This window comes from Gymnodraco acuticeps, unplaced genomic scaffold, assembly GCF_902827175.1.
Source record: "Gymnodraco acuticeps unplaced genomic scaffold, fGymAcu1.1, whole genome shotgun sequence".
Lineage (NCBI taxonomy): Eukaryota > Metazoa > Chordata > Actinopteri > Perciformes > Bathydraconidae > Gymnodraco > Gymnodraco acuticeps.
This window is the reverse complement of record NW_022990010.1, coordinates 496,926-641,104: the sequence shown is the minus strand read 5'-3', so window position 1 is coordinate 641,104 and position 144,179 is coordinate 496,926. Positions and strand designations below refer to the sequence as shown.

General features: G+C 40.0%; 3 protein-coding genes and 1 long non-coding RNA gene across 9 annotated transcripts; 1 reads left to right on the top strand and 3 right to left on the bottom strand.

The window, feature by feature from the left end:
• Positions 1–22,465: 22,465 nt before the first annotated feature.
• On the top strand, positions 22,466–23,464 carry LOC117544255. Its single transcript, XR_004568661.1, has 3 exons — positions 22,466–22,490; positions 22,894–22,965; positions 23,070–23,464. It is a non-coding gene; the product is annotated as an uncharacterized LOC117544255 (long non-coding RNA).
• A 23,200-nt stretch (positions 23,465–46,664) lies between these two features.
• Positions 46,665–61,597, bottom strand: LOC117544244 (low-density lipoprotein receptor-like). Its single transcript, XM_034213128.1, is given in 14 exon segments — positions 46,665–48,649; positions 49,302–49,462; positions 50,715–50,814; positions 50,816–50,913; positions 51,104–51,245; positions 51,472–51,611; positions 52,139–52,257; positions 52,756–52,971; positions 53,382–53,553; positions 54,068–54,193; positions 54,361–54,480; positions 58,037–58,417; positions 60,453–60,587; positions 61,464–61,597. Coding segments are annotated over 14 exon segments (2,007 nt in total). The 5' UTR covers positions 61,525–61,597; the 3' UTR covers positions 46,665–48,613.
• Positions 61,598–62,924: 1,327 nt separating this feature from the next.
• On the bottom strand, positions 62,925–65,628 carry ndufa7 (NADH:ubiquinone oxidoreductase subunit A7). Its single transcript, XM_034213129.1, has 4 exons — positions 65,141–65,628; positions 64,851–64,900; positions 63,396–63,533; positions 62,925–63,133 (listed from the first exon to the last, which is right to left on the bottom strand). The coding sequence occupies exons 1-4, from the start codon at positions 65,189–65,191 to the stop codon at positions 63,046–63,048; spliced, it is 327 nt and encodes a 108-aa protein (XP_034069020.1). The 5' UTR covers positions 65,192–65,628; the 3' UTR covers positions 62,925–63,045.
• A 2,686-nt stretch (positions 65,629–68,314) lies between these two features.
• Positions 68,315–125,653, bottom strand: mast3b (microtubule associated serine/threonine kinase 3b). 6 transcript variants are annotated; one of them, XM_034213168.1, is made up of 30 exons: positions 125,306–125,352; positions 122,772–122,861; positions 115,995–116,083; positions 113,130–113,202; positions 91,881–91,901; positions 91,497–91,575; positions 89,297–89,454; positions 87,817–87,892; positions 87,341–87,550; positions 85,196–85,297; positions 84,207–84,339; positions 83,994–84,052; positions 83,544–83,635; positions 82,474–82,682; positions 81,797–81,935; positions 81,380–81,512; positions 81,124–81,289; positions 80,604–80,705; positions 80,279–80,401; positions 80,052–80,164; positions 79,574–79,740; positions 77,870–77,991; positions 77,556–77,756; positions 77,028–77,254; positions 76,220–76,342; positions 75,987–76,123; positions 75,112–75,296; positions 73,569–74,725; positions 72,703–72,785; positions 68,315–69,774 (listed from the first exon to the last, which is right to left on the bottom strand). In XM_034213168.1, exons 1-28 carry the CDS (start codon positions 125,350–125,352, stop codon positions 73,638–73,640), a joined length of 4,464 nt encoding a protein of 1,487 aa, XP_034069059.1. In that variant the 3' UTR covers positions 68,315–69,774; positions 72,703–72,785; positions 73,569–73,637. The 6 variants fall into 6 exon arrangements, with proteins under 6 accessions (XP_034069059.1, XP_034069058.1, XP_034069060.1 ...); XM_034213167.1 differs by having other exon boundaries at positions 72,703–74,725; positions 125,306–125,653; XM_034213169.1 differs by lacking the exon at positions 72,703–72,785.
• Positions 125,654–144,179: the final 18,526 nt, after the last annotated feature.

The following is a 144,179-nucleotide window of genomic DNA, read 5'->3' as shown; positions in this document are numbered from 1 at the left end:
ATAACATGTCCGTGTGGGAACAATAACCGCAACTGTAGTTCCAAGTTTGAATTATGTCCCAGTGGTTAAATAGGTGGTCACCACACTAATCAATTTAAACAGAACAGATCTTAATGTTTGCATTCTTATACCATGTTGTACAATAATTATAATGAATAAGTTCAAACAAACTAAAACTTAAAGCTGATTAATAACGGTATCTAACTTGAGTTTTTATTATATCAAAAACCTGTTGAAATGCTACCGTTTTTTACTGTCCCCCAAAAGCGCGTCGGCAGCCTCCAGAACTGCTTCTTTCATATGGGCATAGATATGTCTCATAATTATTTGTGTGAACATAAAAATAATTTGTGTGTAAATATGTGATTTGTAAATGTAAAACAACATCCACAAATGCATTTAAAAGATTTGCAAACTCACAAATACATTTGCAAGTGTAAAACGGATCTGCAAATACGTTAAATATGTTCACAAATTAAAAAAAGATCTGTGAATATCTCTTTAACATTTACACCTTTCGATCAGGCATTTGTGAATCCATTTTGTATTTGTGGACCAAAAATGCGCTTGCGGATCTCAAATCTCTGTTCGCGGATCGTCTTTTTACACACACGGAATTTTGAGACATATTTTCCGCCGGTCTCGGCTAAAATCTACTCGTGTCACTCGGTTATTTTCGGAAATCACGTGATGGCCTGCTGATGACAACATTTCCGCATGATTTCAAAGTAAGAGCATGATGGTTTGTTTGATTGATTGATTGATTGAAAAGTTTATTAACAGCTTGTATATTGGGTACAGTACAGTACAGCTCAAAACATACAATTGTTAAGGGGATGCAGACCAGAGAAAGACTTTCGTCTTGTTTACATCAGGGTCCCCCATTTCCAATTCATCATGTCATTTAAGACATATAAGACATATTTGACATACAGATAGATGGCTTATTTACAATTTACATACAGGTGGTTTTTTATATACAGATTGCTTATTTACAATTTTCATTTTAAATTTCGTTCTAATACATCCTAACCGGACATTTAAGACATACCAAGTCTACAGATATACAGTTAGTAACATAGTCTAAAATGCGAGTATATACATAGATGGGGGGGGGGGGGAAGCTGTCCATTGAACGACAGGTTGAGATTTGCACCATTACCGGGGCCAGTTTTGCAATGCTCTCCCCCGAATGCTCTGTTTTTGTATTATAATGAACAGCGGAACGTTAGATGTATTCTTCATCACCATAACCCTGGCCTAAATACGGTGCTTATCTACAGATTACTTTATTACTGCACTGGTAAGGTAAAATTAGGCCGATTAATAAGATGTGAAGTGCTTTGTAACTTCGACCCGCTTGACTGAATACACAACAAACAATGAAGAAAGAGTTTTATCTGGGCTGTTTCACTGCCAGCTGCTCCCCCGGGACCCGAAAGTGGCGTATAGCCTGCACTTCAACATCAATGAAAGTGCTCGATATATGCTATATTGAACCAATAACACAAACTAACTGTATCACTATAACATGATGGTGATGGTGATGGTGATGAAGAATGCATCTAACGTTCCGCTGTTCATTATAATACAAAAACAGAGCATTAAACAAACCATCATGCTCTTACTTTGAAATCATGTGGAAATGTCGTCATCAGCAGGCCATCACGTGGTTTCCGAAAATAACCGAGTGACACGAGTAGATTTTAGTCGAGACCGGCGGAAAATATGTCTCAAAATTCCGTGTGTGTAAAAAGACGATCCGCGAACAGAGATTTGAGATCCGCAAGCGCATTTTTGGTCCACAAATACAAAATTGATTCACAAATGCCTGATCGAAAGGTGTAAATGTTAAAGAGATATTCACAGATCTTTTTTTTATTTGTGAACATATTTAACGTATTTGCAGATCCGTTTTACACTTGCAAATGTATTTGTGAGTTTGCAAATCTTTTAAATGCATTTGTGGATGTTGTTTTACATTTACAAATCACATATTTACACACAAACTATTTTTATGTTCACACAAATAATTATGAGACATATCTATGCCCATACTTTCACAACTTCGCCATCTTTGAAAGATTTCATGTGTTTGGCAAGAACGTGACTGACACGATAAGATGCTATGGTAGTAGCCTTGCTCTTGTTGTTGGGCCCTGGTGAAAATGGACTGCTGTGCATTTAGCTGTCCTTTCAGGCCCCTCCCCTTTTGGAGCGTAGGGCAGAATTAGGAGGGAATTCCGTCTCGTAGCGTTTGTGCACTGTTTTGAAATGCCGCTCCTAAATTACCCTTCTTCGATAAAGCCACGCTCGCGTTGCAGATGAGACAGATGGACTTTGAATTGGAATAGATACAAAAATAATCATCCTCCCACTCGGAGTGAGAATTATATATGTTTTGCTTCTGCCATAATTGCGGTCTTGTGTGTGTGCGGCCTGTCACTCCTGTGTTGACACCGTCTATGGTTGACACGGACAACGTTAGCGAACTAGTGCAGTGCACACTGCCCACTGCTCACCAGCCACGCCCCGACACATGGGGTCACGCCGGCCAATCACAAAGCTTTGATGCGTTCAAGTGCATTATTCTGGCACAGGAAGATTATGTTACAGGACATTAACGATAAAACAGAATATTGTTGTTCTATTTTTAGACACATCTCGCGATCGACTGGGAATCTCCCCGCGATCGACCGGTCGATCGCGATCGACTGGTTGGGCACCCCTGATAGATAGATGGATAGAAAGATAGATCAGATCTATAGATGTATAGATAGATGTATAGATAGATAGATATCTATATAAATAGATAAATAAATATATAGATAGATAGATACATAGACGTTAGATATTAATTATTTATTTTCAAAACAATAACTTCAAATCTCTTTACTATTATTTTTGTGTTCAAAACATAATTTATTATTTAATTAAAGCTGATAGTGTTAACATTTGATTTTTGCTGTCATTGGCAAATTAGTTTCCCGGCGTCCCGCGGGCCCACCACCTACGGGAAACATCAATGGGGTCGGGTGCGCTGCCAGAAGGGTGGCAGTGAAAGCGGAGGGTCTCGACGGACCAGACCCGGGCGACAGAAGCTGGCTTTGGGGACGTGGAACGTCACCTCTCTGGGGGGGAAGGAGCCGGAGCTTGTGCGGGAGGTGGAACGTTACCAGTTGGATCTGGTTGGGCTCACCTCTACGCACAGCGTCGGCTCTGGAACCTTACTTCTGGATAGGGGTTGGACTCTATTCTTCTCCGGAGTTGCTCAAGGTGTGAGGCGCCGGGCGGGTGTGGGGATACTCACAAGTCCCCGGTTAGGTGCTTCGTTGTTGGAGTTTACCCCAGTGGACGAGAGGGTCGCCTCCCTACGCCTGCGGGTTATGGGGGGGAAAACTCTGACTGTTGTGTGTGCTTATGCACCCAACAGCAGTTCAGAGTATACGGCCTTCTTGGAGACCTTGGAAAGAGTCCTGTATGGGGCTCCTGAAGGGGACTCTTTAATCTTGCTGGGAGACTTCAACGCACATGTGGGCAATGATGGAGACACTTGGAGGGGCGTGATTGGGAGGAACGGCCCCCCTGATCTGAACCGGAGTGGTGGTTTGTTACTGGACTTCTGTGCTAGTCATGGATTGGCCATAACAAACACCATGTTCGAACATAAGGATGCTCATAAGTGTACGTGGTACCAGAGCACCCTAGGCAGAAGGTCCATGATCGATTTCGTTATCGTATCATCGGACCTGAGGCCGTATGTTTTGGACACTCGGGTAAAGAGAGGGGCGGAGTTGTCAACTGATCACCATCTGGTGGTGAGTTGGGTCGAGTGGCGGGGGAAGCCTCTGGATAGACCTGGTAAGCCCAAACGTGTAGTTCGGGTGAACTGGGAACGTCTGGAGGAGGCCCAAGTTCAGGAGGCCTTCAACTCACACCTCCGGCGGAGCTTTTCGGGCATTCCTGTGGAGGTTGGGGACATTGAACCAGAGTGGTTGGTGTTCAAAGCCTCTATTGCCGAAGCCGCGGCGGGGAGCTGTGGTCTCAAGGTCCTAGGTGCCTCAAGGGGCGGTAACCCTCGAACCTCCTGGTGGACACCGGTGGTCAGGGAAGCCGTCCGACTGAAGAAGGAGGCCTTCAGGGATTTGTTATCCCGGGGGACTCCCGAGGCAGTTGCAAGGTACCGACAGGCCCGAAGGGCAGCAGCCTCATCCGTGGCCGAGGCAAAGCAGCGGGTGTGGGAGAAGTTCGGAGAAGACATGGAGAAGGACTTTCGGGCGGCACCAAAGTTGTTCTGGAAAACTGTCCGACACCTCAGGAGGGGGAAGCAGGGAACCATCCAAGCTGTGTACAGTAAGGATGGGACGTTGTTGACCTCAACTGATGGAGTGTTAGGGCGTTGGAAGGAACACTTTGAGGAACTCCTGAACCCGACAACTCCGCCCTCTATGTTAGAGGCAGAGCTGGAGTATGACGGGGGATCAACACCAATCTCCCGGGGGGAGGTCACTGAGGTCGTCAAACAACTCCACAGTGGCAAAGCCCCGGGGGTGGATGAGATCCGCCCGGAAATGCTGAAGGCTCTGGGTGTTGAGGGACTGTCATGGTTGACACGTCTCATCAACGTTGCGTGGAAGTCGGAAACAGTACCGAAGGAGTGGCAGACCGGGGTGGTGGTTCCCCTATTTAAAAAGGGGGATCAGAGGGTGTGTGCCAATTACAGAGGCATCACACTACTCAGCCTCCCCGGGAAAGTTTACTCTAAGGTACTCGAAAGGAGGGTCAGGCCGATTGTCGAACCTCAGATTGAGGAGGAACAATGCGGATTCCGTCCTGGTCGTGGAACGACGGATCAGCTTTTTACTCTCGCAAGGATCCTGGAGGGGGCCTGGGAGTACGCTTATCCGGTCTACATGTGTTTTGTAGACTTGGAGAAGGCGTATGACCGAGTTCCCAGGGAGTTACTGTGGGAGGTGCTGCGGGAGTATGGGGTGAGGGGGTCTCTACTCAGGGCCATCCAATCTCTGTACTCCCAAAGCGAGAGCTGTGTCCGGGTCCTCGGCAGTAAGTCGGACCCATTTCCGGTGAGGGTTGGCCTCCGCCAGGGCTGCGCTTTGTCACCAATCCTGTTTGTAATATACATGGATCGGATTTCGAGGCGTAGTCATGGGGGAGGGGGTCTGCAGTTCGGTGGACTAAGGATTGCACCACTGCTTTTTGCAGATGATGTGGTTCTAATGGCTTCATCGGTCTGCGACCTTCAGCACTCACTGGATCGGTTCGCAACCGAGTGTGAAGCGGCTGGGATGAGGATCAGCACCTCCAAATCTGAGGCCATGGTTCTCAGCAGGAAACCGATGGACTGTCCACGCAGGTAGGGAATGAGTCCTTACCCCAAGTGAAGGAGTTCAAGTATCTCGGGGTCTTGTTCTCGAGTGAGGGAACAATGGAGCGTGAGATGGGCCGGAGAATCGGAGCAGCGGGAGCGGTACTGCCGCACCGTTGTGACGAAAAGGGAGCTGAGCCAGAAGGCAAAGCTCTCAGTCTTCCGGGCCATTTACGTTCCTACCCTCACCTATGGTCATGAAGGATGGGTCATGACCGAAAGAACGAGATCGCGGATACAAGCGGCCGAGATGGGTTTTCTCCGCAGGGTGGCTGGTGTCTCCCTTAGGGATAAGGTGAGAAGTTCGGTCATCAGGGAGGGACTCGGAGTTGAGCCGCTCCTCCTTCGCGTCGAAAGGAGCCAGTTGAGGTGGTTCGGGCACCTAGTTAGGATGCCACCTGGGCGCCTCCCTAGGGAGGTGTTCCAGGCACGTCCAGCTGGGAAGAGACCAAGGGGTAGACCTAGGACCAGGTGGAGGGATTATATCTCTTCGCTGGCCTGGGAGCGCCTTGGGATCCCCCAGTCAGAGCTGGTTGATGTCGCCAGGGAAAAGAAAGTTTGGGGCTCTCTGCTGGAACTGCTACCCCCCGCGACCCGACCACGGATAAGCGGGAGAAGATGGATGGATGGATGGAATTGGCAAATTAACACAACAACCCAATAACTTGGTTTTGAAGCTCAAATGTGACATCAGTGCGTTTTCCAGACTTGCCACAGTTGTGATGTACCAGGAGACAGTTGTGACAGTTGCACTTACAGTTAGGAGAATCTTACGACTTACGAATGAAACTAATTGATTGGTGACAGGTTTTCATGTCTGCGTGGTAAATCTATGAAAGCACAGACACTGTCACTTCAGTGCTCTGATGTTCTGCTCTTAGAAAAGTGTGATCATGTGGCAGGTATTGTAGCCTCCTGAGAAGTTGATCAGGGTTTGGAACAATTGATTTGTTGAGGAGATTATTAACTATATTTGAAAATAGCTATAAAAACACTCAGTTCATTGTTGTGTAATATTCTTGGTACAATGTATGAACAGATGAAGTAAGATGATATCATGATTATACTTCTGCCAGAAATTATAAGAAAATTATGACCCCCTGATCTCCCCCATCAGGCCAAACTTTGTCTCAACCAGATACTGACATTAACCAGTTATACAATATCCAACCAAGTTCCATTGGTGGTAACAGGTCCGGTTCTAACCAATTTGCTGCCAAAGGCGAGATTTTAGTATCATCAGTATTAGCCTTACTTTACTGTGACATCAGTATCAGCCATGGAAGATAGTTTGTTTGTTTGTTTCATTCTAAGCTATCCAGCAAGGTTATTTTAATTTATGTTGTTTTTTTTCTGCACAGTGTAGAGTCTTGTTGTGATGAGAGGGATGGAGGTATTTAATAAAAACCTTGCTCGCTGGAGAATAGCTACAGAAGTCCTGTCACAAGTTAATCGGAGAAGATCACAGCTGGCCACGGATCTCGATGCTGCATTCGGGCTGTGAGTAAACAACTTGTGTCTTACTTTTAGGCTGTCTGGAGGTATGCACAGCTATCAAAGCTACTAAACATCACATTAACAACGATGTACAAATGAAAGTCGGAGACAAATACATATTTGAAATGATTTATTCATGTTTGCAATGTTTTGAACAGACATCCCCAGTCACCTCATTGTCATTTTGTAGTCCTCGTTGTACGCGTCCGGGTATCGGCATCGCAACCACAACCTCACAGACTGGTATTGAATGTGCATCAAAGTGTTCCAATGGAGCCAAATATACCAAAATATCAATGCAAACAACAGAAGAAGCGATCGAAATGTGTATTTCCTGGTTATTCGACAATGGCTCCTCAAAGTACACGCCCCAATCCTACCGTTAACGTAACGTCAGGAGTTCCCCGGTGTAACTAGTTAAACGGCAACATCGGCACCCTCACCACACCCCGCTGCCACAATAGTTATTTGTTTTGGGCATAGCATTTTCGAGCCTCAAACCTGAAAAACAGGCTCAGGGCGTAAGTATCGGCTCTCATAATACACACATGCACACAGAAGGATTCACATGTTGGCCTACTTCATGAACTGCAAAAGGATTCACACTTGTATTTCCGGATCCACACTTGTGTTTTTCAATGCACACACAAATGTGTTCCGTTTCATATACATGTAAATAAAATAAAATTACAGAAAAAGGTTTTACATATGTATTTTTGATCCTCACATATTTGTTTTCCGTTCAAAACCTCTGCACCTGCAAACACAAACCGCTTTCTGTGCACGGATCGCTGTGCATTCGTGTGTAGGTTTTTTTAGACTCCCCTGACGGTCAGACGATTCGTACTTGTAATTTTTTCTATCTATAGCCAATCAGATGTCTCCTCCATTCTAAGCCAATCACATGAGCGGGCCCCCACGAGGGTATGATTTCTTGCGTTCATGACGTAGCGCTTCATGTACGCATTTTGCGCAGTCCGGAGCTGACAGGTCCATGGAGCCTGCCTGCAGGCGCTAATGTCAGGACACCTCCACTCTCAGTACATTGACACTTTCCGAACAGGAAATGCACGCAAATACAAGCCTTTATATTATTAAGGTACAGCGCCACTTTCCGAACCATTGATGAATGCTTGTGTACACAAAAACGGCAGGCAACGCCGTTTTAAATGTGTGTTTCCTACATGGCGAATACAGCTGCTTTATTTATGTCTGGATGAAGTTGTTGTGAGTGTGGATGGAGCAGCTACAGGTTAGCTTAGCCTAATCGATCAGTGCACTACGAAGCCAGTGCTAGACAGTGAACTGTCAACGGGGGGAGCCCCGCCGGTCATTATCGGCCGATATTCACTCTTAATAGTTTGATCGGTGCTCTCTATAAAGGCCGATCAGGAGAGCTAGATCTGATCGATATGGATATAAACGTGTTACAGGCTTGGCCTGTCACTTTAAGGCTGCAGCCACACAAGGACAAAAACGGCCGTTTGCGTTACTGTTTAGTGTCATATAGACCATTCGGCCACACGAGGACGACCGCATACGGCACTAAACGACTGAGGAAACGATAACGGGTCCCAAGGTGGATAGAACGGCATACGCAACGCTCTGGGGGGTCAAATAGCTCCGTGTGTGCGCCCTATACGATCATTTTCTGATAATAATTGCGCAATAGCCCCGCCTCTCCCCACCTCTGCTGCTCACCTCCGCGTACCCCGCGCCATTGCTGATGTGTTTCGCCACCAACAACAACAACAATGGCGGATCGCAGAGTTGCTATCGTGCTCCGGACGCTACTGACCATGCTACAGTTCTTTGTGCAACATCTACAGCAGATTTACACATCCGGGGGGGATCTTACTCGCTGCTTTTGTGGATATGTACTGCAGCTTCAGCGATCATTTTCTGATAATGATTGCGCAATAGCCCCGCCTCTCCCCACCTCTGCTGCTCACCCCCGCGTCAAAGTAAACTGCACACTGAATTCAGATTATGTATCTTTCTCTCGATATGGACATAAACGCGAGTGAAGTCTAATCTGACAGGACGGAGACACCTCTCAAACTACCTAAACAAGTGTGGATTCGGAAATACAAGTTTGAATCCTTCTGTGTGCATGTGTGTATTATGAGACTGTTCTGAGCCCATACATAAGAAGTTGGTTACCATATCGTTTGCTCAACAAATGCCTAACACACCTTAGTTTGACACACCTACTGAGAGGGCTGATTCAGTTTTTCATTAGATGTACGTGTCAAACTTTAGCTTGCAGTGAAACAAAGGTCACCGATGCTGAAGTGACTACAGCCAAGGTATGGCAAGGTTTTTCATTGACCTGACTTTGAGGACCCTCTCTCTCATCCTCCCCATAAGAAATGTTACCATAGTACTTGTACCATAGTACCATGGTACATGTACCATGGTATTTTTGACAGATTGTACCATGGTACATACCATGGTACATACCATGGTACATTACTATGTGCTATGGAACAAATACCATGGTACATATTACTATAATGTGCTATGGAACAAATACCATGGTACATACCATGGTACGTACCATGGTACATTACTATATGTGCTATGGAACAAATACCATGGTACATACCATGGTACATTACTATATGTGCTATGGAACAAATACCATGGTACATACCATGGTACGTACCATGGTACATTACTATATGTGCTATGGAACAAATACCATGGTACATACCATGGTACGTACCATGGTACATTACTATATGTGCTTTGGAACAAATACCATGGTACGTACCATGGTACATTACTATATGTGCTATGGAACAAATACCATGGTACTATAAAATATACCATGGTACTATCTGTCAAAAAATACTGTGGTACATGTACCGTGGTAAATATACCATGGTACTATGGTACGAGTACTATGGTAACATTGCTGTTAGAGGGCTTGATATCCCACTACCCCTGGCACCATAACAATTACCATGGTAAATACATATGTTCTTGTATTTGTGTCACACCTGTACCAAACTGTAGATACTGTAGAACAGGGGTGCCCAACCTTTTTTGAACCGAGAGCTACTTTTAAAGTTGCCAGTCTGCCGAGATCTACCAGTCCAAATAGAGAGGCGTAGCCATTACTGACAGCCTACTACCAGGTAAATACACACTACTTGTATAAAACTGACCTTTCTACGATGAATACTTCATAAAATACTGCAGATCCTTTATCTTACCTCTTTCTAATCTACACACACACAAGTATTTAACTGAAGTTACACAAGTGTTGTTGATACAGAGTTGGAGTTTATTCACACGTCACACACTACAGTGGGTCATGTTTTCAAGAAACATTGAAGTGCTGCCACATATGACACAGGAAAAAAGGAAAAGACGCTGAACCCTTTATTTGCCATTATATAAAAATAGTGTTGCTACAAAAGTATAAATGAGGCTTACTAATAAGACAACTCAGATCTGAAGCTACACAGGAATCTGCTGCCAAAGTGCAATAAAAAAGACAAAATTAATAGAATCAAACCCTTTTTTTGTTGCATTTTAGTAGATTATAAAAATAAATGCCTTTAAAATAGGATGCAAGCAACACTAGTTTCTTAACCTGAATTGATAATAGACTAATCAATTTAAACAGAACAGATCTTAATGTTTGCATTCTTATACCATGTTGTACAATAATTATAATAAATAAGTTCAAACAAACTAAAACTTACAGCTGATTAATAACGGTATCTAACTTGAGTTTTTATTATATCAAAAACCTGTTGAAATGCTACCGTTTTTTACTGTCCCCCAAAAGCGTGTCGGCAGCCTCCATGACTGCTTCTTTCACAACTTCGCCATCTTTGAAAGACTTCATGTGTTTGACAAGAACGTGACTGACACGATAAGATGCTATTGTAGCAGCCTTGCTCTTGTTGTTGGGCCCTGGTGAAAATGGACTGCTGTGCATTTAACTGTCCTTTCAGGCCCCTCCCCTTTTGGAGCGTAGGGCAGAATTAGGAGGGAATTCCGTCTCGTAGCGTCTGTGCACTGTTTTGAAATGCCGCTGTCAGTACCAGATATGTTCGGGCTACCAGATATGTTCGGGTGTATTTCCGTCGCATCCGTCATCCATCATATTCGTCATATTTTACGGCAACTCAAGAGGGCCATCACGGTCAAATTCCGAACATTTAAACATAGCCGACACTTCATTCTTTACTTTGTCCGTTATTATATGTAGAAGATTATACTTTTTCTCCGTCATATTGTTTCCATAGCAACAACTTCAAACAGGCATAGCCTACACTTCATTCTTTACTTTGTCCGTTATTATATGTAGAAGATATTAATTTGTTCTCCGTCATGTTGTTTCCAAAGCAACAACTTCAAACAATAACAACTAACCGCTAGCCGCAAAGCTAGCATCACAGCCACTGCTCCGTTTTCGGAGACTTTGCACACGTTTTTCACAAACATTTTCACGCTAGGAGTACTTCCATTCGCTTCGTCTTGATCTGTAGATGTGATTTGATGTGTCGTGTGTCCCCCAACTCCTCTCCAAAGTTCAGATATTTAATAAAATACTCAGGGGAGTTTCCTGAATGTTCATGCCAAAAGCCAAGCACTAGGCCCTGGGTAAATTAAGAGGCTGATCTCGGGCACTTTTGTCCACTTTCCCTGGTGGTAGAAACTCAAGCCATACATCCCTGGAATCGTCTCAGAGAGTAGATGATCAGTGGGGCCTTGTTTTTACTGAATGATGTGTTTTTTTTATGGGGAATTCAAATATGAGCTTATTTTTAGGATTTTCAGAGACTTTGCACACGTTTTCACAAACATTTTCACTCTAGGAGTATGGGAGTACTTCCATTCGCTTCGTCTTGATCTTTAGATGTGATTTGATGTGTCGTGTGTCTCCCAACTCCTCTCCAAAGTTCAGATACTATATACAAATACTAAAAGGTCAATAAAACATTAAACATAATGACAAAATAACAACCTGAAAGATATGTATTCTATCTACACATTTCGTAATTATCTAATCTAGTGGCCTTATAAAAGTGTTTGCTAAAGTAACGCAGAATATATATATTTTTTAATTGTAAATAATTAGAAACATTATTTATGTGCACAAGTACATGGGACCCCACCATAGCACCCCACACATAACAAGCTGTCCCGAGTTCCTCCGGCTGCAGTTCCGGAGACGGCCGGTGTGTGGCAGCAGAGCGCTGGGAGCAGAGGGAGGTGAGTAGACGGACATGACGGATGACGGATACGACGGAAATACACCCGAACATATCTGGTAGCCCGAACATATCTGGTACTGACACCGCTCCTAAATTACCCTTCTTCGATAAAGCCACGCTCGCATTGCAGATGAGACAGATGGACTTTGAATTGGAATAGATACAAAAATAATCATCCTCCCACTCGGAGTGAGAATTATATATGTTTTGCTTCTGCCATAATTGCGGTCTTGTGTGTGTGCGGCCTGTCACTCCTGTGTTGACACGGACAACGTTAGCGAACTAGTGCAGTGCACACTGCCCACTGCTCACCAGCCATGCCCCGACACAATGAAGTGTAGGCTATGCCTGTTTGAAGTTGTTGCTATGGAAACAATATGACGGAGAAAAAGTATAATCTTCTACATATAATAACGGACAAAGTAAAGAATGAAGTGTCGGCTATGTTTAAATGTTCGGAATTTGACCGTGATGGCCCTCTTGAGTTGCCGTAAAATATGACGAATATGATGGATGACGGATGCGACGGAAATACACCCGAACATATCTGGTAGCCCGAACATATCTGGTACTGACAGCGGCATTTCAAAACAGTGCACAAACGCTACGAGACGGAATTCCCTCCTAATTCTGCCCTACGCTCCAAAAGGGGAGGGGCCTGAAAGGACAGTTAAATGCACAGCAGTCCATTTTCACCAGGGCCCAACAACAAGAGAAAGGCTGCTACCATAGCATCTTATCGTGTCAGTCACGTTCTTGTCAAACACATGAAGTCTTTCAAAGATGGCGAAGTTGTGAAAGAAGCAGTCATGGAGGCTGCCGACACGCTTTTGGGGGACAGTAAAAAACGGTAGCATTTCAACAGGTTTTTGATATAATAAAAACTCAAGTTAGATACCGTTATTAATCAGCTGTAAGTTTTAGTTTGTTTGAACTTATTCATTATAATTATTGTACAACATGGTATAAGAATGCAAACATTAAGATCTGTTCTGTTTAAATTGATTAGTCTATTATCAATTCAGGTTAAGAAACTAGTGTTGCTTGCATCCTATTTTAAAGGCATTTATTTTTATAATCTACTAAAATGCAACAAAAAAAGGGTTTGATTCTATTAATTTTGTCTTTTTTATTGCACTTTGGCAGCAGATTCCTGTGTAGCTTCAGATCTGAGTTGTCTTATTAGTAAGCCTCATTTATACTTTTGTAGCAACACTATTTTTATATAATGGCAAATAAAGGGTTCAGCGTCTTTTCCTTTTTTCCTGTGTCATATGTGGCAGCACTTCAATGTTTCTTGAAAACATGACCCACTGTAGTGTGTGACGTGTGAATAAACTCCAACTCTGTATCAACAACACTTGTGTAACTTCAGTTAAATACTTGTGTGTGTGTAGATTAGAAAGAGGTAAGATAAAGGATCTGCAGTATTTTATGAAGTATTCATCGTAGAAAGGTCAGTTTTATACAAGTAGTGTGTATTTACCTGGTAGTAGGCTGTCAGTAATGGCTACGCCTCTCTATTTGGACTGGTAGATCTCGGCAGACTGGCAACTTTAAAAGTAGCTCTCGGTTCAAAAAAGGTTGGGCACCCCTGTTCTACAGTATCTACAGTTTGGTACAGGTGTGACACAAATACAAGAACATATGTATTTACCATGGTAATTGTTATGGTGCCAGGGGTAGTGGGATATCAAGCCCTCTAACAGCTATGTTACCATAGTACTCGTACCATAGTACCATGGTATATTTACCACGGTACATGTACCACAGTATTTTTTGACAGATAGTACCATGGTATATTTTATAGTACCATGGTATTTGTTCCATAGCACATATAGTAATGTACCATGGTACGTACCATGGTATTTGTTCCAAAGCACATATAGTAATATACCATGGTACGTACCATGGTATGTACCATGGTATTTGTTCCATAGCACATATAGTAATGTACCATGGTACGTACCATGGTATGTACCATGGTATTTGTTCCATAGCACATATAGTAATGTACCATGGTATGTACCATGGTATTTGTTCCATAGCACATATAGTAATGTACCATGGTACGTACCATGGTATGTACCATGGTATTTGTTCCATAGCACATTATAGTAATATGTACCATGGTATTTGTTCCATAGCACATAGTAATGTACCATGGTACAATCTGTCAAAAATACCATGGTACATGTACCATGGTACTATGGTACAAGTACTATGGTAACATTTCTTATGGGGAGGATGAGAGAGAGGGTCCTCAAAGTCAGGTCAATGAAAAACCTTGCCATTCCTTGGCTGTAGTCACTTCAGCATCGGTGACCTTTGTTTCACTGCAAGCTAAAGTTTGACACGTACATCTAATGAAAAACTGAATCAGCCCTCTCAGTAGGTGTGTCAAACTAAGGTGTGTTAGGCATTTGTTGAGCAAACGATATGGTAACCAACTTCTTATGTATGGGCTCAGAACAGTCTCATAATACACACATGCACACAGAAGGATTCAAACTTGTATTTCCGAATCCACACTTGTTTAGGTAGTTTGAGAGGTGTCTCCGTCCTGTCAGATTAGACTTCACTCGCGTTTATGTCCATATCGAGAGAAAGATACATAATCTGAATTCAGTGTGCAGTTTACTTTGACGCGGGGGGTGAGCAGCAGAGGTGGGGAGAGGCGGGGCTATTGCGCAATCATTATCAGAAAATGATCGCTGAAGCTGCAGTACATATCCACAAAAGCAGCGAGTAAGATCCCCCCCGGATGTGTAAATCTGCTGTAGATGTTGCACAAAGAACTGTAGCATGGTCAGTAGCGTCCGGAGCACGATAGCAACTCTGCGATCCGCCATTGTTGTTGTTGTTGGTGGCGAAACACATCAGCAATGGCGCGGGGTACGCGGAGGTGAGCAGCAGAGGTGGGGAGAGGCGGGGCTATTGCGCAATTATTATCAGAAAATGATCGTATAGGGCGCACACACGGAGCTGTTTGACCCCCCAGAGCGTTGCGTATGCCGTTCTATCCACCTTGGGACCCGTTATCGTTTCCTCAGTCGTTTAGTGCCGTATGCGGTCGTCCTCGTGTGGCCGAATGGTCTATATGACACTAAACAGTAACGCAAACGGCCGTTTTTGTCCTCGTGTGGCTGCTGCCTTAAAGTGACAGGCCAAGCCTGTAACACGTTTATATCCATATCGATCAGATCTAGCTCTCCTGATCGGCCTTTATAGAGAGCACCGATCAAACTATTAAGAGTGAATATCGGCCGATAATGACCGGCGGGGCTCCCCCCCGTTGACAGTTCACTGTCTAGCACTGGCTTCGTAGTGCACTGATCGATTAGGCTAAGCTAACCTGTAGCTGCTCCATCCACACTCACAACAACTTCATCCAGACATAAATAAAGCAGCTGTATTCGCCATGTAGGAAACACACATTTAAAACGGCTTTGCCTGCCGTTTTTGTGTACACAAGCATTCATCAATGGTTCGGAAAGTGGCGCTGTACCTTAATAATATAAAGGCTTGTATTTGCGTGCATTTCCTGTTCGGAAAGTGTCAATGTAGTGAGAGTGGAGGTGTCCTGACATTAGCGCCTGCAGGCAGGCTCCATGGACCTGTCAGCTCCGGACTGCGCAAAATGCGTAAATGAAGCGCTACGTCATGAACGCAAGAAATCATACCCTCGTGGGGGCCCGCTCATGTGATTGGCTTAGAATGGAGGAGACATCTGATTGGCTATAGATAGAAAAAATTACAAGTACGAATCGGCTGACCGTCAGGGGAGTCTAAAAAAACCCACACACGAATGCACAGCGATCCGTGCACAGAAAGCGGTTTGTGTTTGCAGGTGCAGAGGTTTTGAACGGAAAACAAATATGTGAGGATCAAAAATACATATGTAAAACCTTTTTCTGTAATTTTATTTTATTTACATGTATATGAAACGGAACACATTTGTGTGTGCATTGAAAAACACAAGTGTGGATCCGGAAATACAAGTGTGAATCCTTTTGCAGTTCATGAAGTAGGCCAACATGTGAATCCTTCTGTGTGCATGTGTGTATTATGAGAGCCGATACTTACGCCCTGAGCCTGTTTTTCAGGTTTGAGGCTCGAAAATGCTATGCACAAAACAAATAACTATTGTGGCAGCGGGGTGTGGTGAGGGTGCCGATGTTGCCGTTTAACTAGTTACACCGGGTTTACACAAGTTGTTTACTCACAGCCCGAATGCAGCATCGAGATCCGTGGCCAGCTGTGATCCTCTCCGATTAACTTGTGACAGGACTTCTGTAGCTATTCTCCAGCGAGCAAGGTTTTTATTAAATACCTCCATCCCTCTCATCACAACAAGACTCTACACTGTGCAGAAAAAAAAACAACATAAATTAAAATAACCTTGCTGGATAGCTTAGAATGAAACAAACAAACAAACAAACTATCTTCCATGTCTGATACTGATGTCACAGTAAAGTAAGGCTAATACTGGTGATACTAAAATCTCGCCTTTGGCAGCAAATTGGTTAGAACCGGACCTGTTACCACCAATGGAACTTGGTTGGATATTGTATAACTGGTTAAGATCAGGGGGTCATAATTTTCTTATAATTTCTGGCAGAAGTATAATCATGATATCATCTTACTTCATCTGTTCATACATTGATTGTACCAAGAATATTACACAACAATGAACTGACTGTTTTTATAGCTATTTTCAAATATAGCTAATAATCTCCTCAACAAATCAATTGTTCCAAACCCTGATCGACTTCTCAGGAGGCTACAATACCTGCCACATGATCACACTTTTCTAAGAGCAGAACATCAGAGCACTGAAGTGACAGTGTCTGTGCTTTCATAGATTTACCACGCAGACATGAAAACCTGTCACCAATCAATTAGTTTCATTAGTAAGTCGTAAGATTCTCCTAACTGGAAGTGCAACTGTCACAACTGTCTCCTGGTACATCACAACTGTGGCATGTCTGGAAAACGCACTGATGTCACATTTGAGCTTCAAAACCAAGTTATTGGGTTGTTGTGTTAATTTGCCAATGACAGCAAAAATCAAATGTTAACACTATCAGCTTTAATTAAATAATAAATTATGTTTTGAACACAAAAATAATAGTAAAGAGATTTGAAGTTATTGTTTTGAAAATAAATAATTAATATCTAACGTCTATGTATGTATCTATCTATATATCTATTTATCTATTTATATATATATATATCTATCTATCTATCTATCTATCTATACATCTATAGATCTGATCTATCTTTCTATCCATCTATCTATCTATCATCAATCCTGTGTCTGTGGGCTTACGACTTCCCAGTACATCCTACATTCCACGTCAGCAAGCTCATACCTGTGTATGAGAGTACACTTATTCCCGCCTCCAAGCCCCCTCCACCGCCCCAGTTCTTCGAGGGTGGTCTAACTTACAAAGTCCGCAAGCTGCTGGAGTTCCGCAATAGGGGTCGGGGTCAGCAATTCCTGGTGGATTGGAAGGGTTATGGTCTCGAGGATAGGTGCTGGATTCCTGCGAGATTTATCGTAGACAAGACCCTCATCCAGGATTTTTATGATCGGCCTGGGCCATCAGGCGTCGGCCCTAGAGGGGGGGGTAATGTTGTGCACCGCCAAAAGTGTTAGTCAGTCATGTTTCATGTTGTTATTCTTGTATTGTCTTTCACTTCCTGTCTTGTTTTGTCACTCATTTGTCACGTCTCATTTCAGGTTCCTTGACTCCCTTTCCTTTTGTGTTCTCCCTTGTTCATCAACGCCAGCCAGGTGATTGTTTTCACCTGTTCCCAGTTACCTCCTGTTTATATTCCCCTGTTTCCCTCTGTTTGTTGTCAGTTTGTCTTGTCCTGTCCTCATTCCAGAACTCTGCTCATCCACGATTGCCTATCTTGTCACTTGCTAAAATTACGCTCTTGAAACTCTGTCGTAAGTTTCTGTCCTCACGTTGTGAGCAATTTATGTTAAGCCTTTTTTGTCGCCTCTATTAAGAGTGTTGTTTTCTTTTTGTAGATCCTTTTTTGGCAAAATAAAGTATATCAATTATACTTTACCTCTGGCTCCCGGGTCATGCATTGAGTCCTTATTCCCTTGTGTAACCAAGTTCGTAACATATATATCCAATTTTAAAGCGGTTAAAACCTTTCACATTTGGTTTATGAAACTATAATATTGTACAAAGATATAAGACATGTTTAAGTGTTTATTAATGTGCAGTTTTAATCAGCATTTACAACATCAAGACATTGAGTCAACGAATATAGTTTTACTATAAATGTATCTAAATACATGGCAATACGTTCCTAAATAATTCTATATTTCTTTTATATATTTTTGAGTGTGAAGATAAGGCTTATAAAATGCCTCAGGAGGAACGAAAGTATTTTATACTTTCCATTTGTTTTTCTTCTCTCTAAGACAGCGAAAAAGATCAGACAAGAGTCTGATGGTTTATTATTCTTATATCGGCCTTCTCTAAACGTTTCACAGATATATTGCTCATATTGATTCATCAAAAGCAGTTTGGCTGTAGTACTATATTTTAGAAATTAAGTTTTGATAAACTGGTTACTAAAGATATTGATACACTTGCATTAATTTCCTTCAGGTTCATAATGCTCTGTGTTTGCATTGTCATTCAGATGGTACTCAAATAGTAAAGTTTACACAGTGGTTAATAGATTACAGAGCTCGCTATTTGAGACCAACACCAAACGCCCACGATACTTTACACCAAACTAACAAAGCAAAACATATATTTGTTCCCATTGTATGAGCAGATCAATTCTTCCGACGTTCAGAGAGAAAGGAAGAAAGGAAATAGGCCCATCATCCCAAATTAATTAACAATTGACTAAACAATGAGTAACTAATTGTTTAATCTCTTATCCAAAGTGTACACATTTCGTCAAACCTAGAATTGTGACACAACAGATAATCTGCTGAGGAAAACGCTTGATAACAGGGTTAAAAAAAACAAGGCAAAATAAACCATAACCTGACGGCAGCAGATCTATTTGTGTTTATCATGGTCAGAGGAGGGAAAACTCAGATATTTTAATCATGTAAAGCTGATGAACATTGTAGACCAGCTTTAAAATGGATTCTATATAGTTCTGAGTTTAAAGCACTAGATATCAACCATACATTTTCAAATGTAAACTTCACAAACTACATCCCAATACATAATTCTTGTTTCTTATCGGCTGCACAAACAACTGAAGCACAACACAGTTAAGTCTTGGCAGAGGAAGAATCAGCACCTAAACCTATACATATAGCACTTTGATAAGACTCGTGAATTTAGATCTATTTTAAGCTGGAACACACAGCATCTCCAAAAGTGTTCACCCCTCCTCCTCTCCTGTTAAAAGCTACTGTTGAAGAGACAAAGGCAGGAAACATGGTGAAAGAAGAGAGGAAGAGAGGAAAAGTAGGGGTCACTGACTGCAGTGATGTATTTGAACCCGCTCTATTGAAGTGACTTCAATCCAGAAGTCATTTTTAGTAGCTCTGGGGACAGAAAACTAAATTCACAACAACTATTTACTGGATCCCAATGAAAATGAAAAGGACGTTCATGGTCCCAGAGGATGAATTGTGCTGTCTTTAGTAATCCACAGACTGTTTAATATGTTTTGTTTTCTACTCAAATATCTTGATAGATTTTGTATGGATTGCTAGGAAACCATACCTAGCATTCCACTAGGGCTTAAGGAAAACGTCGGACCAATTCAACAACCTTTTCATCATTTACTCACACAGGGAAAGAGAAATCAGTGTATCATAACCAAAACAGTTCAAAATTTGACAGAAAATGTTGTGTTCATGAAGAAACCTGACACTCATGATAAGAAGCACATTTGAACATGTGAACAACTCAGCGCGGACTATCCATCTCAGTAGGAAACAGTGATGTCAGATTTCTATTCTATCAATGATCTAATGTAGTTAATATTTGATTGTCTTTTAAAGTCAATATTTGAATACATTGGAATATATTTGAGTCATTGTAAACATGACTCAAACATGTTCCAGCAAACGGTTTTTGTTTAACCATTTCATTAAAAGTATTTTGTTGACTCACTTTGTGACAGGGAAAGCGGTGAGATGTTCCGGGACAATACTATAAAAAAGATAAGAACAGGAGGTTTTCCAAACACGTGAAGAGGATTTGTTTAAATGAAATATTTCATATTTCACAAGATAGGTTTCTTACTAACATGATTCAAATGTCACAATGGCTACAGCATAGTTTTGGCAATACAAATCTTAAGTTTTCTCCAACAATGCAGCATACAATATACTAAAATATAAAATAAATTAAATTAAATTGCGCAATAGACATAATGATGCACGTAGGTCGGAATAAGAAATATATATACAAATAAAATAAAATATGAACAGAATGTACGTGTAAAAACTGTGCATTATAATAAATTCTGTATGGTAAAAATATATAATATTTCGATATGAGAGAGATAATAAGAGAGAGGATTCCAGCAGGTCAGATAAGGATGTTGAAGGCGCTGTTTGAGAAATGACAGGAATTTCTTGAGGCTTGTTTCTGTCCTTGAACTGTGGACTCTCAGACAGCAGATCAACAACACACTCATACAGTCCCAGTATGTCTGCAGTGGGGTAAGAACCATTGACAGGCCGTTTGATTGGAGGGCCGGCTGAACAAAGACTCCGACACTAGGTGAGGCGACAATATGACAGCAGAACTTGGAGGTTTCTGCTATTGTGTTTGTTGGCTCAGAAGATAGCCACACGTCACTTTTTGATTTAAATATAAAAGATAAATAAGATATGAAACAAAAGAGAAGTGCTCAGAAAACTGGAGATTAGAGTATCAGACTAGATCAGCACATGAAACGGCAGTATCCCCTATCCTTTCAACTTTCTCGGTAAAAAGAGCACAGCTTTCCGTTATGGTTGTTGGACTCTATGCTTTGTTAGGATTTATTCTACAGCCCTTCCAAGGATGGATCAACACAGCAGGTCTAAAGGGCTGGTCCAGATAACCATTAGACCTCTACAACAGTTTATTTAATGACGACCCTCTAGATGTACTCTTGCTTCTCATCCTGGTCTAATTAGTAAAGCAAGCACAAGGCATATTTAGGAGAAGATAAAAAAAACACATTTATTCATGACTCACATTTTGAACATCATTATTGAGCAACACCCAACTGCGAAGGCAACAAGCCCTCTGGTTCGGCTGATTGTTACACAGATAATGGTTTAAAAGGGGAATCTACGGTGGCCGGCAGGTGCAAACGCGGAACAACGGCCAAAAACAAATACATTAGCAGGAAACAGCTGCAAATCCTGAAATGAAAAACAAACAAATCCTGAAAACAAATACAACCAAAAAACGCTGCATTTCCAGAAATGATGCAAACTAAATACAACACACAAACCCCGAAAACAAACGCAATAAAATGATGACGCTACAAATACCAAAACGACATGCAAAGTCCAAAGCACATACAAATCCCAAAACACATACAAAAAAAAAACATTCCGGAAGTGTTCCAGGCCTCTAGGGGGCGCGCTACGTGGAACAGATTGATGTCTGACCAGACATAGAGGGAACGAACAAGAGTGCTGCAAATTGAAGCCTGAGGAAAACGAAGTTGATCGAAGTGGAAAAGACGATATATAAAAAGGTAAGTTTTGTTTTGATACAAAGAGCGTCATATTTACCCAGCTAGCGTTAGCTTGTTTGGTGAAAGAGCTTGCAAGTCAAGAGACAGCACTGTCTGTGCACCTAAATGTAACTCTTGACATCATATAGATATATTATAGGTGCAGAGAGGAGTTGGTTTATTGTGCTTCAATGTAAATCCTAATGTGAGAGTTAAAGGACGGTCAACAATATAATGTACCTTGGTCAGTTTGGATTTATCGTGGCATTTATTCTTAATTAAAGTGAATTTATTTTTATTTCAGTCAGTCATTTGTGTGTATGCAGGTGTGGGACATTCAAAATGTTCCAAAAGTGAGCACTCCACGAATGGACAACAGTTTGCAGGGTAAAATAAAACATTGTCAACATATTATTTTGTGCCACAAGAAGCAGAATGTTTTAACAGTACAGTAGTTTGAATATATTTGTTGTTAACCTTTATCAGACCTCTCAGGCACCCACAACCAGCGTCTGATCGGGTAAGATTAATTACAAATGTAATTATACCATGTAGGTTTGAATTTGTGAACATGAAATCAATAAATACCTTTGTGTGCACTTATTTCCTGGGTAAAAATAGGATGGAGCACCAACCCCATTCCAGGAAGAGGTCCAATCTGCCCCGGGTCAGAACCACTTCTATAGGTAAACGAGGTTGACAGTTGCATCGTGACACAGTTGTTTGCTGTGTATCTTTATTTTACATTTGTTTGTTTGTATAGCCTCCAATCACAGTGGGTAACATTGCCAGGAAGCAGAACAATTATACTTTTATACATTTCCAAATGACACCCACAACATCTGACATCTTAGTGAAGACAATACAAAAAACCACCCACAAAATATTTTTCAAAGATCAGATATTTTTTGTTGCATCCATTTCAAATGTTTACAAGGATTGTGCAGGAGTATGACAAAAGTGCTGTTGTCAGTTTAGAACCCAATGTATTGAAAAAACAGGAAGAGGATCAACATCCTTTTGTAAATATGACTGTCATGCATATATTAGGTATTTGAAAGTAATTATTCAACTGTCTTCTCACTGCAGCAACTACACAACTGTGTATGCACTTATCATTATTGATAGCCAGTCTGAGCCAGAAGACACAATGGAGCAAAGGTATTAATTGTTACTATTACCCCTTAATTTTTCTATTCTATTCTGTAAATCTTATTACTAGCTTCATCATTTAATATTACAATACATCACTTTGTCTTTCCCAGCACAGAATACCTGACTGCGGCACACATTGTTGCAGAACTCTCTGCAAAAATAACAAATACATCTTGCAGCAGGTTCAATATTAATAGAGCCAGTGTGTGCGATGGAGCAATCCGCGGCTTCAAAGGTGCCTCATTCGATCCCTCTCATGAGATGTCAGTTAAGTTCACTGATGATGAGGGACACACTGAGGATGGAGGGGACAATGGTGGTCCCAAGCGTGAGTTCCTGACCCTCCTTATGGAATGCCTGAGAATGAAGAAAACATCACGTCAGCAACTGTTTGTGCCCCATGGCGGTGTGACTTTCCCAGCCGCTCACTGTCTCAAAATCTGATTCTAAATATATAATGTTCTCTATAAAGATATAACTAATACACAATTATGAATGTATAATATAAGCTGTTTTGTGTATTTAATCATGCATTGGTCTACAATTTAATGATGGCTTCTACATATTTCACATAAACAGACAATGAAAAAATGTGTCCTTCATGCTGATAACTAGTGTATGCATCTGCCAATTTGTATTCTAAACAGAGTAGTGTGTTGAATCCTTATTTCTTGCATTTGAAACAGATACAATAAAAAAAGTGAACTTACTGTTGTGTTCAACTTCTGCCAAAAACGGTACATGTTTGCCACAGGAGCCACAGAACACTTGAACTGTCCCCAGATGCTGGCCACAGAAAGGACAAAACATGGCGGCCTGAAAAGACATACATTGATGTAGTAAATCCATTTAATCAAGTTAATCAAAAACACATAGTCTAAATAGTGGTTAGCTAAATAAATAGAAAGATACATCATGTTTACCGTTGAATCTGTGTTCCCTCTCTCCTTGAATGTCTCTATATTTGTTCTTGAGCATGTCTAATGCACACTACTCTCCTGTCATTACTTTGTCCCTCTTCACATGTTGTCACATCTCTCTCAATTCAATAGCTTTATTAGCATGACCATAGTTACAGGTAATTGCTAAAGCTCTGTATAGTTGCAACATCTATACACAAATATATACATATAAACAAACTGCTAAGAATTCAAATGTCCTTTTTCCGCGGTACTCACTATGGCCCGTGTTATTTGCCTGCACTTGATTTGTCATCTCTTTTAAAAATGTTCTTCCCTCACTTTATCTTCTCTTCACGTGAAGCTCTCCTCTCCTCAGCTGGTGTAGTAGTTAGGCACGCTAACGCTAGCTATATAAATATGAACGCTCTATGTATTAAAACAAAACGTACCTTTTTATATCTTTCTCCACTTAAATGAAGTTTCCTTTACTCTCGATTTCCATCACTCTTGTCGTTTCTCTCTATGTCTGGTCAGACATCAATCTGTTCCACGTAGCGCGCCCCCTAGAGGCCTGGAGCACTTCCGGAATGTTTTTTTTTGTATGTGTTTTGGGATTTGTACGTGCTTTGGACTTTGCATATCATTTTGCTATTTGCAGCGTTTTTTTGTTGCGTTTGTTTTCGGGGTTTGTGTGTTGTATTTAGTTTGCAACATTTCTGTAAATGCAGCGTTTTTCTGTTGTATTTTGTTTTCAGGGTTTGTTTGTTTTTCATGTCATTATTTGCAGGTGTTTCCTGCTTATGTATGCGTTTTGGGCCGTTGTTCCGCGTTTGCACCTGCCGGCCACCGTAGGAAGCTGAGGGTTTATTTTTAAAAATGGCTCTAAACATTAAGATAGAATAGACTGTATACAAACCACAAACGTACAAAAGACAACACCTTCTGAAAGTTAAACAGAGATAAAAAAAAAACACAATATCATTATCTCTTTGAAATGTCAGAACATAGAGAGAGCGACAGGGCAGCGTTTTGAGGAAGCGACCAGAGGCTTCCTGTCTCGACCCTGCAAGCTCGATCTCTCAATTTTTGGGGAGCTACCACATGACCACACTGAGCCCACAAGAGCAGCCTGAGAAAACAGAAGCTGATGAAATAACACAAGATTCCTGCTTCATCCTGTTCTTCTTTAATTTTCTATTCATGCCTTTTAGGATATTTTTCATTTTTTGTGAAAAACATTGCATTGCACCCTTTATATGAAATAGAAACGTTTTTCTTTAAGGAGAGCATATGCTCAACAAAAGCTTGGGTGGGAATGGTCAACAGAAAATGATTACTTCAACAAAGGAAGAAGAAACCCTCCCTGGGTCATTACATGCTGAACACAGCCTGGTGTTTGAACACCTCTGGTGCTGTGGTAACTAATACAAACCTGGAGAAAACATTTAAACAAACATTATCTTTATTTGAAGACGATGACGCAACAATAAGTCATCATAGTTAAAGCTTTATATGGTCTTGCTGACGTCAGTCAAGGGGGCCTCCTTGACGATGCTGGTAACCATTAATAATAATAAAAAGTAAACGCCTTCTAGCCTTGGAGCCCCTGAAGAAAGTTTGTTTAGTCCTTTAATTACAGGCAGGCCAACGTATAAGCTGATACATACACACATACATTGTATTGCTACCATACAGTATTTAATCAGGGATGCAAAACAAGTGAACAGTAAAATGTTACCTTACAAACAATAATTATGAAGTAAAATGGTTGAAAGATTTCAAGTTAAACGCACATTTTAGAATCCGATTTTTATTTGCGGATATGAGGACAATGATATTTCATGTGCATAACATTGACGAGAAACTATGCGTGAGCAGGAATTACCATCAGCCCTCCTTATCCTTAGGCTGCCACATCCAAAGAGTATAACAGAGCACAAAGAACCAGGAGTTGCTCAGATAATTGGATAAGATAAAAACCTTATCTGGAAGCTTTTCATACATTAGTGGCATACGCACAACCCAGTCTCACGGCATTTCGTGTTCACCAACACGATTTTTAATCTATTGATTCGTGTTCACCAACACGATTTGCCCCTTTTTTTCGTGTTGCACAGTACGATTTTAAAAGCAATGTATTTCTACTGCCTGCAGCACGTCTTTAGGCTTGTTTGAGACGCGTTGCGGCTCGCCTCGAAAGTAGACGAGAATAGCCGATCGCAGCCGGGGGAGGTCTCAAAAAGCTCGCCTGAAGTCGGACAGCTCGGAGTCGGCTTCGTCTTCTTCTTCTTCTCTCGGTTTTTGGCGGATTGCAAACAACTTTAAGGTGCATACCGCCACCTCCGGAGTCGGCTTGACTCGGTTTGCATTTATAAAGAATGCACACATGTGTTTAATCGTTAATGTCAGATATGTACTAAGTAAATACATTTGTTCCTGCTCAAGATTAGATTCAACTTTATTGTTATTGCACATATTACAGGTACTGAGACAACGAAATGCAGTTTAGCTTCTAACCAGGAGTGCAAAAAGCAGTAAAGTGAAAAGTAATGTACACAATCATGGCCGTATCTACCATTGAGGTCACCGAGGTCCGGACCTCGGTAACATTTTGCGAGCTGTGTATATAACAAAACTTGTGAAATAACTGCACTAAACGGGGTTCTTTGTAGTACTTCCATTTACTGACCATGGGGGCGCTGCATAACTACGCAGCCTCGATTAAAGCTAACAGAAGAAGACAACATGTATCAACCATCAACAAACCACCGCAGCCCGGACTTGTATCGGAGCAGCGAAGGAGTGATGTGGTATCTAGAGATCTGAGTCCAGCGGGCTTCTTGTGTTTCTGTTCCTCAGAGGACATCATATGACCAGCAGATCCTGTGTGAACGCTCTACGTTAGTCAGTGGACGTCCGACAACAAGTTTTATTGCAGCTATAGGCTATACTTTGGTTTAAATTGCGTGAATAAACTAGCTAGAGAGCTACAGTTAATTACATTCATCCAATGTCAGAAGGATTACCTTTTAACAAACGTTGTAATGCTTTTCTTCATTTCAATTTGAGTAAAACATTGAAGATATAACATTGTATTGTCTTTTTACACTGACTCAGATATAATGAAAAGACTACGTCAGTCGAAGCTCAGCTTTGGTAAGAGAGAGACAGGACAGGCAGAGAGAAAGAGAGAGAGAAAGTGATGGAAGTCAGGGAGGAATTGCAGGTACAGTCACACAGAAGAATGTAGGCTTAATAACCCCATCTATCTATCGAACTATATTATCTATAACAATAGTCTTCATTTATATACAATAGGCATCATTTTAAAACAACATACATATATTGCAGTTATGATGTCATAATAACATACTTTTGAGAATCAAACAAAACAGATTTAAATTAAAAAAAATAATGCAAACAAACAAGTGAAATGAACTAAATTGCTGAATTGCTTTTAATTCATTGGCAGGAGCGACAAGTGAGGAGGAGCAAACATTTAACAACGAGGGAGAGATTGAACAAAGAGAAAGAGTAGAGGACAGAGAGAGTAATGGAAGAGAGGCTGCAGGTTATGGAAAGGAGAGAGACATGGAAATGGAGACTGAGGGAAATAGCACAGGAGACACAAGGGGACAAGAGAGACCAAATACCAATACTAGAGTAGACCAGGCCGGAAGAGAGGTGGCAGGAATAGATGAGAGAGAGATGATAACGGTCAAAGAGAGACAATTCTACATGAATTTGATCCAGCCAAGTATACAAATAAAGCACTAACTGATGAAGAAAAGTACTGCCTTCTCAAAAATAAGTGGTTCAAACATGAACATAATTACCCCAAAACAAAGTTTGGTGAAAAGCAATTACGCTATAACATGAAGTGGGAGGAGAAATATCCTTGGCTAAGATATTCTGTTTCAGAAGATTCCACCTATTGTTCAATTTGTATGTCATTTAGTAAAAAACAAAAAAACACAATCTTCATAAATGACGGATTTCGAGACTGGAAAAATGCCATTGGAGAAAAGCGGGGCATCATTTCTAACCACAGTTGTAGTCCAGCACCCCTACATGCCTCGGAGCTGGCTGAAAATGTTCTGTCAGTAGCCCAAGGGCAACAGAAAAGCATTCATTCTGTTCTGAGTGATGCATATGCAGAGAAGGTTGGAATGAATCGCAAAGCTCTACTTTCCATTATTGATGTTGTCATTAATCTGTCAAAGAGGAACATAGCACATAGCAGGTAACTGGACAGGAGAAAGTGAAGATGGCAACTTTAATAATTTCCTCACCTGGAAGTCTGCATTTGATCCCACACTGAAACATCACCTTGAGACAGCAGCAAAAAATGCCAAATACATTTGTCCAGGGATTCAGAATGAATTAATTGCATGTTGTGAATCTGAGATTCGGGAGGACATAGTAAAATAAATTCAAAAAGCCAGGTTTTTCACAGTCCTTGCAGATGAATCAATGGATGTGAGCGGGATAGAACAGCTGTCTATCTGCATTCGCTACATTAACCATGTTAATGTAGCCGAAATATGTGAGGAGTTCTTGGGTTTCTGTCTTCTTGCCAAACAAGATGCTGCTTCAATTACAGAAGCAATTCTCTCCCAGTTGGAGAAGTGGGGTCTCGAGATTGACTATCTCAGGGGACAGGGTTATGATGGCGCCAGCGCAATGAGTGGGCATGTGAGTGGAGTACAGCAACGCATGAAAGAGCTTCAACCCCGGGCCCTTTTCACACATTGTCGAAGCTATGCACTCAATCTTGTGGTAGTCCATGGATGTTCTGACATCCCCCTTATTAGGAACACCATGGCTACCATTGAGAATATTGCAGTTTTTCTCAGCATCTGCTGTCTGAAAACACATGTTACAAGAAGAACCAAAAGGAAGCATGGAAACACTCAAGTGTCAAAAGGAAAACAGGAGGTATACCACTCATGTCGGACACACGCTGGGGCTCCAGAGGGAAGACGGTGGGTGCTTTCCTGGATTACTTCAAATCAGCCCACTCTGCACTCACAGATTTGGAATTAAGAACATCATCAAACTCAAACAAGGCTAACAACCTACAACATAGTATGGAGTCCTTTGACACAATTGTCACGGCTGTCACAATTAACAAAATTCTAGGCTACATCCAGCCGTTGACTAAAGAGTTACAGATATACACCTAATATTGACCTTGACCGCATACAAAAAGGCCAGAGAGGTGGCTCAGGTCATTTCTAGTCTAAGGAAGGATTATGTGATATTTATGCACAGTCAATAGAACTGGCCAGCACCATAGATGTGGTTCCATCAAAAAAGCGAGTTACCAATAGGCAGCAAAACAGAGCGAACACACCCTCACAGTCAATCGAAGAACACTACAGACTCAATCTGTTCTACCCTTTTATTGACCATGTGACAAGCCAACTGAACACCAGGTTTGTGGGAAACTCTGAGCCAGCCATGCTTGCTACACACCTAATTCTGTCAGCTTTGTCCACTCACAAAAGACAAGCAAGAAATGATGGTGTCATGGTACAGAGAAGACCTACCTCAGCCATTGACCAGGAGATTCACAGATGGAAGGTAAAGAACCAACCTCCAACACTCCTGGTATTGACGGCAAAAGACACATTGAATATGATAAATGTTCAATACTACCCCAACATCCACTGTATCCTCTCCATCTACCTCACACTTCCAGTGACCACCTGACGTATAGTTTTGGCATTTGATAGAAAATAGCGTGATAATGCTTAAAAATGTGGCACTTCAAGAAATCTTAATTGAACCCAAAACATGATGCCACTGCCCTCACCATGAGAAAATTAACGCAGACACACGCAAAACACAAAAACACACACAAACAAACACATGTACACAACAACATACAATATTGATTTATATAGTTTCTTAAATAATTGTGTTTACTTGAACAATTGAATTAAACATTGGAAAATGATTGTTGACAATGTTTTGTGATAATTTTAGCCTCTTCTGCATGTCCAGATCATTAATAGTGACAATCAACTGATTCTTACGGTGTGTCCACACAGCAGCTTTGACCAAATCTTGAAAATCCTGGAGCTGGGCGTGTCTGACAGCTTGGGGATTTCGCGACCAACAACCAATCACATGAATATCACATGAATATCCCGCCCCCGACATACAAAGCAAAAAAACCCGGTTCTTCTACACTATTGTCAAATAGGAAGGGCTATGATGAACATTTATTTTTTTAACATTTTGAACATTTATGAGATTAATGTTTATGGTGCTATTTTATGCTACATTCCATGCTGGCTAATGATACTGTCTATGCTTGCTAGCAACGAAGTAAACTAGCAACGAAGTAAACTGGATATAAAATCCCCAAACAAGCGAAAACCTACCAGTTTCCCCCACAGCCTCTGCCACCTCCCTCCATGCCTGGTTCCTCCGGTTTGTATCCCGGTAAGTAAATAGGGACTGGTCATAAAGAACCGGGTGATTTGCTACCGCAATAACTAAATTCTCCTCCATTTTTGTGGAATGTAGAAATGAACTGCGGGTCTCGTTCTCCCAGCTTGCACGCGGTTTGATTGGCTAGCACTTGAACTGTCAGATTTGCATAAACGGATCTGATTGGCTGTCGCTTCCAGCTCAGCCTCAAAAGTTGAACAATGTTCAACTTTGGAATCCTGAACATCCTGGAAATCCTGGAAATCTTCGCCTCGCCCCCCCACAATGCAGTTCGGCGACAAGCGAGGGAAAGTGACGTCATCCCCATTCAAAGTCAATGGGCGGAGACGCGGTGGAAGCGGTGGACAAATCGCCAAAAGCTGCTGTGTGGACGGGCCGTCGGCCCATACACACAGCACACAGCACAGAGCACACAGCACACAGCACTTTCCCTCGCTTGTCGCCGAACTGCATTGTGGGGGGGCGAGGCGAAGATTTCCAGGATTTCCAGGAAGTTCAGGATTCCAAAGTTGAACAATGTTCAACTTTTGAGGCTGAGCTGGAAGCGACAGCCAATCAGATCCGTTTATGCAAATCTGACAGTTCAAGCGCTAGCCAATCAAACCGCGTGCAAGCTGGGAGAACCAGACCCGCAGTTCATTTCTATATTCCACAAAAATGGAGGAGAACTTAGTTATTGCGGTAGCAAATCACCCGGTTCTTTATGACCAGTCCCTATTTACTTACCGGGATACAAACCGGAGGAACCAGGCATGGAGGGAGGTGGCAGAGGCAGTGGGTGAAACTGGTAGGTTTTCGCTTGTTTGGGGATTTTATATCCAGTTTACTTCGTTGCTAGTTTACTTCGTTGCTAGCAAGCATAGACAGTATCATTAGCCAGCATGGAATGTAGCATAAAATAGCACCATAAACATTAATCTCATAAATGTTCAAAATGTTAAAAAAATAAATGTTCATCATAGCCCTTCCTATTTGACAATAGTGTAGAAGAACCGGGTTTTTTTGCTTTGTATGTCGGGGGCGGGATATTCATGTGATATTCATGTGATTGGTTGTTGGTCGCGAAATCCCCAAACTGTCAGACACGCCCAGCTCCAGGATTTTCAAGATTTGGTCAAAGCTGCTGTGTGGACACACCTTATTATAAATCACCGAGCATGCCTGTGACATCACTTACGCGACCCAGAATGGGATTTCGGATTTGTAGTCTTTGTAGTAGCGTATTTTTCATAGTCTTATATTTCAGCAGTTTTACGACAAAATGTGACTTTTTTGACATGGAAATGATTGTTTAAGATTGACAAACATCATATGTGTAGTTCGTGGCACAATTCAAACGGGATCAAAAGATACGTGTTCTCTCTCCATTGAATTCAATGTAAATGTTTCGCTTCCGGGGTCCCATGGTCCGGAAGTAGATGGGCGTGACTTCGCCTCTCCATTTCGATCAACGTCTTGCTCGTGCATTGCATGATGGTTAGTCATTTTGTCCGACTTGCTCTGGAGGCCCGCCTACATGAGACTTTGAAATCTCGCGGGACAAAGACGCCCGCAGCCTTGAGAGCGAGGCGCGGCGAGGCGGCGCAGTTCCTCTCCACGGGCTGCGGAAGCGAAATGCTTGATGGGAAACGACTCGCTGGTATCTCGAGCTGAGCGCTCATTGGTGGTTTTTACCACGTGCTGGTGATGAAACTCTCCAATTGGCTCGGCAAAAGTTTGTTGTTGTTTTGTGTCAGTTTTACGTCGCCACATCCATTCCCATTTTTCATCATTGTTCCACGATATTTATCATCATTAAATTAATATCTATATATTTTATACTATACTTGCACTGCTTACCGTTTTCATACTTTATATATCTTAGCATATTCATACACACTGTTCATACTGCTCACAGGCTGCTGTGTATATGCATACCCCTCACTGTTTATTCATCATTCAATTCATTCTATATTTTATTATGTAGATTGTGTACAGGGCTGTATCTAGGATTTTGTAAATACCGAGGTCCAAACCTTCTCAGGGGGTTCAGGGGGTTCCGAAATTGGATAATATATTGATTTCAAATCAAGTCAGTGGGCTGCAATATAAATTCTTTTTGAAAGTGTAATGCGTAATTAAAGCGAAGAAGAAGAAGATCTCATAACTGATTTATTCCCTCCAATAAATTATAGATCGCTAAAAATAAATTCACTTTTACAAGATGCCTGTGTGCTTTGTACCAGGTTGTAGTCATAAAAGTGATCATACCACTTGCTCCTTCTATCGATTCCCGTCTGATGAAAGGACCAGGAGTCGCTGGATCAGACATATCAGGTAATATCATAGGTAATATACATGTTGTGCATGGAACATAGTCAAGTTAGCTACCTAGCTAGTAGCGACGAGTAGCGAGCACGTTAGTTAGCATTACATTACTTAGCCTTGTCATTTTTAGTAGCCTTACCATGAAGTTATTATTTTATTACATGAAGTAAACCAAAATGTTAAACAGTAACCAAACATGATGGTAAGTATTTCGTGAAACTTTTGAAGAGTAGCCTACTGCGCCCTCCACCGGGTGCTAAGGAAGCAGTTCAGGGAGAGTCGAAGGCAGGCATGGAGCTTTGCATGACATTCTTCTGGACGTGTTTCATTGTGATGACAATCTGTTTGTTGGAAAGACAGTCGTTGTGTGCTTATTGAGAGAAAATTGTTAGAAGAGATAATTATTCAAAGTGTTGTTACTTTAAAGTGTTGTTACTGACCTTTTTCTCTTTTATTTTCTTTACCTCACCTGTAACTGCTGAGACGTTGAGGAACATGCACACTGACCTGCTCTGGCAACCTGATTTCCACTGTACGTAATAGTATTTGGTTATGATATATTATTTATATACATCAAAGGCACAATGCACCCCCCAGAGACACACATGTATTGAGTGTGATATTTTGCATAGGTCATGTGAAATCATCTTTACATACTAGAAAACTGTAGGAGCGGCAACTTGTTTTGAAATTGAATTTTTAATATCCGATAATAAAGTTGATCTGTTTTCTTTATTCTTCTCTCTTCCCAGCTCCATCACCATTCTCTGTTCCTGCAGGTCCTGCTTGCTAATCAATGCTCATATTTTTTTACACAATTACAAATAAAGTCATTGTATTGTATGACATGAAGTTGTGCTTCATTCGGAGTCAATAATAAATTCATTCTGCCTTCAACTGCGCAATGATTGTGGACTGCACCGACATCCATGTAGCTGCCCCCCAGTAAGATGAACCAAGCAAAGAGGGTCCCCATCATGCCCAAGGACATCCAGCTGGCCCGCCACATCCGCGGAGAGAGGGCTTAGACTGACCTGAGACCAGCACACCCAAACACAACAGCTCTTTTAAGAGCCACATACATTTTCAAAGAGTTGCAATCCTACGTTATTATAATGATTAAACTGGTTCATGTATCACTTAGTTTACTGAACCGTGATGAATGAAAGAAATTAGTGAGGTAGTGGTTTACTGAAGTTACAAAGACATTAATATATGAGTAACAGGTCAGTGTAAACACAAGCTTCTGTCAATTATGGATCATTCAAACTATTTATATAAAAATATGTAATAAAGTTCTAAAACAAGTATTCGGTATATTCCTTGATAGCTTTTGGAGAAGGTTGTTTTTAAGTTTACTAAAATCTATCGTTTCAACTGTTTCACTTTATAAAAAGGGAACAGGTGAGTAAAGCATCATTGAGTTTCTTATTCTGTCAGTAAATTATCCAAATGAATGTTTTTCATTATTTTAGTCAACCCTAAACAAATTGATTGTACCTTTTAATGATGACCTTACATGGTCGGCAAAGTTAAATTAACTTCAGAAAATTAAATCTGTTCTGAGAAAAAACTAATAAATGTTTAAAGATAGGAACTTGCCATCCCACTGAAAAACAGTCCGTAGAGATTTAAAGGCGTAGTTGTAGTTCAGTCCAACGTTTCATTTGGATTCATTTGACAACAGTCAACTATTTTTATAAAGAATATATATATTTTTCAAAGTCAACTTTATTGTCAATCTTACTCAGTTTGAGAGATCAAAAAGACGTTTAAATACAATTATACAATTTACAGATATGTATACAAATATATATATCCTATATACACCGTCATGAATAATGATGGTGTATGATGTAGAAGGAAGTGTGGTAGATAACAAGTAAATATAGAGTTACATACAGATCCATGTTACAGCAAAAGATGGAATAACTAAGAAGCACGCAGTATAATAATAATTACATGCAACAATTAAATAACTGCTCAGCATCTCCACCACAATCCCAATCTGCTGTGTCCTGTTTTCCTCCCCTCTGCATAACACCCCATCACACATACGAAACACAACGCAGAGTCCGAGGGTGTTAAGAGTATGTTTATTGAAATGTCCTCCTCTCTACTGGCCAACACAGGGAGCATATGCTGGGTGTAGAATTGTTCCAGGAGGAGGAGATTTCCATGCCATGCAGGGTCTTTGGGGATGGGGATGATGATCGCCTCCTTCGTGGTCCACACAACAAAGTAGCAGAGACTCCGGTCTGTGATGTGCAGCTGCCCTTGGACCTGGTGCCAGTATGGGTGATTCTCCTTGAGAATATATGACCCACCCTCCTCACGGAGACAGAAGGATGGTAACTGGACTGCCTCCGTGATGGTCATGTTCCTCTGGCTGTGTGGACACTTCACCTCCAGCAGGGCAGATGGCTGCACAAGTCCATCGGGTGATGCTCCCAGAACACCCGACTCACTCACAAAGAGACCAGACTCGATTCGAACACTGTCACTTGATAGGCCTCCACAAAAGCCTTCACCCCTTCGGCCTCGTTTACAACCCCCCAGTTGACAGTTGGCGATGTCTCTGGCCAGTGGGTTGTATGTCTCCTCTCGCTGATGGTAAAGTTGAGACACCGGCTGGACTACTTTGGAAGTGCCAGGCTTCCTCCACTGGCACTCAACATCTGTGGAGCTGATCTGCCACATGGCAAATATTGCCAATGCTGCAGCATGGCTGCATTTGTACATCTCCTGTGCACAATCACAGACAGCGCTCTGCATCGCGCCATCGTCTCCCATGCAGATCTGTAAAAATAAAGTAAGTACCATTTGTTAGCATGCTATAATAGATTGAATGAGCAATAATACAAGGATGGTCCGGATCTGGGGGTGGGAGGGTTTATTTTTCCATAGTTTTGTCCTCTTGTCTGTTGTTATTGTTTGTTTTTCTGTATTTTTTGTAATTTGTGTTGTATTGGTTGTGATTGTACATTGTATTTTTCTAAATGTGTATGAATACGTTTTTGAAAAACATTTGATCAACAATAAAAAAGGATTTGGTCAGGATCTAGACTCAGTGTGTAGTTTATTAATTAATCAATGCTCTCTACATTAGGAAAACACATACCGGTGTACCAGAGGGAGTCACACACAGCTGTGACTAGATAACCAAAATCCTTGAATCGACACACAGCAAATAAACTCAAATGACACAACGAGAAAAAGGAGATCACACATACAGTATAGTCGATATAAAACTGGCCGCTTCAATCTGAAGAGCAACTAAAACAAAACACGGGAGTGTACCTTGTTCTTGTGAACACTAATGTTATCCACAGCATACACAGAGACCACGAAGTTCTTAAGGAGAAAACTAGTTGCTAAAACAAAACACGTTAGTGTACCTTGTTAGCTAATGTTAGCTAGCTGACATTAACGTTACACATTGCACTCATATTACTCACCGAAACCTTGTAAAGCCGGTCCCGCATGCTGGCTCTTACAGAACCGACTAACTCCCCCTTTCATATAGGTACAGCTCTCAACGTGCCCAGACTTGTAGTGATTTTCACCTCGTAAAATACTTTTATTCTCATTCTGAAAGAATGTGGTGAAATGTGCTAACGTGACGGCCATCTTTATGTTGGTGACGCGTATTGTGCGAGACGAGAGACCTGTAGTTCACTGAGCGGTTTCACACGAAAAAATGTGTAACTTCACAGTTTTACGACACATTTTTATTTTTTTGACTTGCAAAATGTTCTTTTAAATTGACAAACATCATATGTGTCATTCGTGGCACAATTCAAACGGGATCAAAAGATAACCTTTCTCTCTCCATTGACTTCAATGTATAATTTTCCGCTTCCGGGGTCCCATGGAGGCTTTCGGAAGGGGAGGGACTTCGCCTCTCTATTGCGCAGGTCTGCGCAGGTCTCGCTTGTCTCAAACAAGCCTTTTTTCTCCGGTCGGGTCGAGGAAGACCGGAAGCTGTGTGGTTAATAAAAACATGTTCTTACTCAATATCAAGCCACAGTTATTGCTTTTATTTGAAATCGTATAATTTCGGACTTTTGTTGCCGTCTGTGAGGAAAATAAATGGGGCTCAGAGCCTCAGAATACGGAAATCTGTATTTTTAAATATTTTTTTCCTTCTAATTCGATATTCTTTTCAAAATAACACACTGTTATTTACTCACCAATAACACACAATTATCCTTGCTTTTATTTATTGGTTTAATTCCATAATCTCGGGCTTTTTTGGCATCCGTCAGGAACTGAATTTCAAAATAAAAATAACCGGAAACAGACGTAGGGACATTTCGAGCATCATTGCGATTGTCAACATTTCTGAGTTTAGGATGGCCGAAGACACTACACTACCCATAATCCCCAGCTATCGTTTAGGACTACAGTCCCCGTAAGGTTACGCAGAGCGTCAAACAGCTGTGTGAAATGGAACGAAACCATTGGAACCAACTGGAATCGAACGCCCCCCCAGAACTACACATGCTGGCTATTGTGTTTCGCAAAATGTTCTATGGGACGTCTCTACTGAACGTTTTCGTTTTCCCCACAATTAGAAGTTGCCAGTATTAAACACATTGGTGTTATCAAATGTAAAACATATAATTAATAAATGGGTGAAAATAGCTTGTGTCCATAATGCGCAGCATTAATACCCACATGACAGCTCATTGTTACTTTGTAATTCTACTCCACTACAATTCAGAGGTTAACCTGGTATTTTTATTCCACTACATTTATTTGAGTTACTTTGCAGATTCTGATTAATGATGTGAAATATAAACAACCCTTAAAGCAGACTTTAGTTACACCTGAGTAAAATTCAGGGAAGGTGATTGTCAAGTGCCAACAATCAGGAGAGATATTTGATAGTTGGTGCTTGAGAAGACTAAACATGTATCTGCAATTGACATGAATGGAAACGAGTAATAAAGTATATTCATTACTCGTTATTCTCTACTAATAGTTAACTAAAGACTGTATATTATGGCTATTTTGCACATCCCTTTCAAGATTTTCAAAGGTGTATTGACATATCATATACACAACTACGGTGTAGTTATGCAATGAATGAAACACTTGGGTCACAGGTTCCTCAACAGTGCATTACAAGACATCTATCAATATGTGTGTACCTCCACCATTAAACTGTCCTATTCTGCACATTTCTTATTCTATCTACATACATAAGAGTATAATTCATATGTATAATATCAGTTAAAATAAGTGCTTCAACATAGTTAACATTGCAGGAAAGCAATATATTAGACGTTAAGTACTTTGTCCATCCATCCATCCATCCATCCATCTTCTTCCGCTTATCCGTGGTCGGGTCGCGGGGGTAGCAGTTCCAGCAGAGAGCCCCAAACTTTCTTTTCCCTGGCGACATCAACCAGCTCTGACTGGGCGCTCCCAGGCCAGCGAAGAGATATAATCCCTCCACCTGGTCCTAGGTCTACCCCTTGGTCTCTTCCCAGCTGGACGTGCCTGGAACACCTCCCTAGGGAGGCGCCCAGGTGGCATCCTAACTAGGTGCCCGAACCACCTCAACTGGCTCCTTTCGACGCGAAGGAGGAGCGGCTCAACTCCGAGTCCCTCCCTGATGACCGAACTTCTCACCTTATCCCTAAGGGAGACACCAGCCACCCTGCAGAGAAAACCCATCTCGGCCGCTTGTATCCGCGAAGTACCGTTAAGTACTTTGTCAGGCTTAATATTTATCTGTAGATAGATACCCCCAAAGTTTTTTTCTTATTTAAAAGAAGACCTTAATCTGTTATTTAATGTTTAAATAAAGGTTAATTCGTTTTTCTGTTTTGCACCTCCTCCTATTAATATCTGTGTACATTCTGCACTAAACTGTTTTATTGTAGAGATCACTTATAGTATCTTCTTGATTTTTTATATTCTATATTTATAGAGTATGTACTCTTAATATTTGTTTAATCAAATAAAACACAATAATTCAATAACGTGCTTTAACCACTAGGCGGTGCACACAAGGTACACACAGCCATAATAACTTTGTATTATTACTGTAGGACACTTTTGTTTTCGTACAACATCTGAAAATGTGTAGTTTTATGCATGCTTTCACATAATTTTACAGCATATTGCTATACTATTTCAGACTCAGTATTTACATTCTTACATTCAAAGAAAATCAGTAATATCTTTAAAAACTACAGTCCTTTTATATCAGCTGTGCACCGTTATGGTGTAAATATAATCTGTGAATTAGATCAAATGTAAAAGTCAGCCGAATTAGTGTTGATACTGCAAGGAGACGTATTGTGTGAAGAGAAATTGAAGATGTTGTTTAATTGTTGAATATATTTATGATCCACGTCAAGTATTCAGTTTCGGCGGCATTTTCTCAGTTTTTCCAAAGGTCTTCTCATCAGGGCTCTATAAATAAAGAACTACGGCAGATCTGTAATATACAATGCAGCCGAACCGTGTATTACAATGCCGTTATGTGATGACTTCCAAAGAGAAAAGCAAGAGCGCTCGGAATTAAGTATTATTTTATTATTTTAAAATGTTTTCCGGATTTCATATCATATAAACACCAAATCCCAGCATGCATTGCGGCTAAAACATCCAATAAGCGAGCTTAAAACCATAGCTGAGGATCTTGGGTAATCGCTCGAAATGCCTACGTCTGTTTCCGGTTATTTTTATTTTGAAATTCAGTTCCTGACGGACGCCAAAGAAGCCCGAGATTATGGAATTAAACCAATAAATAAAAGCAAGGATAATTGTGTGTTATTGGTGAGTAAATAACAGTGTGTTATTTTGAAAAGAATAACACATTTTAAAAAAAAAGGAAAAAAAGATTAAAAAAAATACAGATTTCAGTATCCTGAGGCTCTGAGCCCCATTTATTTTCCTCACAGACGGCAACAAAAGTCCGAAATTATACGATTTCAAATAAAAGCAATAACTGTGGCTTGATATTGAGTAAGAACATGTTTTTATGAACCACACAGCTTCCGGTCTTCCTCGACCCGACCGGAGAAAAAGACGTGCTGCAGGCAGTAGAAATACATTGCTTTTAAAATCGTTCTGTGCAACACGAAAAAAAGGGGTAAATCGTGTTGGTGAACACGAATCAATAGATTAAAAATCGTGTTGGTGAACACGAACTGCCGTGAGACTGGGTTGATACGCAAGGAGGGGGTAATACTAGGAATACTATAGGGAGGAGTGAACTGACTAATCCAAACAAGTCATTCAATCAATTCATTTATCCTACTCTTTGCTTTGTCATTCAGTTACATTTTAAACTCAGGGTCAGCTGAGATGGTTCTAGCATCAAAGACAGGCATCTGCTCACAGTGATCAAGATGTTCTATTCTTCACTGGCTAGTTGAAGCTGTGGCACGTTAATATTAAAACATAATTTGCATCTCCATACTCTTTCTCATTTATACTTGCTGATCAATAAGCGTGAGTCTGTCAAATAAAGAAATCAAATAAATACAAACATAAGTTAATACACCCCTATTGTGTAGGTATTCAAGTCATGAATCGGGTGTGAAGAGTGAAGCCAATGTGGAAGTGCCCTACACTTGTATTTAAAACTCTGTTGTTTGCAAAAAAAAGTCTGATTGTATGTCTCTGAGAAAAGGACCCAACTTCTTTTTGGATTTATTGATTTTGTGTTGATTATGGTCCCATTTACAGTAAAGAAGATACAAGTTTTATAAAATAACGCTATCTAGCTTTTGATGACAGTTAACTATGACATGTTTCCCCGTCTGTGTGCTCTCCTTTGTTTTTGTCTTACAACTTTAACCCTTTCACAGAGGGTTTTTAGGACATGATATTTATATACAATGATCTTATATTTCATTCATATTCAACCAGCTTTGTAGCAGGTTGTACTTTCCCACAACACAAACAGAAACCACACACCACAGTTGGATCTGAAACTCCAAGTCTTAATGCTTTGACTAAGTTCCCCTTTTCCCCTTGCTAATCCTCACATGTTTGAGACTTCCCAAAAGAATTAACAGGAAATAATGTGAATGAAATGAAAAAAGAGGGGTTATTTGTTCAGTCTCTGTTTACCATGTTGTATGCCAAAAATGTTAGGTGAAACTAAAAAAAAGCCTAACCTGTCAGCCATATGAGTGTCAAGTTAAGTCATGAACACTAACTTGAACTTCTGCCAATAAACGTGTCTCCATTGGACATAATAATATCTACTCATATGTTTGCACACTCACTCAATCCGCTAATACGTCTGCATTTTAAGGTGGGACCTGTCATCATAGTGTACTTGGTACAAAAGACATGTGCAAATATGTATTTTTCAATGTACAAGGTCACATATACAGACAAAATAAAAATAATAAATAATCAAAGCAAACTGAATAAAACAACATGGGTTCAGACTTGATTGTATGGGGTGTTTGTGTGTGTATGCGGTTCATAGCATGTAACAACTTCCCGATCCCTCGTCTCGAAGTCAATTTGTTTGAACTCTTTTTCGGTTGAAATAAGATTTGTGGTTAGGTGAAGAGACTTTCAAGTTTTCTTTTGCAACATTAAATATGTCAGTAAAGACTTCACTCGAGGAGCTCTATGTGCAAATACATTACTCCGGTCAAGTTAATTCTCAGTTGTAGTTTAGTTGATGTTGAAAGAGATATACTAATAGATACTAATGCTGTTTGTAATAAAAAAGGGTCTTGAAAACAGACAGTATTCTTATTTATAAAATAGGGAAATAACTTTCAGATAGGCTAACTTCCATTTGGATGACGAAACAAACATAGCTTCCAAACAAACTAATTTAAAACATTCACAGCTGACAATGTGTGTGGTTTGTTTGTTAAATGATTTGTTGGTGGATGCCTTTTAACGCTGCCAGAGTTTGAATTGTAGGGAGCCCGGGAGGGACCATAGAGAGAAAGAATAAATAAAACGAGGCCAAGCTTTACTAATTTGTGCGAACGAGATGTAATTTGTGGCCTCAATTTAATTAAACGTATGCACGTTTTAATAAATGTGTGCGCACGAGATAGTTAGGTATATCATGTATTATACAGCACAACAGAGCAGCCTTTCTCCCGAAGCATGGACAAGGGCGTTGCGGCTGGTATGAATGACTTGGCCTTGTGCACTGAAAAAATTCTGTAATTTGTATTATTTGTCCGCACAAATTAATTAAAACGTGCAAACGTTTTAATTCAATTGAGGCCACGAATTACATCTTGTGCACACAAATTAGTAAAGTGTGGCCTCGTTTATTTATTTGTTCTCTCTATGGCTCCTCCCGGGCTCCGTAGATTTGTGGTCTGGATGAGAAATAAATGATGACCTTATCCAAATAAGCTGGCAGAAGAAACAAGGGACACTACACGAGACTATAGAGTGGTGCAGGAACGAGTCCTAAAACCCGGAAGTGAGTTAGCATTTTACCACTTCCGGTTCCCTCGTCTCAGAGTCGATGAGTTTTTTTAACTAGTTTTTGGAAAATAGCTCGAAATAAGGTCTGTGGTTGACACAAATTTAAGACGGATCCCGTTTTGTTCTACGACATTAAATACATCAGCAGTGACACCACTGGTGATTTTTGAAGTGTTTACGTGTCTGAAAAACGGTGATTGAATAGGACTACAGAAGTTTTCATTACATGACATAATTCATTTTTTTCAAGTCAACGTTTCAGTTTTTTCAGTGTATGTAACATTTCAGATATGCTGAAAATATGAGATAAAAGCATTAAAAAACCAACAACCTTTTGTGAAAAGGTTGAAATTGTAGATATTTTCAAAAATGTACAATATTAAAAGTACAGCTTACTTGAATTGTGCAGTATCATGTTTTGGATGAAAGGATCAGGTAACATTTGTATTTAAAATATAAAGGAATATGGATAACGAGATTATTATAGAGCCTATTATAGACCACACAGAAAGGACAGTGGAAAAAAAAAACACTTTCATTGAAACAAGAACAACTTAAATAACTGGGGTGTACATTTTCCAACCTGATATTAACATGTATGACATTAAATAAATTATACCAATTGGATTATCATAAACCCATAGACATAATTATTTGCAAACAGAGTTTTAAAGGTCTCCTATTATACTATTTTGAGGCATATATTATAGGTCTCAGATATATAAAAAAATCTTTCTATTGAGTGTTTTGCTCCAAATACCAAACGGATCACCAATTCTAGCCCTACCTCATACCCCTGTATTTCAGCCCTGTTACAAAAGTGCTGATTCTGGGCCCGCAGCTTTAAATGTTGCCGAGCTGCTGCTGGCCACGCCCCTTTTGGAGCATGCATGAGCTCTCTTCTGTGAGGAGAGAGGTTTCTACCCAGATACTTACAGTTAAATGCCGTTCAATTATGTTCCAAACCACATCAAGGATTATTTCTGAAACAGTATGGAGCTCAAATGCTTTTTCTCTTGCAGGTGTTTTAAGCTGAGTACCTTTTTATATCTGGCTTTTTTACACATACTCTCTCCAGTACAGCGTTAGCACTGAGTGTTAGCGATGCTTGCTATTGTAAAGCCAGCCCATATTATTTACTTACTTGTTTCTGATAGCGACGTTTCTGATAGGGCCGTGGCCGTAAAGCCAGCCCATATTTTAGTAATGTTGTCATGACTGCAGCAAATCTGGGTTAGCTCCGTTTTTAGAGATGTGGGTAAGGGTAAGGTGGAAAAGAGAGAGGGTCTGACACTTTGTGAGTCTCCTTACACACCGGAGACACATATTTATGTATAAAATACATCAACAAGTGCTTTTTGCATAATAGGTGACTTTTAAAAAGGCTACGTTTAAGGCACTTCCACATTGGCTTCACTCTTCAGACCCGAAAGTCAAAAGGCCAAAGTATCTACACAATAGAAGTTTATTAACTTATGTTTGTATTTCTTTTATTGGTTTATTTGACAGTCATGTTTATTGATCAGCAAAAACTTTTTATTTGCATCTAAAATATTGCCTATTACTTTAAAAGGGAAGCTCACTGCAGTCCTTTAGAAGTGTGTTCAGCTACTTCACAACAGCATTAGGCTATATGATATTTACTGTATATATATGGTTTGTATAAATAATTAAGTGTAGGCTAGTTACAGTTATAGTGCCTCTTGTGTGTCTCTCTAGCTCCAAAGATTATTGCTAGTCCTGAGCAGCATGACTTTGTGTTCTTGCCTGCTGGGCGGTGCCTGTTTCAGCTGATGGACCCCTCTGCATCTGTATGTCTATCTTGATTTCTTGACTCAAATATTTAGTGAATTTCTTCTGAATGATTATTGAAAAAGATAGCAGGTTACATTTTTCAGATATATGATGAACAGCGAGGTAAATCTACGTATGAAAGTACAGACTCTCAGTGCTCTTGTGTTTTGATCTTAAAAAGTGTGGTCACGTTGCATATGTCTTTTTAAAACAAGCATGTACATATGCATTTTGCTTTAACGCCATGTCCTAATCGCTGATCATAACTTTAGCAGAATCACACCAAACTAGCCCATAAAGGAAATGGAGAGCTTGTTATTTTTTAACACCTTCTTCCCAGTGTTTGACATGGAGAATATTTTGCAGTGTAAAGAAAAGTCTTCAGTGACACTGATATTTGTATTTACAGTTCGATACCCACCAGTGATTTAATGCCAGCCATCTGTTTGGTTTGATTATTCAAGAGATGGTAAGTGAACAATTAACTTACAGTATTTTTAGAAAGAGCTGAAGACCACATAATCAGCTCAGGCTCCTAATTTGCATTGTCATTCAGAAAGTACTCAGATAAAAACGTTTACACTGTGATTTATAAACTATAGCATTCTTAGCAGAGAGGACATGAAGTGTAATAATAAATCGTAGGCAAAAATGTAGGGAAAACATAAAATACTTTATTTTATTCATTTACAGCATCTAGCAGTTTTTCTATAGTGCAAAGTCAGTGCTACACTAACTACTGCTACCAAAATATAAATAAAATCCAACTTTAAAAATAAATACCAACCACACATCTCAGCAGTTTAAGCACAGTTAAAGAATGTTCTCTTATTCAATGCTGAATGAATATTATCGATCATACAGAATTGTGCGTTTCTCTGAGACTAAAACAACAACAAAAAATGACTGAATTCAAACAAGGCAGGTTGATCAACCAAACATTCACTCCAACAGCTTCGTGCCAGGCTCTGTGCACTCAACACCCAGGATACATCACACCAAACCAAACAAAGCAAAAACACATATTTGTTCCCGTTGTACCAGCACATCATTTCGTGCAACATTCTAAGACAAAAAAAGATTAGATATCAATTTTTTTGGCATTTCTTGTTGACGTAGCCAAAAAAAAAACAGTGTGAGGAGGACATCTCTACCTCATAATGATTTGATCCAAAATATTAACAAAGTCACAAATCCAGATGTGTTTATTGCAATTGTCCCCTTTGAGAATCAAACCTACTGCACTGATCTATTGTTTTTAAATTAAAAAGGCCTCTCCAGATACTTACAGTTAAATGCCGTTCAATTATGTTCCAAACCACATCAAGGATTATTTCTGAAACAGTATGGAGCTCAAATGCTTTTTCTCTTGCAGGTGTTTTAAGCTGAGTACCTTTTTATATCTGGCTTTTTTACACATACTCTCTCCAGTACAGCGTTAGCTCTGAGTGTTAGCGATGCTTGCTATTGTAAAGCCAGCCCATATTATTTACTTACTTGTTTCTGATAGCGACGTTTCTGATAGGGCCGTGGCCGTAAAGCCAGCCCATATTTTAGTAATGTTGTCATGACTGCAGCAAATCTGGGTTAGCTCCGTTTTTAGAGATGTGGGTAAGGGTAAGGTGGAAAAGAGAGAGGGTCTGACACTTTGTGAGTCTCCTTACACACCGGAGACACATATTTATGTATAAAATACATCAACAAGTGCTTTTTGCATAATAGGTGACTTTTAAAAAGGCTACGTTTAAGGCACTTCCACATTGGCTTCACTCTTCAGACCCGAAAGTCAAAAGGCCAAAGTATCTACACAATAGAAGTTTATTAACTTATGTTTGTATTTCTTTTATTGGTTTATTTGACAGTCATGTTTATTGATCAGCAAAAACTTTTTATTTGCATCTAAAATATTGCCTATTACTTTAAAAGGGAAGCTCACTGCAGTCCTTTAGAAGTGTGTTCAGCTACTTCACAACAGCATTAGGCTATATGATATTTACTGTATATATGGTTTGTATAAATAATTAAGTGTAGGCTAGTTACAGTTATAGTGCCTCTTGTGTGTCTCTCTAGCTCCAAAGATTATTGCTAGTCCTGAGCAGCATGACTTTGTGTTCTTGCCTGCTGGGCGGTGCCTGTTTCAGCTGATGGACCCCTCTGCATCTGTATGTCTATCTTGATTTCTTGACTCAAATATTTAGTGAATTTCTTCTGAATGATTATTGAAAAAGATAGCAGGTTACATTTTTCAGATATATGATGAACAGCGAGGTAAATCTACGTATGAAAGTACAGACTCTCAGTGCTCTTGTGTTTTGATCTTAAAAAGTGTGGTCACGTTGCATATGTCTTTTTAAAACAAGCATGTACATATGCATTTTGCTTTAACGCCATGTCCTAATCGCTGATCATAACTTTAGCAGAATCACACCAAACTAGCCCATAAAGGAAATGGAGAGCTTGTTATTTTTTAACACCTTCTTCCCAGTGTTTGACATGGAGAATATTTTGCAGTGTAAAGAAAAGTCTTCAGTGACACTGATATTTGTATTTACAGTTCGATACCCACCAGTGATTTAATGCCAGCCATCTGTTTGGTTTGATTATTCAAGAGATGGTAAGTGAACAATTAACTTACAGTATTTTTAGAAAGAGCTGAAGACCACATAATCAGCTCAGGCTCCTAATTTGCATTGTCATTCAGAAAGTACTCAGATAAAAACGTTTACACTGTGATTTATAAACTATAGCATTCTTAGCAGAGAGGACATGAAGTGTAATAATAAATCGTAGGCAAAAATGTAGGGAAAACATAAAATACTTTATTTTATTCATTTACAGCATCTAGCAGTTTTTCTATAGTGCAAAGTCAGTGCTACACTAACTACTGCTACCAAAATATAAATAAAATCCAACTTTAAAAATAAATACCAACCACACATCTCAGCAGTTTAAGCACAGTTAAAGAATGTTCTCTTATTCAATGCTGAATGAATATTATCGATCATACAGAATTGTGCGTTTCTCTGAGACTAAAACAACAACAAAAAATGACTGAATTCAAACAAGGCAGGTTGATCAACCAAACATTCACTCCAACAGCTTCGTGCCAGGCTCTGTGCACTCAACACCCAGGATACATCACACCAAACCAAACAAAGCAAAAACACATATTTGTTCCCGTTGTACCAGCACATCATTTCGTGCAACATTCTAAGACAAAAAAAGATTAGATATCAATTTTTTTGGCATTTCTTGTTGACGTAGCCAAAAAAAAAAACAGTGTGAGGAGGACATCTCTACCTCATAATGATTTGATCCAAAATATTAACAAAGTCACAAATCCAGATGTGTTTATTGCAATTGTCCCCTTTGAGAATCAAACCTACTGCACTGATCTATTGTTTTTAAATTAAAAAGGCCTCTTCAAATTAAATTATAGAATCCAAAAAATACACCAATAATTGGTGCGTCAACGCTGCATCGACAATCAAGGCCACATTTAGAACTGTTGATGATAAATGTTAAATGCAGCTCAGGGCACATCCGGTCCGATGTCACTGTAGGCAAGGTACAGGATAACAGATTCGATGAAAGAAAAAAGAGAATCAAAGGCTAAATTAAATGTTCCAAAACTTTACTGCTCGGAAAAAGGGAAACGTTCTTACCCAGCCTTATGGGCGGGATCAAGATTCTTCACCAACTCTTTGCTGGATCGCCATGATATTTATTTCAAATATTCACGGTCACAAGATGATGGATCTGTCTAAATTTGCTGATCCTTTGACCTCTCCTTTTTGCGCCATCTGCAGGTCCAATGAGGCTTAATCTGATTTTATGGTCAAAATGTTACCCTTACTCAAACCAATAAAGTTTTGCAAGCTTCAACTGAAGAGTTAAATTAACTTTTCTTATAGAGTTAAATGAGATGATAACTACCGTTCAGGAGAGTGGTACCTATCTTCTCATCCAACTTTTGGTAAGAAAGTGGATAAGCGTACTACAGCAATTTAAATATCCAGTTAGACTGTTCACAGAACAAAGTGTACATTCAAAATGCCATAATGCTTTTATCTGACTTACAAACAAAGAGAGTGAACTCCTAAAGGCCAGGAACAAACCAGTGGAACACTTTTCAGTTTCATATTGGAGAGTACAAACCGTCCTTAATGTTATAAAAATAGAGTTGTTATTGGAATAAGATTAAATAAACGATGAAAGAGAAAGTGCAATTAAACAAAAGATATGCATATACAGTAGCACTGCAATTATTATTATTACAGTCAGTGAATAAATGGTTTGTACTGTCTGAGCAAATACTGAAAAATGCAGAGTCTGCTATTTGATTATTTTAACCGATCAGCAAATAATCTAAATCCTGAATATATTTAGATCACTGTCTTTGAAAAAAATTGAAAAGCAGAAGCTGGAACGAGCAACGACTTAAATAATCAAAACAGTTGATTATTTCATGTTCATGTCTAATCTGAAGTCTTCACATTTCCACCACTCTCTTAAGCGCAGAGAAATAGAAAATAGACAAACGTCATCAACGCCAACTTCTGAAAGTAACATTCCTCAAAACAGCCCCATCTGAACTTTGAAATTAACCCTGGGTTATTTCTCTCATGAGAGTTTAACCTGCGGAGGCGGGAACAGGACGGGGTGATGAGCTGGTTTGTGTTCCTGTCGCTCCGTCAGCTCTCAGGTCACTGCGGCACATGAAGCTGGCCTTCTGTCCCGCACCGTCTTCATTCAGCGTCTCCGTCCCGCTTTAGCAGAGTGTCCTGGCGGCAGAAAACCATGTTGTTTAGTCAACAAGTGCTACCAGAATAAACCTTAAACCTAACATCAGCAGGTCAATTTGTGTTTATCAGGGAAGCTACTAGAGGAAGAACATTATATTTCAATAACAAGCAGCTAATAAACACTGGATTCCAACTCATGCTGGATTTTGTACAGTTCTGTGTTAAGGAAATTCAGATAACACAAATCAATCAAATGTAACATGTGAAGACCGACAGTCCTCTGTTCTCAGATTTGGAATAAAATGTTGCTAAAACCTGGATGATGCACAGATGAGACATACCAAAAATAGTACGCAGTAAAAGACACAAATGAAGGAAATCTCTAATCTGGTATAACCAAAACAGTTCCAACTTTGACAGAAAATGTTGTGCTGAAGAAGAATGCTGACAATCATGATAAGAAGCAAATTGACAAATACAAAGGTTTCACAGCCAAAGACTTTCTAGAGACATGATTTGCTTACAAGGTTTTCGCTCATCGTTACATGTGCCTTACGTGTAAACATTTGCCAGAAACACAGCAATCGTCAGCTCTTTAAAACAGTTAATGTGCAGCATATATCTCTACCTCCTCTCTGAAGGTGAGTGAAGGTGCCTGCTTTATTTTTATATACATGTGTGTTTGTCTTGCCTTGACTGGACATGTGTTTGGACCCATGTGTGGCCCCTGGATGATGAGGGGGTCCTGGGACTCTTTGAGGGAGAAGCTCTGCTCCATGAGGGACCGAGACGGCCTGAACTCCTCTCTCCACCACCACAGAGCCATTCCCCCCAGCAGCACACTGAGAAACACTGGGACACACACAACACACACGGCTGTTAGGCCTATATAAGGCTTCAGAGATACACATACATTTAGAATAGTAGTAATATTGGAGTGCTTCTCCAGACAAAGATTATTTACATTATTAACCCGATAAAAAAAACTACTCAAAAACCAAATAACTGGAACCAAAAAATGTATAATTGACTTAACCCTCCTGTTATCTTCAGATTTACTTTACACCCTTTATCCTCTTTCCTATATCTCCTTGTTTAAAACTCAAAACAATGATCATATTCCAAATTTTAACCATAATGTATGTCTCTGGTGCTTTAGGTGTCTTAGTTGACTACCTATATAACCATTTAAATAAAACATTACCCCAACCTTCCCCCCACAGACCCCTTTTTACATCCAGAATGCCTATTCTTCACCATAAAATCTCACTGACTGAAATAAAATGTTAAAGTAAGATCTTTTTGATGCTGTTAAAGGACCAATAACTAAAGCAGAGGGTCTTTTTTTTTTTACAATGATACATTTGCATGTAATAGTCACCTCAATATCATCCTACACTATCAACACAAATATGTGTAAAATGTTGACATTTGTATATGTTTTATACTACTAAAACAGCCTGGGGTCAAATTGACCCCAAGGAACACCGATGCGTACAAAGTGCATACAGGACATTTAAAAAAGATCTTCATGTTCATTTTATGTCTACCCATTAGTCCTCACTAAATTAGGAAAAGTGAACCATTTTTTTAGATACGTTAAACATTGAATGGGGTCAAATTGACCCCAAGGATAACAGGAGGGTTAAAAAGCCTGCACACAAACACTGTTCCCAATTAAAAATGCACTCTGTTAAATGCTGCAACTTTTGGAACTACTTTGTGACGTTGCTTTGCTTCTTTATAGCCTTTAGTGGCGGTGAAATCATAAGCCTGAATTTATAATCAATTGCTCCACAACAGTGCATGTTAACAAGCAGGGAGTTACCATCTCAATAGGAAACAGTGATGTCAAATTTGTATTTGATCGATTGACTTTTAAAGTCAATGTTTTAGTGCCAGTCATCACCAAAGCCAAAAGTGTCAACAACAAACATCTTAATTGCCTCCACATTTTATAAGCAGTCATTGACTTGATAAAAGGCTTATTTTAACAATAGTGTGTTTCGGGGGAAATACTAAAAGAAAAGAACAGGAGGTTTCCCAAACATGTGATGAGGTTTTGTTTTTACAAAATATTTTGAGGGATAGAAAAGGGTCTTACTTATAAGAGAGAGGATCCCAGCAAAGGCAGGGTCAGATACGGATGTTGCAGGGACTGTCCGCGAATTGACGGAAATGTCTTGAGACGTGTTTTGTTTTTTTTTCCGAACAAGTGCAGTCGAACTGTGGACTCTGAGACAGCAGGTCGACAACATACTCCTGTTGGCACACCGTCCCAGCATGCCTGCATACAGACGGCCCTAAGAACCAGGAGAAAGTAAACAGAGTGTGTAAGGCAGCATTAATGTGACTCCAGCAGCACCAATCTACAGTGTCAATCAATACTTGAGTGAACCCCGGCCTGAACCATCAACAGAAACAATACTTAAAGCAAAATCACTTTAATGTCCGAATCATACAGTAAATGTCTGATTATTTGACCCGCCATACCGTTTGGTTGGAGGGCCGGCTGAACGATGACCACGCCCCCAGGTGAGGTGACGTTTGACAGCAGAACTTGGAGGTTTCCGCCATTGTGTTTGTTGGCTCGGCAGATGGAGTGCGTAACTTCTTCACTCCAATATAAAAAACCCTGAAGCAGAATTGACAGAGTTAGCAGAACTGTTATCACACCTTCGAGAATTTCTAGATGTTGGATATAAAGGAAAAGAGAAAAGCCTCTTAGTTCAGCGTCAGGATAATGGGATGCCCAGCAGACTGGATTTATACACTGGAGTTTAGAGTAAGTGCAGTGAGAGCAGGAATTCACAGATATCTTTAAACATTTTCTTTGTGTGGCCCATCACAAGGCTTTTTACCTCAAACACAGCAAGTCCAAAGGGCCGGTCCAGATAACCGTTAGACTCTACCACTGTTTTTCGGTGGCGGCCCTCTAGATTTACTCTGGAGATGCTTCTCATCCCCTGGTCCACCCAGTACAGCAGCTGACGAGGCATATCTAGGAGGAAAAAGTGATCACATTAAACCACAACCTGCATTGTGAGCAGCATCACGAACCACAATGAACTGTGAGGAACATCAGCCCTCTGAACAACTGAACTGCTGAAACAATTTCACAACATTCATCTGCTACTTAGTAATTATTTATCTATTATATAATTCCAATAACTTGCATATAGACTCATATTGCACTATTCCAGCTATTTTTCTTTTGTATTACTTTTAATATAATATACTTTAATATTGTCTGCTTATCTGTATTATTGTGTTGCATTGTTGGAGAAGCCTGTGACCTAAGATTTTCAACAACATAATTACTCTGTAGCTATGTTAGTTTGACAATAAAGAGCCTTGAACCTCTGGCTTTTGCTTATGAATACTGTTCCTGTTTCAAAAAAGGGAAGACTGAGGGCCTTCCCGTTTTTTTTGTATTTCTCAACATCGAGATTTGACTATGAATATCAGATTTCAACACCTTCTACAAATCGTACTCAACCATTATTTCAGTGAAATGTCAGAACATACCCAGAGAGAGAGCGACAGGGAAGCGTATTGAGGAAGTGACCAGAGGCTTCCTGTCTCGACCCTGCAAGCTCGATCTCTCAATTTGTGGGGAGCTACCACACTGAGCCCACAAGAGCAGCCTGAGAAAACAGAAGCAGTGATGAAGCAAATAACACAAGATTCTTGCTTCATCCTGTTTTAGATGTCCTTTTAGTTCCTATTCATCCATCAGTTTTTGTATTTCTTTAACAGTCTTGTGTTAGAACATCTCACATTACATTACATATCATTTAGCTGACGCTTTTATCCAAAGTGACCTACAATATGTGCCAAAACCATAAAGAATCAAACTCCGAACAACAAGGAAAGTGCAGATATATTAACTTCAAGCAAGATCCTACCATATAAGTAAGTACCATAGTAAGTGCTGGTGAATCAGATACAACGCCAAAATTAAATCAACAAGTGCTTAAGCAATAACTTAATTGCCAAGGTACAGTGGAAATAGATGCTCTTGCTGTAAGTGGTGCTGTGTTAGCTTTCTTTATAAATAACAATACAATGCAAGATAACAATTGTATTGACGTGAGTCCGGGGAACCTTCTGGACGATGCTAATAAAAAGTAACCACCTCCTACCCTTGGAGAGGATCCACAGCCACTGCTGAAGGTCTGTCCAGTCCGGTGATGAGCGGACGCTGAGCCGAACCGTCCAGCAGACCAACGTTCACAGAGCCGCTCTCCATACTGGTCCAGTAGAGGAGCTGATGGATCCAGTCCACAGCCAGGCCTGACACCGATCCTTCAACTTTCAACACCAACACCAAATCCTTTTTATTTCCATCCAAAGAGACCCTGACAAACATCCAAGGGGGAAGGAAACATATAAATAAATGCAATAATCAGGGTGTTTATTCCACGTTCTGATATATCCAATTCAAAATCTGAATGACGAACGTGGCTGCAGGCTTCAATGTAGGGCTTGGCAAAAATCAACTATCCTGATTAAGGACATTTATATCATGATAACTGTCAAATATTTAAATGGTACTTTTTATATTTTTTCTGTATATTAATAAATACATTAGAAAAGTATAGCCTATGGCATATTTTCTGGTTGTTTGTTAAATAAACCAATATGAAATAACCATTTCCATGTACTATTTTTGTATAATCCAGTGTGAATTAAATGTTAGTAAGTACATGCTTGATATGATCTGTTAGGATGGTGTGTTTGAGTGGTGGCTCCAGCTGCACTCTGCTACCTGTACACAGAGCCTCGTCCTGGCCGGGCCCAGTACAGAGTTCGGTTAGAGACCAGAGTCGCCACCGGCCCCGATCCTGGTAAATATAGAGCCGGCCTCCTGTGCTCCGTGCCAGTGACGCTGATCGTTCGTATTCCTTGAGAAGATGGGAAAACCAGCTGAGCCTCTTCTCCTGGAAGGAAAACAGAATGCTCGTGAACTGTTAGCGCCGGTGTTATGCATTCCCACTGCACCTCGCAGGAGCGCGCCACAGCGTAAAGCACTCACTGACATTTCAATGACTTGTATGGCAAAGTTAGGGTAGTAGTAGTAGTAGTTTGGCGGGCATGCATAACACGGGAGCCTCGCTGCGGGGAAGCTTTGGCGCTGTACTGATTTTTCCGTCATTGTTAAAAAAAATCCGTCAGACGGAAAATATTCGGTTAACGCGACCTCTGGACCCCTTGTATATTAAAGTAGCTCTGACGACAGAGTTATGAAATAAAATGCTGCCTCAATGTTGATGTGTATTATCATTATTTATTAGGTCTTACTTGGCTTTCTATGATGAAAAATAAGATAACAGTAAGACCTAATAAATAATTAATCAGGGCCTCCTCTTATCCTCCCAAGTTCTCAGTTGCAGAAGTAATAACCTTGATATTTTGGAGGCTGGTAACCAGGTGCATTAAGAGTTTGTTTCTCACCTTTGGCTTTGCACTCGCTCGTTGTTTGAATCCTCTGGTAACCCTCCTGACAGTCACATGTGAGGCTGCCGTTCATGTGAACACACAGCTGATCACACACATCGCTCTCCAGGCATGGGTCAACCTCTAGATAAAAGAACGGACACTTTGGAAGGAGTACGCATTAAAGTAATGTGTTATTAATTATGTAAATGGAGCCAGTTCCAAGTGCCCATGACTCATTTTTCAGGACACATCTTCATAACAGGTTTTAAAATCCAAATCTAGCAGGCGGTTTTAGGGCTGCCACTCACCCTCACACTGGCTGTCCCCGACCAGCTTCATGTTGCTGGGACAGTCGCATAGGAAACCCATCGGCTGGTCCACACACCGGTGAGAGCAGCCTCCATTATCGACCAGACATTCATTCTGGTCTGCAGAAACACACATTACATCATCATTAGTAGTTTCATACCAGAAAGAAGGAAAATGGTACTAAAGAATATATCTGAATGTGATAAGAAACGTTCATAAGATCAGAGACAAAAGCAACCGTCCAAAATACTAAACCAGAAACCAAAATTGTTACTGTATGGTATTCATGAGTAGAAAATCATAAAAAAGAGATCTTCCCATCTCATGACAATCTTTGATGTTAAAAACATTCTTTCCACCCGCAATATTGACATAGTGCGTTTGTCTTTGTCAAATATTGCCCATTATAATGCAATAAGGCATTTGTAAGTCTGCCAGACAAAGAAAACAAAGAAGCATCTTATAATCTGGGTCTTCACCAAACTATTGTATCCAATACAAAATTGACAAGATGCTACGATAGAGGAAAAGCCAGGGGATCAGTGACTACAATTACTGCGGAGTAATTTGGAGCCAACACATTGAGATCTTGAGACATTGCACTTATTTAGAACTGATTTGTTTCGGGAAAAAATTCTGAAAGCAATCAAAGACATAATATACAGTACAGAGTTCGGATGAAAAATAATTCTTATGAAATAGAAGAATCCTAAAAACAGACCGTACTCTTATTTATAAAATGGAGACAAATCTTTCAGATACAAAACACAGCTTCCAAACAAACAAACAAATTAAAAACATTAACAGTTGACAATGAGCGTGGTTTGTTTATTATATTTGATTTGTTGGTGGATGCTTTTTAACGCCGTTTGATTTGTGGTCAGGGAGGAGAAATTATTTAGGATAAGCACAAGAGTAAAGATTGTTAAAATATGTTTTACAGTTGCTAACAACAGAGATGGATTCATACACTGACATTTTGATTCATGAATTAATTGAAAAGAATATTAAATATCCAAAAATATTTTTTCTTAAAAGACCATGGTGCCTTCTTCAAGTTTAATCTTTTTCCTGACCAACGTTCTACATGCTAACAATAATTAATTTAATTCCAAACCATGTACAAATCATCAGCAAATCAACACCTTGGAAAAGCTGCAAATGGAGAATATTCAGCTTTTTTCCTATTGATTTGGTTGAATAATGAGTGAAATCATTATTTTAGAATTACACTCATCACATCTTTGACTTAGTTATTTCATAACTATCACACGAGAAAAACTGTCCCTTCTTTCAGTTCAAACTTTCTTTTGGAACAACCTTAGTCTCCACCCAAAACATTTTATATGACCAAAATGCTGGAAGCCACTGGGCAGTATGGAGCAGCGCTACACTGCCCTCTGCTGGCTGGACAGCAAGGCATCACAAGCGAGCCATCAAATACAGATTGTGTTTCTTTCCCAAATCGTTAGCCATTATTTTGCTGGCATAAGCCTGCTGTTAAACTGGAAACCATTAATGTATGGCCTATATATAGCCTACGTGAAGCCACAGTGTATTTTACAGGAGTAATTAGTTTAGTTTATTTGTTGATATTTGTTGTGGACAGTCCCCATTCATTAACTGTCAAAAAACAACGGTGAATGGGGCAGCTTTAGCCAACATTGCTAATTTCCATCTGTTGTCCCTGGCCAGATGATAATAGACACCCTTAAAATCACAATACATCAACAGCATTAGTTATAAAGAAAGGATGAAAGACAAGTAGATAGAGTGAAACCAACACATTCTCACTCCCAACTCGTAGTGACTTTATGTCATGATCCCTTGGCGTCACTATCAAACATTTAAATTTAAATCATATAATTAATAAATGGGTGAAAATTGCTTGTGTCCATACTGGGCAGCATTAATATATACCCACAAGACAGCTAAGGCCAGAAGAGCTTTATTTAACAGCTGGTCTTATGTCTGTGACCCCTCCTGTTGTTAATTGATAAGCCTGAAACATGCACTTGTCAAGGTTCAGATGCACATTTTGCAAATATGGCAGTAGCCATCGATCATCTTAAGATAAGATAAGATATACTATATACTTTACAGCAGCATGTGTAACAGTTGTAAATATGCAGTGGTGTTTATTTGTAAATCATTTAGTATAATCACACAAATTCTGTGTTTTATATTTAATAATTATATTGAATGTTCAATACCTGACAAGGTCGGAGATGAAAAAAGGTCGGAGATTAAAAACTTGGGTCGCAGGTTCCTCAACAGTCCTCAAGACATCTATCAATATGTGTGTACCTCCACCATTAAACAGTCATATTCTGCACATTTCTTATTCTATCTACATACATCTTATAAGAGTATAATAAATATGTATAATATCAGTTCAAATAAGTGCTTCAACATAGTTAACATTGCAGGAAAGTTGATTGTCAAGTCCCAAAACAAATTATGCAATATATTAAACGTTAAGTACTTTGTCAGGCTTAATCTGTAGATACCCCCAATGCTTTTTTCTTATTCAAAAGAAGACCTTAACCTAAAGTATTCTTTAATGTTTAAATAAAGCCTTATTAGTTGGTCTGTTTTGGTCTCCTATTAATATCTTTGGACGTCCTGCACTAAACTGTTCTTCTTGACATTTTCTATTCTATATATTTCTATCATTGACCTTCTACTTTCCCCCTATTTTGTATGTACTCTTAATATTTTTATGTTTTCATCAAATGTAACATATTTAACAAAAAAATTCAATAACGTGTTTTAACCAGTGGGTGGGTTAAAAAACTGTCAAGTTTACAGTGTTAACACAATAAAATATACTGCTGTTTCCAATTTAGTTTATGATGGATATATTTTGTAATCCACTCATATATTGTTTGGATATTTATAACACCAAACCGACAGTGGTCTAGTTAATACAAAATATATTAACAGACATAATATTAAAATGAACTCTTATTTTGAAAATACAGCTTCCTGTGTTCGAATGAGCTGCTCCGACCCTCGGTCCTGACGGACTCCAAAAGTCTGACATTATACGATCAAACAAATAAATAAACACAAGGATAATTGACTTGTTGAGTAAATAACAGTGTGTGGTTTAGAAAAGAACACAAAATTAGAAGGAAGAAATGAATGAAACAATACAGATTTCAGTATTCTGAGCCCCTACTCTCACCCTAACTGACGGCAACCAAAGTCCGACATTATACAATTATAATAAAGAAGTAAAAACAATAAGTGTGGCTTGATATCGAGTAAGAATAAGGTTGATAAATGCTGTGAGAATGGGTCTGCAGAGAGCATTTCTCCGCGATCCCAACTCGTCTATTACCAACGTTCAGGGAGCTCTATGCAAGTCAATGGGACTCCCTGATAGTTGAAAATCGACGCTAAAGGCCCCCCCACTGCGTTTGATAGTGACGCCAAGGGACCCTGACATAACATCACTATAGTACGAGTTGGGAGTGAGAATGTGTTGGTGAAACACACGTTACTACATACATGTCACATATAGCACATCACAATCATATAACAGAAACGAGGGGCAACATCCATGATCACAACATATAACCCACATGCCATATCCAACACAGACTAGTGTGGGCAGGTGTAGTTCTCAGTGAACCATGTTTTTAAGTGAGCTGTAAACGTATCACTCACCACAGTTGTCCTCATCGCTGCCATCAGAGCAGTCTGGGGAGTGGTCACACCTCCAGGTCTGACGGATGCAGTGCCCGTCTCCACACTGAAACTCAAACGGCGAACACACGGGAGAAGTCTGCGGGCGTGGCCGAGGCAAAACACACATGTGTGGAGACTCGTCCCGCCCATCTTTGCAGTCAGTTCTCCCGTCACACAGCTTGTTTCTGGGCAGACAGGTGTCAGACGGTCCGCAGGAGAAAGACCCAGGGATGCTGCAGTTCAAGCAGGACGCCTCATCACTGCCGTCGCCACAGTCCTCCACGCCATTGCAGCGTAAATGTGAAGACATACAAAGCCTGCTGCGGCAGGCAAACTCATCCTTCTTACAGGACACGAAATCTGTGAAAAGTCAGACAAGTTACATCAATAAATACGTTTGTACAGTCATGGAAAGCTGAAAAGGCTTCCGTTCAAATGTAATCTGAGCATTATAAGCAGGGGTGCACATAACTTTCCCCCCCCCCCCCTTCTCAAAGGAGCACCTGGAGATGGTGCGCATCCTTAAAATGAAATAAACCGGACCTTTTGAGGGGGTCTTGACTTTATGAATGGGGGAGGTGCGCTCATGAACTGTTCGCCGGACAGGGTTATGAGCGGAGCGCATAAAGCAGACCCTTCACGCGATAGCGAGGGGTAGAGCGAAGGATCGCAGATGCCGTCATGCTCGTGGACGGATGGAAAAAAATTAAACCTAAATGGCTCACGAATTATACTTTGGCGGCCGTTAATATACCCAAGTAAAGTCTATGTGTGGGAAACCCTGCCATCTTACCAGTTCTTATCCAACTCGCAAATATCTCTCTCTTTTCTCCCTCTCTCTCAATGTTGGTGCGCAAATGCACCTTTTTTCAAATGATCCGGTGCTCCTTTTTTGGCGGGGGTGCGCATGCGCACCTGCGCATTAGTTATGTGCAGCCCTGATTATAAGCTTTTGGTACGCCACTAACATTTATAGAAAAAACATTATTGACTTCTGAGCATTTTATTTTGTGTTTCAGTTTGTAACAAATCTCTGAATGCCGTTTCAGAGCAACTCAATAGACCAACACAAATAAGTGGGAAATTGTTTGGTGGGAGAGTAAATATGTGGACAGGCTAGTGATTTATATATTTGTGAACACAATACAAGTTTTCATCAGAACCAGCTGCCTCATGGATCATTACGTTTATAAGAAATGCTGTTTTAGATTACATCTACCCAGATCCTCAATTAAAGCAACTTAAAAGGAAAGATTCAAGAACATCTACTTGAAAACTGTTAAAACCACAAAACACAAATGTATGACTAATCCAGCAAATCAACACCTGGTGAAATAAACCACACTGGAGCAAAAATAAATAAATGGGGAAAATCCAATATTATCATTAAACAGCTAACTGTTTTGCAACATTGTCAAAACTACCGTACCTGACTGAAATGTAATGTGTTGCCTAGACTGACAACAGATCATTTCCTCTTGATATTTTTTACTCTCTACTATCTCATAATAAATCCACAGTAATTTGCAACTCCTACATTTTCCTGGCTAGTTTTCAAACCAGCTTCTTTCAACTGCAACACTACCCATATTCATACCTGCTGGGAATTCCTAACATCAACAATGTTTGTGTTTATTGGCTACCTTCACCTTTAATCCTTTCAGAACATTTTCTCCTGCAGGGTTTTTCTTTGCAAACGTTGCGCAGCTTGTGGTTCAGGCTGAACACCAGATTCCTCCGGAATTCAATACATTCAATTCCAAGTTACTTGCACATTACTTTAACAGGATTACATACAATAATCTGCAGTGGCATTTTTCCCACAATGCAAGAAAACGAGCTGATGTCGTTTAATCAACTTAAACTGTATTACACAACACTGTAAAAAACAACAAGTGTAGGTGAAAGGGCGCATGCTTTGCCTGCCAACACAATCATTAGACATGCCATTTGTCTGAAACTGTAGACTTTCACGCCATGGGTGCTGATGATACCTCATGTGGCCCCAACATTATGTGTGCTTTAGTTTAGTGTATACATTCTCAGTAATGTGCAATTATTGTGATGGTGCAGTGTTCATGTAGTATTTCTGTTTTTACACAACTTCCAACCAGGCTGTCCGACTGCATCATTGTCAAAACAAGCATCCATCTCTCTATCAGACACTCTCTTGGCTAGAAAGGGGAGCTACTTAGAAAAATCCCTTTTGTTAATGAGTCAGTTAGATATTGAGATGTTTCCAGCATTCAGTTTCTATGCAATACAAAGCTGTGACAACATTTGAATAAACTTCAGGCTGGCACCAACTCTGGGTTCTTCTCACTCATTTTTGTTTGACAGTGTTGTGTGTACCGGTATGTGTGTGTGTTAAAATGGTATCATGTTGTATACTCACCACAGCGTTGTTCATCAGATCCGTCCTCACAGTCTTTGTGCCCGTCACACACTCTCAGTCTCTGGATGCACGAGCCATCACTGCACCTGAACCCACGCTGCTGGTGGCAGGCGTGCAGAGAGTGAGCCTCTGCACCTGAGATACGTTCAAACACAACGTTTTAGTCTTACCGTTTCATAATATACATTTTCTTTCATAAAAAGGCAAGGCAAGTTTATTAGCACCTTTTAACACAAGGCAATTCAAAGTACTTTAGAAAAAACATTAACAGCATTAAGATATAGTGCAGTGAAAACAAATAATAAAATGATAGGCCTACTTACAATATTTAAAAACAGTCATTAAAAAGCAAAGAGAATAAAATAAAGATAAAACAAGCTCATATAAAATAAAACAGGTATTAAATACAAGAATACAAATTACAGTGCAATGTAAGATATGAATAGTTATTTGATTGAATCGTTAACACAAAAAGTGCATTCCTATGATATAAAAGTGTTTCCATCTAAATCTACTTAAACTGATGTAATTAACGAAGATAAGGAAATAGTTAAGGTGACAGAGTCTTGTTACACAGTCAATTAAAAATACTAATGCTGTAATTTGTATTTAATAATTAAATTAAATAATGAAAGATTATTTTTGTGTAGAACCTTTTAAAAAGGTGTTTAAATCTGAACCTACATTTGCACTGCAAAGCCTGGGTCAGATAGAGTTCCGCATTGTTTTTAAAATATGTTTCTAGCTTTATTGATACATTTGGCACATATATTTTAGTCCAAATAAGACATTTTCTGGAACATATAACATGATGTGTTTGTATAGTAACACTTAAACTAGAAAAACCTTACATATATCAGAAAAAGTGGACTGTAGTTCGCAGACTTCATTCAAACGGACAGGTCTGCTCGACTGTAAACCGTCGCTACTTCACGTCATTTATTCAAAAAGCGCTTAATGTAAGCAGCTCTTTAATGTCACAATAATGTAAAAGTAATTTCTGCATCTTACCCAAAATATAACACCAAGATAGTGGCGCTAGCAGAAGAAATAAGCCTCCAAGGTGTCTCATGTTCGGTGTCCTCCACAGTTGCGTCGCACGCGGCGCGGAGTTATGACGCAATAGTTGATTCAGTGGTTTGTGATGAAAAAGTAACATGATGTGCTTCTGAAAGGCTGATGGTGGCTCTTTTAAATACTTTGATAAATATACTAAACAAACATATTTAATCATGTTAAAGGTAAAAGGCTATCACTTATTTTAATTGTGCTCGTAAATCAACTACATATTTGTATTTGTTATTAATTGAAAATGAATGCAATTTGAAGTTTGTACAAAAAAAACACGGAATCCTTGTGAGTAATCAATATAACTTAATAATTCAAATGTAATTTTGTATTATAATTATATTTGTATTATATATATTTTAACAAATGTTTTATGTGTTTAATTGTATGTTTTAGATGATATCACATTATCTTTGTATCAATGTTTGACTCAAACAAAACCCTAACGTTTTTAGTTTTAATGTGCAGAAAAACCCTAACATGCCCCTCAACAAGTCAGCCTGACATTAAAACATTAAACAGTCCCCCTCAAACTTTTCTTGTCATAGCCTGGCCTACATATAAGACATTATATTACATTACTCTTCAGATTTAAAATCCTGTGAGCTAAAACGCCTCACCTTTTCAGAGAATTGTTTGTATATTGTATATAATATATTGTCTGTATTCAGCTTGTTGCTGATTAGACCACCCTCAAGTACAGGTTGAGCTGAATTTTGGTAAAGTCACCACTCCCCTTCTAAAAACAAATCAATTTTCAATCCATCCATATTAGTGCGGGGTAAAACTTGAAGTATGACTGTGATCCAAAATGTTGTTGACTCACAAAAAATCTTTTCATTTTCATAATATCAAGTCTTCATCTCATGACCTAATCCATGGTCCATCTGACAATAGTAATGACATGAAGTATTTCCTTTAATGGATACTTAAGCAGCTTTATACTCATTTATGTTTAATTTATCTTTTTGAGGGAATTATTATTATTATTATTTTCTCAAAACGAATGTAATTACAAAGATATGTAATATGTAAAATACAATAACATGATAATAATGATGTATGAGACAGAATGAAAGTCTACTGGGAGCTACTCAAGTATCTACACTCCGTCAGCCAATTAAGGGCAATTTTCTTGTGAACAAAATGATAACTGTTTTGTGGACTATGAGGCTGCACTGTCCTGTTTGGGGAGAGGAGTTCCAGCCTGTCCTTCAGGCCTTTTCTCTGTGGGCCTCAGCCCCTCCAGCTTCTGCATCGACACACATCTACTGAACACCCCCCTGCTATACCGCTTAGCCAGTATCTCCAAAAAGTGCTGCAATGTATATTTACTCAATGATGATTTAAACTCAGTTTAAATTAATTCAGTTTAAGATATGACCACAATAACTACAAAAACCGTAAATAGAAGACATTTTATTCACATTTATTATTGTACAGGACACAGGCAGTAGGCAGGCCTATAAAGCAGATGTGGAGGGAGGATTTAGGTCATTGGTGTTGAGGGAGGTAATCCTGCTGCTCAGAGGTACGGCTCGTCTGTGGAGAGCGTTGGCTCCCTGTAGACAGCCCCCGGGGTCACACAAGGCTTTGAGACCTCAGCAACTTGACTACAAAGAGATGAGAAGAGAAAAACAAATATGACATGATTTAGACAAAAATAGTCTTTCACATATCAGGATGTTTGTTGTTATATTCAACAGTAAAAGTTTGCTGCTCACATTACTTCACGTCAGATCAATTAATCTAAGCATCGGGGCATCTTTGGCAGGTGTCTGCTGGTTTACTCACAATATTTATTGCAGTTATGCCATCTGCAACTATGAACATAACTACATTACCATATGACAGCGCATTGACCGAGTCATTTACCTGCCGGCGGTGAGAGCCATCTGAGAAGACATGATGACAGTGGCGGGAACCGACTCTCTGCGTCCATCTCTATTGCAGTAGTAGTTGCTGGCAAACTTGTGGCTCGGGCCCACTGGCAGTTTGGGTGGTGGCTGAGTCCTATAGAGAAAGCATTGTTAACAGAATGAAGCCGTATCTCTGCTGTGAAAAATATCGACTTAACAGGGACTGTCTATTTGTGGTCACACATGCAGAGCACACAGCACACACAGTGAAATGTGTTCTCTGCTTTTAACCCATCCTAGTACCAGGAGCAGTGGGCAGCTATTGTACAGCGCACGGGGAAGGATATAGCATTGTCAGTTTGAGTAACAGATCCATGATTTCCCAAAAAGTCAAAAAAATCAAAATATGTCGTAAAACTGTGAAGTAACGCTTTTTTTTCTCCCGCCTCGCACCATACCAAGGAGGCTGTCACGACGTTAGCACATTTTGCTTCTTTCTTTCAGAATGAGGCGAATAGTATTAAAAGAGGTGAAAATCACTACAAGTCTGGGCATGTTGAGAGCTGTACATTCACAAAAGGGGAGAAAACAATATATATGAGAATAAAGTAAACGGGTGTAAAATACTATATGACAGTAAAAAAAAGTTGTTATTAATAAACAAGAATACAGTTTAAAAAGAGAGTGATTTGTAAAATATCCATAAAGAAAAATTAAATCTGCTTACAGTTCTGTTTCATATGGATGTTGAGAGATGTATCCAGAGCTCCTAATGTTGCTCTCAAATTGCACCAGATTGATGCTTTTAACTTCAACATTTAATTTTGTTTCCTATATCACATGGATAGGAAACTAAATACATTTGCACACATCTTGTGTCCATATCTTTCTGTTTTGGTGGTCATGCCACAACCGTGCACATGCGTGCATGCATACGCGAGTCATGGTAAGATATCTGGATTAAGAGGTTGCTTTGTCTTTGCACAGCATGAAAGAAAGGCCAAATGGATGGGCTGTGATTTTAGTATTTTTAAGCAGAGGTCAATCATTTGTACGGCCCTCGGAGGATGTTGAAAAAATTAAAATGGCCCTTGTGAGGAAAAAGGTTCCCCACCCCTGGGTTAACGCATGTAACTACATTGACTAGGAAAGAAAATGGTCTGGTAGTAAGTGGCAGTGCTGCCCGAGAGCCACATTCCAAGACACATGCATGAAATAACTAATCTACTTATAGGCAGCAAGAAAATTTATTCAAATCAGTTTGCAGGTGCTGTCCTCCTTGTTTTTACCGCCTGTATCAACACGTCATTTACACATCACTATTTGGGTTGTATTTGTTTACAGAGATAATAAGTCAGTGTTTAGCGTTAGGTGAGTATGAGTATTGCTTTATTGTATCATTATGAAGTTGATTGCAGGGTGTAATGGCTCCATCGGTGTTTACATTAAGCACAAGTGTACAAAGTCTTACCTCTTTCCAATCTCCCCATATCGCAGCTGGAGCTTGCCTTGCAGGGCATGCTAGAAAAGAAACATCATTACTGATTTATGCTTAAAAACGCATGATATAAGACATAATCATGTAGCTCTCATCCAACTCAGCTCGACCGGTTTGCTCTTAAAGCTACCTAGCATTAGCACCCTCGCGCTCTTAAATTAGTACTGTCCACCCATTTAAAGCAATACATATCCAGGTAATACATAAATATTCATGTCACAGTAAGTCGCAGTTCAGATAAAACGTTTGTATGTGATTCTTACCCCCGACAGAAGATTTCGGAGCCTCTGAATGATTTTGGTTGCAGTCGCCATGTTTGCTGTTGTGAAGGACACAGGACTTCTTCTTCTGTCAGACTAAAGTTTCTCATCGCGTTAGTGACACCTGTCGGTCCGAAAGGAAAACTACCGACACACATAAAGCACTGAAGTTTTGAAAATAATAGTTGTTTTCACCATTAGTTATCGATATAAATATGTATTTAAATGTTGCATTATATATAAAAGTGAATGATATGCAATATATTACTGTAGCATGTTGCTATAGCCAAGTGTGTCTAATTTCTTAGAATGTATTAATACCACTATCTTACATAATATGTTTACTATGTCTACTATGTTTTTTTTACAGCAACAGAACTGTTTCAGAACATTCAGTGGCGGCGCCAGAGTATTTTTGTTGGGTAATCTATGGTAGGGCTAACACATACAGTGGTGGGGCTCAAGTCAGTATTTGTAATGTAATTACATACACGCTATATCGCACTCCTTGACAGTGAAACGCACGCGTGAGGCTTTTATTAGTCTCCTTTTATCAGCTAAATTACATCGAGAGCAACAGGTGTGAGTTAAACAATACAATAGCCTATTCTGCTAATTCCACGTTGTTACAACATGCTACGCAGCGGCAGAAACAAGAAAAGTTGGCATATATAATTGACACGGAGAGGGAGAGAGAGAGAGAGAGAGAGAGAGGGGGAGAGAGACACAGACACAGGTAAACAGAGAGAGACAGACACAGCACACAACAGGTAGCCTGTATCTCTATTGTCATACAAAACACTTTTTCAAATGACATTACAAAATATATTCAAAACTCACTATTCACTCTTCAGGTGGGTCGTGTGACTCTGGCACCTGTTCGACTTGTACCTCAATGCGAGGGCGTTTAAGAACAAATCTATCCATCCGAAATATACAATTAATCCTAGAAGTTCTGCTGTCTGTCTGCAATTTACTCGGCGCGAGTTTGGGGACTTTTCACTGTGAACTTGATGTATCGACATATCAGTAATGCACGACGCAGCAGACCCAATGTTTCGTTGCTCTGATTGGCTGTAGGTCTATTCAAATTGCATTCGGAGGCATTTTGATCTGACCGCGGCCGCGCTGATATTATAACGCCAGAGAATGTTCACACCTTTAGTGTATAAAACTCCCCCACTACTTAGACTATTCCTTGCACCCCTCTAGCATAAGCCCGAATGGTCTCAACCATATTGCGTCAGTAACGTGCACTTGTTGTTACAGCTGAGCAGGATCAGTTTGTGTGTTGTGGACACGACCGGTAGATTTTCTCAATCCGTGTTCTCCACATGCTTACTTTAACATAATTTGTCATGGTCGGGCTAAGGTAGGGCTAAGCCATTTCTTGGTATGGCTGTAGCCTACCCCAGCCATACCCTGGCGCCACCACGAACATTGTATGCGACTCAACAAAAATATCTCTGGTGCAGAACATGGGTTGCATTCCAATAGTCTATTTAGTTTAGGAACCTTCCTAACCAAGTGAAATTACCCGGAAGTACGTCAGTGGCAGCCATGTTAAGTGCAGTTCCAATTCTCCAAATGAAAGGAAAGGAGGTTTCAAACTTCCTTTATAACCTCCTTTAGCTTAGGAACCACTGGACCTCCCTTGACGAAAGGAGAGGAGAAAATGCTGCCCCACAATGCATTGCAGCCGCAGCATTTGCCGTCACTCAACAGTCGGCCGTTCACGGAAACAACCGATTATGACCGAGAAATTATATCATGAAAGTTACGGTGCTTATTAAGCATTTTAAAACGTATGTGGTAAGTTGCCAAAGTGCTTTGTTTTGAACGTTCATCAGTATTATAATCAAAAAGAGAAATATGAACGTTAGTTTTTACTGAAATGATCAAATAAAGTCAACATTTCACAGTCTTTACTGAGCTGTGTTGGGTTTGTTCAACTTTTAAAAGATGTTTGAATGGTGATATACACAGTGATAGATGTTAAGGACTAACGTTTATAATAAATACATTTGTATTTATTTTAAGATCTTTTCATAGTTCATACAATCATACGTATTGGGACCATTTGTATTAATGTGGACCGGAGGGAGAGGGTGACGAGCATAAGTTTCACTTTCCTTTTTTACTTCAATTCCAACTTTGGTCATGAAGAATATGTTTCTCTGTTGTCCCCGTTCATAAAGCATAAAACAACAGCATCAGAGCACGGTGCAGAGTCTCTAGATGAGTTTACAGTAGTCCCTCCTTCTTATTATACATCCATGTTGTAGTCCGCTATAGAAAACTGTAGTTTCCATAGTTTCCCCACAGCAGCAGACGCACATATGACGTTCGCTGGCGCATCATAAACACGTCGGATAGTGAAAGTGCATTCGGATTCTCTAAAGTACCGCAGTCTCTTCTCCTAAATCCTTTTGAATTCTCCTATCCACTATCCCTTAACCCCGTGACGTTTCACTCAGAGGTCAAGGAATAGGAGATAGGGTTAGAATTTAGGAGCTGATTTTTGGATTATCGGAACGCAACCATGGACTACACCGACGTAGTGTTTCCTTATATTACATTACATTACATTGCATTTAGCTGACGCTTTTATCCAAAGCGACTTACAATAAGTACATTCGACCAGGATATATATATCTCACCTCTAAACCTTTATGTAATACGCCCAAGGGTGCTGAAAGCATTCTTGCTCTGTTTTTAAAGTAACTTTAATCCCCGATCCAGAAACTGCTTCACTTGGGAATTTCACTGTTGTACAGAATATAGACCACAGTCCCGCATTTCAATATTGACTGATAGATTAGTCCAAATAATGCAATATATCATTGTTAACATTAAGAAATAGATTCTGAAACTGTGGAAATCGGACTCTTTCCCCTAGTTTCAGACCAGGTTATGAAAACTGGCAATCCTCCAAAAAGTTTTGACAACATGATAATGTTACAACACACCCAAGACAGATTTATTTTGTATAATGCTTTACTTTTTATATTGCAGCAGCGTAACTCAAATTATTTGAGATCATGGCTCGTTATCTTTCTAGGGTCTTATTGTCTTGTCATTATCTTTTTTATCGTTAATTAATCTGTCATTTTGTGTGTCTGTTCTTTCCCTTTCTGTGTGGTAAACAATGATATAGAACACAAAACACCAGTGGAGTAATTCTAAGGATGAGTCAAAGAGATTTATTTGTTGCACAAGAAAACACAGTACAGGGCGACAGGGCCGGTATACCATGCAATCAAGTAATACAGGTGTGTGCTTGTCTCATGCAGCATGCACTGAACAGAAGAGTGCACAGGAGAAAACATGCACATGTACAACAATTTGACCTGCCAGTTTATTCTTTAAGAGAAAGTTTAACACCAGCTGAGAATCGTGTCTTTGAGGACCTCCAGTGAATGAAGTTTTTTTCAAGCATTGAATGTTTACATTCACGTCGATACAAGGGTATTCAGATAAATCAAGGTTACATACACTGCAAAAAGGGTTCCCCAAAACGTTTAGCCATATGATATTGGAAATAATACTTGCATATTTGACGATTGTTAGATTTAACTTTGAAAAAGCTTTTCCTATGCTCAGCTGTTTTCCTTTTTCTATTTAATTGTAATAAACGTACTTCTAGAACAATGACGTGCATTTTCTATTCATCCCTCTGGAGCATTACCTGCGCTAATTTGCACAAAATAGATATATATGTACATCTAATATATATATATATATATATATATATATATATTAGATGTACACATGGCCATCAGCATCCCTTTGCTTGGATTGTCATCTACAAACAAATATATTTTCAAAAGGCTCAACCCATGAATTAAGTGCATGTAAACACACTCAATGCTTCTCAGCTCAGTGCTAAATTACTCTTTATGAACATTTTGTAAAAAACAAAACAAAAACAGATATGTTACTCTGATGAGTGTTGTTTCTTTCGTGGTATCAAAGGGGGTAGTTTCATCATACAGCCACAGGATAGAAAATGTTTGTACAGTACATAGCATGTTTGTTCGTTGTAAACAATTCTGTCAGACTGCAAAAATAACTGAGCCATTCAGCGACAAAATCTCTGTGCTGACATGATAACACTCTAAAAAGGTCGTCATCTTGAGATTTCAGGAGGAAGAGAGACTTAGGTTACACATCAACAGCTCTGAAGCTTTAGAAACAGAAGACTCAGGAGAAAGTTGATACAAAATTCAGCAACAGCCACTGACAAATAAGACAATAAACCTCAAAACTCAGGAAGTACAACCAAAATACTAACAGCCCATTCCCTCAAGTCAGACTTCCCAAAAATCCTGGTGCCTCGACTAGTCATTGTGCATTTCACATCCTTTAACACATCTGGAATTATATACACCCTCGTTATCAAAATATACATCAATATTTGTACAATACAAAGAGATAAAACATTTGTTCAAAGAAGCCCTGGATTTGGATTCAATGTAAGGATGTGTCCCTCTGCCATTTTCAATTTACCTTCAACATTCTCTTACAAAATGCATGTCAAAATACGTTGGTGCACTTTTCCTTTCGATGTAAACATTACTACACGGTAAATTAAGTAGGAACAGGTCTTGTAGGCATGGTGTCTCTTAGATGCTCATCTGAAAAAACAAAGACGAAAGCTACAGTTTCAGGAAAAGATATTCCAAAAATACACAAGGTTGCAATACTTTCCCCAGGTACAAAATGTGTTGATATTATAGGTAAGAAAAGACCAAAAAATAAATACTCAAATGCTTTCGACAAAACTTTGAAGAAGACGTAAACTTCAATTTGGCTGCTCTATTCCCCCCCCCCCCCCCAGTAAATTGCATGCTTTGAGAAGAACAATTTATTACAGCGAGATGAGGAGCCATGCTGAATCTGTGTTTGAAGGTTCCATATAGTGAGCAAGAAAAATATACGTTTGAGTTACCTCTACTATATGGTATCACACTGAGATTATATCGAGTAGCAACAGAGCAAAGTGTGTCGCATTCTTCATCCTGAACTTCAATTTACAGAAAATGTTGTCAAGTCTGCAATACCAGCGGGAAACAACACGTACTTAGAAACATCCAATTAGCCGCGTTCACACCGAGTACTTTGCTGTACTTAGTTCCCGGCCCGTCCACACAGCGGCGTGCGTTGAAGCTTGCCGACGGGCGTGTCTGAAACTCAACCAACAACCAATCACATGAATCTCCCGCCCCTGACACACAAGCAGCGGTTTGATTGGCTAGAGCTTGTACTGGCATATGATTAGATTGGCTGACGCTTCTGCCGAGGCGTCAAAAGTTGAACATTGCTCAACTTTTGCAGGGAGCCACGCCAGCAACGCTCCGCGTCGCTTCCCACAATGCAGTTCGGCGAAAAGTGACGTCACCCCATTCAAAGTGAATGGTGAAGCGTCAACGCACGCCGCTGTGTGGACGGGCCAGTGCCGCGGCACTTAATACCCCAGGGCACTAAATACAGATCGCGTTCACACCAGAATAAATTCTCTGAGGGAAGATTACGCAAATGAGCCACTGACGTCACTTCTTCTTCTTCTGCTTTGGGTTAACTGGCAGTCCCCGGAGTTGGGGACTGGCTTCAGTAGTGAAGCCTTCTGAGTAAATCGCCAGAACGCCGACACCTCCTCATCTCCACCGCTCCCATGTTTTCTTTTGTGTTGCCATAAGTTAGCCTCTCTGCGTTTGTGCGCTGGGCGAATGCTAATAATGCTAATGCGAGGATAATAAAATGGCGGCTCTATAAAACATTTCAGAGTTTTACGGGGCGTGGTTTGCAATCGCCCAGCCAATCAGAACTGTGGTACTTTTTTTCCCCAGGAAAGTACCTGCTCTCAGCAGGCGCTAAAAATGGGGTTAAAAGTTCCCGGCACTTAGTTATTTTTTTTATGTGAACGCGACATCAGGGGTACTAACGGAACTAAACGCGAAAAGTACGGGTGAAAAGTACTCGGTGTGAACGCGGCTATTGACATTTCTGCCTTTAACGATATGGCTTAGAGGACGCTGCACTGATAGCATGGCACATAAAACCCTTTTTGAATCGACTAGTACCTCATTCACACCAACGCAACTCCGGTTCAAGCTCCGTGCTAGAGCTTTTCAGGTTCAGAACCAGTTATTCGGTTTAGCTATGGCTCTTTTCCCACCGCCCAGAGTCCGACTGGTAATGCGTCGTTGCGTCATCGTTTGCGTCATGACGTAACCGTTTGCGTGCCTGCTTCATAAAGCCAAACCGCGCGGATTAAATCAGTTGCATTCATTTCTTATGGCTCTATCTGCAGCTTTTCCGGAGTCATTTCTGTGGTTTAGTTATATTCTTATAAAAAAGTGTACTCGTGTCAATAAAGGTTTTTTTAAAAACACAACTGCTTCCGAGGTCGGTCTTATTTCTTAAGGTGGACTGAACCATGAGTGTGGAGTAACGTTGTATCTTTCATTTAAATGAACTGTAACCTTCACCCAGGTATGTAACAGCTGTTCTCAAATGAACACGTTAAGTAAAGTTGAATTTTTATAGATTTAAAATGAGTTATAATCAGAGATGGGGTCGTTACTAAAAAAAAGTAATATATTACTTTAAAAAAAAAGAAAAAGTAATATATTACACTACTTCGTTACTCTCTACATAAAGTAACTCGTTACTTTACTTGCAGGCAGATCACGCAGACTGATAATGTTTCAAATGTTCTCTTTATTTCAGTTTCCATTGTCGCATAAGACTGATCCAGATCCTGAATGTGTTCCTATCTGACCATGGCTGTCCTCTGTCTCCTGCTATCTGTATATTTTGCTCAGTCTATCTCTGCTCACGCTGTTGCGGCGGCGTGTTCTCCTGCGTGTTGGCCATGTGTTGCACTGGAACCAGACACCGCAAAGACTTCAGCCGAGCATGTACGAACTGCGCATGCGTGAGTGGCAATAACTCTCCTTACCAGCAGGCGGCGGTAGTGTGTATTCATCATTCAAAACAGGCAACAACCGGAAAACAGAGAAGAAGAACAGACTACGTGATATAAACAAACAACAAATAGCTGTGCGTTAGCTTCACCTTAGCATGTGTTCTTTGCAGGTGTTTGTTGAGGTTTGATGATGACTGATTTTAGTAAGTAACGAAGTAACGCGTGTCGGGGCAATGTTAGTAACTGTAGTGTGATTACTGAATTATAAAAGTAGCGCGTTACACTACTCCGCCACCGACAAAAGTAATATTATTACAGTAACGCGTTACTTTGTGACGCGTTACTCCCAACTATGGTTATAATGAGGTGATCAACGTGAATGCTCAGGTTCCACCTTAACACGCAGACACGTTGCTTCCCCATGAGCAGAAACCTTTATATATACAGTCTATGGCAGAAACACAGAAACTCTTGTTAAGTTTCTCCATCGTTGTGTACAAACTGGATAAAACGCAAGCTTTTTGTTGTTGTTCAGGAGTTGATCTGTCTCTGCCCCTGCCCCCGCCTCGACGTAAGCGTGACGTATGTGGTGCTTTTGCTCTGGCCGGACAATTTTTGGGTGCTTGAAACTAACCGGATTCCGGAGCTAAGAGGCTGCTCCGCTGCGGTGTGAAGAGGAAAACCCGGTGCTTTTCAAGCTCCAGCTCCGAACCGGCCCTGAAACACCGTTGGTGTGAATGAGGTATATATCATGTAACAGATTGTACTTTCTGTGTGCAATATTACCCTGCACTGACCTGTTATAAACTCGAGAAAATGTTTGCTGTGACCATGAATTCACACCGTAAGAAACATGATCAACAAGTAAATGGAAGAACTTTATCTTTCACAACTATAGCACTGCTGTTTTCTCCACCAATGTGATTTTTGCACAAACTACAGTGTCTGAGGAGTGCAAAAAGAGAGTAACACGTTTTTTTCCTTTCATGCTAATTGGTAGCTTTGACTGCAGCAGCAGCAAAAAAAAAAAAATACTATTGTTGTATATTAAAGATACAACTGCTGACAATTCATCAGACGTTGACACATCAACCATGTTGCTCACAGTGTGAACCAAAGGTCATTCTTAGGTTTCTGAAGATCAATATAATAGCAGTAACCTATTCAAAGCTGCACTGTTCAGATCTAAATTGACACTGAAAGAAAAACTAGTACCTTTTGGTCCTACAACAATTATGCTGATCATTATCAAACTACTCTGTACTGCAACAATGTATTTAAAAAATAGACATTTATACAAAAAGCAATCTAGTCAAAAGACAAAACCACATTTTATGGATACAAAAATGTTGACCCTTGGCTCTTTAAATCAGACCTTCCCTCTTTCATCATTACTAATTCATCATAGCTTATATATGTAATAAATAAGACCAGCAGGTCTGCAATGCCTTGAGGCAAATTTGAATAATTAAAAAAATTCAAGTAAAATCATCTCCTTACTCAGTTCATGAAGTTTGTAAATGACTTTACAACTTTGAAAGACTTGAAATAAAAGATGAGCAGTTGAAGTTAGTGCAGTGGTGAGTCGTCACTTTTCAAATGCCCTTGTTGTGGAGTTTCCTCTCTGCACTCGGTCTTCTCTGTGGAGGGACCAACCTGAGGACCAGTGGGGGGGCTGTCTGCTGCCGGACTGCAGCTGTTGTCACAAAGAGGACGTCCTGCCTGTTGTGGCTGAGAGGAAGGGGCGCCCGCCTGCGGCACTGCTGTCTCGTTGTTGGTGTCCTCGCCTTCTGAACATGGCTCCCACTCATCCTGCTCGCTCTCTGTTGAGCCCTGCACGGCGATCTGGGGCACCAGAGTGAACCTCCTGACCACCGGCACCTCTGGCTCCACCTCCACGCTGGTCTGGGGTCGAGTGAGGGTCCAGGCCGTCCCGTGCCGATGCTGCTGTGTTTGGGCGCCCGGACCTGGGGTGCTGGATTTCTCTTCCGGCTCATCAAAGCTCACCTCCTGCACTGCTTCCTGTTTCTTAAAAGAGTCTCTTCGCTCTGATAGGTTGAGTTTTCGCATCACGACCAGCTGCTCCGATCGCTCCATCCCAGAGTCCCTCAACCTCTGGCTGCCGATGTACCCCCCCAGCCTGCTGAGATCCACACCAATGTAGGACCCTCCACAGGATCCCTCAGCCTCCAAATCCCCCAGCAGGTCCCCCTCGCCGTAAAACGGAACCTCCAGCGTGTGCCGGCGGGGGGTGTAAGATTTCTTATCAGCATGGTACACACCAGACAGCTTCTCAGCGGACTGTACCCTCTTCAGGAGAGGAGAGCGGGGGGGCTCGGCGCTGCGGGGCCGGACAATATGTCTGACGATGGTGGGGGGGGACAGAGTTTTGCCGTGGTAACTGTGAAAGCTTTTGGCGAAGCCTGAGAGTGGAGAGGGAGAGCGCTGAGGAGAGAGAGGCTGGGCTGAGGAAGAGGAAGAGTTACAGGCCAGGGGCGAGGGGGGGATGTTGCTGGTTGACTTCCGGCGGCCCGCCTTGGTGTAGCGCTGCGTGCTGAGTTTGGAGCCCAGGCCGTGGAGAGAGCTGGGCCGGATGTGTGCTGCGGGAGAACTGGGAGAGCTGGAGCAGGGAGACGTGCTCTGAGGAGAGTTGTTGTCTGGGAAGCAGAGGGAAACGGTTTCAAACATTGAACGTCACAAGAGGCAGAAAGATAAGATAAGATGTATTTTATTACTCCCAATTTGGGAAATGTTTTTGTTGCAGCAGCATAAAACAAAACAAGGCATTGCACATAATAACAAAAATAAATAAACTATTCTAAAATATAAACATCTCAAAATAGAAATAGAAATAGAAATAAACCAGCATTAGAGAGTAAGACAAATATACAGATGACCAAGAAACCTCAATATTTAAATCATATTTTTTGTTATGAAATTAATATTGTAACAAAAGAGCCTCTACTCAATATACATTTTCAGATGTTAGAGTCAGGAACTCTTTTAACTTCATCATGAATAATTGTGCGGCCACACTGCTCACCACAGGCCTGATGGTCGGGGGCGGGGCTCCGGCAGGGTGTGGAGGGGCCGGGGGAGAGGCTGTGTGTTGGGGAGCCAGGAAGACTCTCACTGGAGGACACTGAGTGGTGGAGACCCGAGTTAAAGCTGCGACTGCTGTGTATCACTGTGCTCTGCTTGGACAGCTTCTTTAGGATGCTTCGTCGCCTGGAGGAAGAACATAGAGTCAGGAAAATATATTGTTTATTTTTGTTAGTACAGCAGTGGCACTGACACCAAGCTCGAAACTGTTTTTTACGTTTGTGTGGCCTAGCAGGGGATTCAAGAATCTGTGTCTGTTGTCTTGATTTTAAAATGCATCTATAGAAAATCTAAATATTATTCTAATGTGTAGATGTACGTTTTTAGTATAACCCCTAACATTTGGAAGACCCTTTTGGCAAGCCTGATCTCATTACAGTCATTCACAGGCTGTAGCACATATCCAAATAGCAGTTCTTGCACAAATTATTTTTCAACACAGTATATTATTTTCTAAGGTGTTTTACATTGTAACAAGTGGTATCAACCCAAAAATGGCTACAATCACTTATGAAACATAAAACCGGACAGGGATGGGCATTGTGTATTTATTTAATAATGTTCTAAGCCCTTCTGTTCTTGTAGAAAATATTCTCCAGTATAATAGACCAAACCTTGCAGTGAGTGAAATCAAAGTAATACTGAGTTGCTGCTAAACTTCACTTCCCGGTGTGTAACACAAGAGGGAGACAGAGACTGTTGCAGGTTAGTTTCTCTGATGACATCCACCATTTAGCAATCTCACAAAGTAAACAACGATGAGTAACACTGCAGAGCTGCAGGGAACAACACGGAACGTAAACCTCAGATTCTCACCTGTCGTAATTATCTCTCCTCTTGCTCTTTCTGCTGCGACGAGCCATCTTCCCTTTGTGTTTGGTCTTCCGCGCTGGACCCACTTTGATGGACGTGTTCTCGAGTGCTATGGTCTGAAGAGACACTTTGTTGCCACTCTGCAAATTTCATACAGAGCAATGAAGGAATCAATTGTGATACGGACAAAGGGAAACTTTAGTATGAATTTCAAGCGCAGTGGTAACCAGTTGTACCTTCAGTAGCAGTTCTATCATCTCAGGGTGGACCAGGCCCTGGACCGACTCTCCGTTGACGTGGGTGATGAGGTCTCCAGTGCGGAGCCCTGCCTCGTAAGCTGGATTCCCCTCCTCCACACTCTGTCAAACAGCAGCACAGTGAGGGTAAGGAGAGGAGTTTATTGGGACTATTACATAAACAGCTTTTTTATACTTTTTCTTCTGTTATTATAGTGAAGCTAGGCCTGTCACAATAACTACTTTAGTTAGACAGAAGTCAAATGTGATAAAAACAATGTTATTGTCATTTCAACACCATTTTATCCCATGTTAAATCATGAAGATTTAATAGCATTATAATGTACATTTTTTATTATTAAGGTGTTAAAATATTAGTAAATACAACTTAAATAAAATAATACCACAAAATCAAAACAATAAATAAAATGTACTTTTGGGTCATATAACAGAAATGTGCAATTTCTAAAGTAATTAAAAAAGGTAGGGATAACTAGTCTACTGTCTATTCTAGTTGCTCTATTATGTATCTTTGCCACTTAATCATTATATCGACATGACTGATAATTATTCATAAGATATCCCTATTTTGTGAAACCTCGAATAGTAAACCCTACAATAACATTGCAATATCGATATTTAGGTATTTGGTCAAAAATGTTATAAATATTAAGGTCATGTCCATTAATCGTATGATAAGTTGATAGCGTAACTACCCTCACAGGCCTAAGTAGAGCACATTACTTGACATGGACACATGACTTTTATAAAAGCCTGAGCACAGCTGCGTATTTTTAATGACACCCACCGACACCATGTGATGCACCGTGTAGACATCGCTGTCGCCCATGTAGACCCGGATGGCCTGCAGGGTGAAGCCGTACTTCTTCCCGGAGGTGTGGATGATAATGGGAGGCCTCAGGCTGCCCGGGCTGAGGGAGAAGTCCCGGCTGGGGGAGGAGTCCCGGGATGAAGGGTTGGAGGACAGAGAGCGAGGGGAGATGGGACTGGGCTGGAGGCCGCTGGGCGAGTCGTCTGAAACAAACAAACCATCAATATCCTATGAATATGTCAAATTGCACCGCCTACTACCTCAGAAAGGGGATTTTAGAATAAAAGGTTAATGAATATTGTCCTGTTCAAGGGGTGGAATCCTATTTGTTTTATTTTATTAGTCACTTTCATTATGTTCTAAATATAGGCCTGTTTACATCCATGATAACCAACCAACATTATAAGAGATATAAAGCTAATATTTTGTAACATGTAGCATCAGTGACTTATTGTCACATTAGTTTTGTCTTGGTTAGAGTTGATGAGTTTTGATGTTAACTACCTGTAGTGATGATGAGGGACAGGGCTGAGACGGAGGCTGATTTGGGAACCTTCCCTCCGCAGGGCAGCCTCTGTCTGTCCGGCGTCTCCAGCTGGTTACCGAAACGTCGAGGGCCGGTCGGCTCTTTGGGGGATGAGTGTTTGGCCCCGGTGCTGTTGCTGCGTATCCTGATCCTCCGAAGGTTTGACACGACCACCTCAGCTGCAGGTTACAGTAAAACATAAACAATATATAAAAACACTGTTGCTTCTAACAGGGGCACTAATACATGTTGTGGATTTAATGTCAGACACACTCAGTCAGTCTGGATTTACCTTCATCATCAGTGGAGAGGGCGAAGCGTGGCATGGTCTCCAGGCTGTGGGTGCTGCTCATCACCAGAGGGCTGGTGCTCCTCTCAGACTGGGAGGAGCTGGAGGAGGCCCGAGGGCGCAGGCTGCAAACAGACCAGTTCAACCAGTAAACCAACTGGTTCAAGAGTCAGAGTGATCACAACAACAGCTCAGTGTACTGACTACTAGCTGCTTTAAAAAAAAAAACATGACAATGCCTTTAGGCATGATTACGTTTTTTAACAGCAACTTTGCATGTAACTAAGAATTGACATATATATCCGATTCGTCAAGTCTTACCAATTGAATTCAAATACATTTAGCATTTCGATAGTGCCTTGTTTTTATTAGTGCTCTAGTTAATACATTTATTTTGTAAGTGTAGCCTTTTCTTGTTGTTTTAATCATCAAAATGCTGATTGTATAACTTTGCAACTTCGCGTACAATGTGTTTTATTGACACATAAAAACAAGGTTATTTGAGAGCATATGAGTTATTTGGAAGTTTGTTGCAACATTATTATTAATAGGGTCATATTTATACCAATATTTACACTAATATACTAAACTAATGTAGGCTATATACAGTGTTGTGCTAGTTACTGAAAACCAGTAACTAGTTACCATTACTAGTTACTGGTTTTCAAAAGTAACTCAGTTACTTTACTGATTACTTACACCAAAAAGTAATGCGTTACTGTGAAAAGTAACGTTTTAGTTACTTAAAAAAGGGGCCTTCATTTCAGTACTGTTATTGCATTGGAGAATAATACAATCTGTTGATCAACTTGACATGCCTTATATGCAATCTGGATTGCATCGATATTAGCTGGCTTTCCATTTTTGTATATTCTTTCTCCAGGTAGTTGGATAAAGTTTTCCGTTCCATATGCCGCCCGGACATGGTATCATGCTAACTAGCTCCCTGAAAGCGGGTGACTCCACTGTAGCAATAGCCTGCATGTGTTCTACAACATACCGTGCAATGGCTTTATCGACTTTTCCCTGGCTAGCAGTCCCTTGGTTAAAATCCAGCCGCTGTTGCTTAGGTGGAGGTGGAGTGGCGTCGGCTGAGTCTCTGTGGTCTTAGCTACTAGCTTCGTCCCAGCATGTTGTTTTTGCATTTGTTTTAAGAGATTTGAATTACTGGCTCTTTGACCCGCCAAGACACAACTTACATTTAACAGAAACTTTCTTTTCTTTGTGCTCGACAAAAGTGAAATAGTGAGAATATCTCCAGGCGGAGAAACTAGACTTGAGCTCCGCCGCTGTCATGAAAGTCTTGTTAGTAAACAACACAAACACGCCCACAGCCCGTCTCCGCATGTGACACAGAAAGTATCAAAGTATATTTACTCAAGTACTGTACTTAAGTACAGTTCTCATCTCTGTTCGCCTGGCTGTTGACTATATAAAAAAACTAACGGAGTAACGCACCATGTAGTAACGGTGACTGAGTTACTGAATTTAAAAAGTAATGCGTTCGAGTACTAGTTACTACCAAAAATAGTTACTTTGTAACGCGTTAGTCCCAACACTGGCTATATATCATGATTTATCAGGAGAAAGTAAGCAATGCTATTTAAAAACAGCCCAAATTGAATGTTTCATTACATTTTGTTGTCACTAGCATTGAAATCTCTTCGTAATGATTTTGAGTTTGACATATTATTTTGTATCTCCTACCTGGCCATGCGCCCGGCGTGTCTGCGCTCGGCGCTGCCCTCTGCTGTGCCCGGGCAGGGACTCAGTCCCCCCACGTCCCTGCGGTCCTCTTTGTCCTCGCTGTGGCTCCGGTCGGAGGAGAAGCTCAGGTTGGATGGCGTGGCCAGATGTTCTGTGCTGCTGTAAACCTGAAAGATTGAAATGGAGAGAGGGTGTTGGAGCGAAAGCTGAGCTGAGTATTGAAGAGCTTTCAGATGATGTAGAGCTGCATAAAGCAGTCATACCACAACCCCCACCATTTGGTTCTAAACATATGACTTTGTTATGTCAACAGCAAAACGCAATAGTCAGTTTAACTCGATTTTTTTCACAGCATGGTAAACATCTTTAGCACACATTTTTTTTATACAAATATTTTAATCCTTTTTTTTCCAACACATGTTGCACTGTCCTTGGGTGCTTTGAAAGGCGCCTCTAAATAGAATGAATTATTATTTACCTTGCTGAAGCGATGCGACCAGGATGAAAACTGCCTGATCTCCAAGGAAGATTCTTCATCATTGGTTTCCTCATCCTCGTCTGATGCCAAATGATGGTAACGATCTGAACGAGCTGAAAAAAAAAGTATCCCTTTTTAAACATTTTTACATCACAAAAGAGTTGTGAAAGTGTCTTAAATGTAGGAGGAAACCAACTCTTTAAGCCTGGAGTCAGGATTAAACCTACTATCGAAGTAGCTCGTGTCGTCCTCCGCCTCCAGCTGCGGGATGAATTCAGCCTTCTGTCTCAGGAGTCCATTCCAGTCCAAACCAATGAAGAAAGGGTTCTGTTTGACCTCCGAGGCTCCGCCTGCAAACACACATATTTTTTGTTAGAGCCAATCAAATACTGGAAATATTAAAAAAATGTGTGACTTCAATAGAAGTGGCAACATGTATTCAATAAAAGGGCCAAAAGTCAGTTTATCCATTTTGACAAAGGTGATTTGTTTTTTACTTTCAGTATCATTGTAATTGTATCATGTGATAATCAGCAGTAAACTGAGCAGTACCAGTTCCCAGTCGGTCTAAAGGACTCTGTCTGAGCAGGCGGGTGATCAGATCCTGGGCTTCAGCAGGCAGGGCATCGTCTCCTTCTGGCCAAATGATGTCATCTGCAAACAAGAAACGGAAGAACAAGCTAGATATATCACATATAAAAGCATAAGAAATGCTAAGAACGTTTCTGAAGGTGTTGCTGAACACTAAATGTGAAAGAAAAGATATGTAATGATAAAAAGATTTGAACTTATGATAACAAATTATTTTTGACAAGCTACCGACAACTTCTGCAGAAAGCCACTACGCCAAGCACGATAGTTTGACAAGACCAGAATAAATGAGTCCAATTAATATTAATCTAATTTGTTCTGAAGATCTGTCTTTGTGGGTATTCAACACTGGATCTTTAAGAACAAAGGTATGACAGAGAAATATTGTTCAGGTGAAGAAAAAAACATTTTCCAACAACATTAGAAAAATGTGACTTCCGATTTATTCCACTGATTGATATAATTTCAGCGCGCCGCTCACCACTAACAACTTGTCCAAAAAGCTCTTCAGGTGTGTCTCCAAAGAATGGGACGCAGCCAACCAGGAACTCATAGAGGATGACCCCCATGGCCCACCAGTCCACAGGCTTCCCATAGCCCTGTCTGAGGATCACCTCTGGGGCAATGTACTCCGGAGTGCCACACACCTGCACAAGCAAACCAGCACAGGTGAGTAGTGGGAAACAGAAACAGCTGCTTCCATAATACGTTTTTATTCATATTAAAACCAGTCTCACCTGTTTGTCTATAAACTCTCTCGTGTCTTTCTCCATGTGACCCTCGTACAGGTTGGTGGTCATGTTCATGAGGCCAATTTTAGACAGGCCAAAGTCCGTCAGCTTGATGTGGCCCATTGATGTTATCAACAAACTGTGGGAAAAACACCAAATAATAAATGTAAATGATCAACATAAGCAGGTTTGAACCTAAATGAACTTTACTTTTGGATATCACGAGAATACACAAAACCCAGATTGAAATACTAAGGAGGCTGACAAAAGAAAAACAGGATTGTGTTTAATTACAGATCATGTCTCTGATCTTTTTGTTTAATTTAACTAATTCTAATGAAAGGTAAGAGTGCTGGGTCATACTGTACAGAAAGTGGTGGTACATGCAAAAGCTTAAAACAGGAATGAAGTTTGTGTTCTCACTTGTCAGGTTTGAGATCCCGATGCACAATGCCATAGTTGTGAAGATACTCCAATGCCAGGACTGTTTCAGCAAAGTACAACCGTGTCATTTCTACAGGCAGTGGGCCCATGTTCTTGAGCAGGTTGGCACAATCTCCACCTTTATGAAACAGAAAACCATAGCAAATGTGTTAATGGCTAATGAATCCCTATTTCTAGTACTAAATGACCACTAGTGTGTAAGGAGCATAAGATTAGAGTCAAACGTCTAACGGCCCGTCCACACTACAGCTTCAAAAAAAGCTTGGAGCTGGGCGTGTCTGAAGCTTGACCAACAACCAATCACATGAATCTCCCGCCCCTGACACACAAGCAGCGGTTTGATTGGCTAGAGCTTGTACTGGCATATGATTTGATTGGCTGACGCTTCCACCGAAAGCTTCAGAAGCTTCAAAGTTGAACATTGCTCAACTTTTGCAGCCTGACACACCAGGAAAGCTCCGCTCTGCTTCCCACAATGCAGTTCGGCGAAAAGTGATGTCACCCCATTCAAAATGAATGGGCAGAAGCGTTGGAAGCTTCTTCCAACGCCGCTGTGTGGACGGGCCGTAAGTCACAACAGCGTTGGAAGCTTCTTCCAACGCCGCTGTGTGGACGGGCCGTAAGTCACAACAAAAATCACACTTTCTCATCATTACCTTCCACATACTCCATGACCATGCATAGGTGACGTCGTGTCTCAAAAGAGCAGAACATGGAGACAACGAAGGGGTTCTCGGCAAACGTCAGGATGTCTCGCTCAACAAAAGCCTGCTGGATCTGGTTCCTCAGGACGAGGTTCTGACGATTTATCTTCTTCATGGCAAACCGTTGTCGGGTCTCCTTGTGACGGACCAGATATACGGCCCTGTAGAAAAATATATGAGCCACATTAAACCAATTATGTTCACACTGGAAGTAAGATAGTCTTTATTCTCTGTACTGTGGCATCTTTCCCATCGAAACCCACACATTTCCCTTCTCACTAAAAGTTGCATATTGATAGATGAATGATCAGATGTAGTGATATTATTTATTAAATTTGGTTGGTACTAACTTAAATAGCTTTCAAAAATAAAAAAGGAAGAAAAGATAAATTAATTTTTGGCATATATTTTTTAAAAGAAGTGCACAATATTACCTGGGATGAAAAGGGATAACAAATACTTATTTATTTAATTCTTAACTGGACTTTTTGCAGCTATTAGAAATAACCAGTTTGTTTTTTTAGGATTAAGGATTCGCTTTACCTTTATTTAACACATAACAGCAAAGATAGGGAATCTCTGCATAAGGTTGGCTTTGCCGTGTCATATTTAACTCCCCAGACACCATTGTAGTGGATGACATTTTAAATGTTTTGGGGTAATCGTGGTAATTGCAGGTCTCAAAAAGTTTTCTGTTCTGAGAAGCTAAAGGGGTCATCAAACTCGTCATTAGACTATCATCCAGTTAATTCATTAAAAACCACCTTTTAATTGTTTTGGATGTTTGATCAAAGGAGGAACTTAGTTTCTGACAAGATGATTATGTATAATCAAAAAATAAAATGAAACTGCTACGGTTTCCTGTAAAGGTTATATCGATATTCTAGCATGCAGAGGATTTTCAAGGATCCCTTTTTTGCAATGTTTTGTAGCTCTTAGGCTTAAAAAAAGTTTGGAAATGAATAAACAACACCCTGAAAAAGCAAGTAAAGGTAGACAACGTTTAAAAAAAAATGTCTTACCCGTAAGCTCCATTACTAATGAGTTTGATTGTGTCAAAGTCACTCTCAAAAGGTTTCCTTCGAGTCGGTGTCAGCGTCTGTGGGACCTTGTTCTAAAAAAAAGGAGGCAGAAACATGTTTAAGGCCAGTAGTGGGCAAATTAAAAATGCAACACAGTAAAAGCAATACTGTTATTAGGATAATTACAGGGCAATCATGTCCAAGGGCTTGTTCTGCTGTCTGAAACATAAACTATACTGCGGTCTAACTACTAAATACATAATTATCACATTTTGTCCATGAGGAATCAGGAACAATATACATAAAGCATTTTTGATTTCAGATAAAATTGCAGAACATATGTTTGTAAGAATTCATTTATTATCTTATTTTTTTAAATCCTAGAATATCCTTTACAAAAACCAAATAGTGTGCACACTTACAGCTAGATAACAAAAAAGGGAAATGTACCTCCACACTGGCATCTGTGTCCACTGTCACTGAAGGACTCGCATCATACTGTTCAAGCTCTAGAAAGAACAGAAAGAAAGACAGTGCTTAATATTACTGCAAATAACACTCTGAAAACAAGTAAGATTCAAAGTTTGGTTTTCAAACAGGCTAAACCTGAATTTGAGGCTAATGAAGTGTGCAGCTTGACTTCACGGCAGAAAAGTCCTTTACCTTCTAAAGGGTCGCGGGTCAGACCCAGCTGGCTGATGATGTAGCGTGGGATGTCCGTCTTGATAACCTGGCCGACTTTGGCATGACCCTCGGCGGCCTCAAGTAGGTGATAAAACTCTTCCGGGTCGAACTCCTGTAAACAGCATCAAGTATTTTTAATGGCTTAAGTCAATTTCCTGCCAGATTGAAATCAAAGCAAGACAACAGCAAAGCAAGAGTCTTCTCTGTATCAGTGGTACAAGTCAAAAGTAACTGTATCTCATAGATGTTCAGCTTCTCATTCAAGTCAAGTCGCTCTGGATTTACTACTGAACCTACTCATTTATCGGGTACAAAGAGTGGGTGATTCATAAAGACTGAAGTGAAAAGTTGTCAAAGTGTCAAGAACATTAGTGGTATTTTAATGCTTATTATTACTAATTATGTTTAAAAAAAAGACATTTAATAAACTAAAAAATAGTAAACACACTTGTTAAACTGAGCTAATCTTTGTGTGTTGTTTACCAACATTCAACAAAGACTGTATATCATTTGGTTCGATCTGTTACTTTGCCTTCTTGGAAGTGATTTGTGATTCTCAAAGAATTATAAGAAATAGATCAAAACGGTATTTTTCTAGTGACAGTGGCCGTTTCTCAATGTCGAGGAGGCTTGCTTGGTAGCACATATATGCTGGGCATTTAAACAGTGATTCGATGACGTAGTATGTTTGAAATAGTGGCTCTGGAGCAGCTTTACTCGACATTGAGAAACGGCCAATGTCTCAAATAAACTGGTAATCCAAAGACATGTATCTTCTTATGGGGAAACAGTGAAAGTTAAGTATTATTGTCTTCCTTTAATGATCCTCATCATGCTGCCCACACATCCACTTTAATTAAGGTCACAATTTCACTCGAGTCATACTTTCATGTGAACTGGCTACTAGGACTTTCAAACACAGTAATCTTATTTTCAATCAGGAAGAGATTTTCTTTTCCTCAGCTTACCAGACACTCCAGGAGGCGAGCCGGCCTAGAGATTATGATGAGGATCTTCCTCACCAAATGGATGATGACGGCCACCTCCTCGCTTTCAGAGCGCTCGTAGGCCTGAGGGGTACATAAGAAAATGTATTTATGAAACCAACCAACTCATTACAAATCACCCAAGAGAGGATAGAATACATCGACACTGTTTCAAAAACACTTTAAAGTAAGAAAAAAAAACAAGCAAATAGATATTTAGGAAGTTGTGGGATAAAATATGGCATGTAGGTGTCATTCATTCTACATAATGACATCAAAATCCAATACACTACATCAAAGAGACATTTCTAATTACGCTAATAAAATGGTCCCAAAATAAAAAATGTGTATTTAACCACCCTTGGTACTAAGATTTGGTTGTTCCAGTGGAAAATAAGTGATCCAAAGGGAGGGGGGGGGGGGGACACTTTTCCACTCCTGACAAAAGATGCTAGCTTCATGCGCAAACTGGAAATATACATATATAAATAACAGTGTGTTCAAAGCTGATTGGTACAGTATTAAGAGAAGAAACGGCTGCTGCCTGACAGAGATGCGTCACAGAAGACATCACTTTAAACCAAGAGGAATTATTAGAATAATCACTGGGTGGGTGGAGTCTCAGTGAGTCATCCACAGCCTTTCTTGTAGACTGACGTGAATGTACTAGTGTAACACATGGACTCTTTTAATGTCCTCCAAAGCTTCCAATTGTTAAGAGAAGCACAGTCATCACATGTGAGTTTGTGTGTTACAGTCACACACTTTGGTCATGACAAACCCATAAAAGGGTAAGAAAGAGAAAGACTGTTTTTTTACTAGAAAGTCGCAAGGTAGACTTCACAAACAGCCCTGTGTCCAACTATTAAAACACAGGATCATCACATGCTCAAGCATTAAGTCTGTCTGGTGAATCCGGTTTAAATAATAAACTATGTCGAGTACTTTTTTAAATTGTTTCTGTGCTTCAATTTCCAGAGATCATCTTCTCTTTTTATCTTATTTTGAAGAATTTTCTATAGGTGTTGCTTCATGGTACAAGTTAAAGTCATTTTGCTTATAATAAACTGTCAGACGTCAAGGTCAAACACTGAGCTGCACACTTCGGGTGACAGGCAGAAATAAATGGAGGTTAATTTAATTATTCTTCTAAGTTGTTCTTTATAAATATAAGTACAACATTGGTCACCTTCTATACACCTGAGTGCATTTCCCAGGCGAGAGCCAACAGGTAATATTTTTTAAATCTTCTGGAGCAGAGAGAGGAGCTGTGGATTATTGTTATTGATTAATGCATCAGTGTTTCTTAGGGTCAAAAACACTAAACTCACAACTTAAAATGAAAGCGTTTAGTTTATTTAATAAAAGAGCACATGTTCAATGTGAAAAGTGACAGTAGATATAGATTAGTTGCAATTTGGTGCTATATATATATATATATACAAATTTAAATTAGAGCGCAGCGCCCCTCCAAGACAATGGGAGGGGAAACACTGGAGTGCTACATGTACCAGCCTCTATGAAGTGAAAGTACTTTGTATCACCACATAGATCAACCCAATTGAATTACAAGCCACAGTGACATTTAGAAGAGTGAAGATGTAGTTTCATCTTTGAAACAGTCACACTTTTTCGAGACAAATTGTCCTTGGCACGCAGAGTGAGTCTCCAGGTCTGTGTGTGCGTGTGACAGCATTTGTTCCCCTGCATGGGAACAGACTTATCAGTTCAGCTGGAGGTACAGCGAGTCGACCATGCCTTCTGTCTGACAGCGCGCAGAGGAACAGGAAAAAAGGTTGCTATAGAAACAACATTTTTATCACAACAGCAAAGATCTGGGACAAAAGCACCTCTCACCATCACTGACAATTTCCACAACCAGATGTATTGTGTGTGCGTTTAGCTATCAGACGGTTATTGAACGGCGTGCCTGATTGCACATTTCACCCCCGGCTCAATCAATCCCCTTTCATAACTTCATTACATCATAGTGTTCAGATGAAGGGTTCATACGCAGTTGTAGTATACAATTAGATGATATATTTTTGCAAGTTTCAAAGACATTTTAAACTAATTTCATTACTACATTGGTCCTGCTGGACCCAAGTCAGCTGGCTGTTTCCCCACCTCGTGAAGCAGCTTCTCCAGCTTCTCCTGCAGCTCAGCGAAGTAGCGGGAGGTAACCAGGCCTTTCTGGGACTTGTCCAGGCAGTCTCTGAGCAGCTCCACCAACTGGTGCTGGATGAAGCCCAGCACCCCGTCAGCCAGAGGGAGGGAGCTGTCTGGAGAGCAGTGGGTGATAATCTCAAACAAGCGCTCCTCCATCTGGGCCGTGGCCTGCAGGGACAACAACCACACAAACACACAGTTAAGACATTAAAAGACAGCTTATTATTACCTTTTTATTCTTCGCAGCCCCAAATATTCATTATATTTCTGTGGGCAAAGTCATATAATTATTACCAGTGATGCAATTCAATGACATGTGTAGCAGCTAAGACTTGTGAATTTCCAAAATCTGTTTTTATTTTTTGAGTTTTAAGACAATTCAGATTTCACTATGGCTGCAGTAGGTTTTTTCATAAATGTTTTTTGGTTTGTACCTTTGGAAAACGTTCCTTGTAAACATGGTTCATCATGACAATCTCATTATCAAATGAGACGTTTGATCGCCCGGGGCTGCAACAGAAACAAAAGTACAGGTTAGAATATTTCACTTGACAGTTGAATATTATTTTCATTATTGATTAATTTGTAGTGCCAATTATTTCCACCAAAAATCTGTTGATCTGGTCGGATGTACACTCATATTTGTTCTGTATTTAAAAAAGAGAAAAGAAGGAAATAAATGGACTAAATTGTTTAGTCTACTAATCCACGCAGCTCTGCATACACTATTAAATACAACTCTCCACTTAGCTAGGATGGGGGGTGGGGGGGGAAGTGGTTATCAAGGCCAATATTGTAAGAAAACATGAAGCCAGCAGCTCTAGGCACTAACGCTACAATCAGATATGATTTGCTGTCAGGCTTTGATGTTTCGACACCACCAGCAGAGGTTTATTCTGACCAAACAGTGTGAATCATCAACATCTCTCAATTAGTCATTTACTGGAACACCACTTCAGTGTTTAGGCAGATGACGAGACAAGTGTATTTTCACAAAAAGAATCTTGCTTGATGAGGCTTCAAAGAGAACAGATGGAGGGAAAACCTATCACATCCAAACAGGCTCCCCAAGCTGTGTTTTTGTCATGAAAGACGCCTCTGTTAAAGTGGATGGCTGCAGCCCAACACACACTGCTGCGGCTCACTGAGGCTCTCTGCATCAGGCCCCCCCCCCCCCGCCCCCTCACACAACCCCCAACTTCAGTTCAGCAGTTGGATCCCTGAGGCGCTCTGTCAGCTAGCATGCCCACGCACTGCACACCATGGTGCCAGAACACAGAGCACTCAGGCATCGCACAAACAGCGCAGAGCAGAGCCAACACACAAAAGTTGTGGAAAAGCTTTGCAGTCAGATCCCCCTGCCGGCCCAACAGGCTCGTGTAATCTACGAGACGCACTTCAGAGACACAAATTTGCATGTGATTTTGTCTTGGTCATACCGAATACATGACATGTTGACATGTGACAGTCTACCTGTACATTGTGACATACATAATGTTCTTATAAACATTGCAACACATGCATCACTGTCCAAAATTAAACTGAAATGGGTTATTTTCCCAAGTAAAGAGGTAGTTAATCCCAGGAAGGATTACTGCATTTAATCTGTAGAAATTATTCATTTCATATGATGACGGGCCAAGAAACAATATTAAAAGGAGGTTTGGACCCGGTTCAGACTGGGTTTTGAAACATGAGAATATATATAGTGATGACGTGTGACTAGCTAACATCTCAGAGAAAAAGAATAAACACTTCACAGACACAGGTTAAATTGTGCATCAAGAAAAGTAAATAGTCATTTAAATACTCAATATGTTGCTTAGGAATTACCCCATAAGCACTTTTTCTAGTATAAATACCTAGCATTATAGAAGACACATTCGATTAAAAGGTGAAATCAGTTTCAGCTACCTGAGGCTCCGAGACCGAGGTCGTATGAGCGTGGAGTGCCGCCCATCCTCGTCGGTCATGCTGTCTGTGCTGCGGAAGTGTTTGAAGAGGAAGTGCAGCTCATCTTGAGTCGGCTGGTAGGGAAGCTGGTGAAGACGCTCCTGGGAGGAGGAGGAGGACTGCAGACACAAAGATGGATTCATCAGTCCAGAAGATTTAGTATTTTCTACATTCAAAAATGTAGAATCTACACATTCTTTTGCTGTTTTTTTAGCTTTAAAAAAAATCACATTATCTTTTAAAACACCATGGATAAATGCTATGATATTTACAAGAATAATAAAGACAGTTGCTAAGGGAGATGATGCGATTCAAAAACACCATGCTGCAATGTTTATACTGGGCCATTATATCTGATCCAGCGAGTTTAATAGGAGGCAGCAGCTAGGACCTCACTGTTGGTATAAAAACAATATCTGGTAGACAATAAGAAACAAAAAAGGGAGATTTATGTGGAACTATTTTTTTTTACAGTGGCTTTTTTTTTTTAACATTAAGACAAATAAATGAAAAGTTTTACCCACTTTATATTAATAATAATGTATTCATATAGTCTTTGCAGGGATGGAAAGGGAATACATATTGGGTTGTAACACATGTTCAAACATCAACAGCTTGTCTTGGAAATGGATGATTAGTGAAATGAAGTTAAGCAAAAGACCAATTTAATAAGGTGCTAAATATAACAGTTTGTCAAACTCAAGATAACAGTTCCAGTAAACCGTGCTACTTCCTTCTGTAAAGAGGATGTTGCTGTTTCTCATGTCTTGCCAGAGGCATCACTCTGTACATTTGGATGAGAGACACTACTGCTAAAAACACATGTAGACCTTAAGTCTGGGCAGTTTGCAATAAAGTTGCTCCTTGTATTTGCAACATTTAAAGGTTATGTTTATGATGACAGCAGCATATTGCATTCTGTGCCAACATAAGCCTGTCCTGATAACACACCTGTGGAGGATTTAAAAGAGGCTGCTGTATGAATTTAGAATAGTAATCAAACAGTGAAACATGAACATCTCCAGCCAATAAGTAAAGCTTTTCTTCCAGTAATGGGATATATATAAATGAGTAGATCAGAGACATTGATATTTACCTAATTAAGTTATGTTCAACATCTACTGAGGCACTGAGTGAACTCTTTCCAAGCTGAAGGGGACATAATGTACGATGCTAGCAATCTGTTGAATGTTGCCGCTTGTTCTGTCCTAAACCAGAGGGACAGCATCTGTGGAGTCTCTTTATTATGCCTCAGTATAAAGAGGGCAGTGAGGGCCACTGAAGAGCCCTATTGTCCCCACTGACCTCTGGGTCTGCGTCTACCCCATAAAGTTCCTATAATAGCTGCACATGGCAGAGTCTCACCACAGACTCAGCACACTATTCCCCCATCGCACGCTGCTCATTTGAAAATGTCCTTCTGTTATTTTGTGAGCAATACAATTGCAGCTTTATTCTAAATTGTTAAATATATTCAAATAAGACATTTAATATATACAGAAAAAAATATCTTTGAAGTGCTTTCACATCCTTTACATTTTTTTATTTATCATCAAAAGTAATTGAGGGAATAATCTTTTATAATGACCTAACAGAAAACCTCATACATAAGGCCATTTTAACATAATTATTACAGCTGATGTTGATGAAGAAATCAAAGACAAGGTCCTTGAGAAATTGTGAAAGTGACAACTATGTGATGTCTTGCTGAAAAGCTGTCATAAAACACACACACACACACACACACACACACACACACACACACACACACACACACACACACACACACACACACACACACACACACACACACACACACACACACACACACACACACACACACACACACACACACACACACACACACACACACACACACACACACACACACACACACACACACACACACACACACACCTCATTAGCATGCGTACACACAGACCGTGTGTGATACTTCCAACACTGGGTTCCACAGACTGAGAGAATGACTAATCCTAGCAGATGATGGAGAAAAACAATTAACAGTTTGTCATCTCAGGCCTGGCATTCACCGTCCCTTATTGCATAAACCAATGTGCTATTTGGGCAAAGAGAGGTGTTAGAATCGCCTGGCCACCATTTACTGAGCAGGGGGGGCTGGACATGTTTTGGGATGACTTACTGAGACAGTGGAGCTCGGCGGGTTGGTTCCATAGCCAGACGAGGGGAGGGACGCCAGAGACCATCTCCGGCCCTCAGCTCTGAGAGGAAGGGACATGCATGTTATATAAGCCTCAGCAGCAATGGCACAGATAGCATTTCATACGTGAACGTCCTTACATAACAAGCGACTGAGAGTCCTGTGACTACGTGAGCATGAAACTATTCTCTATATATACAAATCATATATAACAAGGTTCACTGTGTCCTTAATTGATACAAAGCAAGCTATACGTTCCCGTAAGAGAGAGCTTTGTAAGGAGGAGCATCAGTCGGTGAAACACACATAAAAAACACATGCCTTAAAAGCCAACAGATACAGTGCAAAAATATTAGAAGAAGCTACCTGTCAGCGCGAGCCAAGTGACTGAGATCACGACAGCAACAAAGAGAAAAGGAAAAGGAAAATAACGCATTTCAGTGAGTTTTGGGAACCTTGCGGAAGTGATCCTGTGGCCCTTGGCATTCAGCTGAGGGATTAGTACTGACAATGTTTCCTTCCTTGCCAGTTTTCATTTGCCCAGATACAAGGAGCGGCAAGCAAAATTAATTAATTTGAGGATTTAGTTTACATAACAGAAACAAAACCTCAAAGCATGACCTGAGAAAGGACCTTCTCTGCACTTTGAAATATGCAACACACAGCAAAATGAAGAGAAAGCTTAAGGTTATGTGTTTCAACATTTGTTTGACAGAGGAAACAAAAGGGTTATTACACAAGGAAAATTACAGATCAAAGAGCTCCATAACACTTAAATATATTTACAATGAAACACTGAATGCATGACTTATGTGATAACTTCACAATGTTGTTTGGGAAACCACTACAAAGCTGCATTTCACAACCGTTTAACCAATGATTTACTCGATTGTCTCTCTGACTTCATTTGTTCATGAATTTCATCTGAAGAGCCTTAATAAATACCGACATATACAAGAGAACCAAATTTCAAGCTGCAAAGAACAGAGATGGCGATTGTTCTGTAAGACATTGAGTATTTATTACTGCAGAAGTAAAGATGTTGAATGCCAAAATGTTGCTTTTTCTTTAAATGTTCCTTTTATCCTCAGCACAATAGATAATCATATACTCTCAATTGTCCCTCTATTAGCTACAACTGCCGTTCAACGCTTGTTAAGGCTATAAACACAGAGAGTGAATAAATGAAAATATCCAATGAGCAGCAGATCTCAGGGCAAAAAGCACTTTATCATTGGAAAAGGTTGAAAATGGCCAGATAAGACTACTTTGAGCTGATAGTAAGGCAACAGTAACCAGAATAAGCACTTGCTACAACTGAGATATGCAAAGGAGCATCTCTGAGAAACATGTCAAAACCTTAAGCTGAAGCAGCAGAAGGAGTCCACATCAGTTTCTACTCCTGTCAACTAAAAACAGGAAACTGATCGTAGATGTGCAGCCAACGACAAATCTAAAGAAACTGTAATATGAACCAAAATGTCTGAGCTATGATATGTCCTGAAGATATATTGCCTGTCGTCTTGATAGTAAGCTCCTGTAGAGTAATAACTCACGGCTGTCATTTTCTATTCTGTTCTGATCGTATCTAAGGACAAGCACCTGAATCTCTCATAAGTTTTAACAACTGTTCTGTCCTGGTGTCTTCAAGGTGCCGCAACACATGCCCGGAGCGAGACAAGCATGTTGCCATGGGAACTGGGTTGAATGATGTGTGAGTGGGCTTCGGGGGTATCCTCTATCTAACTGCACACATCTTCCTGAGGAGGAGTCGGCTGTAAGAATACATGGCAGAGGGGGGAGGTGTGAAAGCTCGACCCAGTCAGTTAGCTGCTGTTGATCTGAAGCTTCCAGAAGGGTCCAAACACACACCCCATCTCACAGGAAACCCTCAGAGGGAGTACGGGTAAGGTTTATTTTATATTCAGTTAAAGCGATCAATGGTTGGTAAACTTAAAGTGGACCTATCATGCTATATTTGAATAATATATTGTAGGGCCAAACCTATATAAAACATGTCTGTGAAGTTTTTTTTCAAAATACCAAACAGATCATGCATTTTAGCTATGCCTCATTTCGCTCTATTCCAGCCCTGTCTTCACAAGGGCTGATTCTGTGGCAAATGAGCTGCAGCTGACCACGCCCCCCTGCAAAGGAGGGGGGGGCGAGGCACGAGCGTCATGTTACCATGCTGTTACCATGCTGTTACCATGCTGTTACCATGCTGTTACCATGCTGTTACCATGCCACGCAACCTCTCATTCACGATAGGTGGAGAGTTGCCCATATAGGCGGAGCACCCCGTTTCTGACGTCAGAACAATTTCAAATCTGTATCAGTCTGTATCAGATCCGTTGCAGCCCCGTTTTTAGAGATTTGGGTATGGAGGAAAAGAGAGAGGGTTGTGTTTTCTGACACTTGGTGAGTTCCCTGACACATATTCATGTATAATAGACGTACAAAAGTGCATTTTGCATGATAGGTCCCCTTTAAACAACATCGACTTGGTAGTCAACACTGAGTGCTTTGATTTCAGCAACGTGCCAAAATGTTGTATACAGCCCTGAAAATGTATTTTGGACAAGACAGATGAATAACAAAATGGCAGCCAGTCCATTCAGTTCATGAAAACCTCACTCTTTGTAATAATTTGCCTACTCAAGAGCGGCTTTACCTAGTGCTTCTGTCGATTGAACATTTTATTTAAACTTTAACATTTTGCGAAACAATAATGTCAAGTCTTACATTTAAAATCCCTAAGTAAACTCTTTGTGTAAATTGCAATAGGCGCTTTCACACCGGAGTACTTTTCCCAATATAGTTCTGATAGTTCTTGAAATGTTGCGTTCACAGTCACACCAAAAAAATACTGAACTAGAACTTAGTTCATGAGAACCTTTTCACCCCCTTTTTAGTCCCTGCTAGAGAGCAGGTACTTTCATGGGAGAAAAAGGTTCCCATTTCTGATTGGCTGGGCGGATTGCAAACCACGCCCCGTAAAACTCTGAAAAGTTTTGTGAAGCCGCCATTGTATTTGCTGGCATTAGCATTATTATCATTAGCATTAGCCCAGCGCACCAACGGAGAGAGACTAACTTATGGCAACACAAAAAAAAACATGGGAGCGGTGGAGTCATGAGGACTGGAGGTGTCGGCGTTCTGGCGATTTACTCGGAAAGCTTCAGTAGAAGTAGCCAGTAAACCCAAATCAGAAGAAGACGTGACGTCAGCGGCTTCATTTGTCTAATACTCCCTCAGGGACTTATTCCGGTGTGAACGCGACCTGCTCTTTAGTTCATCAGAACTAAAGAGGTCTGATGAACTAAGTTCTGGGAACTAAGTACGGCAAAGTACTTGTTGTGAAAGCGCCTAATATTCAATTTGATATATATTTTTTAAATATTCAACAGTATTTTCAAGGACCGTATTTATTTATATGGCAATTCTAAATGAATTACATGGAAACTAGACATAAAGTTTAGGTGATACAATTCTAAATAATTATTCTATAAAATTGCTATTTAAGTTTAACCTAGTGATCTTTTTGGAAGTTCACAGCAGGTGTCCATTGAAAATGAAGTTGTCCTTATACAAGAATAATTAATGAAAAGTTGCTTTAAACATAGCTTTCTTAAAAATACATTCAAAAGCCGCGTTCACACCGCAGTACTTTTCCCACTTTAGTTCCGATATAGTTCCGAAATGTGGCGTTCACACCAAAAAGAGCCCGAACTAAAATTAGTTAATGAGAACCTTTTTTTACCCCCTTTTCCGTCCCTGCTAGAGAGCAGGTACTTTTCTGGGAGAAAAAGGTTTCTATGTCTGATTGGCTGGGCGGAATGCAAACCACGCCCCGTAAAACTCCCAAAAAGTGTTGTGAAGCCGCCATTTTATTATCCTCGCATTAACATTATTATAATTAGCCCAACACACAAACACAGAGAGGCTAACTTATGGCAACACAAAATAAAATATGGGAGCGGTGGAGATGAGGAGGTGTCGGCGTTCTGGCGATTTACTCGGAAGCCAGTCCCCAACTCCGGGGACTTCCGGCCGGGGACTTCGGGTGGCAGTATACGCGGTGAAGTTGTTTGCAGCTGTCACTACCCGATCCTTCCCCCTGCCCGATCTGTACTGCGCATGTGCGAGATGGTCCGCCATATTGGAGAACTCCGGACGGCAACCCAAGAAGGACACTTGACACAGTGGCTTTTGGCAAAGCTGAAAAATAAAACTCGAGAGAGATGAGTTATTGTTATTACAACGTGACTTCACTATTATTTAACAACTCTTTTTATTGGGTTCTTTTATTTTACATTGTCAGAATAAGTGAGAAACGAATTTAACATATGCCATACATTTTTGCATACATTCACAGTAAATATTTATTCAGTATGATAGCTGTCTAACAGAAGTTAAATTCATTTCTCACTTATTCTGACAATGTACTTTGTTGTAAAAATAATACTTTTACACCAATTATTTTTCAAAACAGCTGATGTGGATATGACCCCCTACCTCCATGCTCACAATTGCAGAAGTTATTGTACTTAAACAATTCTGTATTATAATTTCCTGTGAGACAGGACTGAGCCTGTCGTGACAGGGTTGACAGCTTGTGACAGTACTGACTTAATAGATTTAATTGATTCAGAAAAGTTATGTTTGTATTTTTTAAATCTTGTTTTGGTAAGTTTTCCTTTTTTAAACCATTATCATGATTCAATATTAGACTGATGTGGTAATAATCATTTAAGGACACACGTTAAGATTTAATAGAAATGTATTGATAACTGCTCGAAGCATTGTTATAATAAACACATTTATTACAACATAACATTGGCAATTTAACAATTCATTTAATCTAGTAATTGACTAATTGTCAGCTTACATTTTTTTATAGATAATACCCTCCATTACAATGTTAGTAGGTATTTAAATTATTGTTATTGTATTGTTAGGGGGAAGGGTGGTAGCATCTCTATGTTTTTATGTAATCTTGTGTTGTATTGTCTACGGTCTTGTGTTGTTGTTTATATATTTCCCCTCCCCTCCCTTGATGCGTCGATGACACCCTTCCAATTCGACCAAAATACTAGCCGGGCGTCCGATATGATTGTTACCTTACTTAAATGGATACACAATTGAACAAAATTATTTTGCTTAGTCTGAATGTAAATGGAATTCAGAATCCAATCAAAAGACATAAGATTTTGTTGTACTTAAAGTCTCTAAATTGTGATATTGCTATGCTACAGGAGACTCATTTTAATGCAATGGAATCTAAAAAACTAAGACAGAATTGGGTAGGGCAGATATTCTCTTCCCCTGGAGGAAAAGCTAGTAGAGGAGTCAGTATTTTAATTTCTAAGAATATACCTTTCAAATCATCCAATGTACATGTTGATCAAGAGGGAAGATATGCAATTGTCTCAGGTTTGCTACAGAATGAAATAGTGACATTAGTGAATGTGTATGCTCCAAATAGTTTACAATCTAAATTCTTTACCTCGCTGTGCCCAAAGATATTGCAGTCCATAGAGCAGTGGTTCTCAAAGTGGGGGGCGCAGAGGCATGACAGGGGGGGCGCGAGAGACCAGGAAGAAAAATGGTTATTAAAAAAACAAAAAATCATATTTTGAAAAATTATTGATTCGAAAATAATATGATACAGTACAGTACTATTACATCTGGGTGTCTGTGTTTCATTAAAGCTCGGCTCTGTGTGTGTGTGTAGAACGAGCCATTTTGTGTGCGTGCGCGAGAGAGAGAGAGCGCACCGGTACCGGAGATAGTTGATGTTAGCTTCTGGTGCTAGCGAGCTATGCTAACGGATATAAGGAGTTTTTTCAACAACAACGTGGAGGAGAGTCCTCTCCTGTCAGACTGAGAGACTCAGTGAGCTAAAGGACTCTCTCAGTGTTATCTCAGTGGGTCTCAAACGTTTTGGTTACGATTAATATAAATACATTAAAAACAGGTATGAAATACTATATGACATTAAAAAATTTATAAAGTTTAAAAGGAGAGTGATTTGTAAAATATCCATAAAGAAATAGTAAATCTGTTTACAGTTCTGTGCTGAGAGATGTATCCATAGATCTCTTCATGTTGCTCTCAAAGTGCGCCAGATTGATGCTTTTAACTTCAATATTTAAAAATAAATCTTCCCGGGGGCAAGCTCCCGGACACCCCTATGTGAGGTCCACACACCACCTATAAAAATAGCACTTTACCCCTGCTTACACCTATATGCCGTGAGCTGATTATCGAGCCTTCATTGTAACAATACCGAGCTCGGTATTACAGATGTGTGGCGCCTAGTGCACCCAGATGCCCGAGAGTACTCTTTCTATTCCGGTGCGCATAACTCCTACTCAAGGATAGATTACATAATGATGTCTTCAAATTTGATCCAGAATGTTATTGAGATCAAAATGCATAGTATATTATCATGCTGCGGTATCAGTCACATTTTTCCCTCCAACCAACCCTTGCAAATCCAGACAGTGGCGACTTAATACATCTCTACTCAAAAATGAAAAATGCACACTGCACATTAAAGACCACATTTTAGATTTATTTGAGATCAATCTAAATTCTGTACCAAGCGTCACCACTGTCTGGGAGGCTTTTAAAGCAACATGCAGGGGCTGGTTAATTAGTTTCTCCTCAGCAGAGAATAAAAAGCGCAGAGAGGTGAAATCCCAATTAAACTTTAAACTTTAAACTCAAGACTCTAGAAGAGCAGCATATGCTAGACCAGGGGTATTCAACTAAAATTCAACGAGGTCCAGTTAGAGAAAATCTCCCGATGCAAAGGTCCGGAACATCAAAATGTCTAAGTTGCTTTATGAATTAGTGTGATATATATTGAAGTAGCCTGTACTGTAGCTTTATCAACGTCTGCATGTAATCAACTGACTGCCAATCAAATAAAGAAAGTATAATTCATAAACAACAATATTTATTGTCAATTAACATTGAACTCTACAGATATACAGTAAAATACTGTGGATATGTGTAATGTTCCTCTCTGGCTGCATTTAAAAATAAAATAGGAGAAAATAAATAAAATAGCTTTTGAAATATGTGCATCTGAAAAGTGCTTAATTTTAGATAAATAAAATAAAGTGTAGCAGCAGCAGCAGCTTGAGTTTCCCTTTTTCTTTGTTAACCGTTTCACATCATGACTTAACAGTTTCAGACGATTATAGACAGGGCTGCACATAACTGGTGCGCAGGTGCGCATGCGCACCTCCGCCAAAAAAAGAGCACCGGGTCATTTGAAACAAAGCGCATTTGCATACCAACATTGAGAGGGAGAGAGAGAAGAGAAAAGAGAAAATAGAGGAGAGAGGAGAGATGAGAGAGAGAGAAGAGAGAGAGAGAGAAATATATTTGCGAGAGTTGTATGAACCATGATATGAACTCAGGGCCGGCCCGTAGCGCTGGCTAGATGTTCGCCTAGGGCGCCAGATCTGGGGAGGTGCTGCGCTAGCAGTTCTGGGAGGGAAAAAAACATTTTGACCGTTGGGGCTCATCCTAATTTTCGGCCTTGATGTAACAATATTCACAATTAAGTAAATGTAACACCCTTTTCACCCCGGTTCCACCTTTCATTTGCCCTGTACGATGGGCGCTGTAAGTGATGAAAATGGGGGATGTTGGCTTATCTGGCGCCCGCAGCTCACAGACAAAATGCAAGTGAGCGAGGGAGGGTGGTACCAGCGCTGTTGTTATTATAATCTGGTGCCGTGCTAGCTGCTCTAACGGAGATAAGAAGAAGATGTTTCTACAATAATGTGGAGGGAGAGTCCTCTCCAGTCAGACTGAGAGGCTGATAAGTTAACTACAGCTCAGTGAGGTAAAGGACTCTTAGTCTAAATTCAAACGGTTTGGTCACAATTTATGTAAACACATATTTCCAAGGCACTCCTTTATAATTATTGGGATAAACAGGTTTTAAATCATTCCAATGTATACTATAGGACAGTAACCAAAAATATCCTTTAAAACTGGAGAGATAAAAAAAAAATGCATAAATAAATGAATGTTAAGGTAAAATAAGATATGAATGAACAACACAAATAAAATAAGTTACATTCATTTGTTATTGGCTATGGTAGGTTATTGGTTATGTTCACATACTTATTTGATTACATCCACTTTTCTAAGATGACAACAGATACTTTCGACCCAAACCCAGCTGTTGACTTGTGGATGCAAGCAGCTAATCGCAGACTCAACCAGAGAGGAAGAAGTAGGCCTACATCATCAGCTACCATGTCTGACAGAGAGGAAGACAGTGAGGAGAACAGTCAGGAGAACAGTGATGACAGCTTGTAGGATTACTGGTCGTGCTAATGTTGTCTTGTGTTCACCTCTGCATGTGTGTTCTGTGTTCACCTCTGTGTGTTCTGTGCCTAGTGTCTGGCAAATAAAGTCAAGACCCCCTCAAAAGTTACGGTTTATTTCATTTTAAGGATGAGCACCAAGCAACATCTCCAGGTGCTCCTTTGAGAACCAGGGCAAAAAAGTTATGTGCACCCCTGATTATAGAACAATATCAGTCTTTACACATCATAACAATTGAACAGTTTTAAAGTTTCTCTTTCTTTCCCTCTTATATTGCAGACCCTCACTCACTTTGTTTTGTTCAGTGCGAGAATTGAGCTCGAGCTTGTCCTGCCAGGAGTTTAAATCTGGGCTGAAATGGTGTCAGGGCCATTCTCATACACACATGCAGGTGCACATTGGTTAGCCTCGGTTAGCCTGCCCTGGAACGATATTTTGTTTTTGATCCTGGTGGACTGATCATATCGGGCTCTGAGACTGCTTATTTTTTGTGACCTCAGTTCTGACTTGAGAGGGAATGTTTGGTCAAACACTTTGTGTTTTGTCTCATTGTGGCGTTTTGGCACTTTTAATGAGCGCCATGGTCTCTGAACAAATGAGACACACTGGTTCTGTGATCCCAGTGGGCTGGATGAACATGAATGAGTCTGTCCACTCAGGGTTAAAAGCTCTGTTCTTCTCACTGTCCACGTTCCTCTTCTTGGAGAGCGCCATGTGTAATTATTTGTCTCTCCCTGTCTGCCGCTAACTCGCCTGTTCACTCTCCTGGTCATATATATACACTGTTTCCACAACCCATGTTAACTTGTCACTTTAACTTATTCCGCACTTTATAACTAAGATGATGACCAAATATGTATATGCTGACAGTTATTTTACTCTTATTTTTATTCATCTCCTATTTTCATAGTCTTTTATTATTATTATTATCATTATTTCCTTGATTTTATGTTATTTATTATTTATTTTAGATTTGATTGATCTGTGTGAATCTTTGCTGTACTGTTTTTGTTCACGCTTACCCTGTTGCTGCTTTGTACAACTGAATTTCCCTTCGGGGATTAATAAAGGTTCATCTTATCTTATCTTATCTTATCTTATCCTCTCTGTCTTCTCTCCCTGTATCGCTAATTATTCTCTTCTCTCACTTTCCTCTCCGCTTCTCTCTGCCGCGCTCTCATCTCTTCTTCTGTGTTTCTCTCCCTGTATTGCTCACTTGTCTCTTTCGCCCCCTGTCGGCAGCGGTTAAAATAGAATCGCCCCGTCAAAATTGAAATCCCCTATTAATGTATTGATTATAGGTCCGGGTCCGTATAGGTCGGCGTCTGGGTCCGGATCCGGACCGTGGTCTGCCTGTTGCCGACCCCTGTGCTAGACCCATCCAATTTAGATCTAAGGAACTCACTTCTCACCGCTAGGACTAATTTGCAGAAACTTGTACATGAGGAGACAGCTTTTGCTCTTTTTCGTTTACGAAGAACATACTTTGAATCCGGAGACAAAGCAGGGAAAATGTTAGCTCATAGATTAAAACAAATAGAAAACAGACAGATTATTCCAGCGATCAGAGATGAGCATGACAGGCTACAGTGTGATGCAGCCACAATCAATGAATCTTTCAAGAATTATTATTCTAAATTATATAGCACAAAAAATAACTTGAATGAAGAAGCCTTAGATAGCTTTTTTGGAGGTTTTAACCTCCCTAGCGTCAGCTTGGCTGACAGATCTGCTATGGAGGCACCCGTTTCCCAAAATAAAATAGAAAACGCAATCATGAAGATGGCATCAGGAAAAACTCCAGGGGACGATGGTTTTGGAACAGAGTTCTATAAATGTTTTAAAGAACAGCTTTCACCATATTTACTGTTGTTATTCAATGAAATATTAGAATCTGAAGCCATGCCTCCCTCCATGAGCAGGGCCATTATTTCATTGTTGCCTAAACCGGGCAAAGATCCTTCTCTGATGGGTAACCACCGCCCTTTAAAGAGCCTGTGACAGCATCCCAACAACTGTTGTGCAATGAAATATTGGGCTACTACTCATCTCGAACCGTCAGTTTAAAAAAGAAGGTGCGATACCGTTCCGATAAATATCAATAATTTCGAACATCGCGGGGAAATTCCTTCGACTCATTTTGAAGTTTTGGGGGAAGCCGGAAGTGACGTCAATGCGGGAACGCTTCACTGCAGCGAGAGAGCCAAACATGGACAAAGTGTGTTGTCATGCGTAGAAATGGTGAATTACTGAGTTTAGGCACGTTAATAACGTTTTAATGAAGTTGACTACAGTATATTCATATTTGTCAGTGCTTTCATGTCAATTCGGTGAACATAAACATAAATGATCGTGGTGAAGATGATGATTAAATTAGGATTACAAATCGGTAGTGAGAGCTGCTGAATTTCCTCCCGTCGGATGTGATATAAAAACAAATCGATTATTTTTGTAGTTGTAAACTCAAGTGGATGAAACTACATTTATTAGTGCTTTCATGTCAATTCGGCGAACATATGATACATTAAATGATCGTGAGGATGATGATTAAAAATCGTTTGTTTGAGCCGGTCTGCATTTCCTGATGAGAAAACAAACGAATGCTTTTTGTAGTTGTAGTACACCAACATGGATTAAACGTGTGTTTTTTTTACCACAATGTTGGGGGAATTAATGGATAAAATGCACAGATTATTATTATTATTATTATTATTCCCACTCCGATCGGGACACTAGGTCCACCGTTTCCCCGCAGCGAGGCTCCCCCCGTTGACAGTTTACGTGGGCTGGGTGCAGTGGCGGACTGGCCATCGGGACGAATCCCGATGGGCCGGTACCGAAGTGGGCCGGTCGGATAAGTCACTAGCACATCCCCCATAGGCGGGGCGTGAGGCTCAGGTTTGGGAAGGCTAAATTACTTTTTTTACCTGACGCTGCCCGCCTCCGGCGTCTATAGAAAAGAGATCAACTCAGTGTGCGGAGTTTAAATCTCTCAAGTCATATTACAGGATAAAGGAAATACAGTTTAAACTGCCGTATGCAGAGAAGACGCCGACGTGTCGCACTTATCATTCATATTACATCATCAATCAGATCATCGATCATATAATATCATAATATATTTCCTTATCTGAGTCAGCTTCTCCAGCCGTATCTGGCTGTGCAACACTTACAGTGTCACATACTGTATGCAGAAGTATTATTTTAAGCAACACATTATGTTGACGAAACACTCGAGTCAAATGTAATTAAAGTCAGATCCACTCGTGTCTTAGATGGGGCAGTGATATCATAAAACTATACGCTTTCAAACACTCGGTAGGCCTAGTTATTTTTTAACCAGTTGTTCTGTATTCACCTTGCAGCAACTCTGTGGCTTGTTTCCTGGTTTATATGTTTAAGTCATGGATGTTTAAAGCTCATATTTGTCTAATATTAGTTTCATTAATGAAGTATGACGCTGCGCTGTCAGTACACTTGTCCCTGTTTGTGATTGGTCAAATATAGCTAACCCCACCCCGCCCCCGTGAACGCGCTCTCAGCTGGTGAGAGAAACTCTGGCTTGATTTACCGAGTTGATAACCAGCGTCATAGGACCGCTTAGCGAGATCTCGTTTGTTAGTTTGTTGTTGTTAGTTTGTTTGTTACTCAAACATATCCAGTGTATGTTGAACTGGCTTCGTAGTACAGGGCACAGGTGGCTAGCAGCGCTAATGTCAAAGACACAGACATTATACATTATATTTGTATTTTACCAGGATGCAGTGACACAAATATTTGGGAAGGCTTAGCCTTCCCTAGCCTACAGCACCCGCCGCCCCAGACATCCCCCACTCCCCCCTTGACAATTTACTAGCGGTACCGAAGTGGGCCGGTCGAGAGTCCCGGGATGATTTTTAGTCCCAGTCCACCACTGGCTACATGACCGTATGATCGCCCATATTGACGCACCTAATCCCTAAACTTCTAACAGATACAACATAAAGCGATCCTTCAGCCTCATATGAGCTCTCAGACACGTTCAAAATTAAACTGTCATCGCTGTCTGAGCTTGCTGCTGTGTGCACCATCGTGCGTTTACATGCAGATGCTGGGATCCTGAACGGTGCAGCTGGAGCGCTGTGCCCGCAATGAAGTCACACATAATTTGGCGGGACTTGAAGAATCCCCGAGAAGATCCAGAAAATGGTCAACATTGAAGGGCAGATTAATGGTTATCAAAGTACAAATATCCAAAATCAGTTCAGTAACGGTTTTCAAGGGGACAATATTTACTCAAATTGATGGGTTTGGATGATGGGGGAAACCTGTGTCACAGGCTCTTTAAGCCTTTTAAACTGTGACTACAAGATTCTAGCCAAGATACTGGCACTCCGTTTGGAGAAGGTGGTTCCATATAGTGCATCTAGACCAAGTAGGTTTCATTCCAGGCCGCCAGTCCTCAAATAACATGAGGAGGGTTTTTCAGATTATCCTAGAAGCAAGCTCCAGCAATTTGCCAATGATTCACTAGATGCTGAGAAAGCTTTTGACCAAACAGAATGGACATATCTATTTTACACACTGAACATTTTTGGCTTTGGGCCCAAGTTGATTAGCTGGGTAAAGGCTTTGTATAGCGCTCCCTTCTCTTCTGTTAGAACTAATGGATTAATCTCAAAACCTTTCCCCTTACACCGTGGTGTGAGTCAAGGGTGTCCAGTTAGTCCCCTACTTTTTATTATGGCTCTAGAACCATTAGCCTGTGCAATTCGCTCTAATGGTGACATACATGGTGTGAACATTCATGGAAACGATTTCAAATTAAATATGTACGCTGACGATATAATTCTTACTTTGAGCAAGCCAGCACTCTCTATACCCGCAGTTCTTGATATGATACATTTATTTGGCAGCTTCTCTGGATATAAGATAAATTGGAACAAGAGTGAAGCAATCCCACTTAACTCATATACAATGGGGCAAAAAAGTATTTAGTCAGCCATCAATTGTGCAAGTTCTCCCACTTAAAAAGATGAGAGGCCTGTAATTTTCATCCTAGGTACACTTCAACTATGAGAGACAGAATGGGGGGAAAGAATCCAGGAAATCACATTGTAGGATTTTTAATGAATGAATTGGTAAATTCCTCGGTAAAATAAGTATTTGGTCACCTACAAACAAACAAGATTTCTGGCTCTCACAGACCTGTAACTTCTTCTTTAAGAGCCTCCTCTGTCCTCCACTTGTTAACTGTATTAATGGCACTTGTTTGAACTCATTATCAGTATAAAAGACACCTGTCCACAACCTCAAACAGTCACACTCCAAACTCCACTATGGCCAAGACCAAAGAGCTGTCAAAGGACACCAGAAACAAAATTGTAGACCTGCACCAGGCTGGGAAGACTGAATCTGCAATAGGTGAGCAGCTTGGTGTGAAGAAATCAACTGTGGGAGCAATTATTAGAAAATGGAAAACATACAAGACCACTGATAATCTCCCTCGATCTGGGGCTCCACGCAAGATCTCACCCCGTGGGGTCAAAATGATCACAAGAACGGTGAGCAAAAATCCCAGAACCACGCGGGGGGACCTAGTCAATGACCTGCAGAGAGCTGGGACCAAAGTAACAAAGGCTACTATCAGTAATACACTACACCGCCAGGGACTCAAATCCTGCAGTGCCAGACGTGTCCCCCTACTTAAGCCAGTACATGTCCAGGCCCGTCTGAAGTTTGCTAGAGAGCATTTAGATGATCCAGAAGAGGATTGGGAGAATGTCATATGGTCAGATGAAACCAAAATAGAACTTTTTGGTAAAAACTCAACTAGACGTGTTTGGAGGAGAAAGAATGCTGAGTTGCATCCAAAGAACACCATACCTACTGTGAAACATGGGGGTGGAAACATCATGCTTTGGGGCTGTTTTTCTGCAAAGGGACCAGGACGACTGATCCGTGTAAAGGAAAGAATGAATGGGGCCATGTATCGTGAGATTTTGAGTGACAACCTCCTTCCATCAGCAAGGGCATTGAAGATGAAACGTGGCTGGTTCTTTCAGCATGACAATGATCCCAAACACACCGCCCGGGCAACGAAGGAGTGGCTTCGTAAGAAGCATTTCAAGGTCCTGGAGTGACCTAGCCAGTCTCCAGATCTCAACCCCATAGAAAATCTTTGGAGGTAGTTGAAAGTCCGTGTTGCCCAGCGACAGCCCCAAAACATCACTGCTCTAGAGGAGATCTGCATGGAGGAATGGGCCAAAATACCAGCAACAGTAGGGGTGTAACGGTACACGTACCGAAATTATTCGGTACGGGCCGTTCGGTTCGGTACAGGTGTGTACCAAAGTGTACCGAACGAATATAACGTTGAACGTAAAAAATTGAGAACGTGAACAACTTTTTGGAAGTAATCGCAGGTGCTGCGTCGCAGCATTCAGAGTAATTTGCTCACATTGGGTTCAACGCGTCATAGAGCGAGCAAGTCATTTCATTGGATGAGAGGCATACTATGAGAGCTGGTCAGAGGGATGCGTTCAGATGTAGTCAGTAATTTGAGGAACTATCGAAATGGCGAACGCAGATAAAGTTGAGCTCGAACATCCTCCAGCATCATTGAAGTCTCCGGTTTGGGAACATTTTGGTTTCGCAGTTACGTACAAGGATGATGGACAAAGCCAGGTGGACCGAACCAAAGCTGTTTGTCGGCATTGTTCAACTAAAATTGGTTACGCGGCTGGCAATACATCAAACTTGCACACTCTTGAAAAGGCATCACCCCGAACGTGAATATCACCGGTACCAAAAGAAAAAAGACTGAAGTGCAAACCCAACTCCCACTAGCATTTAAGCCTCCACCACTCGCAAAAAGTTCAGACCGAGCCAAAGCTATTACAAACGCCAAATATCCTTATGTTGCCATGTTAGCAAAGCGCTACCTGGCTGTATCTGCTACCTCTGTCCCTAGCGAGAGGGTGTTCTCCACAGCAGGAGATATTGTTAGTGCCAGCAGATCTGCCCTTTCGGCAAGCAATGTGGACAAGTTCATCTTTCTTTAAAAAAACATGAAAATACAATGACAAGCAAGTCCTAATGTCAAACTGGCTGCTTAGGTACTAGTACAGTACAGTTCAAATACAGATTATTTCAGTTCATCGAAATGCTGCACCTTAATGTTTATTTTATTATATTTTGTATTTATTTGAGTGAATATTCACAGTTTAATAATAATTCAAAACCCAAAACTAATAGTTTATGTTTTGTGAGTACTAGTAGGCCTACAGTAAAGTTAAAATACAGATTATTTCAGTTCATCGAAATGCTGCACCTTAATGTTTATTTTATTATATTTTGTATTTATTTGAGTGAATACATTATTCACAGTTTAATAATAATAAAAAAATATAGGCTATATATATGTTTTGTTTTGTGAAAAAGTGTGTGAAAACCTTCTGAAGACTTACAGAAAACGTTTGACCTCTGTCATTGCCAACAAAGGGTACATAACAAAGTATTGAGATTAACTTTTGTTATTGACCAAATACTTATTTTCCACCATAATTTGCAAATAAATTCTTTAAAAATCAGACCATGTGATTTTCTTTCTCATTTTGTCTCTCATAGTTGAGGCATACCTAGGATGAAAATTACAGGCCTCTCTCATCTTTTTAAGTGGGAGAACTTGCACAATTGGTGGCTGACTAAATACTTTTTTGCCCCACTGTACATAAAAGCACAACCTAATGAACACCCCCTTTATTTGGAAAACAAATGGAATGAGGTATTTGGGAATTAACATCGTCTCTCCTATCTCTAAAATCTTTAGCCTTAACGGCCCTGCTATTTTCCAGTCCATTAAAGAGGACATCAACAGATGGATGGCCATACCACTTTCTCTATGGGGCAGAGCTGAAACCTTGACAATTAATGTTCTCCCAAGGCTTTCTCATATTATCTCCTCTATCCCTCTTGAATTCCCACTAAAATGGTTTAAAGATATCAAATCCCTATTCACTCAGTTCCTTTGGAATAATACAAAAACCCAGAATCGCACATAATAAGTTGATCATTCCAAGATCAATGGGAGGTTTGGGAGTCCCTGATGTATTCCAGTATTATCTGTCCTTCAATGCAAAGTATCCATTATCGTGGGCGTACAAAAGTGCCTCTCCGGTAGGCAGTTAGCAATGGCTGGAGCAATCCATCATGTCTGTAAACCAAAACATATCTCTGGCATCAATGTGGTACTGCCCAAAACCACCACCCTCAATGGATAATACTAGGGGTGCAACAACTAATCGACTTAATCGATTACCAAATTAGTTGCCAACTAATTCAGTCGTCGATTCGTTGGTGACGTCATCACATGTGTTTTACGCGCCGTTAAGCTCCAAAGTTATTGGTCTTTTTATCGGTACTGGAGACATTTAAAAAATATATGTCATGTATTATTGCTACATAAACATTATATCGCAGTCTTAGTGTCGCCAACTCGTTTCTAATATGCAAAAAGACAAACAAATGCGTCTATGGTGTATTTTCGATCAGACGAGATCTCTCTCCCCCGTCTGTGTGCGAGGGGGCGGGGCAGTTTACACACACGCAGCTGCTACATGCAGCAACCCATGGCAGCAACACACTGCGGAGATGGCGGAGAGAACGCGCTCCGAGGTGTGGTTAAACTTTACCCGTCTCGATGTGGAGAATGCTCGTTGCCAAAAGTGCAATAAGAGTTTAGCATGTAAGGGCGGTAACACGAGCAATTTGTCTAAACATTTAGCAGCTCTGTAGCCCCATCCACGAGTAACGTTTCCACGTCAGGTATTATGTATGCTAGCAGCAACACACAGAGTTAACTACATTATACAAACATGGGTTAATGATTAGAGGTAACTGAGTTATTTATTTTGTTAAAGTTTCAGCTATTCTGTTTACAGTTCTGTCATCAGATTATTTAATACGATTTGTTAAAAGACTGTTGTTTCTTTTGATGTGAAATATTATTATTTAATTTAAATTAAAAGCTATGTTCATTTTGTTCAAAATGTGTTTAGTTAATTTAATAATATATGTATTTTTGAATCAAGTATTTATCTTTATTGTCTTCATTGTTAGTTTCCACATGCCTAAAACAACAAGAGCGTTTGAGAAATTGTGCAAGGCATACAGTAATAGTCCGAATAGTCGATTAATCATTTCATTAATCGATAGATTAATCGATTATAAAATTAGTCGTTTGTTGCAGCCCTAGATAATACCATCATCCGCTTTTCATGCTCTATTGTAAAGCAACTGCACAGGAGACTCAACATAGAGGGGCTCTCTTTACCATCTTGCCCCATTTGGAGTAACCCCTGTCTTTCTGCAGGAGGAGGCACCTTAAGTAATAATATCTGGCAGAGGGCTGGTATTACTACAATTGGACAGATATATAGAGACCAAACCCTTCCATTTCAACAACTCAAAAATCAGTATGGTCTCTCAGACTCATCTTTTCTATCATATGCACAACTAGCATCTATTATTAGTACAAAATGTAAGGAGGGAGCCATGCCTGCTTCATGTATGGAAGAGGACCAGCGCCTCAAGAAAGCAATCATATCATCCGGTGTTGTCTCTAACATTTATAAATTATTATCTAGGGCTGCCCCGAATACCTATTCTCCTGTCCAACTGTCCTGGGAGCATGCCTTGAATATCTCTCTGTCTGCTTTGCAATGGAACTCCATTTGGAGGTCAGCTATGTTCTCTTCTAAATGTGTAAGATTCAGGATCATACAGTTCAAAATTCTCAATAGAGCTTACATCACCCCTGTTACAAAATCCAAGATGGACAATAAACACAGAGACTTATGCTGGCATGAATGTGGCAAGCGAGGTACATTGTTGCACCTACTCTGGGAATGCCCAGCGGTAAAAAAACTTTGGTCAGAAGTAATATCCTTAATGTCTGAATCTTTAAAAGGTTAATTTCCCTACATGTCCCATTGCATGTCTACTGGGTCTCAAGCCAGATGGCAATGTTGCAAGGACTGCCGATCGGCTCTGGACATTGTTTAGCCACAAAAAGACTCATCCTACTAAACTGGAAGGAACGCAAACCAGCCTGCTTTACTAGGGACTCATGGCTGAGGGAGTATCTGGACCTACTGAATATGGAGCGTGCAGCTTCTCTGCTGGGGGATTTTGAGGGGAGACAGGAGGATTGCGGTTCACTGTCCGCAGCTCTCCTATCTGACCTTGTCAATATGGCATCTCCTGTGTAATGTATAATGTATTGTGTATGTAATGTCCTGTGTATGTCACAATCAGCTGTCCTAGGAAGTCATCCTTGCATCTCCTCCTCCCCCCCCCGTTACGTTTTGTTTAGGTGTTACATGTTTTGTTGTATGTTCTGTTATCTGGAGCAATGTCTGTTTACTTTATAACTGAAAAAAAAAAAAATATATATATATATATTAAAAAAAAAGTAGGTATTTAAAGATCCCCTATTATACTGTTTCTCATCAATATATTACAGGTCTCAGATATATCCAGAGCATGTCTCTGCTTGGCTGAAACACCAAACAGATTATTGCAGCATCCCATAATCCACTCCATTTCAGCCCTGTTTCAAAAGTGCTGATTCTCTGTCTGTTACTTTAGATCAGGGGTCGGCTACCCCTGGCACGCGTGCCACCATCGAGCTCTCCCCCCCTGTTGATAATTCACGATCGTCGGCACGCTGATAAAATAAAAATAGAGAAAATAAAAATAGAGAAAATAAACAGAATAGCTTTTGAAAATATGTGCATCTTAAAAGTGCTTGATTTTAGATAAATTAAATTAAGTGTAGAAGCAGCTTGAGTTTCCCTTTTTCTTTGTTAACCGTTTCACATCATGACCTAACAGTTTCAGACGATTATAGAACAATCAGTCTTTACACATCATAACAATTGAACAGTTTTAAAGTTTCTCTTTCTTTCCCTCTGATATATTTGTCTCTCCCTGTCTGCCGCTAACACGCCTGTTCACTCTCCTCTCCGCTTCGCTCCCTGTATCGCTAATTATTCTCTCCACTCACTTTCCTCTCCGTTTCTATCTGCCGCTCTCTCGTCTCTTCTTCTGTGTTTCTCTCCCTGTATCGCTCAATCGTCTCTTTCGCCCCCTGTCAACAGCGGTTAAAATAGAATCGCCCCGTCAAAATTGAAATTCCCTATTAATGTATTGATTATAGGTCCGGGTCCGTATAGGTCGGCGTCTGGGTCCGGATCCGGACCACGGTCCGCCTGTTACTGAACTATGATATAGACGGTACGGCCACACGAGGCCGACGTGGAAATGCATAAAACGATAACGGGTCCCAAGGTGGGTAGATCTGCAAACGAAACGTGCTGGGGGGGCAAACGGCTCCGTGTTTACGCCTATACGATCATGTCAAGCAATAGACCCGCCTCTCCCACCTCTCCTGCTCAGAGATCAGCTGCTGGCCTGTCAGAAGAGGGGGAGGAAAAGAGAGGCTCCGTTTTTTATTCTTATATTATTATTATTATTATATAGTCGTTATCAATTTGTTTTAAAGCTCAATAAATAACAAAGAAGACCTCTGACCGGCACTTTTCTAATTTTGTCTGGAAGATTTCAACTTTAACGGACATGTTGACCGGCGAAAAAAAATCGAACTGAAACTCTGCCGCATGGTCCCCTCGTCCCTTGGAAGAGGCGGAGAGGTGGGTGTTTTTCATCTGCTGGTGGACTACCGGAGAGATTTACAGCAGGAGCACACGCTTGCCTCGGAAGGGGGAGAAAAAGAGCCAGAGTGTCCACAGCGGAGAATAAACAGAAGGGCAACCATTGCAACCATGGAAGTCTTCTTCGCTGCTTTAGTCGCCACTTATAGGCCCGGCATATGTACTACAGCGTCTCCAGCGCTTTCGAGCAGTCTTGTGTGAACGGACACGTTTCTGGTGCCTATTGCGTGTGGACGGAAGACCTTTTTTTATATCGATTTCAGTCCGTTTGCGTTATCGTCCTCATGTGGCTGCAGCCTGAGAGATATTTGGTTAAAACGAACACAATGGTGCTATAGGAGGAGATTCAGGTGATAAGGGGGGGGGGGGGGGGGGGGGGGGGGTGGGGGGTTACCTTGGTTGCTGATTGGCTAATGGTTACACAAGACAAAACATCGTTATGACATCATAAAGTGGCCAAAATCTGATCAGCTCATTTGCAGACAGGTTTTTATATAAATGGATCAGGACAAAAAGAGAGAATCTTTGTTCCTGAAACTTTCAGAGTCTCTTTACACAGAGGGGACACATGTTGATGTAGAAGAGACATGAAGAAGTGGATTTTGCATAATAGGTGTCCTTTAAGTAGCAATATCATATTCAGAGCTTAGGGATGACTACAAAAGAAGAGGGACACTGTGTGACAGTGCCTGACGTGACAGGGCCTGATGTGACAGGGTCAGGGCTTGACGTGACAGGGCCTGACAGTCGGCCATTTTAACTGCTATTTCTCAGCATTTCAACATGTTAATAGTTAGCTTGCTAGCAAGGGATTTTAGTGAACTTATCTAAAAAAATGTAATAACAAAAACAATATAATCCTTTTCTGGGATATTTTAACGTGACAGCGCCTGACCCTTTAGCTTGTCCACGTAAAAAAAAAAAAGGTGTAAAAACAAGATTATTAATTAATTCAAGGACAGAATGTACCCACTTATTGTCAGCTCCTCTTCCGTCAGATGATGTAACTCCTTCACAATCATGTTCTTAAAGGTGTATTGCACTATTTTTTATGGAGTATTTTATGAAGCGTGACAGGACTGACCAAAAAAATGGGGACTGTTGTAAAACACATTTTTGGTCAAATGTAAGCATTAATCAATGTTTTTAATGAACTGTGGTGAAAGATAACAAGTTAAATGTGTTATTAAATTACGTTTCTTTATTAAAATAAAAGTGTTCAGCTAATTAAAAAATGTAAACCCCCATTTTTAAGAACTTCTATTTTTCAAAAGTGTTTTTAAATTAATTAAAAACACCTGAAAGCCTAGTGAATCACAAACCTATGTACAAACAACTCACAAAACACTACTATCTCATCAGTTTTAAGATATAGTATGGATTATAAATTTGTATTCACTGTAACAATCCCAGGACAGATAATATACATTTCTGGTAGAATGTATGATTAAGAATAAAACTCTCCTCCCTTGAGACTATACAGCTGTGACAAAAGAAATGTATCACTTCACAGGGAAAGGATTCACAAGCAGTGCTGACATACCTTCGGGCAAAAGGGAAGTTGAGGCAGGCGCCAGTCGACACATTTCGAGGACTGTCTAGAGGGCTGCTTGCAGCTGAAACAGAAAAGACAGTACCGGTATTATTCCTAACCGTCATAATTAACTCAGGAAATAGAGTAAAGAAGACCAAATGGCTGCATTCACAAGTTGAAACTTCTCAGAAAAGATTACATCACGTCTCTGCAGGAACCCTCCATCACTTAAAAACCCAGTGCCATTTACCAGCACCTCAGACAGGTCCAATCTATCATCTTGGAATTACTCTTCAAACATTACAGCACTGATCTGCAAACAGTCAGGTCTCACCAGAGTCTGGCTGCCTCCACTAGAGACTGTGGTTCGTTTACATGCAAGTAGTTGAGTACCAATTAGGACACAAGAGAGACCCAATTAGAGGCCGACTGCACTCTGTGATTAGATAATCCTCAGCATGATTGAGTTCAAAAGGGAGCACATCCACATACTGCTGGTTTGAGGAGCTCTTGTGCAAACCTCTTTTCATTGAGTGCAGCTGCTTCATGGCATGAAGTACTGTTGATTCAGAAGCAAAAGAAAACTAACAATTTAAAGTTAATTTAAACACTTATCGATTGTCAATCATCCTTAAACTTTCTGCACTTTTAATTCTTCAACCTGATAGACAGTGAACTTCTCTAAGTCCAAATTGATTACCTTAACACATTTCATAAAAAAAGACATATCATTTAAAACATAGTTTCCTGAAGCAACATGAAACATTGGAGATTGTTGGTCCAGATGTTCAGCAGAGGCTGAACTAATAATATGACTTATTGGTGTACTGTACAGGTACCCTTTTTTGGAGTACGATTTATATATAATTGTTTTTGACGCAGTGTGTCATAACTGAAAGGATTCAGTTAATGGCTGATGTGTGCAGATGATCTGAATATGTCTGAATAATCTGCAGTCTCAACAGCATACTGGCTATGGTGCGGCTTAATAGTTAGATCCAAACGAGCTTAATCTCGTATTACTGAGCGTGTGGCTAGGCAGTGAGCCATACAGCTTACAGATATTAATGTTAGAGGAGCTTCTAGCAGTACGCAACATGACAAACAGTTAGGAATTTGCTTGAAACGTAATTAATCAAACCCCTGCAAAGTTTCCATATGCCAAATGTGGCATATGTGTGTTCACATCAAACCTGTTTAAAGCTTCACATGTCATCTCTAACGTTTGGAAAGGTAAGAATAACAACATTTAAACCTACTTTATAACCCCAAGGCACCTAAATGTGTTTAAAAAGACAGTATCAAATACTGTCACTGATCATTATATCTGAATGTAATCAATCAATTTAAAACTGTACATTTTAAACAAGATTTTGCAACAGACAAAATGTAAATAATGCTGTCATGTATTTAAGCTTCTGTGTGCACGTGCATCAGTTTGATTGGTCAGTGCAGTTATTTGCTGAATGACACACTACTAGGGATGTAACGATATACCGAATATCGCGGTAAATAAACGTCCCAATACCGCCGTGAGACTGACAAAATCTAACGCGATTTTTATTTTTTATTAATTGTTTTAAACCTTTATTTTAACAGGTTGATAATAACCATTGAGATAATCGATCTCTTTTTCAAGAGAGACCTGTCCAACATGGCAGCAAGTAGGTTACAACATGAACACAAAAGGACATCGTATTTACAGGGCTACATTTACACACCTATAGACATTGACAAGTACCAACAGTATATTTATATCTCGCCCTGTCAATAAGCCTCACCTTCTTGGCAAAAAACTGATTGTTTTTGAAGTGGTGGAGAGGACAATGCACAGTTTTGACCCACTGCTGTCACCCATGGCCAAAGCATATCTCTCCGTCCCACTGATCGGTGGCGTCTTTAGACTTTTTCGGTTGTCCGTCATTTTGACAGACAGGATCGTAAATTGTCCGTCATAATCCCTTATTATTACCCGTCGGGTCTGAACAGTTCACAAGAGGCACGCTCGTGAACTGTCAACGGTGGGGGGGGGGGGGGGGGGGGGGGCGGGTGTTATGCCGGTGTGTGCATGCACCTCGCGGGAGCGCACACAGCGTAAAGCAAAACCTCCCAGACATGTGTTGATCTGTACGGCAAAGTACGGTTTGGAAACTATATCATTTCTGCTTTCAGATTTTTTCCGTCATTGATAAATAAAATATTCGGTTAACGCAACCACTGCTGTCCCAGCAACATCAGTACCAAGCGAGAGAGTTTTTTCCAGAGCAGGGGATATTGTAAATGCCCAAACATTTCCAGCTTACCTGGAAATGTGGACATTCTCATATTCCTAAAAACCTGTCTGAGTGAGTGACTAGTGAGTTTGAGTCGAGTTACTTGAAAAACTAAAGTGAAACTTGATTTATTTTATTGCAGGGTCTGATTATTAAATGTCCTTGTTTATTTGTGAGATGCAGTGGCACAAAGAAAATGCCTACTTTGTTTGGTAGTAGGCCTACTGTAGGTACAAAAACACTGGTTTTCTTGTTCCAGTCTGTTACTGTCACTTTGTTTTTGACACTTTAAAATACTGCTATCCTACTAAAATGCTGTACAAATCAGATTTATTATGTAATAAAGAAACATTTACCGAGTAAAAAAAATGTGTATTGAAAAAAAGAAATATATTATTATTAAGATATTAAGATATTATTCAATATCGCGATAAATACCGTACCGTGGACTTGTTATCGCGATATTATCGTACCGTTACATCCCTACACACTACAGCTGAAGTAGAGCCAACACCAATGCTAACATGTGTTTGTTTGCAGCGGCGCTCCTGTTGGGACATGCTGGGATTAAAAGGTTACCAAGCGTTGCAGTAGATCTTACCGGTGTGCAGTGAGAGCGGTGAGAGCGGCCGGGACAGCGTGGGCGATAGCGTCCCGACACCGAGGTTCTTCCTGTTGCTGTTGCGACAGCTGGAGCACAAACAGAAGAAAAAAAAGGTGTCAACACAAACTACCAGCCTGATCACACATCACTCATCTCCCATCACTTTGAACATCTCTTTATTACCTGTTGTAACAACACAGTGGAATTTCAGCCATTAAAAAAGCACCAATTACAAAATTGTCCCCCAGGTTATCTTAAAAGAAAGCTTTCTCACTAGAAATCAATGCAGGTGTGGTTTATTATGCTATATGGGTTGAAGTGTTTGTGTAACATTCATTATCACTGCTCGAACAATCTAGAAAATACCCTGGCGTGTCCCTTTAATGAGTGGAATCATTTTGGCGTATCCACCTATAATTACAAGTTTGACTCATGCAATGCTTCAACTTGTGTTACCATCAATATGTGTTTTGAGCAGCAGCTTGAAAACACAAAAAACCTTTTCTGTCAGCGCAACACTTGGCAGATTAAGAAGACACTCGACCTCTTAAATCCACAACTGTGATCCACTGAGCTCGAACTGTTGTACTACATTGAGTACGCTGGAACAACAACGAAACACATCCTTGTTTGTGTGCCAACCGGAAGTACGCAGATATTTAACTGGGAGTTATGGAAATAAGCAGGCGTTTTATTGTACTTTTTAGTTTAGTTGGAATTTATTTAATTGTATACTCTTTAATTAGTCAAATCGTTTCTTGTATTTTGCACATTTTGTATCACATAATATAATATAATATACATCCAAGATTTGACCAAAGGAGAATGAACAAAAGCTTCTAAACCTTACACAGAAGGAAGATGCCGTTGTTTTTGTTTAAATGTTGTTAAACTGAGAATGTTAAGCATATTTGCTTGGAACAGGATTGAAATGGTGAATTGCTTATCTGAATAGTTGCAGATAATTGTTCAGCTCCATTCAATTAAAGATATTGAATATATATTAATAACTGTATATTCAGGAGCTGTGTACTATGGCTTCTACTCTTTTTTAGTTGTTATCAGAATCTGTTTCAGTAACTATACTCCAACACTCAGTGATGTAAATTGCTACACAAGTTTTTCATATGGGAAAATGTGCAAACTGAGTACATTGAGCCAACATCATAGCCACCATAACTGCTCTTGATTGGTATTCAAATGAGTCCCATGAATCCTCAAATGTAAGTACACACCATGGTCAAGAATATCAGTGATCAACCGCAAGCAGACCGAAAGTCTTTGAACATATTTTGAATACTTTACCAAAGATACACACTTTCTGGTCTAGTACACATGGGGCTTATGATACTTTGTCTCTGCCCACTGAGATTTCACTCCACGATGAGGTTAGTTCCGCCTTCAGAGCAGCTCTTCCTTGGTAGGTGTTTATGTAACTACTACTCTAATCTGGGGCAAATGCTCGACACACCAGCATGGCTGTGTCAGCTGAAGAGGGGAAACTGGTTAGGGCCAAAACACAAAGAGGAAACCTGCTGTCAACAGACTCAAGGCTGAAGGGAGGGAGTGTGTGCCCAACAGCAACAGCCAGCCAAGCTCGCTACAGATGTCCAACTCTGTGTCTGTGTGTGTGTGTCTAAAAGGCGGGAGGGAGTATCAAAATCCTCTGGTCCTGAAGTGAAGGGGCACACTATGACCAATACCATTAATCTGAGTAAATGTAACTGCAATACGAGGGTGAACAGTAATTAATACTAGTTCTGATTATTCAATCATTAGACAGACAGAAAATGAACCAACTTAGTATAGACTTAAATATTTAGTATTAAAATGTTTGCCATTTTATATACAAAACCTTCCCTCTTCTCACATATTAGCTCTTTGTGTCTGCTTTACAGCCATTCAATTAAACAATTGAGATGTGCACTGTTTTCATTGAAGTCTTCTGAAAACCTCAGGGAATCTAGAAAATGATCTGCAGATTTATCTTCAAAGTGACCGGTTGCAGCCCTAAAATGTTACAATATTAGCAGTTTATAGCATTTTTAATGACAGAATGTGCTGCTTTTCCCATTTTAATATAAAATATTTTGGATTGCTTGTAGAACAAAACATGCCATCTGAACACATTGGACTCTGTGAAATTTGCAGTTTCTTGCAAATTTCAGCCATTTTTCAGACTATTAACCCAAAAAAAAGGACAAATAATTCGTGGATCACACGAATCATATGTTGCAGCATAAATCCACAAAATGCAGGCTGAAAGTTGCCTCATTCATCCCGTGTCATGGCCTCTATCAGACAGCTGCAGGGGTTATCTCCAGTCATCTAACAGTAAACAATGAACTATGCCCTTCAGTCAGTAACTATCATCACACCAATAGACACCAATACAAACAGAGAAGGGCAAATAGAGGCTTTTTCCTTAATATAACACACCTTCTTGTCCCTTTATTTAACAACTGCACCTACAGTTAGGATATGCAAATGCAACATCATAGACCTGCTGCAATGGTCCAATTTCAACAAAGAAGACTGCATATCTGATATTAGACAAACATACTTTTGTTTTAGAGCAAATATTGAAGGAAATGTGCATGAGCTATATACAGATTTCTGGACGAAACCTGATATACACAGACACGGGATTAACGTTCACTAAAGCACCAGGCTGTTTGCGCGCATGGAGCTCGTGTTGGGAATGTTTTAATATAGCGTCCCTTAAGAAATCATTAAGAGTAAATAAGACCACCTGCCACTGATACAAGGCCGGCATTTTAACATAACAAACAAAAGCCAAAATGTACCTGCATTTAACCTGCAAATCCCCAACTCTTGATAAGTACCTTTTTGAGCGCTTCAGCAAGGCTCCCGGAACAAAATGAGACTTGGTGTGGCTTGGAGCCGCAGACCAGTGACTTGGATCCGACATGCTGGAGGATATTTTCGCCTTGATATCCCAGTTTAAAAGTGAATGGTTATGTTAGAGAACTGAAGCTGGGGTATGTGTGAAACCCCCCGATGCTGCTGCTCCTCTCCCCCACCATCGCCTCCTCTCCTCGGCGCTTTCTTTTGTATTGTGTCTGCCGCCTCGTGTAGTCCCTACATCCTCCGGTCGGCCCTCTCACCGCGGTCCTGTCCCCGAAAATAACACCTCCATGTTGGTGTTTCTGTTGTGTGTAAAACCGTGCACACAGCAGCAGCCAGCGACTCACTTTAGTTTGGTCAAACACATACTGCTGTTTCAGTGTGTGTCCGAGTGAGCGGGCTGGAGCCAGATGCAGCGTTCAGGTGCTGCTCGTTCACGACGGTGTCTCACTCCTGGAAAGTCTGCCAAGTAGGCCTATCTAAATTGCCATTCAAATGTTACCAGTCCAACCAGTTCCAAAGCTGTAGCAATATATCTGTATGAACATTAATCTTATCAGTTTGACTCAAATTGTTACTTCTATTTATACTTTTAGTAAATGTTTATTCTTATTTATTTTATTCTTAATATCCCTGTGTATATTCTCATGTGTACTACCTGTGTTTCTCTCTTATTCTTCTGCTGCTATAACACCGGAATTACCCTACAGGGATCAATAAAGGTCCATCTTATCTTACTATCTTCCTACTCCAAAAAATACTTAGACAGAAATACTTTAAATTGCCTTATCGAGCAATCTTTGTGAAAGTAAAGAAAAGTGATTATATATCTGCTCTGTGATTTGGATCCGCTCCTTAGTTGGGTTCTTCCTTGGCCCATGCTACACCATTTCACCAAGCTTCCTCTGCAAAGGTAAAATGTGATATAATAAAAGCGCTATCGGCAAAATTAAGATAGGATGTGTTTGTATTATTTGGTTTGTATTACGATAATCCTTCACTGTTACAAAGAACATAAGAGTCATTTTTTCGTTTCCTTTAACAGCAGCTTGAGAAGATAACATACTATGTTACACAACAAAAAGAGCAGACCAAAGAACTGCAGGCTTGTAAGGACAGTAGGAGTGAAATTAGGCTCCACACCACAGTGACTCCTACGTTTCTCTAGTCTAGTGCTACAAAACTACTATAATGTGAACATTGCAGGCCTTTAAAAAACGTTTTATCTATAATAAATGGATTTGTTAGGCTGCATTAGTTGAGTGTGTGTGGTGGAGATGGTTACATTTCTTCTTTGTAGGCCTACTGTTAAAGAGTGGATTTTTACCTTATTTTGTTTGTTGAGTTAGGCCTAATAATAGTCAGACCAAAACACTCCCTTCACGTGTACTATTGAGCGAATTTCCTACAAAACTTGAACGCATCATAAAATGTAGTTGGGTTATACCATAAGCAATCTGGCAGAGGGAGGATTCCAGACAAACTTCTAAACAATGGTACATGCCACTGCATATACTACCTCTAGTGGTCATTGCATATAGCTCAGTTATACCCTTTATATATACAGTCTATGGTTATACCCAGTACTTTTTTCATTTTTTTCCCAATCATATCAGATCACAACATCACGTATTGATATACTGTAGCTGGAATGCTGTGTGTAGTAGCAAACACAACTAAAACATATTTTATTTATTTGTATTTGTTTTGAATTTGGACTCAAACTATCTTTATGTGATGTACTGCAGACGATTGGTTGAAAATATAGGATAGATGTCAAGACCTATATTTAGTTTGCAAGGGACCGATTTTCTTTATTATATATAATTTTGTAATTGACATAGACACATTAGGAATTTAAGGAATACCTAAAACAGATATATTATATAATATAAATGTTGTTTTTGCAGTATGCCACTGCCACCACTAATCAGGCTTATTGGTTACATCTTACACAGATAAAGGATAAAGGTGATTGTGGCGTTATTGTTGCGGCTGCCAAACTTTGGAAATGTTTTTAAAGTATTTGTACAGTTTTAATACTATCATGTTGCTTTTCATTGTATGAGTCTTCCACATAAAGATGCCATAATAATAAAATGCCAACATATCCGTTTTTAAGCGTGCGCTTAAGACCTTCCTTTTTGATAAAGCTTATAGTTAGGGCTGATTAGATTCAGCCCCTAGTTTTGCTGCTATAGGCTTAGACTGTCGGGGGACACCTTACTTCTTCCTTCTGTCTGTCTGTACCTGTGTACTCTCATGTTCCGAATAACCCAGCTTCCCCCAAATGTCATTTTGGTGTCTATCTACACCGGGATCCTGAGTCGAGGCTGATCCTGTTGCTGCGGTCCTGTGTCCTGGATCCTGAGCACTGGATCCTGCATCTTGAGTCCTGGATCCTGAGTCCTGGATCCTGAGTCCTGAGTCCTAGATTTGAGTCCTGGATTTCGAGTCGTGGCTGAACCGGTCTCTGCGGTCCTGCCTGACTTTCATCATACTCCCCTGATGGCTCCCACAGGATTGTTGACATCCTTGTGGATTCATCTTCTTATTATAGACACATGCATTTCCAAACATTTGGTCTACCTCTTTCGTAAATGTATTATCTTTTCAATTTACACACGGCATCTATTGCACGTCTGTCCGTCCTGGGAGAGGGATCCCTCCTCTGTTGCTCTCCCTGAGGTTTCTCCCATTTTCCCTTTAAACTGTGGGTTTTCTCTGGAAGTTTTTCCTTGTACGATGTGAGGGTCTAAGGACAGAGGGTCTAAGGACAGAGGGTGTCGTATTGTCCTACTGATATTCTGTACAAACTGTGAAGTCCACTGAGACAAATGTAACATTTGTGATATTGGGCTATATAAATATAATAAACATTGATTGATTGATTGATTGATTGATATCAGATTCCAGGGTTGATGCCAGGAAGCAATTTACTTGTATACAAATAAAAAATCTGATGCAAGAGAATGAACATGTTTCTGGAAGGTGAAACAACACGGGGGTTCTCCAATGCAAAATGCTGTGAAGAATGTTGCCAACAAATGTGCGAACTGCCATAAGGTACATTGCTTTAGTCTGAAAAGAGCATTGTGTTAGGGAACTCATGATTATCATGTTCGATTTTAGCATTCCCACACAAAATGTGTTCATTTTTCAACAGAGCAAATGGGATTAATTACGGTATGGTGTATGGTGTGACAGCAGCACTGCTCACAGAGACATGCAGGATGCAGCCGCCTCTGTTTGCAGTGTTGCCTTCCTCCACAGCACCCAGAACCGTTGCCAAGCAACCCACATAGACTTACAGACAACTAATACTTGATGAGTGAATTCACTGCTGAAACTAAACCACCTTCATATATAAAAAAACAATAGAGACTTATATTAATTTTTCCAAGAGTTGTACATTTTTAGGAATTTACACTTTGTTATATGTTATTACAATTAAAATGTAGCAGAAGGCTAGCTTTTTATTATTATTTAAACAAATAGCAAGCACAAATAGCAAGATAAAATGTAAAGCGATTGGTATGTTGTTTTTAGTAAACTTAACTCAAACAGGAGTAAGTGGTTTATTTATTGTGAACTATTTTCAGCAGTGGACAATACACATTTGGTACTCTAGTCTAAATGTATGTGGGATTGAATACACGGTAATGAAGGGATAACCAGTAACCACCAGATTTGTAGCTTTATCAGGATGTAGCTATATAGATAATAATGTTCTGCTGTATGATCATTTATGGTTACGGAGATACGGGTAGTGTTTCAAAAAATTCCAATCCAAATGTTTTAAAAGGATTTGTTGGTTTTGTGGTGAACTGACTTGTTGATGATATACTTTTTTTTAAAGGCATTTAACTCTAAATGATCAGTTTGTGTGTGACCTGAGTGTCTTACCTCCAGGGATGAAGGGTTTGCAAGGGGCTGCAGGGACTGCAGGGGCTGCATGGACTCAGAAGAGTGGGGCTCTGGCATGTAGGCGACAAACTGTAAAAAAAACATGGATTAGTGCGCTGACGCAGCACAGGAGGAGCAGGCTGGCGTCTGTCATCAGTCAGCAGCAGAGCTTTGGTTGAGGGTTAGAGGTGGATTTTTGCTCTAGTTGGCTGTCATAAACAGCAGAGGGTGACAGACACCTGCAATATTTGTTGCAAGGTGGCAGGATGCAACACTGCATCTGATTGGTCAGATTCTAACCTCTCAGGAACTCTTCCACCATGGGAAGTGGGCAGCTGGGTGACAACACACCAGAACGGAAGTATCATCGTCCAACATGTGTTTACTTAACATCTAATGCATCCTTTAACAGTGTTAGGGAGTGTCTGCTATATGGCAACACACACATGTTATGAAGTATAGGCTTGATTTCCAAAGAAGATTAAACCTTAAAGAAAATCCTCAAACTGTATTTTCTAAGATAAATACTTTATACCATTTAACATCTTAGTGCTCTATCTTTGCATCAAAATATGCACGCTCAGCCATCCTAAGGTCTGCATCTTCCTTGTGCTGACCAAGCGCAGAAGCTGCTTTCTATTGATTTCACTGCTCATAAGCTCTGCCTTGTGGGCTCCACAGTGCTGCGATTGTACCAGTGCTAAACACAGCACTGGCTACCAAAGCACTAATGAACGTGTTGTCATAGTAATGCAGTGAGAATGGTAAAAACAACTCCTTGCACGAAGACTCCTAATACTGTAGTGTCGGCTCATAACTACAAAACACATGCAACTCATTACGTCGTATTTCATCTTAACACATTGTCTCTTTCAGACCCTTAAACCAAAGCTCTCGGTGGTGCTTGAGTGAGTAATGGCCCCTCATTTCCATTTGGTCTGCGCTTCATCGACACTCCTGCCCAGAGTGTAAACTGAGAAAAGAACATCTCAAATTGACTAATTGGTGACATTTACACTGAATTTCTGATCTGCACAGATGTTTAGGCATCCTCTGAAATTAAGAAGCAACAATGAAAGGATTTCCTTTAATGCCAAAATAAAAATCATAACAAGCAATTGCAGGAATGCATTCAGAAGTATCTGCACCTTCTAAAAGGTATCGTGGCATCTCAGTTATAGAGTAAAATATTTTGCAGGAAAGTTAATGTAAATAGGCCCACTTGCAATGCACACGTTTTTGTATAAGTAAGTCTGAATACAAACAGCAATGTGATGCCATGGTAGCAAGCCGCTGTGTGTATGGACTGATGCCCCCATCAACAGCAACCAGTAAAACCCTGAGCCCCTCCCTGCGTGCAGAGCGTGAAACCTCCTCTGTATCTCTGCGCGGGAGCAGCTAAGTGCCTAAAAATGAAAATACATGTAAAAAACAGGCAGTGCATGCTCTGCTGAGATAATCCACTGAGGAGGCTGATGGATGGATCAGAGAATGGGGATGTAAGCAGGGAGCTCCTACGCCTTATGGATCACCATCTAGTGGGCAGCAGGTACCCCCCCTCTTTCTTCATAAAAAAAAGGCTATATTCACTCTGTAGGAAGAAGGAAGAGTGGGCGGACATAAGACTGCAGCCATGTCCTTTGATCGAGAAAGGATTCACAGATTGGCAATTATGAGGAAATAAAATATCTGTTCTCCTAAAGAGCCATTTGTCCATCTTGGTGCTGTGAGGGGGAGCATGTGATTCATGCAGGAATCATGGACTTCATGTGAGATAAAAAAAAAAGGAGACAATAGAGCTTGGAGAACACAAAACATCACAAGGACATAATTCACACCAAGGAGCTTTACCTGAAGAGCTAATCAATACATTTGGTCTGATTAAAGATCTGTAAAAACTTATAATAGTAGTACCACAGACAAATCAACTGCTGACTAAAACTTATAAAAGAAGTAACTCATCATTAAAGTTCCCTTTTGTTTCAGTAGTTTTGCAGTTTTAACTAGACATGTGCAAACATAGTTACACTTCAAAGATGGAAAGCTCCATTTCTGTACATCCAGTGGGGTTTAAACATTAACACGCAGGCAGTGAAACTGACAAATTACAGCCTTTACTGTTAGTTTTACTGATAACGTGGATAATACTTAGATTTTTAATAAGAAACAAGGAATGGATGCGACACCTGTAACTCATTTAAACTGCAACCATGCGTGTAAACATTCAAAATACACGAGTAAACTTCGAATGATGAAGCCTCAGGCAAATGCCATCATCCTGGGAGAAAACATGAGAGACTATTTGCATTTCCATCTGACTCAACTGCTGTTTTGATCTCACAGCATTTTGAGGTTGTTCATGATGGTTTCAAGAGCAACCACTTTGTAAAAAGTCTGATTGTTGACAGTGGAGTACGCACCAAGGCTACATAAATGATTTCACTTATTACAACTCTTAAAAAGGCAACATTTTCATATGGCAGTTTGCGGTTTGACACCTGCAGCAGAAGATGAGATTAAAAAGCAGAACTTACTCCAGAGTCAGGGAGGGGATCTTCAGTTTATCTCGCCTTGACTTCATTCTTGTTGATCTTCAAGAGGGGTCTTCGCTCACCACAGCGCGGCACAAGGCGCTCTCACGGCCGGTTTCCAGACACTCATCGCTGCGTTGGGTGACTAAAAATAACCCTTTACCAGAGTATCGTTTATCAGCAGCTTCAGCGGATTCCGTGGCGATTTGTTTTCCCCCGTGTGACGAGACAGGCTCCGGCTAAACGCAGTTACTAAAACAAATGACTTGCACAGGCAGTTTTGCGCGTCTCGCTTCTCCTCTGTCCCCAAGGCGCACTAGAGAGCGACTGGCACACAACCGAGGGAGCGACGGGTCACCACTAACCTCCATGTGACTGGTGGGGAGGGAGGGAGGGAGAAAGAGGGAGTCTATTTGGAGGAAAAATCAATTTGGGAGGCTATAGTGACAGTCAACACTGGTGAGGTTGGGTGAGGACGGTCGTTGTTGTAATGAACCAACCAACCTGATGATTGTTATCAGAAAGAAAGAGAGTACTTTTTAAATTAATTTGTTTAAACAATGTCCTATCATAATGAAATAAGCAAATCTACTTGATGCCCCATGCTAATTATCAATATTGACACGACGCCAAAATAAAAAAATTCACCTGTGTTGTTTGATGAGATGTCTGCTTCATATATGACTATTATTTATCTCTCTATGTGCTCTGAAACAAAATCAAGCAGAGCCGTGAAAACTGGCAGACTGCTGTTCGTGATGAGGCTGGGGAATACCTCTGACAGCTGCCACACATGATGCTTCTCATACCGTGTGTGTGTGTGTGTGTGTGTGTGTGTGTGTGTGTGTGTGTGTGTGTGTGTGTGTGTGTGTGTGTGTGTGTGTGTGTGTGTGTGTGTGTGTGTGTGTAGGCAAGTATTACTGCTAACACAAAGTTTCCCCGATCGTACTTCAAATGGAAAACCCTCTAAACCTTTTCACAGATGTTATCTAATCAGTATCAGAATCAGAATACCTTTATTCGTCCCACAGAGGGGACATTTGCATCTGTTAGAGCAAGAAAATAGCCAAAGACAGCTTAATATTAACTAAAAAAGCATGCATAAAGATAACAAAATAAAAAATACATTACACAACACAATTATACAAAATACACATGTAACAGTTATCTTTATACATTAATTTCAACAACAAGATAAGGTTGATCAACAATTAACATCAAAGTGTTTTGCCATAAGGACAGGTTTTGTGTTTTTCTTTTTTATCCATCCAGTTTTTAATATGGGGGGGTGATGTTATTATTTGCACCCCAGATTTCTTTCTATGGAATGCCTGCATCTCCAATGGCAACCACTGACTGCGATGGCACCAGTGTCTTCCTGGTTGCTAGGGAGCTGGTGATGGTTTCTCCCGCTGCTAGGATATGAGTGTGATCCAAGTACTGCAATAGTGACCAACTAGCAGGTTCATACACACATCACTTTACATTTACCTGACACTTGTATCCAGAGTGACTTACAGTAACTGTAGTGAGGAAACAAATCAAACGCAATGGCTGTGGAATGTGTACACTTTCTGCAGTCTGTTATCAATAAGGAACATTTTTACATTGCAATAAATGGTGGCCAGTTGTTTGTTACATACGTAACATTGTCATATCGCCAATATGAACTTTTAAGCTGACAGTTACAGACAGATCACATCATTTTCATCAGTATCCTACAACTCCAGTGAGCTTTTCAGAGCAAAAGTTGATGAAAAATGTAAAGCTCTTGTCTGGAAACGTATACCATTGCTTGGACACAACACCACCTAAAGTCGTTTTGGTTACATTTGGCTTGAAAAAATGTGACTGTGAGATGGCTGATCTGGATTTGTGTGGCTGTGTGTGTGTGTGTGTGTGTGTGTGTGTGTGTGTGTGTGTGTGTGTGTGTGTGTGTGTGTGTGTGTGTGTGCGTGCGTGCGTGCATGCGTGTGTGTGTGTGTGTGTGTGTGCGCGTGCGTGCGTGCGTGTGTGTGTGTGTGTGTGTGTGCGTGCGTGTGTGGGTGAGTGTGTAATTGCTTGGTAATTGTTTTGTTAGAGCACTATTTAATAGCAGTCGGTTTCTCAGTTACCATGGCGATTAGGGCTTTCCTGCTCTTCCCTCCCCTTCAGTGTGTGTGTGTGTGTGTGTGTGTGTGTGTGTGTGTGTGTGTGTGTGTGTGTGTGTGTGTGTGTGTGTGTGTGTACATCCTCCAATCTCTGCAGTGTGAGTGAAACACCATTTCAAAAATGTCCCTCAGCAAATGGCAGCGCAGTCAGATTTTAGGTTGTGCTTTTAATCTAGTGATGTGCAGTGTTTTCACATTACATCATGTTTTGTTTTGTCTGCTCTGCTCACCCATAAAAAGTAAACTGTGGTACACTTCTGAAGATTAGGATTGCAAAGTGAAAGTTGGTCCACATAATGTACATCTTTCGGATGATGGCCAAAGTTACAAGGGGGTGTTCAAAATCTGCCAGCTCTGCCAGATTCAGAAGCATTTTCACTTGATAGGCCCAGATTAAAGTGCTTTTGTTTGGTCGAACAAAAAGGTCATAACTAACATCAGTGTGATTTTTGTGAGATTATGACCATCCTGGTCAAAGTTACGGGTGGTTGCCAAATCTGGAAGCAATAACACCAGCTCTGCCAGATTTAGAAGTTCACCTACCATTTTATACACCATGAATCCACAGTAAAATGGTTTTGTTATAATCATAATAATACTAATTATTGGGATTATAATAGGTCCTCCGCTCCGACTCTGTTGTTGCTCTAGCCCTAATAATGTAGAAATCCTTTTTGAAAGGTTCCCACAGAAACTCAGAAAAAGGCTCTCTGGGTAAGTGTGAGGCTCATAGATAAACCATTTCAAACACAGATATTGAAGGCTTTAATAACAAGTGAGTGGCAAGAATCACAGTACAACAAAACCTGAGCAACAAGAGGTGAGGCATTGTATTAGTTAATGTGGCTGCAACAGAGATAAAAAGGAGAGCATATAGGGATTGACAGCATGGAAAGGACAAATAACTCATGCACCCATCATGACTAATGCTAACCAGAGTATATTAACAGTATGCAAATGCTCTATGCTAATCAAAGGATAGTAACAGCCTAGGGAAACACCTTATACAAAACAGGGAAAGCTTGTCATCTAAAACTACCCAAGGCCTTTTCTTTTTCTCACCTGCTTCTGAAAGCATGATGTTTACACTGCCCAGTAGTATCCATTTAAGGGTTGATTTGTCAATGTCAACCTTTACTGCAATACAATAATGCTTCCCGGTTGTAAAAGGGACCTTCACATGAGTAAATGTCTCAGCAATGTAAGATAAACGCATGCAGTGCAGTGAAGATGCCTCTTCTGATGACTATAATAATGGCTCCAGCCTTCAGCTGAGACACTGAAAGCACTTCACCCTGAGGCCTTCACTCACTTCTTCATTGATTCTATTACAAAACTATTGAAACCTACTGTATTTGCTGCAAATGTTATGTAAAGTTAGTTTTCAAATGGATACCACATCATTAAAAGCTGATGAAAAGCATGTAAACGCAAATTGTATTTAACTAGAGAATTTATGTAATAATGTTAAATATTTTTTTAAATGAGCAGCAACAAGAGAAACACGTTCACCTCAGTAATTAATCAAGAAATATCACAAAAAGGCTGTTTTATTGTGGTTGGATAATAAAAGCAGCACAAAACATGGTGTAAGAGGTGCAGGGGAAATCATTTCAATAAACTGTGATGCAGGAAATGCGAGATAACATCACAGGGGAAGCGAGCGGCAATAAGTGTGAGCATCTATGTTTCTGCATGAGTCTGAGAGTGTGAGAGAGAAAAGGGAGGTGCGATCACGTGTCTGTGTTTTGTGAGTTTGCATCGTACCATTCAGCCCACAAGGTGGCATAGAAATACAATGATAAGAATGGAATTATCACATTTGTTTCTCAAGCAACAGCGTCAGAAATGTACAAACCTAAATTACAATGTCGTTTCTGTAGCAGACAGAAAACTACTTTAGCTCATGATAAATCAGCAAGGCAAAGCACAACAGACTTTGACCTCATTGACTTTGAGTCAAAACAAAGTAAATGTTTTTACTGTCAGGAAAGCATCAGTTTATCTGTTTAAAATCCTGATTGATGTTTTGAATGAGTTGTTTCATAAATAACTTGTTTTAACTTTAGGGCCCACTGTGAATAGGTTAACATTTCAACTAAGAAATATTGCTTCCCCAGTTGATTATTTACATTCAGACAATGATCTTTGGTATTAGAAGTTTTCTGACAGTTTAGGTTTAAATATGCAATGAGACAATAATTTGTACAGCACCAGTCAGTGTCACTGTTTTTCTTTTTGTCCCCCCTACGACCCCCTTCCTATTGCAAAGCGTCCTTGTGTCTTTAATTGCGCACAACAGTAAAATTAGTGCATAAAGAAAAATATCTGCTTTTGTGTCATTTCTGAAAAATAATTTACAATATTTTTATGGTTAAAGTCAGCAAACATTGGGGGTCCTGATTTACAAAAATGAATCAAATCGGTGTATTTGTCTTTTTGTTTCTATAAGGAAGCTGCGGGCTGCCACTGTGAACATTTCAAAGCCCTCCAACATGGCTGTGATTGACAGGAGGGGCATGACATCACCTAAGTGTGTGCCCCTCGGAGCTGAGTCATCATCTTTAGTGGTTAAAGACACGGGGTCTTCCTGTGCAGTGATACTGTGGAAAGTGAGAACAGATGCTGACCAGCAACTACAGAAACCACTGAAACTAAACATCCTACAAAGGAATGAAGGAATCCCCCTCTGATACATGCAGTTTTGTCTAAAAGTCATACAATTGTGACTTCAAAGACCCCCACTTCCTCTTGTGTGGTTGAAGTGTCACATTGTGTGTGTGTGTGTGTGTATATATGTGTGTGTTGATTTTCATTGATGGAGCCATTAGCATAGTAATATTTGATAGCACTTTATAATTCTATGTAGCCTGCTGATTGTTTTTGTAATGAATAAAAAAGAAGGTTAGATGTAGTTTATTTAGTTGGAATGCTGATACAGCATTCCAACTATCCGTTCTTCGACGCACGAAATTCTTTATTATTATTCCGCCGGGATTTTGCACCTCTTCTGCTCCCACATTCCACATTGCAGAAACTCCGTTCAAACATCAAAACGTTCAGCTCGGTCGGGAATCGATGGCTATTACTTTTTTCATTCATAACTTTCATAATTTCAGAGATACATCCCATCATTTATCACATTTTTAACATGGAAGTCAATGGAGAAATTCTTCATGCGACTTCAACTGCTAACTGTTCATTCATACTTTCACTCAGAAACCTCATTCCAACTTTAAAATGTTACACATCTTTCTGACATTACTCGTGTAACACAACTTTTAAATCTGATTCTTACTTTTAGAGATATTAAACATTGTTCAGACCTTGGTAAAGAGGCCTTCTTCAGATTTTAACATTAACTAGAGTGCGTGATGTCACAGCTTGAAATTTGCCTTCATATATTTTTTTTAACTTGCCATAATTCCCAAACCCTACATTCCTGAGACATAATTGTTCATGACAAACGTAGGAAAACATCTCGTATTTTGAAAAATGACAAATAATTAAGTAAAAATAATTAAACAAAATGCCTCTTGAGGGCATGAAGTGACAAACACTTTCAACATGTCTCCATTAAAGCCCATTGTAATTTCAGGCTGATATTTCCTCACAGCAGCAGCCGCACACCTTTAGTTAATTTGCCAAAAAGGCCACATTATTGACCCGAAAGTAGGCTACACAAAAAGCACACTTCAGATACTCAAGGTCCTTGAGATGCTTCACGCTTTGAAATTTCACCGATATCTGTTACGGTTCTTCAACAAAACGTTCACATGTAAGAGGTTTATCTCTCATTCAGAACAATGCAAATGCTCTCCTCTCACTGATTACTGCAGGTTGACATGTCGTTAGCTCAAATATAAACACCTGTGTCATGGAACACGATGATGTCATAACTCCAACTGACATGCTCAGAGCAGCAGACTTCAGATAATGGTTAACACAGCTCTACATCAAATCTGATGTTATGTAATGTGGTGTTACTATGGCAACGCATCTCTCACCATAAAACAGCAGCAGACTTCAGATAATGGTTAATGGTCCTGCCCTCAACAGCTCTACGTCAATTATGGAGTGTCATCATATGCCGTTTCCATGGAAACGCATCCCTCACCATAAAACACGATGTCGCTGTAACCCAAACTTCTTGTATATCACCGGTCCATGCCTCAACAGCTCTACGCCAAATCTGAGATCTCACCATAGGCTGTTGCCATGGAAACGCATCCCTCGCCATAAAACATGATGTTGTCGTGATACCTATGCAAATGGTCTAAAACAGCAACAGACTTCAGATAATGGAAACCTGTTAAGCCAGAGAGACCCCGGTACCGGGGCACTGCTGCAACATCTTGCAGGAAACAGTGTCTGAGGGCATGTTCATTTAATACTATGAATGTTTTATATCCATGTAACGAGAAGAAACTCATCTAACTGATCATTGTAATTACTCAACCCCCATTTCCACCCAAATCACCTCAGAGGTGGAGTTTTTTTTGCTAAACCTCTCTAAAAAGGTCAAATGTCACTTGTTTTGCCTGTATCAATCTTGATACAGGGTACTTATTATATGTTGTACTTTGGATTCCTAAAGCTTTTAGTCTACCTTACCATCATCCAAGGGTAGTTTTAAGTAAAAAAGAATTTTTGGACGGACACTATAATTTACAGTTTTTTACTATGTTCAATCTGAATTTTCTTTAAAATAAAAAACATCTATATTGATTCTGACTTTTCTACATCCAACTCACAGGTTAACCATTACTTTGAGAAAAAAGATTTTTAATAATTAATAATTTAACCCTTTTAGAAGGGAAGATATGGTCATTTGTTCTGGGAATGTCATTTTCGAGCCTGAGACCTGAAAAACAGGCTCAGGGTTGAGCTGTTGAGGCATGGACCGGTGATATACAAGCGAAGTTAGGGGACGATCGGACGGTGTCCATTGGAGTTACAGCGACATCATGTTTCATGGCGAGGGATGCGTTTCCATGGAAACGGCATATGATGACACCCCATAATTGACATAGAGCTGTTGAGGGCCGGCCAGTTTTCTCATAACCTCAGTGAAAATGCTCCAAACGGCCCAAAACTTCACAGGATTGGTAACGGTGCAGCCATCAACGCACCTAAGCGTATTATGGGATGTCATCAAATGCCATTGGCATGGCGACAGATCATTCGCCATCAAGTTAGTTCAAAGGTTTGCAGTTCAAATAATCTGCTGCTTTTCCAAGCCTTTTTACTTTCTTTTCTTCTCTCATCACACATTCAAGCCCCCAGTGTTCATGTATCATTTCAATCTAAATTCTTCACTTTCTTCTTACACATTACATTTCAGCATAGCAATTACATTTTCAGCATAAAGCATTCCCACTAACAATTTCTTCAGGAATTACATTCTCTAGTTCGTATTGTTTACTTATTGAAGTGAGTGACAAAAAACTATTGCAAGTAACAACAATGCTAATTCAAAGAAGGAATCTGATTGTTAAATCCTTTAATCTTATGATCTTAGGTAACATGGACATTGAGAAGTTGCTGTTGACTTTCTTCAAAGTATTTAATTAAAAAAAAGCTTATACAGGCTATGAGTACAGTTACCTTACACACGGTGATCTATGAGACTGTTTTCTGTGAGTAAAATTTCACTCAAAACTTAAAAGAAACAATTTGCTCTTCCTGAAATCCCACACATTAAGTGTGCGACTTCCTCCTCGGCTGAGCTCCTCACCGCCTGCATCACATGTCTATGAACCTCTTCGTAGACTTCCGTTACAGGAGGTGCTTCTGGTGCTGTTGGTAGATAAATGGTGTTTGTGCTAGTTCCTGTCAACTGTTTCCTCCGCTCAGGCACCAAACGTTGGTAGAAATATCAAACTGTCAGCTCATATAAATCAGAAATAGTCTAGAGCCAAAACACTGGCCTGCCAGCAACACAGCTCCTCTGCCATGGTTAACAACATCATGTCAAAGCCTCTTGGGTTAGTTCTGATCCTCACAGCTCACATGGTGTTCAACGGTAAGCTGTCTTCTTCTCCTGGTTGATGTTTTACACTTTTGTTGGCTTTCACCTGCTTTTGTTTCATTGTTATTGCTCTCTGTGAAATATTTGTATTTCTTCTGCTAGAATTGTATTGCCTACAACACGCTTGATAATGCTGTTAATAATAACACACAGTTATGGAAATGTTGTCCTGAGATTATGCGTTCCCAGTTTGGTGTTTGTTGTTGTTTTACCACTGCACATTTAGCACCATAAAAAGGGACATGGGAAATCAGATAATACAAATAAATAAAGTAATACATATTTATTTAAACCTTTTTTTAAGTAAAACTGATTCTGGCTCATGTGTATGCTATAATGACAGACAGGATGCATGGTTAGTGCACGGGTTAGTGTGGGTGGTAATGTACAGGAAATATCCTTTAGGTTTTATTCAGCATCAGGAGATCTTTAAGCTTATTATTAAATGAAATGACATCCTGACATGTTAACACAACACATAACACGTACTGAGACTTTACAAGAAATTATAAACAGATATAAAATATGTAATGTCTTAATATTTTTGCTTCTAATAGGTGGACTACTGCCAACAAAATTGAAATACTGCACTTTGCACTTTGAAAAAAACCAAAAATAATAATTAATTTATAAGGTATAAAAAACTGAAATACCAAGATGTTCATGAACATAGATATGTTTTGACTACAGATAGGAATAATTATATTGTAGCTAAAGTTATTGGCTATCTTGCCAGCTAAATTTCACTCCAAATGATGTTTGACGTGTGCACTGTATAGGCCACAGATTAATAAACTATAGTGCAGTTACACATTACTTTTATAAGTCAAATAATATTTTTTTTCTCATGCTCATTCAGGGTTTTGCTGCCATACAGGGCTGAGCCAAAATAAGATCACGGGGAGCCTCGGCGACAACATCACCCTTGAATTCTCATTTAACTTCAGTGTCACTACAGGTTTTGGGATTTATAAAAAAAAAAAACTCAACAGACGAAGGACAAAAGATTGCTGGGTATTTACGTGGCAAAAAAGAAGGCAATCTTACAGTCTACCCTAAAAATATGTCTGTCTGTTTTGAAATTACAAATCTCAGTCTAAGTCAAAAAGGAATTTACTGGGCCAGTTTGTATGTGGACGGCATCCCCAAAAAAAGTATAAGGAAAGAGCTGGATGTCCGAGTGGAGAACAGAAGCACGGGTAAGATTTCTGAACCACATGTAATGGCAATATCCAATATTGTGATACTTTAGTCAGTACATGGCTGACTGACTATCAGACCAATATTGTCTTCATCACATTTCAAATTTGGAAAAAAGTACTGACATTCATTTACATGATGCTAGTTTTTGTTTTATCATGGACATTATGAAAATAAGAGCTTGCATTTTCATTTTTGCTCAAATCAAAGACACTATTTCGAAAAATATAATTATAGGAATTTCAATGGAACATACAGCAATTTAGTGTATTTTAAACAATTATGATGTATATTTAATAATGTATGTCATAGTGGTAAGATTTGTTTTTTCCTGTATTGATATGAGTGTTTATTCATTTCCTTTCAACACCTACAGTAACTCCAAAACCAACTAACATCACATTGATTGAAGACAGTGGAAGTGCCGGAATGTCCTTCTCTCCATTCCTCGCTGTCCTTTTGGTTTCATCTGTTGTGCTGTTGGCTGCAGTTCTTCCCTTGTTGATCTGGTGTATCTTGAAACACAAAGGTATTGAAATTGACTGTGCATCAGTACTTTTCCTCTCTGCATATGTTTTACTTGTCTGCCATAACTTAACATTTCAGTATCTCAGGGTTGTAACACTGACCGCAGTTTTCATGTAATGTTGCTACAACAGTAATTCAAACTAATCTCAGATGGCACAGAAGTGACAGCTGAATTATGAAATTATGAAATAAAATGTCATTGATGGACCGTTAAGTTTCCTTTAAGACAGTCATCGTTAAACTTCCTGTTTGAAACGTGCAGTATTTTTTCAAGAGAGGAAAGAAGAATATTTGTTATCTGTGGAAAAAAATTGCAATTGTGTGGTAAGATGCTAAAAAATGCGAGCAAGGTTGCAGTTTCACATCCTTTGATACACAATGATTCACGGCTTTTGAAGAACTTCCTCCTCCAGTTCCTGCACATGTCTACTATCACAAAGGGATGGGTGGAAAAAATGCATTATTTGTTCACTACCAAAGTGCTTTCACTTCAGATACAAACGCCTTTGCCCTACTTAGTTAGGAACATTGACTCTTTTAAATTTTTCGACAGCCTCTGCAACTTCAGAAAACCACACTTAATTATTTCCCGTGCATGTATACAAATGCAGCTTTTTGCTGACGGTGCGATCCTGTACCATGTCATGCTAACCTCGCCTAACCATTGTCCACAGATTTATGGGCTCAGAACAGTCTCATAATACACACATGTACACAGAAGGATTCACACTTGTATTTCATGATCCGCAAAAGGATTCACACTTGTGTTTTTCAATGCACACACAAATGTGTTCCGTTTCATATAGGCCTACATGTAAATAAAATCCAAATACAGAAAAAAGTTTTACATAATGTATTGTTGATCCTCACATATTAGTTTTCCGTTTGAAACCTCTGCACCGACAAACACAAACCGCTTTCTGTGCACGGATCGCTGTGCATTCGTGTGTGGGTTTTTTGAGACTCCCCTGACGCTCACCCGATTCGTACTTGTAATTTTTACTATCTATAGCCAATCCGATGTCTCCTAAATTCTAAGCCAATCACATGGACGCGCCCCCACGAGGGTAGATTTTTTGCGTTCATGACGTAGCGCTTCGTGTACGCATTTTGCGCTGTCCGGAGCTGACAGGTCCATGGAGCCTGCCTGCAGGCGCTAATCTCAGTACAGCGCCACTTTCCGAACAGGAAATGCACGCAAATACAAGCCTTTATATTATTAAGGTACAGCGCCACTTTCCGAAACATTGATGAATGCTTGTGTACACAAAAACGGCAGGCAAAACCGTTTTAAAAATGTGTGTTTCCTGTATGGCGAATACAGCTGCTTTATTTATGTCTGTATGAAGTTATTGTGAGTGTGAAGGGAGCAGCTACAGGTTAGCTTAGCCTAATCGATCAGTGCACTACGAAGCCAGTGCTACAGTGAACTGTCAACGGGGGGAGCCCTGCCGGTCATTATCGGCCGATATTCACTCTTAATAGTTTGATCGGTGCTCTCTATAAAGGCCGATCAGGAGAGCTGGATCTGATCGATATGGACATAAACGCGAGTGAAGTATAACCGGACGCGAGTCAGACCAAGACACGCAGCTCTGCATGATCACCTGATGCTCCGCCCTCTGTTTAGCGAGCTGACCGGACAGCGCAAAATGCGTATGAAATGTCATGAACGCATGAAATGATACCCTCGTGGGGGCGCGCTCATGTGATTGAGAAGACATCTGATTGGCTATAGATAGAAAAAATTACAAGTACGAATCGGGGTGAGCGTCAGGGGAGTCTCAAAAAACCCACACACGAATGCACAGCGATCCATGCACAGAAAGCGGTTTGTGTTTGCAGGATCAAAAATATATATGTAAAACTTGTTTCTGTATTTGGATTTTATGTACATGATTTTAACACATTTGTATGTGCATTGAAAAACACAAGTGTGAATCAGGAAATACAAGTGTGAATCCTTTTGCGGATCATGAAATACAAGCGTGAATCCTTCTGTGTGCATGTGTGTATTATGAGACTGTTCTGAGCCCATACAGATTGGGCTATGAGTCTTAAATTATCACACCTCTGCACATTTACAGATGTTTGTGTATTGTTCTCATTTACAAGCTTAGATATCCAAGATAACAGCCTATTTGGCATTCTAAAGCTTGTACCAAAGTTTGTCTGTGTTTGAGAGATAAAAGCAAAATAAATAAGAATAATAATGTCATACTTATTCAAACCATAGAGATGAATGAATAGATTTGAGTTAGTCATCAATATGTATCACTAAAATACAAAAACAAAAAAGCTGTTATAGAGTTTCAATTGATGTCATGACACTTTTACTGGTATTACCATTTTTTAGGAAGAAGATTGATAAAACTCTCATGTCTGTGTATTAGTTTAGATTTGTAGTCAGGAGACTATTATTTTAGTTATAGCATAAGTACTTGAGACAGGGGGAAACAGCCGGACAGGTTTTGTGAAAATTAAAGAATATATATATCTTGTTTGTTTGATTTGTACAAACTGAATAAAATTAAAGCAAGCTACATATTTATTTTACTATTAACATATTTGTTTTGCCTCCTGCTCTTTCTTTCTCAGCTCTATTAAGATTTTCTACCCTTTCACATGATTTAAAATGTCCGACATTATAACACAGCAACATGTTTATCAGTGGTAAATACAAAACCATGTTTTGCACAGTGAACAAACTAAAGCTTTGACTTTAATTAATGTATTAAGTCAACAAATGTCACATAACTGTATTAGGTTAGTTATAAATGTAATATTATTTCTTACAACACATTTATAGATTTATATGAAATAATGTTGACATAATACATTTAATTAAAGTCAACCTTCCATTTTTTTCTTTTTTTCAAGTTGATTATTTTCCTGCCTCAATAGTTCACAGACTTTGCTTCCTCCACAGATAAACAACCAGCACCAGCACAACAAAGCTCTAACCCCACAGCACAGGTCAGACCACGCTCATCTCTTCCCTTCTTTAAAATCTCAAAAATAAAACATCTGAAGAAATTCTTTAACTTTACGATCTTCTTTCACAGGAAACAGTTGCAAGCATTGTGCCTGCACCTCCTCTGGTCTACAGCGTCCTGGACTTTCCCAAAAGAACTTCAGCAGTTATGGAGATGAATTCAAGTCAAACAGAGTACGCTGCCATCAGTTATCTCCCAGAGAAGAGACAAGGGTGACCTGCAGATGAATGTAAGCCAGGCGGCCTCTCTTGGTTTGGCTATACAGATGCTTATATGAATGTATTTTAACAGCACAATGACGAATCCTCACAGTCTGTATGCCCATTGTCATAATTTACAAGCAAAACAGGTCATGAGGGGAAGAGTCTCTTTGGTCGTGAGTATTGAGGTGTCCCTTTTGTTTTTGGTGGTCGTAAGATTCAAATGTTCATAGTCGCTGCAACAAACCACAACCAAGAACACATTATGTTACAGAGACAAACCTTTTAGTTATGTTAGTCTTTTTCCCCCCCACTGTCTTCTGTCACAGAAACTCTTAAGGGGAAAGTCTTGTGGGACTGTGATTATGTCACGATCTGTCTTTATGGTGTTTTGTCTTGTCTTGTTTCATGTTTTATTTTGTAAGGTCTTCACCTCCTGTCTTGCCTGTTTCTGTCTGCGTTGTGTCTTGTTTGGATTTGTCTGTGGTTCCCTGTCGTTAGTTCCCTGGTGTGTCTGATTACCCAATTGTGTTCACCTGTGTTTTCTCCTCCCTCCTCACCTGTGTCTTGTTTGTGTGATTAGTCTTGTGTGTATTTAAGTTCTGGTTTTTCTGTCTATCTTTGTCGGTTCGTCTTTTGTCATGACTAGTTCGTCGGTGAGTGTTCTGTTCTGTCTGTTATCACCTAGCCTTGAAATAAAGGAACTTTCACTTTAATCTGCATTTGGGTCCTACCTGCTTCACACACCGTGACAGATTAAGAAAAGTCATAATAGAAGATAAAACAATATTTTCAGATCCTATTATAACATATTTCCAGGGTAGTCAATGTCTGGTATTTATTTTTTCTCTGTGACATAGACCTCTATTGTTGCAGTCCGTTATAGTTTTTGTGATGAACATGGTTTATTTTGAAGTCCCTCAAACATTTCCCTGCTCTTTCAAATACTCACTGGAGCAGCATAAGTGTATTATTTCTGCTTGAGTAACATTTCCCTTAAACTATATTGCCAATCTGCTTAGGTTATTACCAAGTACTTTAATTATATATTTTAATGAAACATAGTGTTCAGTCAAATGGGCTTGACGCTGAGTACCACAAAAAGAGAAGGGAAAGCAAAATAAACTGATGGGTTTTGTCTTTTCATGATGAAGAAAAAAATATATAGAATAAATCCAGTCCTATCCATTTAACTTCAATACAAATTAAAGTGGTTAGCATTGTGTCCAGATTTTTGAAAGACCAACAAAATATCATAATATTTATCATTCGCTAAGTTTTTAAGATATCGGACACTTATTTTAAAAATAAAATATGAGTTTGTCTACGTATTGTATGGTGTGACAGTTTGTCGCTCTTACCCCAGTTTAACACACACACCACATTATCTCATTGCTACGTTCCACTGCATGCTCTTCAAAGTTCTCTATTGGCAGGTGCTTGTTTATTTTTTTATAGATTTATATGACAAAGTTTCAATTTATGTTCTCAGCGCCACATTGTTCACACGTGGCAGATAGGCAAAACTGATTGATGTGTGTTTTTTAAATAGATGGCAAAAATGGCCGACAAACCCGGACGGATATCATTCTCAGCTCTAAAAACCTTGTTGGTAAAATAGCAAATATGCATTTTTAATCTACAATGTTAATCAGTTTCTCGTCTTGTCAGGTGTGAGTTTTGTACATTGAATTGAAATGCAGCAGTGAATGTCAAAATACAGAAATAAACTGTATTCTTTGTGTGCAAATAATGTTCTTACTTTATGTTGGTGGAGTCCTGAATAAAATGATTCCTCCTGTGCCTTTGCCTGCATGTGTGTCTTGTGTTGTTGCCTCACCTGTGTCTGGTTTGAGTCCACAACCTTTTTGCTTCACACATCTATATATTTTAAAGGTCCCCTATTATACTGTTTTTCATCAATATATTATAGGTCTCAGATATACAAAACATGTCTCTGAAGTGTTTGGCTCCAAATACCAAACAAATAATGCATTGTCGCATCCCATAATCCCCTCTGTTTCAGCCCTGTTTCAAAAGTACTGAATCTCTGTCTGTTACTTTAGATCAGGGGTGTCAAACTCAATTTAATCGCGGGCCACTTCAGCATTATGGCTGCACTCAAAGGGCCAGTTGTAACTTTAAGACTATTTAAAAATACATATATAAATATATATATATATATATAAAATAATATCATATTACATTATTGCCTCTGCATTGGATAATTATCACATAGGGTAATAACTTCATAATACGTCTGAAAGCAGAAGTCTGGGGCAAATAATTGCAAGTCTCTTCAGTGAGAATGTCACAAAATGATTTAAAAAGAAAAGCCAAATTCTGGGAAAAAAAGTCAAAATAAAAAAAAGAAGTGACATAAAAAAAGGAAGTGAAATTTAAAAAAAAGAAGTGACATTAAAAAAATAGTCAAATTCAGAGAAAAGGGTACATTCTAAGAAAAAAGCCATATTTAGAAGAAGTAAATCATGTAACCGTAATAAACATAAAATATTCGTTGCAAGCTCTTGTGGGGCCACAGAAAATGAAATCACGGGCCGGATTTGGCCCCCGGGCCTTGAGTTTGACACCCCTGCTTTAGATGAAAAATAAGGTGTCACTCAGGTGATAAGGTGGGGGGTGTTACCTTGGTTGGTTATTAGCTGATGGTTACAAAAGCCAAAAAATCATTATGACATCATAAAGTCACCAAAATCTGATCAGCTCATTTTCAGACAGGTTTTAAACTTTTTATATAAATGGATCAGGACAAAAAGTGAGCAAATATGTTGTACTGAAACTTTCAGAATCTCTTTAGACAGAGGGGACACATGTTTATGTATAACAGACATGAAAAGTGGATTTTGCACAATAGGTGACCTTTAAAATGTATTCATATATGTATACATGATGTTTATGTCACTTTGTGTATGTTAACATCTTATTGAAGGTTATATTGTCCCTTACAAGCAAACATTTAAAATAAATAAATATAGGGTTGCAAGCATGGTTATTAACGGCCAAATGTGGATACGTAAATATTCAATTACAAGACATTTTAGGTGGAAACGAGAGTGTATTAATTATCTCACACCGCAGTGCTGTTTAACCGAAAGTGTGTGGTTAACATAGATTGTGTTTTCCACTTGACATCAGCAAAAAGTGCAGAGACTCTGAACTAAATCTATAACTGCAGAGGTTTCAGAAGTCAACGATGGAAATTCAAGAAATGTTTACAGAGCTAATTTTCCTCCGATTGTCCATCAGTTCTTATTTTAACTTTAGACAGCTCACATGGACACCTGAAGAATGAAAGTATGAGTTATGGATAAATGAAGTGTGAGTGGTTTGACAAAAATGTAACTCCATCTGTATTGTCTTTCAAGGACATGAGCCAATATAAAATACATACAATTATCTTTTTCTACATTTATTTTTCAACAATACTGTAGGTTTTAGAAACGTAAGGAGTCAATAAGTATTAAATCAAGAATAATATTCGTTTTCAAACTAGATAATACAGAGCCGGTCTTGGTTCCGAATACCCAGGTGAGCCTCCCCCACTAACCCAGCAGGCCTCTTTCATGCATCATATGCAAGTTCTGCCTTCGACGAGGCCTGAACCAAAGTCCTGCAGCTGCCCACCCCGTCTGAAGTATTTTTTGGTTGGTATGCCTTTTTATGAATTGTATGCATTTTCTAAGTAAGTACTCAGAGCCACTACAGTGAAACTTTACATGACTCAATAGATCAGTTATGTTCCCTAAATCACTCAATCTTGCTAACAAGTGCAGACCCCCATAATAATTTTTCAGATGAAAAATCATTAACTAACTAACCAACACTAAATATCTGTCATTTACCATCCAGCATGAAAAAACTGTTTTCCGAATATAAATGTGTGATGTTTCTATTCTGAAAAGGAAAACTTTACTGATCAACTAAAAAGTTAGAGATTCTGTTTTTGAAAGCAAAAGCTTTAGCTGACACTGCCCTCTGGTGGCAGTGAGTCACAGTACAGAAGGGAAACCTTAAAGATGTAAGTAAGCCATCCTGGGAACACACCGTCTGATGGGCAGAACTGTGTTCAGGACAACTTATATATTTACTTTAATTAATTGACAGTGCTGTATAATGCGACAATAACAGGGTAAAGATGCGGACTTATACACACACATATATATTTATATAAATATATACAATTTCAGAATCAAACAAGTATGAGAGCACTCTCATAATAATGGCAATGAGTCAAGTTTAGCCTCTTGACGACATACCATTGTATCCTATGTTTACAGTAAGTTATAGTTCACATTTTTTTTCCATTTGAAAAACAGTCGAATATTTCCATGTGTTTTACTTTGAGACAAAACGCCGGCATGAAGCACACCCAGACAAAGTAAGTTGTTGATTTGACATTTATTTGTGTAAAAAGGTTTTGTGCAAATAAAATGTGTCCCACCAGACTGACAGAATTTCCAAACTTTCCAACTAAATCATTGCATAGCATCATTAGTGTAACGATGTTAATCTCTATTCTGATATACGGAGTAAATACTGCCCTCTCTGAGAATAATCAATTTACTCATACCCAACCAAATTAAATATCTAATATCTTATCAATCCAAACTAGAATCCGAACAATCAAAAGAAACTGACAATCAAGTACAGCAACTTATTTCCTCTAAATGCCTTCATTGCCTTTATACATGTAGAAAACAGACAATCATTAGCTACTTCCTACCCATATTTATTGTTTAGTGTTACATCAATCCAAACAAGGAAAACAATCTAAACAAATTGACCATTAAAGGTGGGGTAGGTAAGTTTGAGAAACCGGCTCGAGATACACTTTTTGTTATATTCCATGGAATACTCTTAACATCCTGATAGCAATGAATATCTTAAGTGCTTTGACAAAAAATCCATAAAAAAATGTCACCTGTGGAAGCCGTAGTACTGTAAAAAGCACGACCAAATCATTTAGGCCTACCTGCCTGTCAGCCTTCCATCTGTGCACAAACTTATCTCGTGCCCTCATTGGTCATGTCAATCAATCAATCAATCAATCAATCAATGTTTATTTATATAGCCCAATATCACAAATGTTACATTTGTCTCAGTGGACTTCACAGTTTGTACAGAATATCAGTATGACAATACGACACCCTCTGTCCTTAGACCCTCACATCGTACAAGGAAAAACTTCCGGAGAAAACCCACAGTTTAAAGGGGAAAATGGGAGAAACCTCAGGGAGAGCAACAGAGGAGGGATCCCTCTCCCAGGACGGACAGACGTGCAATAGATGCCGTGTGTAAATTGAAAAGATAATACATTTACAACATAGGTAGTCCAAATGTTTGGAAATGCATGTGTGTATAATAGGAAGATGAATCCACAAGGATATCCATCCAGGACCTATGATCCAGGACCACAGCCACGACTCAAGATCCAGGGCTCGCGATGCAGGACACAGGACCGCAGGATCATCCATGACTCCAGATCCCGGCGTATATAGACACCGAAAAGAAAGAAATTGAAGCTGGGTTAATCGGAACATGAGAGTACACAGGTATAGACAGAGAGCAGGAAGAAGTAAGATGTCCCCCGACAAACTAAGTCTATATCAGCAAAACTAGGGGCTGAATCTAATCAGCCCTAACTATAAGCTTTATCAAAAAGGAAGGTCTTAAGCACACTCTTAAAAACGGATAGGGTGTCTGCCGCCCGAACACAAACTGGAAGCTGATTCCACAAATGTGGAGCTTGAT

Excerpts from the sequence above, each read along its gene's own strand:
- ndufa7 (XM_034213129.1), bottom strand. The coding sequence starts at position 65,191 with ATGGCGACTGCAACCAAAATCATTCAGAGGCTCCGAAATCTTCTGTCG. Across the intron at positions 64,901-65,140 it reads TCCGAAATCTTCTGTCGGGG|CATGCCCTGCAAGGCAAGCT; the intron begins GTAAGAATCACA and ends TTTCTTTTCTAG. Across the intron at positions 63,134-63,395 it reads ATGGCTCTCACCGCCGGCAG|TCAAGTTGCTGAGGTCTCAA; the intron begins GTAAATGACTCG and ends ATCTCTTTGTAG.
- mast3b (XM_034213167.1), bottom strand. The coding sequence starts at position 125,352 with ATGAAGTCAAGGCGAGATAAACTGAAGATCCCCTCCCTGACTCTGGA. Across the intron at positions 84,340-85,195 it reads CTCGCCTCCTGGAGTGTCTG|GAGTTCGACCCGGAAGAGTT; the intron begins GTAAGCTGAGGA and ends TGCTGTTTACAG. Across the intron at positions 74,726-75,111 it reads CCCCGACCATCAGGCCTGTG|ACAACAACTCTCCTCAGAGC; the intron begins GTGAGCAGTGTG and ends TCTGCTTCCCAG.